At 46.6% G+C, this 142,482-nt stretch overlaps 4 protein-coding genes across 10 annotated transcripts; 2 read left to right on the top strand and 2 right to left on the bottom strand.

Annotated features, from left to right (window-relative positions):
* Nucleotides 1–56,763: 56,763 nt before the first annotated feature.
* On the bottom strand, nt 56,764–60,103 carry C1QL2 (complement C1q like 2). 2 transcript variants are annotated; one of them, XM_074872330.1, is made up of 3 exons: nt 59,573–60,103; nt 57,916–58,702; nt 56,764–57,570 (listed from the first exon to the last, which is right to left on the bottom strand). In XM_074872330.1, the coding sequence occupies exons 2-3, from the start codon at nt 58,579–58,581 to the stop codon at nt 57,391–57,393; spliced, it is 846 nt and encodes a 281-aa protein (XP_074728431.1). In that variant the 5' UTR covers nt 58,582–58,702; nt 59,573–60,103; the 3' UTR covers nt 56,764–57,390. The 2 variants fall into 2 exon arrangements, with proteins under 2 accessions (XP_074728431.1, XP_074728430.1); XM_074872329.1 differs by lacking the exon at nt 59,573–60,103 and having other exon boundaries at nt 57,916–58,832.
* Nucleotides 60,104–91,544: 31,441 nt separating this feature from the next.
* STEAP3 (STEAP3 metalloreductase) lies at nt 91,545–120,984 on the top strand. Of its 4 annotated transcripts, none has more exons than XM_074873682.1 (5): nt 91,545–91,649; nt 107,203–107,686; nt 108,143–108,670; nt 110,249–110,413; nt 117,393–120,984. In XM_074873682.1, exons 2-5 carry the CDS (start codon nt 107,204–107,206, stop codon nt 117,681–117,683), a joined length of 1,467 nt encoding a protein of 488 aa, XP_074729783.1. In that variant the 5' UTR covers nt 91,545–91,649; nt 107,203; the 3' UTR covers nt 117,684–120,984. The 4 variants fall into 4 exon arrangements, with proteins under 4 accessions (XP_074729783.1, XP_074729782.1, XP_074729781.1 ...); XM_074873681.1 differs by lacking the exon at nt 91,545–91,649 and adding an exon at nt 95,001–95,068; XM_074873680.1 differs by lacking the exon at nt 91,545–91,649 and adding an exon at nt 106,922–107,043.
* A 7,449-nt stretch (nt 120,985–128,433) lies between these two features.
* Nucleotides 128,434–138,423, bottom strand: C6H2orf76 (chromosome 6 C2orf76 homolog). Of its 3 annotated transcripts, none has more exons than XR_012629522.1 (6): nt 136,553–138,423; nt 135,455–135,505; nt 131,835–131,872; nt 131,627–131,708; nt 129,239–129,346; nt 128,434–128,619 (listed from the first exon to the last, which is right to left on the bottom strand). XR_012629522.1 is itself a non-coding variant. In XM_074873688.1 (5 exons), the coding sequence occupies exons 1-5, from the start codon at nt 136,683–136,685 to the stop codon at nt 128,543–128,545; spliced, it is 381 nt and encodes a 126-aa protein (XP_074729789.1). In that variant the 5' UTR covers nt 136,686–138,419; the 3' UTR covers nt 128,434–128,542. The 3 variants fall into 3 exon arrangements, 1 of the variants encoding a protein (XP_074729789.1); XR_012629523.1 differs by having other exon boundaries at nt 129,249–129,346; XM_074873688.1 differs by lacking the exon at nt 129,239–129,346 and having other exon boundaries at nt 136,553–138,419.
* Nucleotides 138,424–138,783: 360 nt separating this feature from the next.
* On the top strand, nt 138,784–142,240 carry DBI (diazepam binding inhibitor, acyl-CoA binding protein). Its single transcript, XM_074873666.1, has 4 exons — nt 138,784–138,912; nt 139,047–139,164; nt 141,046–141,108; nt 141,946–142,240. The coding sequence occupies exons 1-4, from the start codon at nt 138,904–138,906 to the stop codon at nt 142,017–142,019; spliced, it is 264 nt and encodes an 87-aa protein (XP_074729767.1). The 5' UTR covers nt 138,784–138,903; the 3' UTR covers nt 142,020–142,240.
* The last annotated feature ends 242 nt before the right edge of the window (nt 142,241–142,482 follow it).

The raw sequence follows: 142,482 nt of genomic DNA, 5'->3' as shown, positions 1-142,482 counted from the left end.
CTCTTCTGTTCAAACCTGGGTGAAACTAGAAAGAAGTCACTAATGTAATTAGTGACAAAAGCAGGAAGAAATTCTTCCCAGTTCCCATAAAGGTAAGTAAGCTGAAGGAGTTGTGGGGGCTTGCTTCCTGCGCGAGCCAGGAGTCCAGGTGGCAGAAATGAAATTTTGAAGTTCCGCTTTAGCAGATTCAGAAGTTCATACTAAATTCCACACTTTTAACTCAAATGACAGATATCTGTGGCACCTCCTCACGTGGTACAAATTGTCACACTCACTGCTATGTTGTGTTTTGTCAGAGGGAAGAAAAGCGCCTATTTAATTCCAAAAAGCAAAAAAAAGAAAAACCCACTTTGATTTCTTGCAGAATCACTGAAAAAAAACCTAGCATGGGGACAGCCAGGCCTGAATTATCGTGATGTCCATTCTTGTGTCAGATAAACGTTTCCCAGCAGGACAACGGCTGGACATACGGCTACCGGGGGTGCCACCGGCGCGACGGGACCTGCGGGATGAGCCCCGGGTATCACCCCCGTAACCCAGCGGCGCTGAACGACCGGGACACGCCACAGCCACCTCCACGCACAACGCGTATTTATTAAAAATGCTCCTTCCCGACACTAAGGGGAGCTCAAGGGCCACCACCCGCTCCGCCGCCGCCGCGTCGGGAGCCCCGCGGCGCCAAACGGCCCGCTCGGCTCGGCTCGGCTCGGCTCGGCTCGGCTCGGCTCGGCTCGGCGCGGCCCGGCCTGGATCGGCTCGGCTCGGCCCGGCCCGGCTGCCGCTTTCTCCCAGGGAGAACCGTGACTCCTGCGCATCCCGGGAGCGGGAGGGCAGCGACGGCCGGAGGGTGCCAGTGATGCAGCCGGAGGGTTCCCGTGAGTTCCCTGTGTCACTGGGAAGGACAAAAACGTGTTTTTTTCTGTTCAAGGGACTGACGAGACCCGAAACCCGAGAGCAGGGCGCTCAGTCTGAGGGGATGAGGCAGACTCTGGTGGTTTGTAGGTCTTCGGTAACTCCAGCTGTGGTCATCCAGTCCCCCCAGAAAGGGATTTTGAAAAATAAGAGTGGAAAATACCATTGTGCTTCAGTCTCTTGTGCCTGCTGGTTTATGTGAGACTGCCAAGCATTTGGGACAGTTTTACAGGTTTTCCTCTCTGCTAGGAACTAGGAACACTCTTTTTAAGGCAAACCCCCAGATTTCTCCCCCTGGGAGGGACAGAGGAGGGACAGCTGCACAGCTCACCCCCAGCCTGGCCGCTGGGCAGGCAGGACCCAAGTCACAACCGTGGCACTTGGAGCCTGAAACCCAGCCCCGGGGCCTCCGGGCAGCAGGTTTGGAGGACACTCGTGCCCCACGCGTCCACCTCTCCGGTGCAAGGGAAGGTCCATCGGGGCAGGAAGAGTGCTACAACTCACCGCAGGGTACTCAGTGAGCCACAAAAAAGCCTCTTGCGTCTACAAAGGTGGGTAGACCTGAGATGTAGAGGCTGGCTCGCATGCCCATGTCACCTCTCTCGCCAAATACCCAGCTCGGTCCTATTCAGTCCCAGCTTTTAAGTCTCCCAACTAACTGTCCTACACTGCCCTAAAATAGCTATCTATAATAGCTGATGAGGAATCATACAGCTTTGCTTATCATTCACTCCCAGCACCAATTAAAAAGATTTAGTTAAGCAAAATGCAATTACGCTGTCATGGATAAAAGGGATACAATTAATTAAAAAGGAATACTTTCCCTTAGGAATGCTGTTATTTCCAGATGCTCCCATCCCTGTCCCTGACCACTCCTCGTGATCTGAAGAGATTTGGGGTGGGGAGAACTGGGGTTTTGGGTAGTTCATCTCCCCGTCTCACTGACTCACATGTATTTCTGAGGTGAGCTAGCAAGACCCTTGAGGACACAGATCTCGGGAGCCCTAAAATATCATTTCTAAAATATCTGACACTGTTCTTCCTGCTTTTCCAAGAAGATGAACATTCCATAGAGGCTGTCTGGCACCAAGTTGGGACTTCACTCCTTTGTGGAGAAAATTGGGCTTTTTGTCAGCTGTGAAGGAATGGGGAGCAGCCAGAGACTATGGGATGCATGCCGTGGATGGAAGGATGTACCAAAATCCGCAGGGAAGCAGCTGAAGTGAAGTTTCCCATCTTGTATCCCTTGGGAAGGGAGGAGACATGTGCCACCCCTCCCAGTTTGCTGCACAGGCAGGCACCCAGGCTGCTGGTTTCCCAGCCCTGTGGTGCAGAGACGCTTGGCCCCAGCCAACACCTCTTCCATGGACAGTCGAATCCGGAAAGCTCAGCTCTGCAGCAAGTTGCAGGTTTCCCAGCGTGGGAGCTTTAGATTGCGGAGGATCCTGCTGAGAATGCGTGTTAATAAATAAAAAGTATTTATCTAATCATTGCCATATATCGATATTGGCATTACTGTCAAACCACAGAAAAATGACACAGAGGAGGAGGCTGCAGGTTGCCAGAGGAGTTTGATGAGAGGCTGAATGTAATTTTCATATCCTCAACAGAAGTCACATGCAATACAAAGTACCACCCAGGCACACAGGGCTGCTGAAGAGCAAAATGTTTACTAACTAAAAGCCAGTTCTCCAGGTTTCCAAAGCCTGAAGTTTATGCTGAATGCATCCATAACGCATCTTCCCTTAGCAAAATTATGATGATTCCAGTTGCAAATGTAACAAAGGCAATTTCATTTGGCTCACAGCTAAGGAGTTTTTCTGTCTGAGGGTTGTTGTTCTTTGAAGTACATTAAAGCCGTCACAGTAAATGAGAACTGTAATAAAGGAATGACTTCTCTGCTCATACTACATACAGGTGAAAATTTTAATATGCATGCTGGCCATATCTAAAGATTGAACTCATCACTTAATATATGGGTCACTAATTGTATTTTCATCCCTCTGTTCCGAAGTTTTCTGTTCTTCACAGAGTGAGATCACATCACCATAAATCTGCCAACACATTTCTTAGCTTTTTGTGCTAAACATCAAGGTGGAAGACAGCATCTGGCCTCAAAACCCCCAGATATTTTTTCCTGTTTCACTTGGTGTCAGAACTGGTCATGCTTTGCCTGGTTAACTCTCTTCCCACTGGCATGGTCCAGTAAAGGCCCAACCAACCATCCAGGGCAGCACACAAGCCTGAGCTACAAGTGTTTCTGATCTGGGCAAAAGGGCCAGTTTGGCTCTCACTGGCACCAGTATGAAGCTGGAGCATGCATCAATGCAGGCAGCTGCTCTGCCATGACACAGAGCTGAGTTTAACCCAAAGTATTTAAACAGTTAGTGGTAGCTCCAAATGATTATCCATTTATTTCAGTATTTGTCTTTTTCAAATGTGACCTAAAATCTATAAGTAATTAGTTATTGTACTGGCTACAGTATTGCAAAACGCTTCCCTTCATTTTTTATTCAGACTCTGAGCTATAACTCCAAAATCATTCTAGTCACACCAGCCTTCAAAGGTCTAAATGGGGAGGAAGGGGGGCTAACGCCTTAATATCTTTGAGATTTGCAAGAATATTTGAGGATTTTCTGGGGATTCAGTGCAAGATGAAAAAAAGAGTTTTGCAGGCAAATAGAGGAACTTGTTCCTCCAGTTCAAAAGGAAAGACACATCGAAATGGAGAAAGATTTAAATGTTAGAGTGCTAAATAAACATTGCTATTCAACAGCAGTCTCTGTCTTTTGAGTCCTAGGTTAAAACTACTTCAGAGGGACTATAAAAGCTCGTTACTCTTCTTTGTTGAAGCTAAATGAATTTTAACAGTACAAGTTCCAGAGTGAAGAAGAACTGCCACCTAAAACTCCTCCCAAGTGATCTAGGTGCCACAGCATGGGAAAGCAGGAGAGGACTTCAGGATTTGTTAAAGTATGCCATGTGAATAAGAAAGTAGTACACAAATTGCATTTATTCTGGGTTCGCTTTGTGTTTTGTGTAAATTTTAACAAACAAGTGGTGTTGTGAAGGTGGTGGTTCCATGCCATCAGGGTATCAGCAGCACCATGGAGCATGGCTCTGCAATGACCTTGTATCTTGCTGCCTTAGGAAATCCTGCTGGAGTCAATGGATTCAGAGGGCTTTCAGGCTCGGGCCATAAATCACTCAAGATATGAATTACTGCCTTATTAGAGCAGCTTCATAACTGTAATTCCAGATAAATGCACAATTAGTCTGATCTCTTCTGATAACATGCCAACAGGAAAAAAAAAGAAAAAGTCATCTCCTACTAAGCTGACTAGCTATTCAAAGGAACTGCAGCAAATTTTCACAGATGTTAAGGCCAGCGGGACCATTATAATAATCCTGTCTGACCTTCTGCATGGTGCAGGGCAGAAGAACTCACCCCAGAGTTTCTGCATCTTTCTGAAACTATGGTTTGTTTTATAGGAAGGTACCTCATCTTGATGTGAAGTTTTCTGAAAGCAAAGAAAGCGCCACGTTCCTGAAAAACCACCGGGTTCTTGCCACATTAGTTATCCTGCTAGCTCTCTCCCAGTAACTCCACTCTTAATCTGTGCTGGGACACCAGGAGCCAGCTGAGGTCCTTGAGCCACTGAGTGCTGTTGCCTTAAATTTGTTCAGACCAGGTTGAGGACAGAAAATAAGTTTTCTTTAACATAGTAAACTCCATCTGGCAGGGACAAACCCACAGCCAGGTTTTGGAAGAGCTACTGTACCAGGCAAGCAACACACCTATAAAGGGATGCTAACAACCTTGCTGGAGTTAAGAGAAAAGAGGAATGCGCAGCACGTGCCAAGATCAAACTGGAGGTGACCTTGATGGTTTTACTCTTGTTCAACATCTGAAAGGGAATTTTTGGAAGGTTTTTGCCATGGTAGCTGGGGCTCACACAAGCACTGGGACTCTGCTGTTGCTCTGATTTTAAAGGAGATGCTTTGACTTTACAAAGTAGTGATGTGAGAAGCTCAGTGGGGGTGAAGGCTCTCAACACACTTCTGAGGCCCTCAAACCCTTTTCTGGGTGGAAATGAGATCAAACTAAACTTAAGTGGCACTGTTTGCATGAGTAACAGCTAATCCCAATTACCCAGGGCTGTGAGATGAGGATCCCAGGGCTAAAAGAACAAGGGTGGTTTTTTCCAGACATGGGTAAAGACTGTTGACTCAACTTGCAGGGCTATAAAATTTCTCCAGTAACAAGCAGGGACAGACTCCTACAGCAATCCTGGAGGGAAGGGAAATACCCTGTCTCTGAGAATCTATTTATTTCAATCAGCCTGCAAGAGCTGCACAACACTATAAATGGATCTGGCTGCGGTTAAGGGATGGATGGGTGGAGGAAGTACGCCCTTCGCTTCTCCTGTGTTTATACTCCAAAACTGAAAGATTAAGTGTGGGGAAGTCCCCTACTCCTGGTTTATTTGCTTTAGAGGCCTTTTTGAGTCCCCCAGTGCAAGCTGTCATGGAGAGGGCAGAGAAGCATCCCTCTTTTCCAAGGGCTGCTGTGAAACAGTCTGACTTCCCACCTCTTGGACTAGGAAATATGGGGAAAAAAAGTCACTTTTTCAACATTTTCCTTTTGTTGCTCCCAGATGCACAGTGCCACTTCCAGTTACAGGCCAGCGTGTCAGCTGTGACCTGCTCCGGTACAACGTGCTGTGACCCTGTAGGGCAGACACAGCTCACTGAGGATGTGAGGATAAAATGCACAGTCTTTGAGAAACATGTGGGGCCACGCTTGGTGAGGGGTTCCTGGGTGATGAGACTTCAGTAAAAGGCCTCCAAGCATCACCCAGCACGGGAGATGAAGCAGAGACTTGTGACCTGGTCACATCTGCAGCTGGTGTAAATCAACATTGCTCTGTTGATATCTGGGGAGCTAGATAAAGTTGCTCCTGCTACAAATTCAGCCCTTTTTTTTCTTCTTTTGTGTTTTGCCCAGCTCTTTCAAATGCTGCTTATGTCCCATAAAAGCTGCTATAATAATGTTATATGCACTTTTGTGGTTAAGACATTTTGCAAGTGCCGGTTCACACTTTTTCTCAGGTATCTTCTATAACACACTTACAAAAACCATTTCTGTGGAGTGGGACCCCTTCTCTGATAATGATGTGATCCCTTTGTATGGATTTGGGTGTAGATTTGCACTAGCAATGGCCACACACACTGATTGTGACCTAATGTTCATGCAATGAGCTGCTGAGGCTCACACAAGGCAGCAAAGAGAGGAATATGTCAAGGTGCTGCAGGTCTCCAGTCTCTCAAATATGTTAGAGTAGTTTGGGATGTGCAATTCCCATCATGTGCACTTTCATGATCTCCCTTTTGCAAGTCAGCACATGGTTGCTCCTGGACAGTCAAACAGCAAGAAAAGCCTGTAAATATGAGTAGTGGGAAGGATGAGCCCTTTCCTTTTACAACGAAGCTTGGCGTATAGACCAAAAGACAGCTTTTGTATGTTACATCAGAAGATAGAAATTCACACCATATATGAGATCCACGACAAATCCAACAAACTGTTGTGCAAAGGAAAAGGCTCTGGAACAAACATCCCTTGAGAGATTCACAAAGTTGCCTCATCTAAAGATGGATGACACCAAAAAAGTAAGGGGTAAAGTGGATTTTAGCATCCTCTCATGTTCACTAGACTAGGTAAGAAAGTCTTTAGGCTATGTTTTCTTTATTCCAGAAAGTCTGGATGAAAATTCCACCAGGATGTGCCTTTCCAACTAGTTCTCTGCATGTAATGGGAAAACAGCATAAAGGGTGGTGTTTTTTTAGAAAAAAGTTCATCAAATTCATATCCGTGTCCCTCATGGAGATACTGTTGTGGCTGTTCTGCTAAAGGAGACATTTTCTGACTGGGATAAAAAGATACAAACAGTTTCTATGTTGAATTTCATCCAGTCCTAGTAGTCTGAGATAAGTGGAAGACAGAGAAATGACTGTAGGAAGGCCCTATGAACACAGTATCTGTGCTGGTCTGCAGGTGTTTCATGCAAGCTAGATAATAAAATGAGGACTGCAGATTTATTAATCCAGGCTGGATCTCTGCCAGACCCAGGATTGCTGTTCTTACAGACACAGACTTCAGAGCACCTTCTGCAAACTCCACTTCCCCTTCCAAGATCCCAAGTGGAAGCTCCAGCATGGTGCAAAAACCTGGAGCAACTTTCCTTTTCTCCTAAACTGGAGCTGGGGTGTGCACTGCCCCTCACATCCCTCAACACCAGAGAAAGGGGCAAAAATTAAAAGAAAACTTTAAAGAAACATTGTTTTACGCAGTGTCTCTGTAGGACATGTGGGATAAGTTCTGAAGCCATCAACGCATGAAGCCATTGAGCAACGGAGGGATCAAGCTCTGTCTCAGTCGACATCAGGTGCATGTTTTCCCCATGCATCTGCAGAAGGGATGCAATGCCAGCATGGTTTGTCTTCTTTAAGGAACTCATTTAGCATTTCTGGTTATACTGAATTGGCTGGTTCCTTCCCTGACATTTACTTCATAAAATCTGGAGCTTCCCTTAGAGGGTCTTTCTGGAGTTTATCCCAGCAGTGAGTCAGAGGCTAAGTGCCTCCTAGAGCCAGACTTTTCTGCTGCTTTGAGTCCCTCTCAATAGATATTTCACCCATAAAATAAATCCCATTCCAGTTTTTTACCTCACCTCGCAAACACAGAGACTGCCCAGGGCCATGTGCCTCCCTGCCATCACTCAGCACAGCTCCCATCAGCTTTATCAGCCACTTATAGCCCAGAAGCTGCAGCCAGGGCTGGACATTGCCAAGGGACTTTCTGGAGTCTGGATGACATTTATAAATCTTTCACTACCTCCTTTTCCCAGCCAGTTGTAACCCTTTGGTGGGCACAGTTTCCTGGTGCAGGTCTCACAAAAAAAGCCCACGCAGTCCCATTTCCCCACCCACTCCCCACACAGCCCCATCTGAAATCAGATCTGAACTCCCCAACCAGCTGATCCTTAAATCCAGAGGGAGAAGATTCAGGGTGAAACAGGAGTGAATAAATGGTGCAAGAAATAATGGCATCATCTGGAAAGCAGATGGTACTACTGAGAGCAGAGAGGACTTGGGACTGAGAAAGCTTCAAGGCAGATGGATTAACTAAATGGGGTGTGGGGTCCTTCAGGAGTCAGGATTCACAACCTTGGGCACGTTTTTGCTGGTTGCCCAGGCGTTCCTGCTGTGCACAAACCCAGGAGTCGGGTCTCCCGCCTTCCTCTCAGGCTGCCAGGCAGCACACGTCCCATCCGCAAGCCCAGCAGCGACTCACCCACCAGATCTCTCATGCAGAAAACGACAGAGACTCTCCCAAAATGGTTATTTAAGCAGGGCATTTTAAATTGAGCTGCACTGATTATTAGAAAGCGCAGTAATCTTCAGTCTCATGGCGCAAAGGCATTGTAAAACTGCTGCAAACAGTTCTTCATCAACACCTCTAGGTTCCAGCTTTCTCCCACCTTGATAATTCTGCAGTTTAACTCTGATTATTGCCTCTTATCTGTTCACCCCATTGCGATGGATGCCTTCCCAAGACATCCTTCAGCTCTGAGCCATACAACATTCAAGGATCTTGGCCCTTCACTTCATAGAATCATAGAAACACAGAATCATTCAGGTTGGAAAAGACCCTTGGGATCATCGAGTCCAACCATCAGCCCTAATCTACAAAGTTCTCCCTACACCATATCCCCCAGCATCTCATCTAAACGACCCTTCGTATTAACACTCCTAGTAATGAAATGGGTTCTGACCCAAAACACAGCAACAGCAGTGCAGAGTTAGAGAACTGCCTGAAAAATGTCAAAGCATAAGCATAGAAGAGAGCTGCATGGAGTTTTCATCCAAATTTCTTAAAAAATAAACACTTGGATAGAAGAAACTCCTACTCCAGTGTAGAAGGGCTTATTCCCCAGCTAACTTCAAGTACCATAGCTAAGCCTATCTAACAAAGTATTTGTGGACCCTTTCCCCTATCTTTAGGGTTTTTTTCCTCCTATTCATTTGTACGTCTTCTGCTCTTTAGCCATAAACTGTTCCAAGATGTGCATGTGATATGAATTTATAAACCAGATGATAGCTATCATTTTCACTTTAAGGATGCAGATTCATGTACTCTTTCTAAGGCTTTAACTCTTAATCTTTGTTTTCAGAGCCTTATGCACTGCTCTATTGATATTTCTGACCTTTAGTTTCCAAATATTCAATCTCTTTCAGATGAGATCTTGGTAGCTGGCAGTATTTGAAAACACTGATACTGCTAATCAGCAAAAGTCTTGCTGAATTTAAAAAGAAACACCTTGTCTGTCTTGCATGACAAAAGACTGTTAGCCCCAGCCAACACATTAAAGTATGAAGTAGAGAGCAGGCCTTTAAGGTTGGTTAAGACAGAAAATATTTTAATCACAGCTGAGAAACGAAGAGATAAATGTCAGGTTTGCATAGGCTCAGGCAGGTCCTCAGCTGATGTAAACAAACTCAGCTCTGTTGAGGTCAAAATGGTTTACACTTGCAGTTATTTTTCGTGAATGAGGTGAACGTGTATGGAGTAATTTTCAGCAGACTTGAGTGGGTCAATTCTCACTAAAATCAAGAGGAATTAGCAGTCTGAGAGAGGACCACCCAAGTTATTGCAGGCTATTGGTAGCTTTCAAGGGAAAAATGGCTGTCAATCAAAGAACGCAAGTTCTTCTCTGTTAAAAGCACAGATAAAGTATATAGCTGAAAGGTGCTCAAAACCTGTTCTTTCTTTGTGTGTGGGACGTTTGACATGGCAGGAGAGTGTTCATCCTGGCAGCAGCATTTCAGGTAGACTGGGATAAGTCACGTAGGTTAATACTCGGGCTAAAGCATCCCATCTGTCACTCTGAGGGTATCTGAGAGTTACCTGGCAGGTGATATGACCAGTACTTGGGTGGAAAAGTGGAGAAGTTTGAAGTTGAGGGGAACATCCAACTTTCTAAATGGACAGAGGAAAAGAAAATCCAAGCTGACTCCATAGGAAAGAGTAGAAATGTAGACAAGCTCCAACAGGTCATCAAAACTGTCCATTATTATGAAATCAAAGGGACATTTTCAGGGAGTCTGGGGTCAGAAATTAGACTCTGGGTTTCAGAAATAATCATACCACAATCAAGTCAAATTTGAGAAAAAGAAGAAAGCTCACACCAAGTCTAAAAAGTCTTGGCACTGCAGGTATGAGAACTGGAGCAGTAAGAGGCTCTTTTTGGTTTATGGCAAACTAAAAAAAAATAAGCAACAAACCTTGAGATTGAGCCAAAACACAAATCTCTCTGTTTCCTTGCCAAAACTAAAAGCAAAAATATTTCCATTTTTAGGGAAAGTAAGTGTTAAATATTTCACCAAGTTTGCCTAACATTTAAGTCAGTCCACAGCAATTTAGAGGTGGTCCCAACAGCAAGGAAAGCAGCCTTATATACCCAAGGCAAAAGTGGCCATAAAGAGTAGTTCAGCCCACCTGTCTCAGTGTTTAACACCAATTTAATCCTAATGCCCTTATACCCACAGTGCCAGTAAGGACTTCTGAGCATCCCAGCTACTTTCTAGAAACTTTGTTGATGGTGAACATCTGTCATTGGGAAAACATGAGAAGGGGGATTAGTAACAGACTGGCAAGGAATACTGGAAAACTGGCAATATATTTTACTGAGGACAGATGTAAACACAATGAGGATATTGTTTTGAAATTAAGGGAAGAGCAGGAAATTTCACAGTGTTCTCCCGAGGGTTTTTTTTTTCCTTGCCACACCAGTGGAAAAAAAATCTGGCAAGTGAGAAGACTAATTATAGGGCATAAATCTACCATTTTGGGGAATCTCCCCTGGGGTCTGCTCTTCCTCTGTTACTGCTCGATTGCCACCATTACTGCATGCGAGATGCGTGTATCTGCTGCTGCTAAATGCCACAGATGCATCTCTATTATCCTTGGAAGCATAAACTGCTTTTTCTAACAATCAATTGCCCAATTCAGAAACAAATCTAACGAGCTCATTCTGCCTTATGTGTTGGAATCCAGCACCTTTTCTGCTGGGACTAAGATAAAAAGGAAAGCACGCAGAAACCGCTTAGAAAATCTAAGTGGAGAACTTAATTACTTCAGTAATTTTGCTTCCTAAATTAAAGGGAAAAATGTTTCACAGATGAGAAGATTTTCAAAGTGTATCAATCCCAGTGAGAAAGATTTCTGTTTAAAATGCTGATGGTCGAAACATCTCCAAGGCCATGTTCATCACAGAAAGGAAGAATAGTCAGAAAACTGCCAGAAATGTCATGCAGGGAGGGAACCTCTCCCCAGATCTTGTCTGCACTAATAAGAATTTGCTGGCACTTTTGAAGGCAGACATATCTTCTGCTGGCAAAAGCCTTTCCTGTTCCCTCACTGAAGGAAGACATGCTCTTCAGCTGGTGTAAATCCATATATTGCTGCTCCTGCTAACATCAAGATGTCATTAAAAATCGCAGCCCAAGAGGCATTACTGCAGCAGGAGAAGTCTCCAGCATGGGGTAGGCTTTGGCTGGGGGCTGCTGCTCAGGAAGGGGTGTGTGTCACTGCTGAGGCAGATGTAGGGACCCGCAAATCCCCCAGAGCAGGGGGGAAAGCATGAAACCTCATTAACCAGCCAAATCTGCAATTAGAAGGGTAATATTAGGCGAGGAGCATGATCCACAGAAGCAGTGGCTGGCTGGGATTGCTCCCAGTCCCCCCCGCTCTCCTCTTTTCATCAGGTCTCCTGGGGATTAGCCTGAAGCTAACTGAAATGATGGAAATACTTCACTGACTTCGATGGACTTTGGATCTGGCTTTTCATGACATTTTATCCTCTGGTACTACTCCAAAAGGCCCTACACGACGACCATGCTACTGAGATTTTCATGTCTACTCCCATCACTTTCCACAGAGACTTTTCTTCTACCTGCCGAGACAACCCTGAGCCACGCGCATTAATAATTAAATAAGAGCTGAGCACCAGGGGAGGGGAAGTGACAAAGCTGCCAAAATCATTCTGAGATATTTTGACAATCCACAGCCTGAAAAGATTGTAAATGAGGGTCTGGCCCCTCATTACTCTCCCACTTTCTCCTGCATATCTTTAAACATCACACAGCTTACGCATCATCCATCCCAGCGATGAATTTTGATGTCATAACAATAGTTCCAACGCCAAAGTACCCAACACTGAGCTGCAGGCACAGTGATTAACAACCGCTTTTGCCACCGTACCTTCCGGACTCCCATCAAAGTAAAATTTGTCCCAATTAATCAAACCCAAGTGTTCTTTGCTGCAACGCTCGTCTGTATTGAGAAGATCTCAAACGTTCATCCCGAATGCTGTGCGTGGCTGCTAACCTTTCTGTGGAGTCCACCGGGAGCTGTTGCTCATTTGTATACAAAGCGTGGTGGATAAAAGAGCAACTAAACATAATTTACCTGGAAGTGAGGTTAAAAATGGTTTACCAGCTTGAAGGTGTTTGGCTTGAGAAACAAGACATTAATTAACATCTACCCATTGATTAATATTGACCAGCTTTTTTGCCTTCTGCAAGTTTTAAGTAGACAATTTAAAAATTTATTTTTAGTTAAATTTTTCCCCTTTTTTGATAAAATTTTGGCCAAATGTGAGCCTGCTTCTGGTCTGACTGCCTGATACAGAGAAGACCTGAACCTCCACTGAGGACTGTAAACGCTGCTGCTCCTAGAGGTCCTCCTGCCCTCAGTGGAGTGGTGCCCCAGGACACCCTGATCCAGCACCACAAACATTAATGAGCCTTGTCACTGCCTCCAAAGAGCCTGCTTCCAAGCCCACATGGCCAAATCCGTCTGCCCCCAAGGCTGGGACCTTCTGACATGCTCTCCTTGCCTTGGGAGATGTGCCTAATTTCACTGCAGGCATGTTAGAGAAACACAGTGTAAACACCCACATCCTTGGTTTCTTTGAAAGGTGCTGTATTTATTTGTCAGTAGCATCCTCCTGGTGCCATTGCAGCTGCAATGTGGGGTACTTACATGCTCTCTGCACCCTGAGTGCCCTGCCAGTCCCACAGAGAGAAGTTGGGCTGTTTCACCCCAAATAAGAGCGAAGACCTGCCCCATGCTTTGCTACTGTCCCTGGATGTATGGGACATGGGTGGAAATGTCCCTATTGCCAAGGTGCTTCTTGTGGAACAGGAACACAGCTTTGATTGATCCTCTGAAAGTGCTGCTTTTATCGCTTCTTGCCCATTCATAGCATATTTAATTTAGATACAAGCAAAATTAAAGCCATCAAAATTAAAGCCAGCTATTTGCGGGTCTGGCAGATAGGCAGATCCCTATCCAGAACCGGGTTCCTGCAGTTAACAGATGCCATAAGTGGGGAAACTGGATTTCACATGAATCTTTCCAAAAAAAGGCAACATGAGGCTTGAAACTCACACACAGCCAGGACCTCCCAGGTCCCAGGAGAGCCCATTTCAAGCAGGGAGGAAATTCAGGGACTGTGGTGGGGGTAGAAGCTCCTAAGCCTGATCTTCCTCTAGAAATTGTCCTTCAGGCTGGCCAAAGCCCATGGAAGTGACTTCTGCAAAAAACAGAGCAGGTGGGAAAAGCACCTGCCAGGAAAGCAAAGGCAAAACCTTGAGGCTGTATCTGCCCTAGCAGGCCTTGAAACAGAGCCATTTCCTTGGACTTTTTTTTCAGTGGCTTTTACTGGTGTTTATTAAAAAGTGACCACTTTTGAAACTTGAAAGATCTCTTTCCAAATCGCCGTAATTTTTCTCATCCTCCAAAAATCTGCATTTTCTCTTGAATTGAATTTTCCATAAATAAAAGACCCTCTGCAACTTTGAAAACTACTTTGATTCAAAGTTTTAATAAAAAACGTTTGAGGCATCTTATTGTCCTCGCCTAGAGGGGAGAATGCTTTTTTATTTATTGGCAGGGTGGAAAACGCTGACAGTAATGGCAGCTTCAGGAAAAATTCATTTTGGGGTAATGAACTTTGCTTTTCGTCCCGGCAATTCCAAACATCTGTGCACAGGGGTCTATACCTTCAACTATAGAAATACTAAAGCATGTGTTTGTTTAAATTTAAAATATTAAAATATTTCAGTGCACTGAAGCATCAGTCTGTTCATTTTCTGTTCTCATCTCCCATTTCAAAATGGGATGGCTTTGGACTCCAGAGTGATGCTTTTCATTTCAAAGTTGATCTGACTTTTATAGGGCAGGTGAAAAAATCCCAACTGCAATGAGATTTTAATCAAACCAAACATTATGAAAACATTTCAAATACTCAAATTGCGCTTTTTTTTCTCTTTGTAGAAGAGAAAATGCCCATTTCAATTTGATTGCAGACAAATTTCCTCTTGGTTTGGTCAACACACAAGAAAGAAAAAGATTATTTGCCTAAATCTAACTATGAACAGAAGATGCACATAGGAGCTTATCGGTGAAAGACTACCACAGCATGCCCTGACTCCAGCCAGCAAGGCTGCTGGCTTAGCCACTGCTGATGGGCATCATTCTGTGTGTTTGTTTTTGTTTGATTCGTTGGATTGTTGGATTGTTTTTAAGAATAGATCAAAATAACACATCTTGCCCATCACAGAGCAGTAACCCAACGTAGTCTTGGCCTATGTCCTATCCTCCTGCCTCCTAACCACTAAAGTAGATCAAGCATTCAAGGAGTCTGAAATCAGACCTGGCCCAAGAAATATGCAGTATACAGAGATCTCGCTCTCAGCCACTTTGCAGTTCATTTTGCTCTCTGTGCTCCAGAGCCCCCAGAAAACATCTTTAAAATCATTCCTCCAAGTATTCTGCAAGTATTAACCTTAAATGCTGAACACAAATGAGGCAGCCTCAGCCTTTAGGAACCGCTTCATGGCTTGAGCTGTCCCAGCACTCCCATTGTCTGCCGAGGGCTTGGGATTTGTTCACATTTTGTGATCATGCATCAGGGAGACTTGGTCTTCTAGTGCACAGATGAGAGATGAGGAGTATCCCTAACATATACAGGTAAAAGGAAGGTTGAAAATTGTTTAGATCTGTGGTTTAATGGAAAGAAGTTATTTCCTTGCAATTGAAGCCTGGTATCCCCAAAAGGGAGGGAACGCTGAATTTGCTGCATCCCTTTATGATGAGCTCTGCGCATCAGGCTGCAGCCACTACTTGACTGACGCAGAGATTTAGGAAACTCTGTGAGTGATGAGTCACGTCCCTGTAGGAGGCTCCACCAGCCCCAGCGTGGGCACAGGGCAGCTGGTCTCTCATCCGGATGGATGTACAGTCATACTCATTGCATGAATAAATTGTAACTCTCCAAAGCTCATAACTCAGCCAAATCAGTCCCAGTTTTCATAGGGGTGCCCGGCTGCACTTATCAAGGAGACCCATTCCCCTGCTAGGAATCGTTTGCCTACCCCCAACTACTTTGTCTGTGCAGATGTTAAAAATAAAGTTGCAATGACTGTTTGCTACAGGAAAAATATAATTTTTGCACTCTCATATTTCAGACTGAGCAGGCCAGGTCAGCTCACAATCCCTCACACGTTCTCCCCCAGCTATTTGACACTCACCCATATAAACAAATAAATGAAAAAAATGAGAGATCAACTAACCCTTTTGTCCAGAGAGAGGCCAAGGTTTGAAATCAATGCTCTGGAAAGCAAATACAGAAAGCCTCTTTAATCACCAAGAGACCTGGAGACCTCTTTAATTATCGAGGCTGAACCCCTCAGCAACCTCGCCTTGTCTGAGCACTCAGTCAGGGCTGGAGAGGCCAAACACCCTGCTGAACCCCAGTCCCAGGTGGCCTTGGAGGCCACCTGCCAAGACTGAGCAGCTTTGGCCCCTGCCAAAAAACTTACTTTTCTGTCACTTATTTTTTTCTGAACTTCTACAAGCTGCCAAGAAAGAGATTTTCTTACACGGAGGATTAAGACAGCAGGAAGACAAGAAAAGTGCCCCTTCTCTCCCCGCTTTCTCATTCATCACTAAATTAATGAGAAGCATTTGCAAAGGACACAGGCGATCCAGCCCACACTGCACACCGAGTTTCCCACTCCCACGTAGCCCCACAGGTAGGCAACATCACCAAGGACTGGCTTTGTGACAAAAGGCGCCCACCATGGCCAGAGCTGCAAGTCTTTAAGGACCATTCTTCAATTAAATTAAAAACATTTCTTGCAATAGTGTAATTCAGAGTCTGGGGCTTAAGGGAGGATTTCTGAATGCAAAATAATCCATTTATTAAAAATAAAAAAACCCACCCTTAACTTATCACCTGCTATTCTGAGGTGAGAGACTTATACCAGACCTCCGCAGAATGCAACTATATTGACTACAAATAGGATTACTCACAAGAGCTTTTAATTTGTAAGCTTTCTGTAGAGCTTGAAGGTCACACATTAAAAAGGGCTACAACCTCCTTCAAAAAACAGCAAGGGAGAAGCTATTACCTTTGCTGCTGCTGCTTATGCAAGGAAACAATAAATGCCTCTCTTAAATGGCATACATTGAGCTATGCTGATGTTTCACAAAGCCACAAATTGCTTATCTTATTTAAGCATCAGGTTGGTTGCTCCTGGATGAGATCCATGCTGCTCCGCCACGATGAACAAGATTAACTCAACAACTCTGAAGTGGGAAGGGCCAGCTCAGAGTGCCCAGCACAGCTCATCTGGCCAGTTAAAGGATATCTGCAGGGGGAAGTCACTCTGTCACACACATGCACTACTTTACCATTTATAGCCCAATGATCTGAGTCTCCAGAGGTTTAGCTTTGATATGATCAAGCCAGAAGAACCTTTGGCCCTGCCAAGGATCCCTCTCGAGAACCCAAGGTTTGGAGAAGCCACCACGTGCTTGCCGTGCCCAACCGAAGCAAGGCAAGGTAGTCACCCATGTCTCCCCACCGGCCCCGGACACCCCAGACCCTGCTTGGGGGCTGCAGACAGACCCATGGAGGTGACACAGATGTCAACTGTCTACCTGGTTCCTGCTGGCAACAGCTCCAAACTTCTTGCAGGCGTGCAAGTGCTGCAAAGGCAAGGCCACATGCTTTCTCATCTTCCTTCCCCAACCCCGGGCAGTGCCGGTGATGTGCACCACATGCCAGTGGACTCCCCGCTCTCGGCAGGGATGTGGTGGAGCTCATTTAGGAGCAAAATGAACTCACCTCGGTCTTGTCTATGGTCTCCGCAGTAATTAGTTGTGGCCCAGAGGACCCCTGTGCCAAAAATCACACATCTGAAGAGATCCTTTTATTTTGAATTAATTTTCAGATTTTTTAATTGTCTCTTTCAGCACATTTCAGTGATATCTAGCTTTTAAAGATGTCTTAATTAAATGCCAGATTTTCAGAACTTTGAAGATAGAGGTGGAAGTGTCACAGGGCAGATGTTCACTTTTACCCCACCAGGGGGTTTGATGATCTTTTCTTTTTAAGAAAAGGAGTTGAATTGTCTGGTCCTCAAAATATCTGCTTGTACCAATTTTTGAAATTCTTGCTATCTACAACATTTAGTAATGTAGCTCTAGCACAATGCATAAATAGCACATATGAAGTACCTGTGATTAAAAAACATACCAAATCTGTGCCTGGAAAAAATTACTGTGTGTGTTTCCTGCTCTCTACTTGTAGCCGGGATTGAATAATGTACCATGAACATGCAGGCGACAGGATCAGAGGTCTAGAGGTCTGCGTGAAGGCTGACTGCCCTAAAAGTAGGAAGAAAGAAAACAAATTACTGTCTCTGCTCTGTAAACCTGTCCTCTCTGTTTGATGGGGCTCCCAAAATGAGCTCAGTGAGTGCTGATCTGACTCAGGACCAGTCTCCCAGCCCACCGTGTGCGGAGCCACAAGTGGCGATCCCTGCAGGGACCTGAACCACACTTCTTGAGGAGCTATTTGTCCTTCAAAAAGCCACCAATCGCTCACACAACTCCCTGAAAACAATGGCCTGCAGGACCCACCTGAGGTAGCTGATCCTAGCTACCCTGAGGGGCACTTTTCTCCTCCAACAGCCCAATACAAACAGCAGCGAAATCAGCAAGGAGAAAAGGGGCTGAGTGTTAGGACTGGAAGAGATTCATGGGACCAGAAGAGTCCAAGCCATGAGGGAGCGACTCCACAAGGTTGTAAATCTGTGCGTTAGTAAGCACAGACACGCACCAAGTAGTTCAGGAACTTCTTTTCCAAAATAAGCACCCATTACATGTTCTCCTCCCTGACCACAAACCCTCCTCTGCTAGGCTGAGCCAGCTTCCCCCTGGCACCAGCAGGTTTTATAAGCCTGAACTGGTGACTAGTGCCCTCTGCAATCCCGGTTTTACCTGTGTTAAGTATCTGCTAGCATTACAACTCCCTGTCCCCGTTGCATGTGAAGCAGCCACCCAGTTTGTCTCTCCTGGCTTGCTTAAACAGGATGCAGAGTAAATTTTTTGCAGGACCAGCTGGAATTAACACTCCTTCTGTGATTTTCTTTTTTCATTACTTATGACATTTTAGCATATTAGCTTTGTTCTGGGCTATTACATCTCCAGTTCTCAACTGTGGGAAAGAAAGGCTGGGTGGATGGAAAGCCTTCTTGAAAGATCACAGACAAAACTGAATGGTAATGGGGGCAGCAGCATAGCCGGGCTCTTCTCCTGCAGCAGTTGGGAGGCTCATCTGGACAGTATAAAAGTAAAGTCCCAAAATGGCTTTGGGACAAGGACATGCAGCCCATGGTGGTACCCTGTATGTCTTGAAGACCTCCGATAAGCAGTCTAAAATAACAAGGAATGATTGTCCTGGACCCAACCTCTAGGAAAACACCTAACACTAGGAGAAAATTTGGTCTCAGCTGGCTTAGCTAACCCTTGTAGTCATGGGAAGGTTGCTGACTTCCCAGGGCTCCCCCAGACTTGGCACTGGTGTGGTCCTGTAGAGCAGACGGCTGTCCCTCACGGCTCCAAGGCATGGGTCATCTTTGTTTCTTGGCATCTTCATCAGGTATCACATAATGACATGGATTCTAAATACTAAATAAATCATGTCTTTCATAAGCATTTATTGCTCATTAGTTTGGACACCAAGCTAATGAATGACTCATTTGTCTTCTAAATCCCTAATGACCATTAATTACAGAATTTACCCAGCCTGCTTAGAAATAGAAGTAAGAAATCAACTGTCAACTGTTTACAGATATATACAAAAATGCACGGCTATTTTTAAGAATCCAGGATGCTTTGTCAGGGAATTGCAATCACTCACCAAAGTGCTGTGCTTTAATTTCCAGTTGGAAAGCTTCAGAGCATTTCTCCTGGCAATTGTTAAGTGGCTGAATGATTGCTCCCCATTGACAAATGAGGGGCTGGCAGGTCGCAGGTGGTTATGTGCATTCATATAAAGTAGCACAATGCAAGTCAGTGTTGCTAGACATGTGTGTCACCTCTTCATATTAACAAAGAAAAATACCATGAAAGGTTTCAAGTGTTTTGCTTATTAAGCAGTTGACTGATTGCTCCAGACTGGCAAGTGACACTGTGCAAGGTACCAGGTGCTTCTGCTTTCTGGTGTGCTAGAGCTGCCCAGCTTTCTCCTGGGCTAACAAATTAGTCAGTGGTACAGTGAGAAGATTAAGTTTTTTGTGGATTAAATAGTTCAAAGTATTTGTTATGTGATGGGTTCTTGTGGACCCAACACTCCTTCTGTTATAGACTGAGCAGCTCTTTCTATTTGCTCTGAAAACAACAAAAAAAATGACTTGGCTGACCACTTGAGACACAAAAGTTTCCATGGAGGCAGATGAGGGCTCAGCATAATTGGGTGTCAGATGAGGAAGCATTTTCTTGTGTTTCTTTTGAACCTGCTGCTTAAAAAAGTCATTGGTGGCCTTTGTAGTTGTGTTCAACAGTGTGGTGAATAATCCTCTGGTCACTCCATCCATCACCTTCAAGATATCACAACTTCTAGCTCATGTCCCTTGCAGTCATTTCTTTTCCAAGAGGAAAAGTACCAGTGTGTTTACTGTTTGGCATATGGGAATTCCTGCATGCCCTTGATCACCCCTCTTACCCTTCTCTGTATCTCTACTGATAGATGAATAATGCTGTTGGCTTCTCTTGGAATTAGTACAAGCTTGAAGTTGAGCTTGTAGTTAAGAATTTGTTTGTTTCATGTGTGGGTCTTAATTTCTTCAAAAGTCACACACACATAATTTCTGTGACACTGGGATGGATGAGAAAAAGTGTTGGTTGGATCACCACATGTACAGTGCACAAGCTACAAAAGCATGGCCTTTGCAAGGACTCAGTTTTCTGGATCACTCAGCAGATAGCAAGATCTTAGTATTAGGTGATGCAATAGCCAATAGATGCCTTTGAACTTCACAATACTAATTTAATTTATACCATGTAATTTACATATTCAGTGTTGGCTGTATACATCTGCTAATGTGTAGAAATGAGACTTCATATTGCCAAAACAAAGCATTCAAAAAATCATGCTAGACACAATCTTGCCTCCAGAAAACACGTACAGGGGGAATTTTCTTCTGGGAGGCATTTTTGTAATATGTCATTTCTGAATCTGTGAGATTTGCTGAGCTCATGTTTCAAGGCTTTTTGGATTAGCCACTGTCTTCGCCAGCGTCTCAGCACACCATGGTGACTCAATCTACCATGAGGGTTTTGCTGCAGCATCTTCCCTCCTGCCACCTCCCTGGTGTTGGCCTCTGCCTTGCACCCCCTCTCCCATGGCATGCATAGGAAGCCAGCATGGCAGTGGACATTTAGTGGTGTCTGAGGTGGGTTTTTCACCAAAAAAAATTTAAAAAACACCCCAAAAATGCAAATGAAACCAATTTTGTAATGTCCCCTGTTTATGCCAATGATGAATGGGGCAATGCTCAAGATCTCAGTATCTTTGATGAAGTGGAAAAAACATTTCCCAACTAGCTCTGCCTAATTACAGCCTCATTAACGGGAGAACTGAGTGTACTGAGCCACTGGCAAAACTCGGCTGCCACAATGGAAAACCTGGGAAAAGCCACGGATTTCATGATCTGTACCATTGCCAGGCTGGGACATCTATGGTAGGTCTCATGAAGAACCAGTCCAGATATTGCGAGTGTGCATATACAAATATGCCTGAGCATGTATTTCCACTTTTTTATGGGTGTGATAACTGATGGCAGGTGATGCCACCCCCAGCCGTCCCCCATCCAGTGCTCATCCCCAAGGCTTCACTCGCTCCCCACTTTGCCAGCAAGCGCAGCCTGGCCTGCATTAGCACACCTCTGCTCATCACCTTGGTGCCAGCTCCAGCAGCTCCAAACTGACAAGCTGGGACAAAGCAATCATCATGAAGCTGGCCTAAAAAAAAATCATAGGGTTAGGTGTTCCAAAACAACACCACGGACTAGTAAATCCCCTGGACTCGTTGCTCTGAGTTTGCAATTCCTTGGCGAGAGGTGCAAAACGAAGGTGGAAAGCACAAGCTGGGGTGTATACAAAATACGTACATGATTAAAAGCAGGCTGGGCTTGCCCAGCCCGCCTTGGCTGCCCGCCTGCCTGGCTGCCCCAGTACCCTAACATCTCCCACGCTTCAGTGGCCACTGCAGCTAGAAACCCCCCGATTTTCCAAAAAAAATGGTGTGTAAGCAGAAGGAAAGGTTTGGGGCGCAGGTTTGGCTTTTAATTGATTAATTTATTTAATTAATTGCCTTTCATTATTTCTTCTTTTTCCTCTGGCCATCTCCCATCCTCCTAGGCATGCACCAGTGCAACCCAAATTGCCAGCAGAAGCAACATGAGAGCAAACACCAGCGTTGAAGGTGGGTGGTTGGCAGCAGAGCTGGGTGGTAGCGGCTGGGAAGAGCTGGGCTCCTGCTCTGTGTTCATCACCTCTGGGAGGACAGCAAGGAGCCAGAAAGTTTCATCATGTCCGAAAGAAAAGAGCAGAGTAATGAAAGACGGCTCAGACAGTGCTGTGGGGTGCCAAGGGTAATAAATCAACCAGAAGGAAAGTCAAAACAAACACAGCAAAAACCTATTTTTGCGCTGAAATCCAAGCTTGCTTTGTTTAGATTTGGAAACATTTGGTGAGGGCAAGTCTTTATTTTTATACGAAACATTTGCAACATAATTCCATTTTCTCTCCAGACTTTTTATTTAAATCAAAAATGATTTTTTTTAAATCAAAAATGATCCTTGCACAAAGGATTTTGTAAATGGTACATCTACAGAAATAATATTTTAAGTAGGATTGCTTTTTGCCCAAATTGCTTTTTTAAGTAAAAACTCATGTTTATTTAAATGTTCAGTTTGAAAAAACATTGACCAAAATCCTCTTAGCAGAAACCCTGGCCACAGTGTAATGAAGGGGATTTTTATTCTTGATTACAATGAGGACCAAGATTAATCACAAGATGATTTTGAGAAACAGCTGGATTTTTGGCTAGAGGGGAGGGAGTTTAAAAATAAAGTTGGCATAAAGATGAAAAAAAAAAAGACTTAGACATTATGTTTAGCTAATTAGCTAATTATCCTGTCCTAGCAATTCTTCTGTCTGCACAAAACCAAAATAATCTTAAACGAGCGTCAAACTCCTGCAGATTTCCAAAACATATTTTGGAAGCTGTTTTGCCCTGTGATTCTTTCCCTGAATTTCTCTTCTTCCCTCAGCCTTGCCGGTGATGGATTAAATCCCCTCTGTTCATGCTGGGAGGTGAGACGCGGGTATGGACCTGCCACGATGGAGCTTCCCAAGCCTCAGAGCAAACCTGGCAGCTGTCAGGAGGGCCATACTGGTGCACAGCAGTTTCTCTTCTGCACTCACGCACTCAAATTGCACCGGGGTAAATAAGGACTGTTTAACACCCTTTTCATCTCTTGGGAAACATGCAGACTTAGGGCAGAGGAGGGATATTGTTACATTTGTAATCAAAGCTGTAGTTTAATGTGTTAGTTTTTGCTCAGAAATAAGGAGCCTCCTGTGCCAAACCCTGAGCAAACACAGACTAAAAAGACATTTCTAGCTCAGGACTAGGAATAGCTACAGATAACCAGGGTGAGAGCAAGGGCTTAAGCACCCACCACTGTGTAGACCTCGGGGCATCAGCAAGTGATTATTTTGGAGTAGGACCATCTGAAGAAGAAACTGCTGAAGAGCACAAAGGTACAGGGAGGTTTACAGAGAGGAAGAGATGGCCACCAACAACCCAAAGAAGGACCTTCATGGCAGCTCTCCATAAGCCCATCAAGCTACATTTGTCGGACGAGGAGGAAAGGTGGGTGCAGGGAAGGCTGGAGGAAAGATATAACTGGAGGGTGATGGATAGGTGGTAGCTTGGAGCTGCTGTACAGAAATAGTGTGCAGGACATAGGCATAGCCTGGATACAAAGGGCTTGAAGTGGTGACCAGACATCCGCTTGGATATATCAAAAAGTCAAGCTGGAACTGTGATTTGGGAGAGCGACGTTGGTTTGTAAGTCACCAGTATTGACTGAATTGAAGTTAGCAGGTGAGGAAACCTGAAAGGAAGTAAAGGAAGAAGAGAAGGGACCCAAGGACAAAGCCATGTGGAGTTCCAACATAAAGACGAAAAGGCAGCAAGGATGGTCCAGAGGTGATGCTCACAGCTTGGTGTGCCACCACCCCTTTGTCACTGGTCCTCGGGGAGCAGTGTCCTTCCCCAGAAAAGAGTTGGGCAGGTAGATCTGCCCTGCTGGTGAGGCCCAGGTGGGAGAGGACCCAGGGCTACAGGGAAGCTGAGTGCTTGGCCCTTGACAAGGCTCAGAAGAGCCCAGCTGACCTGCTTGGAACCTAGCCCACCCGTTGCAATATTTCAGTGAAAGGGAAAGATCCACAGGGAGAGTCATAAAAAGACTGAGCCTGAGGCTTACAGGCAGATTAAATCTTAGAGTTAGTTCAATAAGCTCAGGCACACTATTACAGTTATGGCAGTCATGTTCCCTTCAGAGATGTGCTATCACCTCCTGGAATTTTACATACCCAGAGCATCATTTTAGACCCAACTGCTGCATTGACTGCTGCGCTCAGGGGTTTTGCTCCACTGCATTCCTTGCAAAAAGACAGCCAGCCCCACACATCAGCTTGGACATGAGTCAGGTGAGAGCAAACCTTTCCTGCTCTGAAGCCTTCAGACCCACAGCAACCTCCAGGCAAAAGCAAAGCAGCGAGCAATACCCTGGGAACAGCAATTAAATCAGTTTAATTTGATTTGCTTCACTATCGCCAACAGCATACTGGCCAGGGCTCTGGTCTTGCCTGAGGTGCCCCAGCAGCAGGGCTCTCTGCTCAACAGTGGGTGCCAGGACATGCACCGAGCTGGCATGGAGGCCAGTGATCCCCTGAGCTGGGAGGATCAAGAAGGGGTGGGAGGGTGCAGCATGGACCTGCCAGGCAGCCCTTGTCCCAGCCATGTCCTTGCAGAAGATGCAGTAATACTAGTTTTTCCTGGCGTCGGGAGGCATGGTCCTTCACCGGTTGTCCCTAACAGATGTCTGTCCTCACACAACTATGGGGACAAATGTTGAGACACCCTGTTTCTTCCACCACCAACATGCAAAGTATCCAAGAGAAGGGTGGCATCTCCCTGGTCTGAAGGCTTTTTATTTTGTTTTTGCTGTCTTTTCCCTCCAGCTGCAAGTCCCTACCGAATCCCATGTCCTCCTATACCAGGACAGCTATTTTTGTCTGCAGTTGTACAAAATGTCAGCAGGTATCACCACGTACTTCCTGGGTATAATTTGGGGATTTCAGAGCTTGCAGCCTTCCTCAGCAAAAACCTTGTCATTCTGACAATGGTTTCCCCAACCTCCTGTACTGGGAGTTGCATGGATTAGCGTGGCATGTCAGAATGAATGTATTAGGCAAACAGCTTAAACCCACAGCTATTAGATCATGTTTGGCCTGCCTAGTAGAAGTGAGTTTGATGGGCATGATGCCTTGGTTGGCTGTAATAACTACTGGTAAAGTGGTCTCATAGGAGTAAAATTAAGAGGGCAAAGCTAGCTGCAGCGGAGTAGGATATTACCACCAACAACCATGTGCCTTTGCCAAAGGTGTGTCTGAAGTGGGCAGCAAAAACCAGAGTGTGCCCAAGCATCAGCATTTGGCTCTAGTGAGCATGTCAGCCAACATGAAGCTGGTGAGGAGAGGCATCACATCACCCAAGCTGCGGTGGCTGAAGCAGGACACATCTCTGCCCACCGCCAGCAGGAAGGAGAGCATCCAGGGGCAGTAGTTTCTCCTCCCTGTACCACTGAGCCTCTTGTCTTCTCATCAGCCAGCACCCTTCTGATCAACCACACCAATAAATCAATACCTACTGATTTTGTGAGGCCAGTTCATCACGTCTAACCCACCATACCCACAAACAAAGAGTTGTAACTATTTCCTGAAAACCATCATTCACTGGAGTCCAGAACAAAACATGTCTTGTCCTTCCCTGCAACATTTCAGTCTCAATTACATGAATGTAACCTCTTTAAGTTTATATTTTCTGTAATGTTTAGAAATGCTCTCGAAAATGGGTCTTTTCCCTCTGATTTCTCACTGGATTTCTGTATTCAGCATCCCTGTTTAAAATCCTATCTCAGAGGTTTGACTTGCGTGTGGTGTGTTGTGCCCAGGAGCACTTCATTAATTGCTGTATCACCGACGGACCTGGTAATACACTGCACAGTTTCAACATCGTTGGCTCAGGTGCAAAGAGAATTTCGTAAGAATTTTATGAGTTTGACAGCACATTGCTGAAGTGGGGAGGAGATGGGCAATTCATCAGCTGCAGAGAGTCTCCAAGCCATAACACACTGCTTTTTCCAGTCAGTATGGAGATCTATGTCAGCATTCAAGCCTTGTCTTGAGAGGCTCCTCATCCTACTGACAGTTCGTGACCTCAACTACTTGTTGAACTACTGAGTCTTTGCTAAAAATTATCCCAATGGATCCCCAAAATTTCCCAAACCTCCGCACACTGCTGTCAGTTATAAGCAAATTTGACTGTTATTGTATGAAACAAAATACTAATAGGCAATTTATTTGATGTTGTCAGCTTCATGATTATCCACCTCAGAGACATGGCCTAAGAACATGTGAATAAAATGTATGGGACAGTTCCTTGTCTCTGTAAATCTGCTTCATTAACTCCTTTGATGCAAGGGAGATTTTCACAATCTGACACTTAATTCATGTGAAGGACCAATATCAGCCACCAGGAAAGAAGCACTTCATCAAAAACAGGTGTACAAGGTGGGACTTGAGTGTAGAGGCAAAAGGGCCCAGGAACGATAAAATATTAAGCTTAATTTTGCACCCATCTTGAAGACCGACTCTCCCTTGGGTAGTGCTTAGTGTAAGAGCAAGTCTGTGCTTGAGTGGCTTTTGGCATGTGTCATGTTGGGTTTTTTTATCAAACTCAGGTGAGGGAAAAGCTGGGCACTTCAGACGCATGACCCGTGTTTGCTTAGGTCTTCCCAAGCTGATGCCAGCCTGTGGTGAGCACAGCGTAGGGCAGAGTTTTCCATCAACATTTGCAAGACATTTTGGGTCCCTAGGACAGGTCCCTCAGAGCAGGAGATCTGGTGGCCTGCTCTCACCCAAAGTCACCCGGTGACAAAACCAGGTCAAAATTAGCAGCCACCCTTGGCAATAACAAGGTATGTAATAGGTCCAGGAGTCAGAAAAGGCATAACACTCTTGAAGTCCTGCCCATCTCTTTTCCTCCCACATGATACCTTCTTACACAGACGCTTATTCTCAAAGCCATCACCTCCAAGCATGGACCCGTCTTGCTGGATGCAGGAAGGAGCATTCCCCAGCATCCTGCTCTAACCCTGGCCAGGATAAAGGCAGCTTTGCCACCATTTGCCTGCAGCTAGTGTAGGAAGGGAACCTTATGTACAGGCTAGGAGCTCACCTCACTTTTCTACACTCATCACCGTTAGTTCATTATTTCATGTCCCAAAACGTTCTGCTTGTAAGACTCTTTGCAGAGGTCCAAGTAACTTTCACAGTGCTCCATCAGATCACCAGTTTTCAGGGCTTTTTTTTTTTCCAAGCTTCCCTTGTTTGCATTTCTGGTGACAAGGGCTGGCACATTGTATAAAGACAATTTCATACCTGTTTATTAGGGGGAAGGACACATACATCTGTAACTGATTTGACAGGAGACAGCATGACAGCTGTTTTTCAGGATTCTCCATTGAAATAGCAAACGAGAGGCTTGCTAGCATGTATGGGACATATTTATACCCTAAACAAAAGGGCAATAACATACATTGTGACAAGCCTTGTTTGTACACAGCTTTCAGCAAGTTTGTGCCAAGCTCTGGCTCCCAGCCAGGCTCATGGCTGGTACAATCTGGCACAGCCCCGCCGACTCCAAGGCAGCTGCATCAATTTACACCAAGGAAGAAATGGGGTATAATTTTCTCAGTTACACACCAGAATTACGAGAAAGGGGAAAAAAACCACGATGATCTGCAGAGAGGCTGGGGGCAAGCAGCATCTCAGCACACCGTGTGCTGGAGAGACATAGCTCTGAGAGTGTTCTCAAAGCTGGGCAGTTGGATTTGTGTGTGTTGTGGGGAGTGGTAATAAAGATACAACCATTTTACAAGCCACTGATAGCTGCCTGCATCCAGCATGGCACTTAATACGTCAGCACCCTTTTTTTCAACCTGTTTAAATGGGAGATAGGTACAGAGGGAAAAGCTGCACCTCTGTGGATGCTTCCGCACAGGGAAATGGGGACAGGGCTCCCCTGCACCCCAAGATCTCTAATCATTCTGAAAGCAGCAATTTTCTCACCCAGGGAAAAGAGATACAAAGATCACCTCCAGCCCTCACTTAGTCTCCAGCCATCTGTGTAATGCCAGAGGATGCTTCACAGTTGAGGCTGATGGCAGTAGCCAGGGGAGACTGAAGTGGGATGTTAGTGATCACACCACCAAGCTGAATTTTGGCTGAAACTAGCAAAGTGAACAACCTCTGCAGTATCATTAGTGGATTTTTTTAACAGCGGCACACTGTCAGGAGCACAGTGAGTATCAATGACATTTCCAGACACTAGTTCAACATGCTTTATAGAGGTCTCCACCTTAAGTCTATTTTAAATTGATTTTTATAACTCAGTGACCAAATTAAAAAATAATGTGGTCATTTAGCCCTGCTCTCTAGGGAAGGCATTACTTCTCCATGGGTATCTCCATAGCACCTTGCAGCACCAGGCTGTTGTCTTGACTTAGACATTTGCACGTTGATTCAGCAAGAAGAGAAATAAGTCACTGTTATTGTTTATAACAATTAATACAAGCCATAACAAATGATGCCGTGCCTGTACATCTTCTTATAGTTTAATTATACCCCGTCGCACCCAGCCTTGCCCATAACTGCTATTAAGTATAAGAGATGTGTTGCATTTCCAGCCAAAACCCTTGTATGAGTTCCTCACGTATAGCCAGAAAGCTGCCCAACAGATGACACTGTCAGAAGGCTGGGAATTACAGTGGCTTGATCATGTAACTTTGCCTTCACCCTGGAAAAAAAATCATGCATACCACAGGAAAACATGTAGGACATAAATCTTATCAAGAAGTTCCCATAGATCTATATACATGCCTATATCACAAGTTTTATGATGATCATCTTGACTTTGGCTTGTTATGTCAACTATAGGTATGTTAAGAGAAAGGTGTAGGGGTTTTGTTTTAATTTCCATTAAGGCGGGAACAGGCATCTCATTAGCTTCAATTTTAGCTTTCTAATACTAAAGACAAGTTTCTTGTCAGGAAATTGAGATAATTTTGCCTCCAGCTATTAAAAGCAATGATATGAGTATCGTATGCTAAAGACCCCAGGAACAATGGCAAAACAACAAGACAGTGTAAGCAAATGGATGAGGCAACAAAAACCGAAGGAGACATTTTCAAACATTTAATGATTACATGTCAAAGCACAATTTAAATGTCACAGCGCCTTATGTGTTCATGAAGAGGAAAGCAAAATGACTGAGAACTTCTGGCTAAAATAGTCTTGTTCCTGGCACTGATTGATATTCTTGAATGGAGGACTTGATGGATTATGATTTTTGCAAGAGAATCATTACACGCCAGGTGCACAAATAGAGAAGTACAGCTTGTTGACACCTCTGTGCAAAATAAAGCCATTCTAGGAATTTTGATTCATTATATCTCTATTAGGAATCAATCCACCTGACCTAAATTTTGTATCATAAATCAGATTAAGAAACACGGCTGGATCTCAGCAAAGGCTGTGCGCCCTTGGTTTAAAATCACTCCACTATATCCAGCACACCATTATTATTCTAAATGCAATAATCTATACTGTATAATTTAGGTCAACTTGATTTCAGAGTAGGCAAGAACATTTCTACCCACTCACCTGCATAGGAATGTAATAATTTTAAAGACATTATTTGTCTTTTTGTATATGGGTTGTTTGGGTTTTTTTATTTTCACATTCACTGCTCAAGATGGGGGAGGGGGGGTGGGAATACAACAACGTGCATAAAATACTTCAGGAAGATCATAAAGCAACTTTGGTGATCCTCAAAGTAGACCTATATCATTTTCTTACATGGGTAATTACAGTAAATGGGATTTGCACAGCTAAGTAGAGAGGCATTGATTTTTGCTGGCTGGCCACAAGACTGAAGAGAAGCCAGGTGGGTTTGTGATGCTGCCTCAAAGGCTTTAACAACTGAAAATCTTCCCCCCAAAAGTATATAGGAGCATATAGGTCTGTCTGAAAGTCAAAGGGAGTTGCATCCAAGTCTGAGGTGCTTTTGAAACTAGCCCCACTGGTATCAACCTGGAATCTGGAGTGAGTTTTCAAAGGAAAGATGGTAGCATTTTCTGCATAAAATTAGACAAGTTCATTAACCGTGAGGATTTTTTGTTTAACTTTGAGGAGCTGCGTTGCTCACTCCTCTTTGAGCTCCACAAGCAAACCCAGGGGTACGGCACGAGTCTTTGACGATGAAAGAGCTACGAGCAGAAACAAAATGGGCTTTTGAAAGCTTCAAGCCCATGACAGCTGTGAGAGAGCAATAATTTAGGAAATGTCTTGGGTAAAATCAACTCGAATGACTTGATGCTTTGTTTTATCATTATGAACATAAAGGAGTTTCTTTTAGTTATCAACAGCAAATCTCAAGGGGCTCCCCACAAGATTTGATAATAACATGTCTTGAATAGAAATGGCTGCAAGTGGCAGTAGAGTAGCAATAGAAAAGGGACATTTTACCCACAAGTGTCAGCTCTGTCACTAAAACATGAGACTCCTTAGCTTGACACCTACACCCTATTCCCAGCACTGCCTCTAACCCCATCAGGGCAAGTCTCTCTCCACCCTTCAATGTACTCACCCATAAAATAGGGATGTCAATGCTGGTTATCTACCTTCCTATGGAAAGCTCCTGGGAAACCTCCAAATGAGGCAATTTATTGCTACAGTCCCACATTTTTTGGTTGTCATTTATACCCATGCATGGGAGGTAGGGAATAAAATACGCTGTTAGCGTTGGATAGTTTTGCGGACACTTTGCCAAGGGATGGGCACCAAGGCATACGGGCTCAGCCCTGCAGAGCACCCCTATGCCTGGGGAAGCTGGTCCCCATCTGAACACCGTGCTGCCATCAGACAGAGTCAAATCAATGAGCATTTTTCTAGTAGCAATTCAACACAGAGTTTGCATGGACCCATTTCCAAATGAGTTGGTTCTTTTCCTGGTGAAGGAAATATTTACACACGTCATGTGCTTATTTTGTTTTGACTCGTAGCCTTTAGAGAGGTTCCCCATCAAGAGCATAACTGAGATGGTCCCAGACTCTGAACCTGGAACAGGACCAATCTCCGTCTCCATGGATAGATAATACTTTGACCCTATCCATGCCCTGGCAGAACCCCCCCAGCCTCAAAACAGATCAGCATGAGCGCAAGAGAGCACAGCGCAGCACTGGGGAAGGTGCCAAATGCAGTGATTGTCAGCTGTGCTACGCTGGTGCCATTTACACCTGCAGTGGGAAAGGGCTTTAAAGGGAACATAAATGTTCTTGGCTCCTTCCTCAACTGTTCTTTTACCCAGCACAGTGGTGTGAAGGGACTAAGTAAACACTGAAAATCTTACCTACTCTGTATTCTGCAAAATAAGACCCTACCAACTTTCTTTTTATCTTTTTAACACAAGACAACGAATTCTCTTAAGACTTTTGTGACTTTTTCTAAGTCCTCGTATATACTTTCTTAGCAAAAAACTAAGTTAAGCCTTTCTTCCAGAACATTTGGACAAATGACGTGATTTGGATAACAGCTCGTCCATATCCCTTAAGTATACGTGTGTTTGCTGACTATTTATAAGGAAGATGATAAAGGCTTAAAAAAGCTATAAACAGTAACAATAACAGTTCTGCTGTGAGTAGGCTTGTGACAAACACTGTGTTGAGAAGGTTACTTACATTTCTTCGGTAATTACCCCAGCAATTTAGTAACATTTTTGATCTAAATGGTTAATACTGGAGAAGCACAACTGCCAGTGTCACACTCCTTAGGGGACTTTGAGACACCGTGGCTGAAAAGCATTTTTCCTGAACTCAGTTGCACTGTTGCTGCTTCCCAGAGCACTGGGTTTAACTTTTTTAATCCAGTCCCATACTCCCCCAAGTACTGGCAGCACTGAGGTGCTATAACGGATGGTCTGAGGATGCTCTGGGAGCACCATGCAGGTGTCACCTAATTCCCCTATCAAACACTGCAAAGTGCCATTGTGCCATGTCCCCATCACTGGCAATTCCAATGTTACTTTCACAGAAAATAAAGACTTCCTGATAGACATAATTTAAATAATACAGTCTTGGCTTTTTAAAGGGAAAGAAACAAACCATTCCAATGTGGAATGATTTCTTTCTCAGAATATTTCAAAGTCGTGTCAGTCTATCTATTACCCAAGACAAATTACTTTGACAGCCCTATCTATTCTTGACATCTGAGTTGTCTCTCTAGCCTATTATATTTTAGCACAGGCATAAAATATTGTTCAGACAGTATGGTTAGTCTAAAAGAGAAAATCTAACTGCTTTGAAATGGCCTATTAGGAAATGAACTCTCAGTTTAGCTGCAGGCAGAGAATTAATCCAGCGCTTTTCTTAGTTCTTCAGTGGCAAGCTTTTCTTCCCCACAAACTAAACACTTTTTATTCAGAGGGATGTAAAAAGGGAGTAATCTTCAGAAGGAGAAGGGGCAAATTAAACAGAAATCAGAGGTGAAAGCATCATTAAGAAGTTCTGACACATGACATCATTAGAGGACATGTGTCTGGGCTCTCGTGTCAGCAATGGAGACAGGGTTAAATTTTTACTTCAGTTCTGAGAAAAATTATTCACACAACTTGCTCAGCCTCCTGCACGCCTTAAAATGCAACAGCTGCCTCTGCTCTCTGGCATGGTATATTGTAAATATTGTTATAAAAAGGGACACCCTGGGGGACCCCTTCTCAGTGTGCAGCCACTCCCGAGTCCTGCAGACGGGAGCACTGCAGGGTCCCAGCCCCTCTCCCACCTTGGTGGGCTCCACTGGTTTGGCAGGGGAGAGTGCTGCTGCTCCACACGCAAGGGCTTCTGGCAGCCTTACAGCTTAACCTTCGGCCATGGGAGTGGTGTGAGCTTGTGCTTGGCCACAGCACCCTCTCATGCGTGTGTAGATATGTGGTTTTTTAATAAACAAATGCTCTCAGCTGCTTTGGAGGAATTAATTTCAATTCTCTCTCTGAGCTGCTCCTCTCTTTGCCACCTACTTTTCCAGCACTTACCTTTACATTACAAGTATAATGTTTGTCTATTTAATGTCTGCTATTCAGCAGCTACTTCTCTTGCCGCTGATGCATCACTTGGCACCTTCTGCAGAAGAGGACCTGAAATTAGAGCCACAGACATATTTACAAGGCTCAATTAAACACCTTCCAGTAACTTGGTGCCTGCCAAGTGTGTGATGGGGGGGTTTGCACAGGTCTCAACTCATCCCAGAGACATCACAGCTAAGGAGATTTCCCACCAAGCCCAGCTGATGTGTGTTGGTGGTGCGGCAGCAGCGGCACCCTGGGGAGATGAGCAGCAGCAGGGTGAGCACTGAGACACAAGAACATGGCCAGGGACATTACAAAAGCCACCCCAAAGCACGGTGATGGGCAGAAACACCTCGTGATGTTGAAGAGGTGCCAAGCCAGAGTTTCCAACCCCAGCCAACAGCACCTCCTGCCTGGGGTGCCCCATGTCCCTGTCCCCACAGGCTGTACCCAGAGGCCATGCCCGAGCCCTCAGCAGCACTGGGTGCCCAGGGACCCTCCAGCCAGGGGGTTCAGCTGCTCCCCACGAGAATGTGTGCTGCAGCAGGACCAGACCGCTGTAGCTGAAGGCAGGCATTGCCACCCTGTGGAGAGAGAAGGGGAGAGGAGAGCTCTGCTGGGGAAGGCTCTCTGCACCGCCTGGCACTGCCACCTCCTCGGGACACCACTGCTGGAGCCTTGAGCTGCCCCAAAATGCCAGCACAGAGGAGGCTCGCAGGCCTCCATCACGGGAGGGTCAGGGTCTTGCATGGGAGGTCTCACCACCATCGCTGGCACCGTGGGACAGCATAGTTCAACATTCATCTGCTCCCACCAAACCGTGCCCAGCTTGCCCTCAAGCTTGTTCAGCCCCTGGTTCAGACCATATCCAGGAGGAGATATGGTCAAAGGGATGTCCCCCAAGTCTCCTGAGGTTCTGCAGACTGCTGAGGAGGAGTGCAGGGTGAAGCTCAGTGTCCCAGCAGCTCTCCAGGGCAGGAACATCCCATGTTTCCCCTTGTGGCTTCCCCAGGCCAGGTCCATCTGATGACTCCAGAGGCTGGCAGGACCCATGAAACATCTGAAAAACCAAACTGCAGAACAAATGCCTGAGAAACAGCCACCTACCAGCAGCACTGAAGCTTGCTGAAGCAGTGTCCAGAGTCTCTAGATATCCTCTGTGACAAATCCCAGCACCACTTACATTGTGGAGAAGCCACCTTCATCCCCCTCATCCCTGGATGATGGTGAGGTTTAAACTCTTCTGTGCTCCCCACACTGCGAGGTCACTTCTTGCTAAAACGTATTTATTGTCATGACGGCTTCGCTTTGTGTAATTATCTGTTTATCAGCCACCAGTCTACCTTTACTAATGTGCTTGCCTCTCTTCTTTTTTATTCATTGTGCCTGATTAGTCTTGAAGATAGATAATATCAGGTTAAACGAGCTTTCTGGGCCAATCAATCAGATCCAGAGATGGCACCTCACATTGCTCAATGAAACTCCCTGATTGACGTACCTGTGTGGGGTGTTTACATCCCCCTTCCCCCAGGACTGCAGCAAAAGGATCCAGGAGGCATTTGTTTTGCTTTTTTTGACTGAAAGGTGAAAACTCTCCCAATTAATGATCCAACTACAGGGTATCATTGTGTCATTATTCGTTATTGATGAAAAAGGAATAACAGCCATTGGATAAAATCAGGCAGGCACGCTAGGACCTTCACAGTGCTCCTAAATTGCATGCACTGTCTTGTGAAGGACTGAGCATGAAGGGGCTCCTTAAGAGTGGCTTGATGACAGAAAGGAACACCCAGGATTACTGTCCCCTGACATTAGATGTGTCTGAGTTACACACCCCACTGGTAAGCCAGGAGGTCTTTGTGCCCTTCATGTCCTCTCAGGATCCATCCCAGAAGTTCTTTTGTTAGTAGGTAGAAAATTTTGACCCCCTTATTCTTCATGGTTGTAGTTATATGAGGTTACATCCATCTTTTTTCTTACCCAGCGTTGTCCTCTAACTCAAAGAGTTCCTTCTCCACCCCCATGTCTTTGTCAGAGAGAGCAAAGTGCAAAGACAAGTACTCCTGTCCCTGCTCACCAAACACTCCCAGCCTCCTCTGTAGGATAAGCTCTGCCCTCCACTCTGTTTCTATCAGTCTTTCTCTGTAGCCATTCCAGGATGAATTCATCTTTCTTGAGGATGTGTGACCCAAATATGCAGTATTCCAGGCAAGGACTTGTACAGATCTTGTGTGCTGATAATGATATCTCACTTTCCTGTATCTGGGGAAGGTCCACCCCACCCCAAGCTTACCGTTCCCTGTTTGATACCCAGAGCAAAGGGGGTGGTTGCCCTCACTATGTCCCAGTCCCCAGCATGTACCACAAGCTCCCAGCACTGTCTTGAGTGCCTAAATGCAGGACCTTGCACTTCTCACAGTGTTTCATTCCATTTCTGCTAGTTCTTGAAAAAAAAAAAAAATACTGTGATTCTGCTCTCCACTGACCAGATCTCCTGAATGTGTCTCAGTGGCTAACGCAGTAAATACAATTTTGACTTTTGGGACCATTAAGGAAATGTCATTTAAAAAAATCTGTCCCATGACCTACCTTTGAGAAAAGTCATTATTAAGCTTGCTGCTGTCCACCTATAAAAGAATTCCCTATCAACCTTATTTGCTCACCTGTTGAGAACCAACTTTTCTAGTTTCACCAAGCACTTCTTGTAAAGCACTTTCTCAAGAGTACATTTCCAGGGAGGAGATTTACTGCCCTTGTGTTGAGGGTGTTTTGTTAGCTTAGCCAAGGAGAGAGAGAAGTCAGCTTAATCTGGCACGAACTTTCTGGCACCACCTTGCAGGACTTTGCCTTGCCAACCTTTCTTTTAAACTGTTTGGGACTCTGATCCTTTGTCTACAGAAATCAAAGCTGCCTTTCCTACTGTTTCAATAGTCCATGGATCTAATCTTCCTTCTGGCAGAGCCTCTGAAGTGTCACTTGCCATGTTCAAATCTTTCCCAGATCTCTACCCTGTGTGATACCACCTCCCACCCCAGCCTAGTTCTCCCCCTGAAGATGTGGAGGACCCTCAACCAGTCTGAGGATAAGACGAAGAGACAGGGAAATAACACCTGTCTTTCAAAAAAGTTGTATTTGAAGGGAAACTTTCTCCAGTTACATGAAACCCACCTTCGTGCAGAAAACTGGAGAGTTTAAAGACTTATGGATACCTTCCCACCAGAGTATCGATCCACCTGTTCCTGCTCAGTGCACAACATATACTGGGCAAACACCTCTGCTACAGCTGAAGTGGTACAGCAGAGGCTATGGCCGAGTCAGCCCCAGACTTGGCTGAGACAAAGATGACATCTACTACTGTCTGCTCATACTGTACTGAGCAAAAGACGGATGAGAGTTATCACTGGAGCACAAACAATAATCATGAAGGTGTCTTCAGGGCACATGAGCTGTATACGCACACACGCAGCTATTTAAGTGTGTTATAAAATGTCTCACCTTCTGAACCACTCCAAACCAGCCAGGGGGATTCTGCAAGCCAAGCAATTGTAGGGGAGGGAGATCCAGGAAAGACTGGCATTTTTATATAGGCAATAAATCCTACTTCATGAAGAAACATGTTGAGGTAAAATTGCCAGTGGCTGTTTTAATAAGTATTTATGATACGTAAAGGGATTTGATTCATAAACGCAGTAATTATGTCTTTACTACAAGCAGTACAAATATAAAGCCTCCTACCTATTACACTGAAACTGTAATTGCATCTCATTAAAGAATATAAGCAAATCAAAATTAAAAACTTGAGGGGGGGGGGGAAATAAGTGCTACCCAAAATCTTGGTGGTTAAACATTATGGGCTTTGTGTTGTGCCATTCAATCAGCCTAAATACCTTGTAAAATGGAGTGAAGCCCTGAAGATCTGGGTGGTGTTCAGGCAACCCAGAAGAAGGCTTTGCTCACCTAGGCAGGAAATTTCAAAGAGACCTGTCCACTTAAAAGGCATAAAAGAAACCTTGGCTTTAACCTCAGACGAGTGGGAATTCCACCAGTGCCTTACACATGGACACGATTGCACCACTCCAGCCATGACAGAGCCATAAAGGAAGGTTAAAGCCTTCATTGTCCAAACACAGCTTAGTAGTAGGCTGAAACAAGTATTTTAAGTACACACATCTAAAGACAGAGTCTTTTGCATTGTGGTAACTGAGAGGTGTATTCCCCTACTGCAGGCATCAGGTGGGTAGAGGGTAAATTAATATCATGTAAAAAAAAATAACAGTATTGGGGTTCAGGCACTGGTCACAGATGTGCAAGAGCCTAGTGACTTCCCCAATGGTTTAATACCCCTCCAGGCTAACCCCATCCCATGTGGCCTTTGCCAGCACTCCTATGGGCTCCTCACTGGGTCTTCCTTCAGCATCTCCAGAGTTTCAGCCTTTTCCCCTCTGCTACATTCAGTTAATCAGTGTGACTTTGGGGTGAAGGGCTCTCCCTCCTCCCAGCTGCATCTCATTCCTGGCCAGTTTGGGTCTCTGAAGGTATCAGGCTCCGCTTGGTGTGTTCTAGATTAGCTCCTTGTGGTTCACTACAGCTTTCATTGCCCCAAGTCAATTCATCCCCAATGCCTGCCCACCTCGGTGACTGGCCTTGCTATGAGAGCACCTCCATAACATGCTGGAGTGGTGCTGGAGTTATTGATGCAACTTTCCTACCAAATGTTCTTTGGTCTAATCGCTTTCTTAAACTACACAAACACAATCTCTGCACCACGATCAATTATTTAACAGAAAATGATGCATTGAGTTAGAAACTAAATACCATTTAATATGCTCCAGGAATACTAATTGAGAGATTTCACTGTATTGCTAATGAAAACTTTAACTTTGTGGTGTTTTTAAATCTTCCTTGAATATAGATAAGCCAATATCTATATACTCTCTTTTAATGTCTGGAATTATTTTGCCATTTTAATGTAATCAGTCTTTCTATTTTGAAGAGGGTGCCCTTGTAGGTTATTTGTTTTCCTTCTGTTTTGCAAATTGTTCCCTTTTCAAGATTGTTTGTTTAGTGTCAAGAGGTTATTAAACAAACCAAGCTCAGTCCTTAAACTAATCAGCTAGAAGTGACAATAGAGATCAGGAATAATTCAATATTAAAGAGGTTACTTTTTAAATTGATCTGAAAATGTAACGTATTGAGGAGGAAGGGGAAGCACACGCATATCTCTTATTAAAGTTGAAAAGATGAGCTGGAGGGACCAGATGCCTGAAGAGCACGAGCTAGAAGCCCCCATTGATGGGAAGAGTTGAGCTCCAACATGCCACAGCCGATTTCCATATTCATGCATGTTCTCCCCACCAGAATGACTCAAGTAAAAACCCCAGGGGCCTTGCAAGCAGGTGAGGGCTGACTTTCTACTCATTATTGGTCTTTGGGATCTTTCCCCAAGTACTTCATGTGCTACCATGGCTCAGGTTGGACCCTGACTCAGGAGCTCAACAGTACAACTGGCCTTTCTATGCCATGAAGGCTGAGGGGTCTCTAAGTCTGTCTCCCTCCAACAGGCTTCTCATTAGCTAATTAACACAAATCACTGTGGGTCTCTGCCCATGCAACTTTTCATACACTTTTCTCAGTGCCCCCTTTGAAGTACCGGTAAGAGCATTGGTAGTGTTCCCTCTGCTTTACTCACTTTCTTATCTCTCCTTCCACTTGCTCACAGCTGGTTGAAACACAGAAGGGAAAGGACAAGAAAACTGTCCACTAAGGGACTTTCTGAAGGACTTTTAGTCTCAGTCATTTGGGTTGGGTGTTAATCCTTATGTAGCAAGGACCGTACCTCTGCCAAGGACCCAGCAAACTCCTGGCACTCTAGGTAGCATTTTCCATCCCAAGGGCTTTACATGCCCTCTCTGACATCTGCCTGGGGAAAGCGGTTCGGGCACAGGACCTGTGTTAGTCAAGTGAACTCTCGTAGGAGAGGCTCCTTTCAGATCAGCAGCAGGTCACTGCGGCTGCCAACCCAGTCTGCAAAACACCTGGGGATCAAGCTCAGCAAACCACAGGCAGGAGCTGGGTTTGTCAGCAGTTACAGATGGAGTCAGGCTGTCACTGAGCACTTTCAAACCCCCCTTAGCCCACAGGTCATCCTGCACCTTTCCTGACGGGGCATCTCTGTGGTCTCATTTGGTACCTCGGTCACTGCCCTCATGGTTCCAAAGGAGGGTTCTGTGTCCTGGCTGTGTCCCCACCATGCAGAGCACAGACTCTCCTCATGCAGGAGGACACAGAAAGCAGTTTATGAAGTACCTAGGAACTACCTGCCCAACACTGCCCATACCAAGAGCCTTTGTGCCCACCAGCCAGCTATGAACAACCCTCATGTTGCCTGATGTTCAGTTTAATCAGCTTAGTGCTCCTGATAGAGGCAGAGCAGAGACCTCTGGGGTCCCTGGTTTCAAACATAGCTTGCAGAAAAGCTGACACGTTGAATTAACATAAAATCACCCTCCCATCATCATTTTGGGCAAAAGATCCTCCAGCCAGGCTATTTATACTGGAGACACACAGTGCAGAACATGGCACAAGTCCTCTGGTGCCGTTCGCTCCCAGTGTTAATTGTTCGGGAAGTGTCATCAGGACCATCACTCCACTCATGTTGTGACTGACTTTGGGGAATTTCATTTAAAGGGAGCAGCTGGTAACAGTCCTGTGCTTTCAGAGGCAGCAGCGCAGTGCCTTACAGTGTGTTTCCATCTCGTGTAAGGATGCAACAAGCAGTGGCAGAGAGTCCCCATGCATGGGACTGACTTTTTGCACGTTTAATAAAGAGTTAACACCTAAATTCCCACCTCTGTAGTTCAGGAGATGCCTAGAAATGCCCCTATGCCCCCTCAGCAGCCAGTCAGCAAGAGGCACAGCAAACAGCCTTCAGCAAAGCTGCTGCTGCAGGAACTGCTGACTGGGCAATTTCGTGATGCTGTAAGTGGGGTTTGGGGATTTTGGGATATTTTTCTTCTTCTTGATGTCCCTTGAAATGAGATTTAAGCTAAAGTGAAGAAAATAAGCCATTCATCGGTGGAGATTTAGTAAATTCACTGGTCTGATCGTAACTTAAAACTTCTCTGTTTATTTAAAGCAGCTGAGGGGAAGGAAGGAAGGGTGGAAGGGCAAAATCTGGCACAAAATCTGCTGTTGTAAGCCTGGGTGGTGAGTGCTGCTGTCTTTATCACAGAGGGGGGCTCTTAAAAACAGAAATGATATAACCACTGAGCCAGCCATCAACTAAGTGCCACTTTCCTTTTATAAGATATTCTAGTTACAGTTGTCTTCAGAAAAGGGAAATAAAATATGCATTAAGAAAGACCTGCAATCACAAATGAGGAATAGGACACTGCAAAGAGGACAAACACCACAATCTAAGTCACTTTCTTTGTTACAATCCTGGGATAAACAAAGCTGCTTAATAAATATTGATGTTGTTTGTACACCCTGCCTTTGGAAATGAATAACAGAGTGATGCTCTAGTCCCTTTCCCTCTCTGGAGAGACACCAAGCTCAACATATGTTCGTGTATATGCACCCTGAACTATTTTTCAGAGAAACCTGGAAAACAAGTCCACAACACCATTAAAATATCCATAATGGTTTCTGGAAATGTTTAGCCGACACCACCACTGAGTAAAGGCTCAGCTGTGTAATGCCTAGGAAAGTCAAGCTTTTTCTGTGCAGAATAATCATGGCAATTCTTATGCTGGGACCAAGCGTTTGCCCAGAGAGTTAATTCAAGGTGGCTTCAAGGGTCCCTTGGATAACCCCCTTTGGCAGGACAGGGCTGGTCCTGGTCAGGGTGCACTGCTGTATCTCCAAAGGTTCCTTGGTTGACCTGAAGCCAGTTCAGTTTCCATCCCAAACTGGTCTTTGCTTTCCTTGAGACATCTCCAACAAAGCTTGCCAAGCTGGGTCGTGGCTTCACATTTCAAGCTAGTACCACACATCTAAGCATCCCTTTTTCTTCTATGTCTCCCACCTCTGTCCTCTGTAAAAGCTCATCCATTGCTACAGACTTGGCTTCACTTCAAACTGCTTTCCTCCCAAAAGAGCTCTGTGCCCAACAGGTGGCCCCCCATGCTGTCTCTAAAAAAGGACGCGGTGACATTCCCACAGCGGTGTTTGGTCTCTCTTGTTCCAGCTGAAGCTTTTTAAACATGTGTCAATGTTTATGTAAATATTGAAGCAAAGCTCCAGGGGAGGGAGGCCAAGCGCATCCCCTGCAGTTACAGGGCTGGGATGCAATGAGCTCCTGCTTACCAGACCACCCCACCTGGCATCCTAACAGAGTGTCCCTTAATTCACAGCATGACCGGGAACACACAGAAACCACCACAGCAATGGCAAATGCACAGTTAAATTGCCTCCAGGCTCCCCTTCTGCTACTGTCAGAAGCCGTCAAGCCAGTCCTAACTCCAGTCGGCATCTCCAGCACAGCCATCAGGAGCAGCGGCTTTTCAGGAGCAGCAGCTTCTTTCCCTCCTGTCTCCACAGGCAAGGACGATGCTCCCCTAGCACCAAGGGTACCGCTGCCACATCAAGCAGCTGACTGCCGGCTGGACTCTTCATTTTCCCCGATCCTATCTTCTGCAGAGCCCCTGCAGTAGAAACATCAGGGGATGTCTCCTGGACTCTTGTTTTGCAGGTTTCTATTGCAGTGGCTCTGCAGAAGATAGGATGGGGGAAAATGCTCGGTCCTACAGAGGAGTTTCTCGTTCCTTCAAGTGTTTAAAAATAATGAGCATAACCCTGCCAAAGTTTGTTGTCCCAAATAGTCATGAAGGGCTGGATTTGGTGGGGTCCCAGCAGATCAGCACCAATGCAGCACCCCCACAGTGCACAGGGGATGGTCACCAACAGGGTTGGTTTCCTCTTCCTTGCTGGAGTCGGTGGGGAGTCTTCAGCATGGTTGGAGCAGGCTGCTAGCATTCCCACAAGATATTTAGCCATTTTGAGTCTTATCAGGAACTTACAGTACTGGAGCTGAACTTTTCTCTATTTGTTCTTGGCTTGAGATGGAATTCCAGAGCCTTGTGGACATTCCCATCAGATACTCTCCTTGGAAATGCTCAGACAGTTCACCTTGACTGAGCTGGAGCAATTTAACAGCTTGCCAGGCTGGGCACGAGGGCACCTGCCCCTTCAACTAGAAGTTTGCTCTTCACACCTGATGGGTGGTAACCATGTGCAAATGCTGTCATTGCTGTAAAAATTCAAACAGTCTGGCTTCAATGGGTTTCAGTGGCTCAGGCCTTGAGGAAGCCACCTTCCTGGAGGTTCAAGCCAACACATTTGCCTTCTCAATTCAATAACCCTGGCCATGACAGGAGACTTCCCAGCTGAAGGGACAGTTGCTTCCTAGACCACCCTGGTTCAGTTGCTCACAATCACAGGGCCATGCCCTGACCTCCATCAGGCAGTTACACCTCAGCCGTCAGCTCCAGCATCCATGCCACAACAGGCTCAGTGACAGTAACTTCATGTTTCAGGCTTTGTCTGGCTGCTCTTCGCCAAGTGCCGACCCTCATCAGGGGAGAAACATGGCTGGTGAGTGCAGGCGCACAGGACCACAGCCCCAGCTGCCCTCAGTCACCCTGCTCTGATGAAGGGAGAGCAAGGGGGTGAGTTACATCCACCAGGATGGGGAAGGGAAGCGGAAAGCATCCACTTGAAACACACTGACATCCTTGTACAAACATGACACACATCTGGACTCACACCCTCCACAGTTGTCGTGCAAACAACACTGCTGGAAAGTGGAAGCGTTAGTCAGGAATTCAATGTTAAACCATGAATAAACCCAGTGTCACCCACCCACCCCTGCTGAGGCTTTGCTGGGTGCTGGAGACACTGGCAGTCCCTCTCCACACTCCACCAGAGCAGGACCAAGGATTATTTTGTGAAGCTACTTCGTTCTCCCTCCATATCTTTTTTTAGTATGTGCCACATCTGTTTTCTCTGCTAGTCAGATGATGACATGAACCACTAAAAACTATCTTCTAAATGTGCACATCTCATTTAAACTACCTAGAGGTGTTTAATTATGGCTTAGCTCTAGCACATAGTGGCTCTGTTGCTGCATCTTATTTTATATGTGCCTGGGCAAACCCCAAGGCTCTGTGCCCTCTCCTCTACACCACTGGGATTACATAGGGATATACATAAAGGATATTTACAGTGCCCTGTGCCTCCCCCTGCTCTCTCTAGCAAAATGCATTGCTTAGCATCATTTATTCTGTATATTTTTTATCATCACCTTACCACCTTCTCTGGTGGTGGAGAGGTAATTTGCATTTAGCAGCCTCCCTTGAAGAGAAAGCAAAAATTAATATTCAAGTGTAGGTAGTACCTGAGGTAGAAGATAATATAACACGCCGCTCTCACACTGACCACGCATGATCCCTCCCTAAATTTTTGTCCACAAAGTTTCAGCAGAGGCAGCATGCAAATCTCCTCTGAAACAGCAGTTGGGGGTTAAACCATTGAGCCCCATCAGCATGTGCACAAACCACTACATGAGCAAGCTGGTGGCTGTTGGCATTAGCAGGTATTGCTTGATGCACCCTTCTTCCCCATCCCCATCCACACTCTTCAGTGCTCCTTACACACAGAGCATTATTTGCTCTAGACCGATTTTTTGCAGGTCACAGACCCCACTGCTCTCATCTCTCCAGATCACGCTGGTTCACCTCAATCTTGATGTGTTTGTTATCCCTCTAATTTTGGGGTGAGATCAAGGATGAAATTACACCTGAGAGATACCCACCATGAAATATAAGCACTGAATATAGGGGTGGGGGGGGGTTCTGGTTTAGCTTAGCTGGCCAAAAACTTATTTGGAATATTTTAAAAAAGCTTTACCCTGAGGACTGCTACTAGCAGATGTTTCTCCACGTTGCACCAAAATCTGAGAATCACAAGGCTAGAAGGACAGCATCAAATCCTTGTCTTTTCTCTCCCTCCCTGCTCCATGCAATGAGGAACAGGCTAATGTTGGTTTGAATTAAAATAATTATAATCAACAGACTATATGGACCCCTTTTGGAATAGGTGGGAGTCATGCCAGGGTTTCACTCACTCTGTTGGAAGCACAGCCTCCCTCCTCACCTTCTGGCTACAGGGACTCCCACTTTCTGCACAGACTAAAATAAAACTGTCCCACGGAGATCACACCCCCGTGACTGCTCCCAGCCAGCTGAGACTGCACCAAAAAATGCAAATTTGCAGCGTGGTTATTGGGGCTGAAGATACTTTCACTTCTCTATTCCAGACATACTCTTTTTATAGGCACTGAAGTACTTGAAAAGGCAGTGCTTGGCTGCTTGCACCAAAGCATGGGTGCAGCAGAGGGATGCCTGAACACAGAGCAAAGCGACTTGTGTTGCTCTCCAGGCCTGTGCTTACAGACCCCCTTTTCTCCACAGGTGTTGAAGGAGGAGACCATGAGAAACCTGTGAAAGCCCAGAGGTACGCAGCCATGTCCCACTGTACAGGAGGGGAGCAGCTAACGAAGTGATTCGGTGGCAGCTCAGATGAAGAGAAAGAGGAATTGCTGTGCACAGCAGATATCAAATCTGGGGAACTCATCACCGCAGAACGGTGGTGTGGACACCAATACTGCACATGGTTTGGCAAGCAGATGAACTTATGTAAGAAACAATACAAAGTCACCACCTCAGGCTCAGAAAGTCTGAGCCAGGTCCCATCAGGCTGGGAGGAGGTTTGGGGAGGCATCCCAGAGGCACGCTCCCTCTCCAAGGCTCCCAGAGGTGTAACTCACTTTGTTGTGAGAGTCAGAGACACAACCTCTGCTGTCCAAGACATGCTAGCAGTGCAACCCTGCGTACTCCATAACTTCTACAGTTTCTGTATGTTAACCCTGGACCATGACCCCACCACGTGCCACGCAGGCAGCAAACACAAAATCATACCTGCCTGGTGTGAGCAGAGAACAAACAGCACAAGGTGGAGACAGAAACCAAGGAGCACGGGAACACAGCAGAAAGCCTGTGGTCAGGGTGGTGGCAGTGAGCTGGGCATCCCCACCCCAGCCATGTTTTCATGGACACCAGAGCACAGAGGACAAAGTATATGGTGGAGGAGGTGAGATGAGTGACCTAGCCAAAGACAGGGTGATTTTTCTTCCTAAAGACACATATGGATCATGTTTTATTTCAGTTATAGAGGTGGAAAGTCCAAATAGCTCTGTGAGTTATGAACAGCAACACACGCTGTTATTGCTGCAATAAACTCAGTCCATGTCAGCCAGGATCCAGGCGAGAGGCTTCCAGGGGAGGCTGGAGAAGGCAGCCTGCAGCAGGCAGAAAAGGCAGGCACCACCAGAAAATGCCTTTACACCTGTGCTCTGCTAGCATATTGCAAGTTAATCAGCCTTGAAGTATTATCCAATCTACACAGCTAATGCCGAGTTTTAATCAGTGTTACTATTGGGCCATACAGACTAGCTGTCAGTGGGTCAGTACAGCCTGCTGTTGGTCACCGCAAGGGACACCAGACCTGAGGTGTGCAGGAGAAGCAGGAAAATCTGATACGCTCTTTCCCTGTGCCGAGCCTAACTCCATCTTTCTGTTGATCGCTTTACTGACACAACTAATAAGTTCACAAATCCAATCAAACACTGGGGAAGAGCCAAATATTACAAAACCACCAGATGAGGAACCAAGAGGAGGAAAAAGAATTTTTTTTTTTTAATTTAGACCCAGAGTCAATCTGGGAGAGATATGTAATAAATATATTAACCAGCTGTATAGTGAGCCCAGTAATGGTCTGCTAGTTCTGCAGTACCTCTGCCAGCTTTATCCAACAGGAATTTCTAATGCAATTGAATCTGATTTCACTTCCCAACGATCTCATTTCAGTCACTGTCACACATCCCACCACCGCCCCATCGCGCGAAGCCGGTGACGCCGGCTCAGTCGAATTCGAGCCAGCGGTGGCTGATAGCACTACATCCTCCTCCGATGGGCTCAGCCCTGCAAGGCGCAGCTCTGCCCAGTTCAGCTGTGAGGAGCGCAGATCCTGGCAGTGGCTGATGCATCGCAGGAGTCACTGTTTGTGACTCTTAATGAAGTGTGAGTCAGCACTGCCACTGTAAACTGTGTCCTGCGGAGGCTTAAATATAGAAACTCTGGCCCAGGATGGAAACAAGGATAATCAGACTGTTGTGAATGCAGTAAAAGCAAACTCAAGCTGAGCCTTGAAAAGCGTGAACATTTCTACAGTGGGATTTCTTTTCTTTTGAACAAAATTATCAATTTTCCCTTTTGTGATCTCAGCTGATAGGAACAAAAATATCCACAAGCCAAGCACCCAAATTATGCTGTGTTCTCCCCTTTCTTTTTATATTTCAAAGCTTTTCTTTCAATGAACACTATTTTTTCCATGCATAGAATTGGCACATCTGGAAGAGCAGTAGGACCTGAAGAGACCTCAGAAAGGCCCCCGGCAAAACTAGAGGTGCTAGGCAAAGGGGCTACAGGAACAGGGAAATTAAGTGACAGGGATCCAGGGAGACAGAGCTTTGAGATAAACCTCTGCATCACTCACACACAGTCACTAATGGTGAAATACATTGGGAAAAGGCTTGGGGTTATGTTGGTTGTTTTTTAACAGATAACCTACAGATTATACAGATAAGAAGTACAGTAAAAACTTCTGAGGCATCCTTATTTGGGGGGGACACTATGGTGAAAGCCTTGGGCTCAGCCCCATGGTGCTGTGCTCTGGTGCACCAGGCACATACACACAGGGCCCCTGGAGCTCAGAGGTATATAAGTTTCTCATACCCATGAACTTCAGAGGGACCTGAGTGCTAGATGTCTTTGAAAACCTGAACAGCAGGTCCAGGTTTCCATCTTCTTACCATAGATGCAAAAATAATATGCTCAGAAAGATTTGTAGAGGTAATGCCAAAAGAGCATCCAGTGTGGCGACAATGCCTTTGCAGTCACTCAGTAGGACTTGGGGGGATCCTGGGCAGCACAAGTTGTGCACCTCCATCTCCTCCTCACCCCAAAACCCTGGCACCCCAGAGCCTATAAGGAAAGTCACCCTCCGCCTGGTTTCCCTGCCATGACACCGAAGCGGGCAGCCAAGCAGAGAAGAGCACTGGTGAGGATACTGGCCGCCCTTCACCCTCCATCGACAGCCAACCCCCCCCCCACCCCATCAGCAGTGCTGTTCCTGGCCACCACACACCCTCTCTTGGGGAGCCACCCTCAAGGCCATCCCTATCCCCAGTGCGCTGCCAGCAAAGATCTTCTGTCCTGGCCAGGGTGGGTGGACAAGCTGGGAAGACCCTAACAGGAAAATCTAGCCCTTCTAAAATGGAGCTAACAGAGATGTAGTCACCCCAGTGTGCAGAGAGAGCATCACCTGGGGCATGGAAACACACCAAACTTCATTTTTAGAGGGCTGTATTACAGGCAGATAGATGGGTGTATATACCTCTGCAGATACACAGAGAAAGAAAGGGTGATGGAAAATCAATAGTGCGTATGATCTCAAGGAGTCATCTGGCTTGGCTCCCCATCCCAACACAGCTTTGCTACAGCCAGATCTGATGGATGTCTAATGCACTCTTAGAGTCCTTCTGTGCTGGAAACCCACAGCCTTCCCAGGCAACAGGCTCCCACACCTCACCATTTGAAAGCTTCTCTTTCTGTTTGCCCTTGCTACTGCATCTCAAGACTCTCTTCTTTCCTATCCAAAATGAGCACAGAGAACACATTTCCCTTCCTCTCTTGTCATTAAGGACCATCCCATTGTGCTCCCTGCACCCCCTTCTTCAGGCTGAGCAGCCCGATTCATCCCTCTTTTCTCTCAGGTTGTATTTTTCAGGTCACCAGACCGGAAATCCACTTGTCTCCCAGCCATCTCACAGCTTTCTGATTGCATGCTCCCCACAAGTAGAGAATCCTCCAGGTGACATCTTCCCAGACCCCAGGAGAGTGGGATCACTCCATGTCCCTTGGAGGCTCTGCTCCAGCTCCAGCACAGCTCAGTATGTGTACGTGTCACTATGTACACTGGCCTTTTCCAGAGCATGCACAGACACCCCACATATAGTCAGTGGTCCTCCATATCCTCTCTGAGAAGCAGCTCCCTGGCTACTGTTCCCAACCATCCCCTTTGCTCCTCTGGCTTCCCGGCACACATCCATGCCATGGACTGCCTCTAGGTAGAGGTAATTTACCCCTCTTGAATTCTCCCCTGGTTTTTTTACATCCCTTTCCTCTGTTTTGTCCTTTTGAATTTAATTTTTTTCTCTGCCTTGATGTCATCTGCAGATTTAACAGACAGGTCTTCTACTTAATCAGTCCCAGCACTAATGATGGCACCAAGTACAGCAGAGAACAGGACACATTCTGGCACCATCCCACACAACACTGATTCTCCTGACAATGCACCATCCATAACTGGTCTCATGGTACGTTACCCAATGGGCTTAGAAATCACTGTGTAGGAGATTCATCTAAGTCCAATATTTATAATATTCCCACAGCTATTTTGAATGTAACTTGCTACAGTTGCAGATCATTTTCTTATTTATCAGCAATAAAACAGAGAAAGGAAGAAAACAGCTTCACATCTGTTAAATCCACAGTTTTTTCTGCATTACCTGATGTCGACTCTGATGCCTGCCCAAGGAATTGCCACCAACAGAGAATCCCGCAGGGAAACACATGGGAAACTACCAGGCCACTCTGTCCCTAGAAGACTTGTGTTCGTGCCTTGTAGATCCAGTGAGTTTAAAATGTCTGAGGGCAGTGACTGACCTCAGTGTGCACAGAGGGATGATGATGCATCTTACCCCAAAACTGTCTGTGAACCACACACCTTATTCCTCCCACCCCACTCCCTCCCACCACCAGTCTGTGACAGCTAAGACAAATTTTTTAAAACTCAGCTCTGCCATTGTCCATACTTCTATTTGACAGCACAGTTCATGGATTTTTCAGGCCAGAGGGGACTGTTATATTCACCTCGTTTGACCTTCTTAAGCAATCCAGGCTCTTGTATTTCACTTGGAGATTTCCAGGAGCAAATCAAGTGATGAACACTTACAGATACCTCAAAACTTAGCTATTGCAATGAAACCCTGCCTACCTGACAAGTTTGCTTTTCTGTTGCTTGGAGAAAGTAGTTTGAGAAATCTAGTATGAGAACCAAGCTCCATTTTTCAATTTAAAGTCTGCTAGAATACAGAGGTTTCCAGTGGCTACAAGCTGGCATAAATTCATTCTCCAGGCATCTGGCTTCCACAAAACAAACTGTCTCCCATTTAAGACCCATCTAAGAAAGTAAAACTTGGCAGTCCTATTAGTCCACTAATAGAAAAGAAAAAGTAAAAGGACATCTTGTGGTTAGTTGTAGGTAGGTAGTTAGTGCACTAACTCAAAAGAAAATTAGCTTGGACAAGCTATCAAGAATTCTGCATCGTCATTGTGCCTGAAATCTTTATGGTATATTGTTCATCTTCCAGTCTCTAAACTGTCATACAGCCTCTGCATACATGGGGATCACACTAGTGTACAAGTGCTTCAGTTTTACCTCCCTGGCTTTTTTTTTCTTCAGAAGGATGGTAGTGGGAAGCAGAAGAGGAAATCTGAATTGCAGTTCTCAGAAAACACCAACCACAAATTAATTTGACAGCTATGTGTTTGATTTGTGCTGTTCTGAAGTAAAAGCACATCCATCCCATGCTCTGCTCCACAGGCTTCGAAGACTGTACCTATCAATACAGAGGCTTATTGATTATGCCAAGACCAAATCGAATAACTTCATGAGAACTGAGAAAAGTAACAAAAAAGACCACCACCACCAAATCCCAACCAACGATCAAACCTAACCTTGATCCTGCCCCACTAAAGCCACGGAGCACCTGCCCTCCAGCTTTGATGGGGATCAAACCAACCCCATAGAGAACGTCTAGTCCACCAGCCACATGGCTTTTCTTGAGCCCTTCCACCTAGAGAGCAGAGCTGTTACAGACCTGGGGAGGCTAACAAATCCAAATATAAGGAAAAAAAGGCAACAAAATCTCATGTAGACGGCTGCCTCAAGTATTCTGAGACTAAGAAACAATTATTCCTTACAACGTCCCCCTGATTTTGCTGCCTTAGGGAAAGATCTTGGAAAAGATTTGAGCAGAACTTATTTTGGTGCTGCAAAAAGCAATTTTAGGCAGATAGTCACTGCAGGGTTCAGCAGTCATGGCCTCTTATCCTGTCTTAGGTTGCCACAACAACGTTCCCCTGGAAGAGAGAAAATATTATGTCTCTGAGCAGCCTTCTTGTCCCATCTCCCTTCTCATAGCTTTGAACAAACTTTGTTTGAGGACAGATTATCTAGATTGCCCAATCGGAAGTGAATTAAAACTAGGACTGTTTTAAAGACCTGCCTTGCTTTCATCCAAATACATATTTCCTTTACAATCAGTTTCTCTGGGCATCAGTTTGAGCCTTTTTTTTAGGATCAGCTGGAACACCTTTCCTCTTTTCCACCACAATTCTGAAAGCAATATAGAGTGCAAATAGCCGTTAAGACACAGTGTCTGCTCAACAGAGACACATTTCTTTGTGGTCTTCCTACCCCCCAGTGACAGCCAAGGCTTTGGTAGATCCTGATACAGCACCGTGACTCACCCAGCCTGTAACAGTTTAACTGGGATCACAGCAGTATTCTTACTATGCACAGCAGTGTCTTTTGGAGACTTCTCAGTGTTCGCCGTCAATATGTAATAACACTATGCGTTGTGAATCATGGTGTTGCTGGAATCAATAGGATTTTGCATATTAATTGCAAACACACCCAAAAAGACAAAGGAATTTATTGGCTTAATTAGCATTTCAGCTTTAGTAACATTCAAGCTTCACACAAATTGATAAATAGCAGCACAGCGTTACTCCTCGAGGATGCTTTGCCTTTTGAGAGGGGATGCTCAAGTTTACGATCCAATCTCTCTCAGCTGCAGCAATGCACTCAGCAGGGTCTTGGAGGAGTTGAGCTTCAGAGATATTTGACACCTCTCTTTCCTAAGCAGGTTGCTAGATGCTGGCAAAAGGAGCTACTCTACCCTCTCTGCAGATGCTAATGGTGTTTTCCCTGGAAGGTATTTATATAGTCACACTTATTGGGCCAGACACAAAATGGAGGGGGACCATTTCCATCTCTAGGCTACAAAGACTGAGATTCATTATAACACGTCCCCAAACACTGCATAACAGGAACCAGTTGCCACACTGGCAACCCGAGGGTAGCTACACATAATGTACTTAAGGATTGGTTCTGACTCCACAGATGCTGAGAAAAAGTAAGTTTGAAAAGAATCAGTGTACCCGGAAGCAGACTTTGGCCTTTGGGCTCCCAGCTCCCAGGAAGGACAATTCCATGAAAAATGAGGTGCCAGGAGAAGAAGAAGCAAACGTCAAGAATTCAACTGCATACCAAAACAAGACAGAGAGAAACCCACCTGGATCTGATCTCCATCACCTCATGCATTCACACGCTGCAGCACAGCACGGCTGACGCGAAGTTTCAGAACAGCATTATAATAATGAGGGAAGAGCAAGACACTACCTGAAAAGCAGCTTCCTCCCCAAGGAGTTAAAACATTTTCTGCATTATCATACCATCAAAATTGCATCTTAAGACTAAGATCGGACAAAGAATCATTGTTCATAAAGCCTGTGCTCACATCTTCAAAGAAGTTATTCTCCTGGGCATGTTTCCCCCTCATTCTCAGAAGCAGATCTCTTCTCTTTAGGATGGGGATCACATCACAACACTTAAGCAATAAGCAATTTGTTGACAAAGAGAAATGGCACCAAGAAAACATTTCAGCTGCATTCAAGACTGGGGTTGGCTATTTTTTTGTTTGTTTTTCTAGACATGATCTGGCAGCTGCAAGCAAAAAGAAGCGCCAGGATCATGTGAATGTCCCCTCGCTGGGAGAAGCACAGCCAAAGGCTGCAGGCGAGCCACGCTCTCCATGTCACCGTGCTCACAGCGCACTGGAGGAAATAATCCTGCATTAATAGGGCAGCAGATCACAGGGATCAAACAGGCCTTTTCTGTTTCTATCCTAGCTCATGCCAAAAAACAAACCTGGAGCAAATGCAACAGAGAGAGGGATATGCCATCAGCCCCTGTGAAGAAAACCTACTCCCACTTATTAGAACATAGGGCTGTGCCACGCAGGGTAATGGTTAATCCAGGCTATTTTATAATTGGAAGAACCCAAAGAAGATGGGCATTTATGGCTTTCTCTACAAGGAAGCAGGGCCATAACTCACAGCTCGTTCAGAATTATGCTCTGCAAAACCTTGAGAGCAAGATCCTGCAGAGCACTCTGCAGCGGGGGCCAGGACACAGCAGTGCCTCAGCACCTTTCAGGCTGTGACCTGAAATAACCAGCTGTCAGGGCTTCAGCCTGAAACACAGGGGGAAAGAAGGGGAATTTCGATGTATGTTCAAGCCTAGGACATCAAATCATACACAGCCTGGTTTTTGCCTACCCAGGAGGTGATGCCTCTGTCCCCCAGGCTGTTCCAGGGAACCAGCATTGCCCTCTACTGGCCTCTTCCTAAGGCATCGTTAAGGCCAGTAACAATCTGGTCCTAAATCAAGAGGAAGAGGAAGGAGCTCAGATCCCTGCTTTAATCCCCCACGCAGCCTTCAGAAATGAAGCTTGCTCAAGGGCAAGTGGTGGGCTCAAGAAATAGTCAAGCATCTTCCCCACTTCTGCTGTGGCACCTGCTATGTGACCAAGGGATTAACTTCTGAACTGGCACAGGCTTGGTCTAAGAGAAACGAGCGGCCATTTGCATATTAGCCATAGCTTATAATCAAGCTGAACCTCCTTCTGCCGTTAGATGTGAAACCAGCTGAGAGCAGGCTCTCACCTGTAAGTGCCAGGGTGTCCACACGGTAACAGTTTACCCCTCTCATCTGTAATTAATCTTCCAAGTCTCTGCATGATGCAGACATTCACAGAAAAAGGACCAAACTCCTTGCAGTCTCAAAGTCAGTGAAGATTCAGTTAGTCTTTATTTCATTCTGACAGGCTCCTTTATCCCAAAGACAATACTGAGACACAGCATCTTAGGAATTTTTCCTAGAGTTCAGTCCAATAGCAATAAGGGAAAAAAATGGCATGTTACCAAAAAAAAAGGTATTTAACACAAACATACTAGATTTAAAATATATTTATATGCCATTTTGCCTTTAGCTACCACAGACCCCTTTAATATAATTAGTCTGTGACATAAACAGAAAAAGATCACATGAGCATCCACCAAACCCATCCTCCCTACTTTGTGAGTTCACAGATTAAACCTGTCCAGGCACTGTAAGACACTGAAGGAGCCAAGCAAGGAGATAAGCAAGCATTAAATCACCGAGAAAAATGCCCAGAGTGAGTTTCAAAGGCAGTAAGGCCAAGACCAAAGTGTGGCTCAATGCACATGTGTAAAGTCATGAGGCACAAAAAGCAGCACTTTCCTTTTCTAACAGCAGAAGGGAAAGAGGAGAACCTAGATATGGATGTCTCCTGCCCCGCTGCGGGCCAGGGTGTCCCCATCAACCCAGGCATCACTCCACCAAGGGATGAGCATCGAGAGGAAAATCTGTGGGCCCAGACCTTTGAAAATACAGAAGCACCAGACTTCATGTGGGACATCAGACACCCAGTTGCTCTTGCAGCAGGGCTATCCTCAGAAAACTCCTTCTGTACACTGGCTAGTGAAAACTTAGCCCCAGCAGCTAACCTGCCTCACTCAAGTCAAAGCAGGATTTCCTCACCCATCTGCCTAGAGACTTGCCAGGAGCTCCCCAAGCCAATAAAGGTCAAAACAGAAGAAAACAAGTGCCCACCCACGAGCCTGCTGGAAAGCAGAGTCATCTGAATGCCTTCCCCCAGGGAACAGCCGCAGACGAGGGGTGGCTGGCACTCCTTTCTGGGCTCTCAGCAGCATCCCCATTTCCCTTTCCACGGTGTTTTGTGTGCTTGGATGTCTCCCTTCTCCCCTCTTTTCCAGGGATTCCTTCCACAGCTGGTGCTGCCCAGGCATGGTACAAGGGTCAAGGATTCACATCAGTAGCACAAAGATCAGGGATTTGTTGCTGCAATATCTAAGTTGCTTTGAGAGCATGAACATCTGTCTATTTTTCTTATTTTTTTTACTATTAGTTTAACTTGAGCATGCAGCTGGGCATGAAACAGAAGTACCTTTTGTCTAAAACTCCAACCTCCCACTCCTTTCAAGGAGGTTTCCCTATTTGCGTCACATCTGATCATCTCACAATTTTTAAAAGCATTTGCTTTACTCATCAAGTAAAATAACACCTCTGAGGGGTCAGACCTCCAGAGCAGACACTGGCTAATGGTTGTTTGAGATGCCAGTATCATTTGGGAAAGTGGGTTCCAGAGAAAGCAGAAGCCAGCCTCTGAGTATGCATTAATTCCCTCCTCTGACCCAAACCAGGAGACCAGGGTATCCCCGCTACAAACAACCCATTCTCTTTGTGTCGTGAAACATATAGAACCCATGGACCACACGGAAGTGGAGGAGGACCCAGTAGAAGCCCAGGGGGCTAGAAGCCCACCACAGGCTGTTGGCTGGGCTGCACGTGACCCTGCTCTCACCCACAGCCACCGCAGCACAGGGACTGCCATCCCCATCCGCAATGCTGCCTCTGCTTTTCTGGACAGCTGCACCACCAGGCACTGAAGTTTTTCATCTCCCAATTGCTTTCCCCTGTGTTACTTCAGAAACAAACCAACCCACACACTGAGCCACTACCAAGATGACTGGGATGGAGGAGCCTGTCCAAGCACCAGTGCCGCAGATGCTGGGTGAGAGCCGTCAACCCCCCACAGAGGTAATCTCAGAGGACCCTGTGATGAGGAGAGGAAACAAAAAAGCCTGGGAGCAGCCGAGGGAGACATTCATTCTATCGATTGTGTAAACTGTCAGTGGAGTGGCAACGAGCATTTTTTTTTTGTTTCTATCCCAGGGAATAATCCAGCCTGATAATTAGTACATAAGAGATAAGTGGAAAATGAGACATCTAGCGAGGGTGGTTCAAGCCTCCTCATGACATTGATAATGTGCAGATACATAGATCACTGTCGGGGCAAACCGCCACTGTGAGCCTGTGTCTTCCCATTGCCTCATCAATCCATCATCCGCTTAGCTACTGACACCTTGGCAGGCATACACCGCCAGCCCTGCATTTGAATTGCGAGGAGCAGGCTCCACCAGGGAATACAGATTTAAAAATCTAAGATTCAAATTTGTTTAAGTATTGTGAACAGCAATTCCCTTGCAAGGCATCTTCATTGCCCTTTTGCCAAGGGGGAACAGTTGGGTCTTTGTTAGAAGTACAAATTGCTTCTTAATGCAAAGGATAAAGCGGAGCCCAGGCACCTCCTTAGAATTCCTCCTGGCTCCTGCTAATGCTGCTGCATGTCAATTTTAATTTTTTGAAATTTAAACCGAGGGCTTTGTGTCTAAGCTCCATTTCATCGTAGGGGAGGGGAGGAATAGTCAAGAAGGATTACGGATCTGGGGAGAATTGAGGATCCATAGCAATTATACTTCATTTGGGTCTCAGACACTGGTTTTAATCATATTCTAAATAGTACAAATTGACAAGACATTAGAGATTGATAAGTGTCTAACACATGTACCTGGTTATGAACTCTGCTTCCCTCAGCTGGGGGATGCTTGAGGACAGGATGAAGGGAGGAATTGCTTTCTCTCTCTGACCCTCCTCTTCCAGCCAACGAGAAGACAATACCCACCGAGGACTAGGTAGGAGACAGAAGAGACTGTAAGAACTCAGTCATCGCTGGGATGCCCCAAAGTGGGGCTGGAACAAGTTCATCCCGGCTGTGGTTCCCTTTCCTCCTGCGAAGTCAGGCGGGGCAGGGGTGAGCTCCAGCCTTGGCAGAGCCGTTGCAGCCTGGCTCCTGTCTCTCCTACCTGTGAAACTGCACTAACATTGCAAAAGGCAGTAAGCTGATAGAGAGGGAAGACCTTCAGGAGGGAAAAATGAAATGACAAGGCAGTGAAATGAAAGTAAATCAACTTAGCTCTTTTAGCTTCAGCAGAGCAACCCCAATTTACCCAAACTGAGGAGGTTAACTACTGGGGAGATGATGAAAGATGCACCTCCTCCACCAAAGGCTCAGAACCACACACCCTAGTTACACACCCATGTGCTTTTAAAAGGACACAGAGTGGCTGGGATTTACCAAGGACAAGCAAGAGAAGAATCTTTCCGAATGGTCTGACTCTGTCAGCCTTCAGTGAGCTTTCTCTCCCAGCCCATCTCAGGGACTGTGCAGACCCACCTACAGTCAGGTGTGGTTTCCAACCCATATACACACTGCAAGAGCAGGGGTTTAGACAGACACTCTCCCCTGCTGCCTTCTTACATTTGTTAAGTGTGTTACAGAAACACGGCTTTCCATAATCACCGATTAAACCACTTTTCCCGTACTTTACTAACCTCTGGATCAGGCTCAGACCCAGTAAATCTGTTTAGGAGATCCGCTCCACATCCCCACTTTCACCTCTTGATGACTGTGTGCTTTCTTTTCATGAAAATGCATAAAGGTGAAGCTTTTTTTCCTCTCCCTCTGCTTCCTCCCAGCTCCCTTGAATCATAACCAAGACCTAGGCAAGGTGCCCTGTCCTAACTTTAAATTTTGCTGCAAACCTTAAGGACTGAAGTGACCCCTTCCTTTACCTCCCACCCTGCCGTGGCACCACCACGGCGCTCCTTTGCAGCACTGGAAGAGACAGACAGCAGGAAGGCATTGTCTAAAAACATCATTTAATGTGATATTTTGGTGATTGTGGTCAACGACTGAATTCTTTTGCAGACAGGAGCAGGTTTGACGTTAATGACACCATCATTCACACGAGCATTGCATTGCACAGAAAAGAAAAGTTTACACTTGACCCCATACAAACAAAGCAGCAGAGGAAAAACCAGTTATGGTCCAGTCCCACTTCATGAATAGTCAATCTCAAAATTCATCATCATAATTAATACTCATTGACGAAAAATGTGACCGGTTCAAATTCCACGTGCAGCACAGTCCGAACCCTGGGCTCTCTTACACCCCCTGGGAACCACTCAAGAGTTTCAAGCTGCCGAGCTCCTCGTGTGACACATAAAACACCGAGGCTGACAAAGGGAGAGGGGGGTTCAGAGCAAATGGGGGAGAGTAAGGAACGGGATCGCTTTGTTTCACTTCTATTTTGTTTCCACAGGGGTAAAAAAAAAAAAAAAAACAACATACAAACTGATAATGAAGCTAAAGTGACCTGTGGAGACAGTGGACACCGGCAGGAACAGCGGCACGACGGGGTACAGAAACACCACTCAGCCCCACGCGTATCAGTGGCGGGGCCAGCTGTGTCACGTCGCTTGCTGTGTGTTAATCGGGGTATAAAAGAAAGCCAGAGAAAGTGCTGTACTTATTGTTGTTGCCTCCGTGCGCTTTGCCTCCGTCCAGCTTGACGTACACTTCGTCGCCGGAGTCCAGGTGCAGCACCACGCTGTTGCTGGCGTAGTCGTAGTTCTGGTCCGCGTCCTGGGCGATGGCACTGGCCCGCACCTGCCAACACAGCCGCGGGGCATCAGCGCCCCCCCCCCCCCCCCCCCGATCCCCTCTTCCCCAGCCCCTCCATCAGCCCCCCAGCCCCTCCGCTACCCCCGTGCCCTCCCTCCCGCCCCCCTCCTCGCTTCTCCTTCCCCCCCATCCCGGCAGGAAAGTTTGCAAGCCGGGAGTCTGGAGTTTGCCGCGGCTCTAAAGCTGCTCCCCGCGGCGCATCCCTGCCCCGACGGCGGGGAGGATGCTCCGGTCGGTCCTCTCCCCGGGAGCGGCGGCGGGCGGCGCCGGGGCCCGGCGGGGGGACACCGGGGGGCGGGGAGGACGCGCGGGGGAGCGGCGAGGACCCACCTGCCCGTTCTTGCAGAGGTCGGCCCACATGCTGGTGCCGTCGCCGCCGCGCATGAGGATGTGGTAGGTGAAGAAGTAGATGCCGCGCACCTGGCAGGTGAACTTGCCGCTGGCCGGGTCGTAGTGGTTGCCCAGGTTGGTCACCACGTCGTCGAACTTGAGGACCTCGTAGCCTTCGTGGGGGCTCTTCAGCCCCACGTAGAAGGCGATGCGCGGCCCGCTGAAGGCGGCGCTCAGCCCGCCCGCCGCCTCGCCGCCCGCCGCCGCCCCGCCGCCGCTCCCGCCGCCGCCCGCGCCCGCCAGCGCCAGCCCGGGCAGCCCCGGCTTCCCCGCGTCGCCCCGCTCCCCCGGCGGGCCCCGCGGACCCGGCGGACCCGGCTCCCCGGGGGGTCCGCGGGGGCCCGGCTTGCCCGGCCGGCCCGGCTCCCCCTTGGGTCCCTGGACGAAGGGCGGCGGGGGGTTGGCGCCCAGGTCCTGCAGGGCCTCCACGGCGGCGGTGCTGCCGGTGCTGCCGGTGCTGCCGGTGCTGCCGGGGCCGGGCGGCCGCCCGCCGCTGTACGGGTCGCAGATCATGCGGCAGGTGCCCATCATCTCGTAGTGGGCGCCGCTCTCGGCGGGCGCCTGCAGCAGCAGCAGCGGGACGGCGACGAGCAGGGCGACGGCCATGGCCAGGGCGAGCCCGGCGGCGGCCAGCAGCCGCCTCCTCCGCTGCCAGAGCCGGGCGGCGACGGCGAGCAGGTCCTCCTTGCCGTGCGAGGCAATGGTGGCGCGGGGGGCCGGCCGCTCCCTGCGGGGGACGGCAAGAAAAGGCGGTGAGCCCCCCGCCGCCGGCGCCTCCCCGCCCGGCCCCCGCCTCAGCCCGCCCGCCGGCCGGCCGCTCGCCCCGCCATTGCCGCCGCCGAGAGCCGCCGCCGAGAGCCGCCGCCGCCCCGCTCCGCTCCGAGGGGACGCGGCGCCCCGTCCGCCCGGCGGGGCTGGGCCGGCGCGGGGGCGTCGCCGCGCCGAGCGGGCGCCCGGCTCTGCCCCGAGCCCCCACGGGTGGGGGGGACCGGGAGGAGGCGGGGGGGGCTGGTCTCGCCCGCCCCCGGTGCCGCCCCGACGTGGGGGGCGCGGAGCCGAGTGGGGCGGAGCGTAGCAGGGCGGGCGGACCCACCTGCGGGGCGCGGGGGGCCGGGGCGGAGCCGCCCTGGGGGGCCCTCGGGGCTCCGCCGCCGCTGCGCCCCGCGGTGCGCCCGCCTGCCGCCACCGGCCCTCCCGCCCCGCAGAGCGCCGGCGGCGGCGCGACCCCCCGGCCGGGCGGGCGGAGGGGAGAGGCTGCGGGGCGTCCCGCACGTCCCCGAGCTCTCCGGCCCCCCCCTCCGATGGCTGGCGCTTGTCGGGAGGGTACCCCGTCCGCCCCACCGGCACCGGCGGAGTCCCTGTGGGTGCCGCCCAAACTGCGCCCCACTGAAACCGGGACGGTCGGGGACGCGTCGCTTTGCCCCGTTCACCTGCCGCCCGAAACTGCTTCTTCCCTTCGTCCCTCCCTGCCCGCGGCGGGACGGGCCCTGCGCGGTTTGCCGGGCCGCCGCCGAAGCCCCCGGTCCCGTCGGGGCGAGCTCCCTGCCGCTTTCCGCGGGAGCGGGTGGGGGAGAGCCCCGCGCAGGCAGCAGGTTACCCCGGCGTGTTCCCCGTGGCTTCCTCAGCCTCCCCCCGTCGAGCCTCGGCGGCCCAAAGGCGAGCGGGAAGACATCGCGAGTGGATCTTGCTCCGCAACAGATCCCAGCGTAATTAAAGTTCCTTCCACCCGCCCCGATTTCCCGAAGGCAGGCAGGGCTTGCCAGGTGGAAGGGGAGCCCTGGGAAGAAATACATTTTGTAGAGTTTAGGCTGGGTTACAGCACAGTTTTTTGTAGGTTTCCCTGCGTAATAAGGGGTCCAAATCAAGTGGGGTTTTCCCCAACCGGGAAATTGTGGTGAATTGCCTTTGCTTGTCTGAGTTAAACGGTGCTAGTGCAGCGGGAGCTCTTGCGTCGTTACCTGCCTACGGGCATCGCCCCTCGGGAGAGTCAGTTGTGATCTTACCCACGCGTGTCACAGCGGTGGGGTAAGCACCCGCCCCGGAAAAAAAAAAAAAAAAAAGAAAAAAGAAAATTAAAAAAAAAAAAAAAAGAGAGAGAGAATAGGACAGTGCTATTTCCTAAGGGCAATATTTCCGGGTCCCCCGCTTCCTTGGTGCGTAAGAAGGGTGAATTTCCAGCGGGTTCACCGGAGCTGGAGGCGCTCTGGTTTGGCTTAAAACGGGCAAAGCTGCAGGTCGAAGGAAGGGAGCCGCTCAGCCTGATCCAACGCGCCGGAGCTGATGGCCTGGGGGCATCCTATGGAAATGGTGGCATACGGGCTTCTTCCGAGAACTGCAGAAATGCCCTACAATGATCTGGGGCTCTTTTGTTAGCTTTCCTTGAAATTTAAGGAGGGGACATCAAGGCTTTCCCATCTGGAATGCAGGCACTTCAGGACCAGATCTCATCTCAGTTACGTCCCTGTGTGCGCCAGCAATTTTTCCTGGAGTTATTCGGGCTTTGCTCTGCTGCTGCTGAAATCAGGATTCGTCCCTGGCCCTCCAAGTGTCTCTGTTTCGGTTTTTGTTTGTTTTTTTCACATCTATGTATTGGAAGCTGAAAGGGAAATACATCTTGTAAATGAAAACCTTTCCCTGAGAATTGTATACATAGTCGTATTAACCACGTCTATTACTTAGCACAATGCAGCTAAATGTTTTAAGAGATGAGATTGTAACAAAGATCTAAGTCCTTTTCCTCTCCTCTGAATTACCAGTTGCATCCCACAGTGTTATTATAAGCCCCCACACTTGTCTAAAGCCTTGTAAAATGATTTCCAATAGTTGTTTCCGTTACAGCCCCAGTATAATTTTCCATATATTAACTGTGCTAAATACAAATAAATTCACAAATAAATGACACTGCTTTGCCGATCATCCCTACTTAACCTTCTGTTAATTTCCCTTTTGTTCTGGTATTTGTCACTAGCTCGGCTCTCCCCGTGTGTGTGAATCCTTGCTATTCCCCCAGAGCTCTGCAAACCCCCCGAACATGGTTTTTTATTCTCTTCTTTCCCGAAGGCGGCAGACACACTGTAGCTTTTCCAACTTTTTTCTGAATAATGAAGTTCTTGTAACATTGGGGCTCAGTTGCAACTTCCCTATTCTCATTAACCCGCTTTTATAAGGTGATGGGCACTATATTCCAACTGGAGGCTCACCAGCCCCTTCTGCAAAGCCAGAATAATTTTCTGTGATGGGATCTGTTATTCTCACGGATCAACAAGGACAGACGAAGAAAAAGAAATGTATTCTAACTTTCAGCAGGACGAAATTGTCACAGTTCTTAATAAGGACAGCTGAGCATTTGGACAAGCAAGCAGAGATTACGGAGATATCAGGTGTTAGGTTAGGTGTCAAATTCTAGCAATTTTGTTTGGGAATAATTTAATTACTCCTCTGTGATGCGGTGAGATGGACGGATCACCTAGTTAATCCCTCTATCAGATTGCTTTAAGGTAAACACAGTGTGACTTTAATGTGTAACTCTAGTAGGATCTACGTTCCTGGAGACCTGGAGTTATGGGCTGACTGACGTAATGCATCTTGTGCCCCAAGAAGTAGCACCATGATCAATGGGGCGGCTGGTACCACCCACTGATCCTACACTAGTAAGTATTAAGGAATATAGTCGCAAAAAGGCACATGGCAACATTCAGCTTACAATTTTGCTACAGGCTGCTACTACGCTGTTCGGTGCCTACTTTCTGTATGCAATGAGATGTACCACAGCGGTACAAGGAGCAGGAAATTACCAAATCAGCTAATCAGACAGTGTTTGAAGTACTGCCTGCTTGCAAGGAGGTGACATTTGAGGTGAAAAGTACTAAAGCCCCTCTTAGAGTTAGGCACTTCACATTTTTCAGTAAGTGAGTCGGGTTGGTGCTCCATTGCAGGCTTCTCGGGGCTGGCAAGACTCAAGTACCTCTGGGTGTGCACAGAGAGAGAGAGAGAAAGGCACCCACAGAGCATCCCTGGTGAAACACAAAGGGTGTCTGGACCTCAACACTGGATGATGGCTGAGAAGGAGCTTTGGTGATTGCTGTTGTTGGCCAAAGCAATAATTAAGCACCTAAAAGCTTGCATGGATCTAACCCAAAACTCTGTTTTCAGGTGTTGTGTAGACTCAGGAACCTGACTGCTCAGGGAAGCATTTGACAGGTCAGGCACAATTCCCAAATTTAGACAGTCAAGAATCCAGACACTTTGCATTGAACCTCCAAAATTGCAAGGGCACATACATTTCCATCAGTTACCTCCTCCTTAATTTCCGCTTCAAGGCACAGCCACCAAGCTCGTGTTGCTAGTAACCCTCAGAAGGTGTTTCTGCTCCATCAGATCCATCTGCAGTCATTTCCAGAGTGGCTGCTGGACTGGACCTCTCATGACTATTGTATGCACTTGCCAATACATACAAAGTAGTGGTGAGGATACCAACCTGCGATCTTGGAGACTTGTTCCAGTCTTTCACCATTTACCACATTTGGAGCAGGTTTTTTAAACTGTCTTTTCAGTCTTCCAGGAGAATAGTATCAGCCTTCCAGATGCAGGGTGTTGTGAGTTAGATCTTCTTCAGCTTGTTCTCTAGGACTTATTCTGCTGTAAAAATAGTGAAATATTCACAGGGGCAGAGGAAGGAAGAATAATTCCACGGGCTGGTTAGGGCTCTGTCCCAAGAGACACAAAGAAAGCGAGCTGATCACTGAAGGAGCTCAGGGCTGAGCTTTCAATCCATGTCTGTCCCCAAAGCTGACCCACCTTACAGGGTATGACCAGAGTCTGTCCCTCCAGGAGGCAAACACAGGACACTCCTCCAGGCTGCGGCTGTCATCTTTATTTCACAGGGAAGTTGTCAGCAAGGTGACAAGGAGGACATTTGGCTCCAGCTCAATTTGCTGCCTGAGAAATCCCAACCTGTATTCCCTGGGAGGCTGCCACAATCTTCCAGGGTCCAAGCTATACAGGGGAGTCGGAGAGAGAAGGGAGGAGAGCACTGCATGCCCTTATGTTGAATCTGTTCCTCTTTGCATAAAAAAAATTAAAGATTCATGGAGCTAGAAGGAGAGGAATACCAAAGGTGAGTATAATTTTTAGTTTAGTGGTGAGAGCACCTACCTGATCCAGAGTTTCAGTCTTCCTCTGAGAGCTGTTTGTGAATTCCAGCCAGGAAGGTGAGGTACAAATGCAACGTGAAATAAAGCAGATGCCTCTGGCATGACCAGTTCCCCTTCCTGAAGGACCATCCCAACTGCTGAGTTACTCTTCTGCACTGTCTCACTTTCTTTTCTCTCAGAAGGTTTGTTTGGGTTTTTTTTCCCCTTCTCAGATACACATCCTCAGCACAAACTCAGCTCATGAACTGAAGCATGTGGTTTTCTACACAGCCAACAAGAGCTCGACCATCCCCTGAGCAAATCCATAACCCTGGCAGGACGCAGCAGGACTCGGACGCACCGAGGTGGTGGGGTTTCTGAGCACGTGTGCAAGTTGACTGCTGTACGTTTGAGGTTGTTGGAGACTGAAGGTAGGTACCTCCTGAGTCAGGTAGTTCTAGGACTGGACAGGAGCTGAGAGAATCTTTTTTATTTCAATGCTGGATTTAGGTGCTTAAATTCTGCTTTAATACCTTCTTTCGGTTCCTTTTTGGATTTGGTCCTTAACTTGAAAATGTAAGAAGAGCTGTACCAGCTTAGACCTCTTATTTAGCAAAAATGTCAAGATCAAAGTAAGTCTATGGTGATACTTCCTTGGTATTTTCTCTCAACCTGCAGCAATCTATGGCTTAAGGACTTCATGAGCCACAGTAAAATACTTTTAAGAAGATGAAATCAAGATTACTGTGAGTAAAGGCACAGACCTTGGATCAGTACCCTCACCCATCCCACTAAGCAGCTTTGTTTCGCTATCTTTTGTCATGATTGATAGAAGTTATGGATAACATTACTCTCTGATCCTCTGAAGTGCTTCATTCATTGCCTTTCTCACATGACAAGACTCACAGATATTTCTCATTGCCAGAATTAACTATGTGGAGCTTTGTGTATCCAACACCTAGTAAAACATACTATATATAACGCTAAAATGTTCACATTTCTTGCTGAAAACAGATTTGAATCTGTTAATGTTCAGAATGCATATAATATTATTTCCATTCACAAAATATAAAAGATAATGACACTGATTATTTTTGCTTAATGGAGGGAAAAGTTTAGAAATGGTTAGGCTTATTGCATTAACTGCCATCATCCCCCACAAACACAGTGCACTTCTTTTTGACCTAAGCTGGGATTTCCAACAGTACTTATCTTAACAGCACAATGCTGAATCTACTCCCACTTGATGGACCCAGTGGGTTCATGGGGTACTGTACAGCAGAAAAAGCATTTTATTACATAGAACAGGGAGAGGAGCTGGCTCTTGTCTTACTGTCTGTGAGGCAGAGTCGCAATAGCCTACAGAAGCTTGTGCTGCAGTAGCAATACATAAAATTCAGTCCATATAGCCAGAATCGGCCCCCCTCTACTGACACAGTATCTGTTACAGATCCTGCACAAGGAGAAGTTTGTGTACAATCCAAACAGACATCGCAGTTGGACAGGCTTTATTGTATGTATTGATCACTGTGAACTGCTGCTATTTGCACTTTACCATATCCTCTTGCTGTATATGGAAGATGAAATCTGCTGGCTCTCTCTTTGCAAGGGGGTGTTTGGGCAAATACATTTAGCTGTTTACAAGAGAGCAGTTCGCAAACCCCAGACCTGTCTTCAGGGCACTGCTTGGAGAAATACCAAAAGATGTGGAGAGAATCAGTGAAAGCCAAATGCTTTCACATCCCCAAAACAGGTGTTGTTCACCAAACTCAGGAGAACTCAACCTATATTTTCTGGAAAAGATCAATCAGAGCAATTGAGCCTTGCTTTCTGCTTTTGAGCCAGTGGGACTTGTGCCCTTGCCTCACACCCTGAAGTTAATTCATCAAAGCTTAGATAAATTCTGTGGGAACGGAGAAACCTCGGACTATGACTGAAGCTGGTGCTGAAGATACCTGGTCCAAACATATGTGGCTGCTCATATCCCCAGGAAGTTGTCAGGAACTGTATGGGAGCAGCAGCTGATACCTGGCTCCGGCAGCCAGGGTGGTGGAGGAAATGTTACAGGAGCTCCAGGGTGTTTGGGAGCTCCCCACTGCCAGAGCAGGTCTTCAGCTGGAGCTACAGTAGGTTTAGAGAGAAACAAAACTGTCCTTGACAAAAGGCAGGATCTGAGCAACATCACCTATCAAACTACCAGGTCTGAATGACATCTTGCTTTAAAACAGTAAATTAAAATTAAGCAGGAGGCTAAGTTGGCTTGCCCTTAACCAGCTAAGGCTGGAATTTGGGTCACAGTGAGAACAAATTCAACTCTTCTTTCCTAATTCTGTGCTTCTCAGTATGTGTTTACAAACTGCTTGAGGAGAAACAGGTTGGCCCTAGATTTGTCTTGTTCAATTTGTCTCCTTAGATAACTAATGCTTTTCCAGTGTGACTGCTGGAATAACTACACTATCAATACAACCAAGCATCTGCTTTTTAAATTGAGTTAGGGCCTTCCATACAAAATACAAATAATGAAATAATAATTAAACATATTTATGGTAAACATAAGAGTAACCCGAATCTGGAGGTCTAGTGGAAGAAAGAGATCTTCTCCTTGCCTTCTGAATATAACACGTGTGCACTTGGCCAAGCTGCTCAGCAATGTCTGTGAGTATAAAACCAAACCCCTGGCAGGCTCTCCAGCTGAAAGTAAGTTACCCATCTCCCTTCTGAATGCTCTGAAATGCCCAGCAGGACTCAACTCTCAAGTCTTCATTACTTCAGAAGAGGGAAGGGGGAAGCTGGAAGGTCAGAGTGCTAAAATCAGTCCATTTATGCAGATCCCTTGTCTTAATTTAGCAAAATTTCCACACCCAACCATGAGGCTGATTATTTCTATTCTGTGAAGGGAAAAATGGCTGCAGGGAATTGATGTGCATGGACAGCTGGCTTCACCAGGATGAAAGGCACACATTAAAAATGCTTTTGAAGTGCATTTGGGCTTCCCTATGGGAGTCTAGTAAACCTGCAGTCAGGTACTAGAGAGAGTTTGTCCCCTGAAGGCTAAGACTAGAATAAGATTAGTAAGAAATAATAGCCAAACCCACAGGTGTGACAGATGGTGTTGAATGGACATCTGTTGGAATAACATTCAGTTACTATGATAAACTTTTACCCTACATCCCCCAGAATTAAATGTGTTCCTCTGTTAATCATGTAGCATGAAGAGGAAGATGTGAAGACTGGAGACCCAAAGCTAAGGATGTCAGAAATTGGCTTTACACCTCCGTCGGGTGTAGGAAACACACAGCGAGCAGGGTGTTAAAGCCGGAGGAAGGCATATGGACGAGGTGGGGCAGATGGTCCGGCTCCGTGATGCTTTGCTCTGGTTTACTGGTGCCCAGTGGAGAGGAGTTGTTCTGCTGAGCAGAGGCAGCTGTAGGGCTTATGCAGAGACAAGTTGCTTTGTTACATTCAGACAAAGAGCCCCAGACGAAGAGGTTTGATTGCCGTTTCTGGAGTAAAGGTAACTTGGGAAGTTGCTAGAGAGGAGACAGAGAGCTGGAGACAAAGGTCAAGGAGAATCAGTCCCAATGCAGTGGCATGTATCAGCTGGACAAGCTCCTGCACCTCTGGGATACTCAGGGAATGAATAACCAAATTGTGACAATTGCCCTGGTTAACCTGAGAGAAAGAGTAACTGTGAGAGAAAAGCAAGGATTTAAGTAAAAAAGAAGCTTTAAATAAGCACCAAACCAAAGTAGACAAGATGGCTTTGTGAGATTTAAAAAAAAAAATTGAGTAAAACATAATTAAATTGTCCCAAAATATGTAGCCATTTGTGATGACTCTTCAATATAAACCCAAATTAAAAGCATGACAATGGGCTTTATTTAGAAACATCCTGACCTTTCTCGTATGACTCTTGTCCTGCCTTCTCGTTACTTGTCATTCTCAGTCACTGTATCTTGCTTAAATGAAAAGTGTAAGCTCTCCAGGGCATAGGATTGCATGTCTTTTTTTTTTTTTTTTCATCCTCTCTGTACAACAATGCATGCAGCAGGGAGACTCTTAAAATTGTTAAATAAAACACAAACAAAGCATTTATTCTCCAACTTTGCAACTTTACTGAATTTCTTCACAAGAAAAAAAAAACTCTAGTCTGGATGTTAGTAAGAAGTTATTTGCTCACATAGTAAAAGTTAGGCTAAATAATAATCACAAAAAAAGCAGTGGTCTCCTTGGTAATGGTGTTTATTAAACTGCCAAATGGTTCCTGGGGGAAAGCAGTGGAAGCCCATTGCTTGGGATTTTGAAAGAAAGGTTGGGCAAAGCCGGAGACCGCACTGCAGGGCTCGGTGCCCCGCTGGCAGGAAGACGAATGAGAAGCCCTAACAGTCTTCTCTATTTTGTTCTTGTATGATCCTTATAAGAGAGATTGATGCTGACAGCATCCAGGTGGTGCGTCCATGACTCAGCTGTCACGTCACTGCTTACAGCTTAAAGCCAGTGAGTCAAGGAATGAAAAACAGGTGGAAGGAGGAGGAGAGCCCTCCCGAAGTGCTCACCTCCAGCCATCTCTCGCTAGGCGAGAGGGGCCAATTGCAGACTGCAGGGACACAGAAGAAGGAGAGGCAATGACAGAAGGAACGGCTGGTCACCTTCCTCCAAGGGCAGCAGGGTTGCAAGCTATTCTCCACGCCTTATGTGGTGTGGAAGAAAAGCCTGGTGTGAGTTAATGGACTTCTGTGAGCCAGAAGTGTCCACCCTATGTAGCAGGTTTGAGACCCGCTGACTCTTGTAACTATGCTCCGTAGGCAAAGCTGTAGATGAAGTAAATATTAAATCCATCTAGTTTAGTTCATGCTAGACAGAAAAGGTAACATTACAGATGTCTGGCCACATATTTTCATCAATACAAAGTTCACTATTATGGATCTGATTTCAAGTGACACCCTAAATCCTGTTCTGAGGACGGGTCCTCAATGTGCTAGTGACTGTGACAACAGACACTATTTCTCTGAAAATCCAAGAAGTCCTAGAAGACAGAAACAAGACTCCTTGGAGGCAGACTCCTAGGTTCAGGTGGCTTCTGAGACACTGCTGTCTGTCTGGGAAAGTTCGCAAAGGAAGTCTGCCACACCTGAGATCTAAACCTGAAACTAATGTTTTTTGCCACTGCCTTGATTGCAAGGCCAGCCTCTTATAATTCACAGTAGCAGAAGGTCAATGGCATCTCTAGAAGATGGGTATTCCACTGCTGTCTCTGCCTTTGGGCATGATCAATGTCTAATACATGGAAATCTCTCCAGGGATGGAAATTTCATAACCTCCCCAAGAAACCTGCTGCAACGCTTCATAATCTCTACCTTAACACATTTTCCAGCATCTGACCTTAATTTCTCTGCTCCAGTTTAAGCGTCTAATTCCTTGTCTTATCCATCACAGACAGAGAGAGCAGGTAATTCCCTCCCTTTTTGCGGTAGCTTTTCACACACTTGACAATTGCTATTTTGCTTCCCTGGTCAGTCTGTCCTTCAGAAGCTCAGTCCATTCCACCTTTCTCCATCACTTTTTTTCTAGAGCTCTGGTCATTCTCACAGCCCGCCCTGGGCTTTCTCCCATGTGAGATGATGTGCAATGCTCAAGACTGGGGACAGGAGTCTTTGGCCAAACCTTTCTATTCATCTATTTCATAACAGTGCATCATTGCTGACTCGTATCCAGCTTGTGATCCCCGTCACCCACAAATCCTTCTCTAAAGAGCAGTCAGTGCCCTGTACATCCCTGAATATGTCACCTCCCAGTTGTCCCTGCTGAATGACATTCCGCTCTCCTTCCCATGTGACATTTGACCTGGTACTATTATTTGGACTTCTCAGCCTCTCCTTCAGCCTGCCAGCTGTCACCACCTGTCTGTAAGTTTAATAAGTATTCCCTGCCTCATCACTGGTGTCTTTACTAGCAATATAAGTAGAACCAGATGCCTGGAGAGTCCCACCTTCCCTTTTGGCAATGACTAGCTGATACCTTCTCTGTTCAGTTCAGTTTTGTAGCCATCCTACAATGTTCTGGATGTTCCTGAAATGTTAGGAACAGTCTTCCCTAGTTCCTTACAAGAATATCTTGTGTAACAGTGTTAAAAGCTTTTTAAAAGTCAAGATACATGGTACCTACTGTTTTGCTACACACACAAAGAAGAAAATTATATTGGTGTGACACAACCGATTCTTGCCAAAAAGAAAAGTGTGCTGGTTATCATTTATCCCTTTATTATACAAGTATTGCATGTTTTGGTAGCTGCCAGGAAGCTTGTCATGCATTGGCACCTTCTTGTGCAAAGTGCTATGCAAACTCACAACCAAAAGATGGATCCTGTACCAAGAAATTCGCAATCTAATTAATCTTAATTTTTTCCCCCAAAGAAAATTCCAGCTCCTTCCTTATCAGGAAGGATTGAAACATCTAGGAAAAGGAGACTATTCATTCTGCAAACCTGTTTTATCACAAAACAAGATGACCATGTCTTTCCAAGGAGTCCCAAACAAGTAGTTATTACTGGCATCATCAAGAGCCATATCTAAGTCTTGATTTTAACAGCATTAAGCCTTGCTTAAGGCTAAAAGACATCATCTGTCTGCATCCCCCTCACTGTCTGCTCACTCACTGTCTGCTCCACCTAGGATGCAAGTCAGGCAGTTCTTCAGTTTTCAAACCTGACTGCTTCCAGTATGAGTGACACATCTTATGGTGACACAACTGCTGCAGGGTCTGCAGGAATTGTCTGAAAGCCAAGAGCTCTGTCCAAGGAAAGGAAAAATGGCAAGGATATAGTTATGTGAAGTGAATGAGTAAAAGCATCAACTCCAAGACTGCAAGGCACAGTAACTGAAAACGTGGCATTTTGCACTGCTCCTGCTGTGCAAAGTAAACCAATTTTTAAAAGTGCTAAATCATGGCACTGGTTGTGGCAAGCAATGAAACTTGATCTTATATTATGGAGTTTTGATCTTCACAGACACAAGGAAGACTATTATCAAGCTGAAGTATTCCAGCCAGATAGTCTCTGACTGGATGTTTGCAGAGCACCTGTGACAGCAAAACGTGGGCTCTGCTGTTGTTTCTGGAACCAAAGCGTTAGTAACAACTAATGTTGTTTATACGTGTAAAGCATTTGGAATTAATTACGGTTTTGTGCTCTATTTAAGTGTACTTTTAATTACTTTTGATTAGGATAAAGAGGATAATTTTCTTTTACCAGCTCTCAAGATATTCAGAACATCTGGAAACTAAAGCAATTCTTTGCACACTAGATTATTGGTGTAAACGTCAACATTTTTACAGAAAATTCTCCACGAGTGGGGAATGGCTGAGACATCTGGTATGGTATGGATGACCTGGGACCTTGGTGCCATGGAAATGGCTGGTCATGCAAACCTTTCGCTACAGTGGACAGGCACTATCTGTTGCTCAACCACACACGTTTGCCCAGCTTCTAGGGTTTAGAGGCCAGACTGCCAAAAAGGCCAAATTGGAAACATTTATTTTACCCATCCATCTTGCCTTGTCCCATGCAGCAGCTCTCTGAGATCAAGTGCTCATGAGCCTGACGTCAGCCCTGACTGGTACCAGCAGAGAACAGCGGTCTGTTCTGGCTCGGCGTAGCAGGTGCCCGTGCAATGCAGCTCACTCTCCATCTGCCTCACAGCTGTATTAAATCATGCCTTTAAAGGCTGCCGTTCATGTTGATGGGGACTTTGCTGAGGTAGACCCCAGCCTGCCTGAAGATGGAGCTCACTGCTTTAGCAGCTGGCAAAACCCAGCTCCAGAGAAGAGGCGGAGGTCATCAGCCCAGAAAGTGGCCAGTGTGGGTGGCCCCACAGTGCCCTGCTCAACTTTGCTGTCACATCCACAGCTCTAAAACCTCTCCTCTAGCCAGATCTTCGTGGCACATGAAGCACACGCTTCCATAAATAACATTAAAACAATTCCACCTCTCTGTGGGACAAATGAGGAGAGGGAGAGGGAGAGGGAGAGGGAGAGGGAGAGGGAGAGGGAGAGGGAGAGGGAGAGGGAGAGGGAGAGGGAGAGGGAGAGGGAGAGGGAGAGGGAGAGGAGAGGAGAGGAGAGGAGAGGAGAGGAGAGGAGAGGAGAGGAGAGGAGAGGAGAGGAGAGGAGAGGAGAGGAGAGGAGAGGAGAGGAGAGGAGAGGAGAGGAGAGGAGAGGAGAGGAGAGGAGAGGAGAGGAGAGGAGAGGAGAGGAGAGGAGAGGAGAGGAGAGGAGAGGAGAGGAGAGGAGAGGGAAAAGCCAATGCAGTGAGTCCAGCATCTTCATCATGGGATGGCAGCAAGTATATCATCTTTTATCATGGAAGGACTCCACTACAGTCAGGAATGAAGCCCAGGCAGGCTGGTTTTGCAGCTGAATGCAGCCCCAAGGCTCCATGTGGAATCTCCCACCACCATGCTGCCCCAGCAGGTCCATGCTGATGGAATCAGGAAGCAGGCACGGATGCCAGTGATTTACTGGGAGTGCAGGAGGCTGCTTGCTTTAATATATAGCACATATGGCATGAGAGTGTTAATGGAATTTATACTGTAAAAAAATTATCTCCGCACAAAGTATGGAATTACTTGGGAGGATTTATGCAACAGACATAAAATCCAGTGGAAACAGTCTAACCTTTCTGAGGCTTATTAAGTTTTCTCTTTATTTATGGAAATGTCTTAATTTATGCAAGGTGAATGCCAGAAAAAATGCTATAGATTTAGTCAGAAGCTAGCTCTTGCTATTTATAGACTTTCACAGCTACATTCTGCTCTTGTTTACATCAGGAGTAAAATCATCTACATGACTCTGTTGAATGGGTACCAGCAGTTGACCCTAAAATAATGGTAATAGTGAGAAAAAAATGTGAAGAAAAGAATGTCAGTGACAAAGAACATTTAAAAAATTTGCTTTGTATCTTACTTACCCTTGTTGTATACGTTACATTAAGGTTACGTCAAACTAACACTTCCATCCTTGCCTGTGTGCAAGCAGTAAGATGCAGGACTTGCTGAGGACAATGGCATTTCCTTGGAGCCCCCAGGACTGGATGGTGCTTACGCATTGGTGGCAGGGAAGATCTTTAGACAGGTTACTAAAGAAAGGATGACACTTCAGTAATCACACTGTCTCTCCATCAGTGTTTACCCTATACCCACAGTTTCAACAAAACTGTGACAATGTCCACCAAAAAATTATGTTCCTACAAGTGTCATGAAAATCAGAGAGGCATAAATTGGTGCTCTGGAGAGAGGAGACAGAGTCTTCCCAAGGGTTACACATCTCTGTCAGGACTGGCCAGCCCAGGAGGACACTTTCAGCCAGCTACCAGGAGTGTCACACAGAGGGTGGCTTTTGTAGTACAGAGGGAGGAGGTGGATGGAGGCAATAAAAACACACAAATCCATTGGAAAACAGGTGCCTGTTCTTCATCAGTCAACACATCTTATTCTGTGCATCTAAATCCTGCACAAATTTCACCTGTACTTTTCCACAGCTGTATCACTGAAGCATCTTAATTTCTTAAAGACACTAGCAAATGCAACCTTAAAATACTCCCCCGAGGTCAGTTGGGGCTGTTAACTGGAGGTGGCAATAAATGAGCTCCAGCAAATCTTGCTCCAGTGGCTTCCAACACCATCACCCCACACATCTGCTTCAGCTTCTCCCCAAAGTCACCTCCATGCAGCTGGCAGAGGAGCCGGGGCTGGCTCCCCAGCACCTCCAGCTTCCCAGCCCACAACCCCAAACCAGGCAAAACAGCACCGATGGAGACTGGCCTCCTGTAAAAGAAACCTCTCAGTGTCCCTAAAGCGCAGTGCATAGAGTGAATGCAGGAGGAAATCAAATTACATTGGGCAGAGAGTGTCTGGCCTGGCCTTTGGAGACCTTGCCCCTGGAAATGAGTTTGAAGTGAAACAGCGTGTCTTTTCCTCTCATTTTTAAAAGCAAAGGATTTTTAAAGCTCCCTGATGAGGAGCTCTCCTCGCCCCATGGGGCAGGGGAGACTCTGGGGTGGGGGCAGCCAGCAGGAGGGGGAATTTGGGCCTCAGAGCCCAGATTTTGTCACTCTGGGTGATGGGGGGCCACACATGGTGCATTCTGCTGGAGAGCCAGCCCCCCGAGGGAGGCGTGGGCCCAGGCTTTCTCAGCGGGTTTCCCTGCTCTCTCCAGCCAAGGCAAATTAGGGTCATCTCCAGGCTTTAGAGGAGCACTCTCTACCAGGCTTTTGGACCATCTCCTCCACCCCCACCAGCACCACATCTGCTTTCTTTGTTGTTGACCCCCATCTGGTGCCATTTTCCCCACATGAGCTGTCTCTCACTCCTGTCCTCCCATCTCCATCCTCTGCTCCACCTCCATCTCAGTTCTCTCATACCCCAGTTCCCACCCCAGCTCTTCAGGCTCCACATCTGCCCCACTGTGTCCAAATTCACCGAGGTCTGTCCCCTACACCAAATCTAACCCCCAACACTTCCATTTTTCCACTCCACACACCTTCCTATGGCAGCATCCCAGCATGGTCCATCCCTCCTGCATCTATGCCAGGAGCACAGAGAGCACTGGGAAACAGTCCCCAGGTTGTGCCCGGCATCCCAGTGGGATGGGCAGGGACAGGGAAAGCCTGGTCAGTAAAGGTCTCACCCACCACCCTCCAGAGCAGTGCACACAATGCACAGGGGCCGTGCTGGGCACTGGGAAAGGAGCTGCTGGGCCCCCATCTCTCTGCTATGAACATCTGAACCGAGACTTTTCAGGCTTATCACTTCACCCAGTCTGGGGATCTAAAAAGGGGTGATACAGCTTGGAGAGCATTGCTGCCATCAAACTTAAGGCTTCCACACCAAAGCATGGAGATTCTTCTAGGCAAAACATCCATAGCAATTTCTATAATATAGATAAATCATCTGATTTTCCCTAAATTTATTCCCAAGAATAGCTGCATAGCTGAAAATTTGCATTGGTACATATAAGGAAATGTAATATGACATGTATGTACCAGCCACAAGCTGAAAAACTTCTGTGCAAAGAGCTAATATTTGATAAAGTTATAATCAAATGAAAACCAGAATCTGATAATGAAAAATGTTTAGAAATCTTAACTGTAGACATCACAGTCTGTATTACTTGCAACAGGATAAGGACTAATTTCTACATCATTCTGTATCATGGAGAAATCTGAAAACAATGTTCATGTTTCATTTATTATTCACTCCACTGAAACTCCCTTTCAAATCAAATCAATGTTAGCTGAAAATAATGTTTTGCCATAAAAAAAGGATCTTCAGATTTGTTCTGCTTCCATCATTTCAGTTATACTTTTCACAATTATTTTGAATGATGCCCTGCAAAGCCTACCTCATGCTACAAAACCATGTCAGCATATCCCATCTCCTGTCTCTCTGAACTCAGCTGTTTTCCCTTTGCCATTATCTCATCAAACTGTGCAACACGGTCATCTCTGCCTCTTCTATAATGTGCATCAACCCAGAATAAATAGAGGGAAAATATTAGTAAATGCGATTCTTTTAACCAGGATCTTATGTGTGCTCTCTAAACAGTATCTGATGTGGTGCGTATGTAGATCTGCCTTTGAAAGTGACATTTAGGGGAGATGCCTGGAGAATTCCCATCCTCTGAGTTTGCCAACACCGCCAGCATTTTGCTACAAACACATTTAGACAGACGGGTGAACAGGACAGCTTTTACAAACTCAGCCAGGACTCCTGCAAAAGCTGCGTTTGCCTGCTTAACAGTTATAAAAATGGAAAAGAAGAGGGTGAAAAATGTAATAAGTGATCCATCTGCATTTTTAAGCAGTTTTAATTGCTTGCACATCACAGCCAGCATGGTGGTACAGCCCCATGCGGGGACAGAGGGGGCTTGTTGCTGCAGAAGCATCATCGCTGAGTCCCACACAGCCACCACAAAATCTCACCTCAATTCCCGTCCCAACTAGCAGCAAAATACGTAGAACAAAGGTGCTGAAAGGATATAGTGGGCTCTTCTCATTGACCCGTCAGAGGGGTTGTGTACTACATGGTGTAAAATTGAAGTTCGACTATTTCAAGGATGTGGGATCAGATCCTCACGTCAAGTCCATCTTGCCCCAGCTGCTCTGCTCCCACATTCATTTGATGTCTTTCTCGTTTGCTGACAGCCCAGTGGGGTCCATGGAGACCTCTTGTCTCGTTTCAGTACCATCCTTGTTATTCATTATGCACAGTTTTAGACTTAGGCAGTGTTTTACAGGACACGTAAAGCCAAGGCAGGGGGCCTGCCCCAGTTAAGGCAGGGGCCACGACCCTGCGAACACCAAATCCCATCGCTCAGTGATTCCAGCAAGGAGACAGGCAGGTAGCACTTTGGATAAAGGCTCTACAGCACAAGGACCTGACTCCCTGACCCCTCCTCACATTCCTATTGTATATTCATATATAGTGTATGAATATATATATATTGTATATTCATATTGTCTTATTCACCCATGCATGAATTATCTAGCCCACTTCAGCCTCCACGACAAGGCGTGTGTCCTGCCTCCACCTGCCAGGACTCCCAGTGCTGGTGTTGATGAAGTTGTCTCCCAAAAATAAAAAGCCAAATCCCTCTCCTGATTCAGTGTGGACTTTCCCAAGGAACTCAAGGGGAAAAAGTATCAACGCAAAACCTAAGCATGGCAGCCGGCCTTGCACCAGCAGCTGTAATCACAGAATCAGAGAATCAGAGAATGCTTTGTGTTGGAAGATCCCTTAAAGATCATCCAGTTCCAATCCCCCTGCCATGGTCCGGGACACCTTCCACTCAAAGGCGGCTCAAAGCCCCGTCCAACCTGACCTTGAACCCTTCCAGGGAGGGGGCAGCCACAGCTTCTCTGCTCAACCTCTTCTAGTGCCTCACCACCCTCACAGGAAAGAATTTCTTACTTATATCTAATCTAAATCTACCTTCTGTCAGTTTAAAACCTTTACCCCTCGTTCCATCACCACACCCCCTGATAGAGTCCCTCCCATCTTTCCTGTAGCCCCCTTTCAGTCCTGGGAGGCCGCTATAAGGTCTCCCCAGAGCCTTCTCTTCTCTGGGCTGAACAACCCCACTGTCTCAGCCTGTCCTCACAGGGGAGCTGCTCCAGCCCCCTGAGCATCTTCGTGGTCTCCTCTGGACCCACTCGAGCAGGTCCATGTCCTTCTGATGTTGGTGCCCCCAGAGCTGGACACAGCACTGCAGGGGGGGTCTCACGAGAGCAGAGTAGAGGGGGAGAATCCCCTCCCTTGACCTGCTGGCCACACTTCTCTTGATGCAGTCCAGGACACGGTTGGCTTTCTGGGCTGTGAGTGCACATTGCTGGCTCACAGTCAGTTCTCCATCCGCTAATACCCCCAAGTCCTTCTCTGCAGGGCTGCTCTCACTCTGCTCATGGCTCGGCCCGTATTTGTGCTTGGGATTGCCCTGACCCATGGGCAGGACCTTTCCCTTGGCCTTGTTGAACTCCATGAGGTTTGCACGGTCCCACCTCTCCAGCCTGTCCAGGTCCCTCTGGATGGCACATCCCTTCCCTCCAGTGTTGACCGCGCCACACAGCTCGGTGTCATCAGCAAACTTGCTGAGGGTGCACTCGATCCCACTGTCCATGTCACCAACAAAGATGTTAAACAGCGCCGTTCCCAACACCGACCCCCAAGGAACATCACTCGTCACTGCTCTCCGCTTGGACATTGAGCCATTGACTCTTTATCCACTCTTTGAGCGCGACCATCGCACCGGAGGGCACAAATGAGGAGCAATTCAGCACAGCCAGAAGAATGACAAAGCACAACATATCACTGCGTTGCCAACAGCAGCTCACAGAGGGGTGCAGCTGGTGCCTTTGGCTCCTTCCAACCTCCAAGCTCTGCTCTGTGCCCCACTGCAATTTGCTGCTGTTGGGTTATTCAGCTCCCTCTCTGTGAGCATCCTGGCTACCGAGCTGCATTGTGATCCCACTGCGACTGCCTGATTGTAGGTACTGTAACACAAAGGGGCAAAACCTGACTGATTAGTTCTTCCACATGCATTGCTTGTGGGATTGAGGTGGCAAGGTATGACGGGTGAAATTGCCCCTGTCCTCAGGGCAAAGATCCAACTCCAGTTACAGTTCTCCTGGCATGGTGATGTATGTGCTTGACAAATCTTGGTTTAGGCCCCTCAGCATCAAAGTGAGAAATAGCCTTAATCAATCACTTTAACTAATGATGGAGAAATGTGAAATATTAAAAAGACACCCAAAATTCAAGAGTATTTATTTTCAAGGCAGCATTTTAAAATAAAAATCTGAAGGTTTAAGTGCCTGATCATTTAGATAGACACTCTCTTTGCAAATCTCTTGCAATAATAAAAAAATAGGAGGTTGAAATAAAATAATTTTTAAAAAAAACCCACAAATAAATAAATGTTTCTGCAGTGACAAAACACCCCACTGGCCACTTTAGTTTCATGAATTTATGCTCAGCCCCACAGCCAGGCAGTCACAGGAGACAGAGCTGGGACTCAGTCGACAGGAGGACCCTGAGGAGGAAAGGAAAGGAAGTTTTATTGTCCAAACCCCCCGTATTTTGACCTCCTGGCACATTGGTTGTCAGCGAGGTGACTGAGGGGCACAGGGCACACAAAAGGCTGTTCCAGATGGGAAGGAGCTGAGCACAGGTAAGCACAATTCACCAGCAGTGGTCACAGGGTGCCACAAAAAGGCAAAATTCTCCTGTCGAACCGGCACTGGAGAACTTCTCCTGGACTTTTAACGTTGTTTTAAGAAAGCAAAACCCCTGTATCGCTGCTCAGGAGACTGTGATGTGTCCGAAGGCTGGCAGCAGCACCGTTTGCATGTCACTCAGCCCATACGCAGAGCCGCACAAGGCTCCTTTTGAGCGACAGCTCTGCAGCAGGAGCCGAGCTGAACAACCCGTCCTCGACACAGATATAAAAAGAGAAACAAAGCACTTCACATTTGTCATTGCCTGTTCTTCATCTGTGCAATCCAGCTTGCTCTTTCCTTTAGCTCCTTATAAACCTCCCCAGGGAGCCGTGCCTTCTGCACCGTGGCTGTTCCCATCCCACGTCCCCAGCACCTGCGGCAGGGCCACTGCAGGGACCCTGTCCCCAAATCCTCTTCTTTTCCTTATTTCCCATAAGAGGTGTTGGCCTTAAATCAATGCTGACTTAAATGCTTTAATCACTTGTACAGAGTTCCTCCTCCTGGTTTTATTAATCCATCAACAATTTGGAATGCTTTGCATAATAGCATCAGCACTACCTTACACAGTGGCCATCAGAGGTTGAACTTGTCACAGCTGCATCCCAGTGTCATACCAGTAATCCTTTTCCAAGTTAATTGGCCCAGACGTGCTGCACACACCATTGCATAAAGCTCTGGTTTTACTTCTCTGGCAGCATGAACGAGAAGCCGGCTTTGCTCCTGGGCTGATGTCCTTACGCTGGCAGCGTGGAGACTCCCAAGCTTGTGTCAGACACCCCAGCACGCTCGCACCAACCAAGCCCAAGACAGCTGGAGGGCTGGGTATCAGGATAAGTCCACACAGCTAGAAATAGTTCAGAAACTGCGAAGCCAGGGCATCCATCTGGACACCAAGGAAGAGACTTTCTTCCTTCCAGGGATCACATGCAACCAGTGTCTCTGCAGACTCAGGGGAGAGGAAGGATAATTCGGAGCACCCAATCACTGCTGTGGTCTGGGGAAATATGTCTCTCCACCACCTATAGAAAGACTCAAAAACCAAGTCTTTAAATCAGGCACCTGAAGTCAGAGAGCATGAATAGCCCCTATGTTTTTATTTACTGTGTCCATTACTTTGTTATTCAGTAAACAATTTTATTTAGTAGCTCACATTAGAGAAAAGTTTTATACAAAAATAGAGCCAGAACACCTCTTTATACATCTCAGGCTACGTTGCATGATAAATTTGGCTGGACAAACCTTGGCGTCCAGCTACAGAGAGACCCCAGCCCACACACAGCCTTGCTCCTGGGCCTCTTGGGGTTAGCCCGGGGGAATTACACCCCTCCTGGGGTGGGCTGCCAGGGTCCTCACTGCCCAGTGAGACTCCCCTGGCATCACACACACAGAGTGCTGTACTTTGATGCCACATCTCTCACCAAATCACACTCAATTTCCTCAGTGTCCCCAGATCCATACAGTGCCAGGCAAGCTAATTTAAGCTCCTAAGTGTCTGCCAGAAATGGTTTCCTCCTTCCTGCCCTCAGCTTTGCTCCCCATATAAAGGCACAAAATGGTGTATTTTGAACACACTGATGCTCATCTGTAGGAGAACTATATATTATCCTATAAATTGGGAATTAAAGATCTCTAACTCTAACCCAGTAGCACCAAGACAGCAAACCCACAAAGAGATGCATCCTCTTTTCTGTTTCCTCATATATCATGCTTGCTTAAATCCCAGACAATGCCTGTAATCACCCCAGTCATGTTTCCAGTGGTACCAGCACATACAACGTGACCATACAACCCTGCAGAGCTGGGCTCCCCAAAGATCCAGACATCTGCAGAAGGACTGACCAACTGCCCTGTTGCTTGACCAAGCAGGAACATGACCCCGTGACTCTTCCAGGGCCATGGAGGGAAGGAGGGAGCTGCACTACAGGGCTGGAAAGGGCTGCATCCTGTCCTGTCCATTCCAAACCCATCAGGACCTCGAGTGAATCCCCTGATCCCCATCGGTGCTGTGAGAGCCACCATGGGTAGCCAAGAGCCGTAAAAGCAGATTCAGCTGCTCCATGCTCGTGATGCTCAGTCATAGAGATCCCAGCTTAAAGGGCTGCCCGCATTCCCTAAACCTTATGAGCAAACTCTGCCAGGAATGATTATTACCCCCTGACAAAGGTCGTGCTGTCAGGGCTGCCTGCTCGTTGCATTGGGATGTTTTCTTTACACTTGCATGTAGCTGCCAAGGCTCTATTATTTCTATGCATTTGATTTCTGACAAAGCATTTCTCTTGGTAAGTACCCACTGCTTGCTGCTGAGCATGGCTTTCAACCACCCTCCCTGCAGCCATGGGAGGGGACAGGAGAGGAGTCAGCTAAATCCACATCCAGCCACCTGACCGGGTGGTTTCTGTAGACATTGGGGACCTCTGGACCTCAGAGGAAAGGACCAGCAGGAGTTCAGCCTGTTCTCAGATGCAGCATCCAATACAGGCAGCACATGCACTTGACCCTGCCATCTGCTTAGACTGTTTGCTTTATCTAGCTCTGGGGAGGAGAATTCATCAGTGTACCAAGTGGTTTCAGTTCTGAGTAGGCAAGGCTTAATATGAGCAATCAGGAAAAACAATCCTTTAAAACTGAAAGCAAAGATGAAGAAATGAGTGCTTTTAAGTCTCAGCCTGCAAAGCCCAGTTCTGGGGTGCCAGGGCACTCTGGGTACCAGGACGGCTCCTCTCCTCGCATCTATGCAACTCCATGAGCAAGAGGGGCAGCTCCCACCTGACCTGCTCTGTGATCATTTTTCCAGGAATCTCCATTTACTCCCTTCTCATCTTCCCATCAAGTCTCTTCCCTGTCCTTTGATCCTCTTTTTCCCTCTCCTGGCCGTGGAATGTGATGCTTTCCCTCTTTGCCAGCACAGAGGCCCTGTTCTCCAGCAGTAGTGGAGCTGCTTGTGTGGAGTGCTGGTGACATATTGTGGCTGGGCTGGTTAATCACACATATTCCCAAGAGCTATCAAAGCTGGTTGGACCTGAGAGCTGATCTAACGCAAAATACTCATATTGCCCCCCCAAAACCCACACAAGCCAGTGAGGGCTGTGGTTATCCACCTGCTATAGGCTGAGCCTTTCTGTCTGGTACGGTTAAAGGTTGAAGTCTGAAGGGTTCTACACTATTGATGTAAAATTATATATATGCATGGAGTATTATTTAACACACTATCTTGACTTCAAAAATATTCTGATTTAAGCTTGAACCCAATGATATTTACATATCAAATTCTCAGCTTACCACTGCTGGCCAGCCCTACAGTTCAGTAATACTCTTAATTAAGGCCCTGATGGGGGTCAGTGGTTAAGGCTTAAATCTATTGACTTAATAAAATTAAATATGCATAATTATTTATTGCTGACTAGTGCAGACACACATGTGTAAGCTATTCCACTCACACTCACCCTATGCACTCCTAGGGGCAAATCCTGGTTTTGTGTTTAATGTGTGCATCACCAAACAGAATGGTGGGGGCAGGCTCTTGGGCACTACAAGTAAGATAATTGTTTAGCTAACATCATTATGCTGATTTAAGGCAAAAGAACTTCTTTAATGCTTAAGCATGTGCGTAAAGTGTTATCAATTCATTAATTGTTATCAATTGTTCAAGTCTGTGTTTATGAACTGTACTACCTAGAGCCTAAATATACCCCATGTCAGCAGGTTAAGGGCAGCTGCAGCACCTGCAGGTGCTTCCAGCAGAACATATTCAGGCTACAGCACAGCTGCACAGTGGTACCCAGAAAATATTCAAGCCCTTCCTTGTGCCCTCATGCCAAACTGACATTTCAGAACTGCGATATCAAGTCATTTAAATACTGCCAGTTTATGCAGCATCTCAGTTATCCTTTAATAGTATACTTACTTTTCTCTCAGAAGAGAGTGGTGTCTAATCATGTCAGGATTTTCTTAAGTAATTCTGCCTCAGGGTAAAGAGTACTTTTTTTATACAACAGAGATGGATCTATATGGCTTTAAGAGGCAGATTCTCCTAACACTCAGGGCCTGGCTTAGAGGAGGCTCCTGAACTGATTCTGTCAAAAAGCATTTGCATTTTCTTCAGGGCGAGTTAGAAAAGGGAAAAAACCTAAATGTGTTTTGACATTTGTATTTCGAGTGTTATCTGTCAAATATGCCAGGACCAGATCACAAATTTCCTAAAGATTGTCGTGGCTATCCAGCCTATCAGTAGCAATCTGGGGCTCATATACGATCCATGCGGAAAGGCACATTGATAGAGTGCAATGACAGATTTTGCATTAGGACAGAGGAGGAATAGGGGCAGCTAATGGCATCTTTAAAATTGTACATGGGTCTTCTCAGTAAGTGAGGTCTGGCAGGCCAGTTTGCAAAAACCAGAGAGGAAACAGAAACCAGAAAGTTGCCCAAGGCCACAGCCATGCTACCTGGAGCTGACCAGTGGCTTCATCACACAAGTCTTTTTTCCCTTACGTTTTCTGCTGCTGTGGGCAAAATTTATCTGTAGGAAGCCTTGACCTTTCACTTCCCATTTATACATTATTTTGGAGCAATGGATCTCTTCCAGTCCCCATTTCTCTGAAACTGGCTAGGGGCAGAGGGACTATACAAGGAAAGGCAAGCAATGTCACTGGGGGCTGAGGGATGCTGAGGAGTGGACCCCTGCCAGGACAGGCATCCCCACCTACTGCAGAGCCCCAGCCCTGGGACTGGCTGCAGCACCGGCCTGGATACCTGCTCCAGCAGGACAAACAGCACTTATGAAGGACATCCAAGAACAGCCTTGCATATGCCCGTTCAAAATCAGTGGCAGCAGAGGACAGAGGCTGCTTAGATTTTACATTGCTTCATCTATTTAGTCCCCCAGGTTTGTTATTGATTCCACCTGTGACATTATGCAAAAGCCCCCATCGACCACAGGACCATTTAGGATGATTTCTGATACTCCAGCAGCATCAAATTAGATCTGCTTCAAGGTGATCTGTCAGCTCTGCCTCTCCATCACACAGTGCACGGCTGTTTCCAAAGCACCTTATTCTAATACTCCGTTTTAATACCATGTGCAGAGGAGTTCTGCAGGTCCTGTTATTATATGAAATTAAAATTCATTGTGCTGGTTACATTCCTAGGTTTAATGTATTGGCACTGGTAGCAAAACAGTGAGAGCCCACTGAATGCAAGATGCCACGTGTTGTATTAGCTACATTGATTTGTAGATGAGGAATGCACAAATTGGTGACACACTGTACTCTAACATTATAACAAAAATGCCAATGAAATGTAATGCTGTGTAGAGAGACATGAGTTGTTGCCCAGTGTATTAACAGTCAAGCTGAACTGGGGGGGAAAAGGTGTTGGTGTGTTTGCTGCTGAATGTTCTTGAGATCCTGTGTGGTAAAGTGATGCTGGTCTGACCACAGGTGACGTTATCCTTACCGAGAGCGTGCTTGTCCCAAGGTTTTCCAGGGATCATCAATACCCTGAGTTCTGCTACAGATGCTGTCAACCATTTAATTATGGATGCTTAATCACTGGTGGTGGATTAGCCCCTGGTCTCCTCCAAACACAAGCATGTACGTGCAGCAAAAGCTGAGTTTCAGAGTCCAGGCAGCAAGCTCGCAGATAGCTTCGATTTCCCATAAGGTTGTCCCCGCACGATGAATACCTTTCAATCACATAGAGGTGGATGGGCACAGGCTTCAGTAGGTGTTTGTTTCTCACATAGTGAAGCCTTCTTCAGATCCGGGGCAGAGCCCACAGGAAATACTTGGCAGTGGACTGCATTTTTGCAGGGTTTGAGAGATCACTTGTGAATATGATGAGCTGAGGGACCAGTTCAACATGCAATATTGCAGAAGGCACCATGATTTCCCCTGTGCCATATGACATGGAGCACATGTGTCATATGCATCTCGTCTCCCCCAAGGTTTCTGGGAAGGATGCTCTGCAAAGCACTGAATCTTAAAAGCAGTTGAAGCTGAACACCAGCCCCTCTTTTCTCCCAGTTTAATTCCAACCTGGTCCTGGTAGCACCTGCCCCCACAACCTCTAACTTACACTGCACATAAACACTAAGTTTTTGTAATCCTTCCTCTCCAGTGGGTCAGGATATTAATCACTGACACCACGAAAAGGAATCATTGGCCACCACAAGATTGATGGAGTCCCTGGAGGGTAGGTGGGATGGTGAGGTGGCACACAGAATGACTCTTAAAATATAGCTACCATCTATTTCATAGTATTGATAGATTTGAATATCAGCTGTGTACCCATTATGAATAGTTTACAAAATTTAAGGACTTTTGATACCCATGTTTTAGCTGTAATTCCACTTTCCCACCAAAATCTAATGTCTTCTGAATCCTGGGTCACTGCTGACATAAACAGCTCCTATTTCTCCATTCTAACCCATCAATAATAAGGAATATAAAGGGTAGATTCATTTTTCAGCATCATCAGGATGCCAGAACCAGGATATCGAAACAGATGTGAGAGCTATGGCACAGCCCCATTGCCTGTGCTGCTGGGAGGCATTGCTGCAGAGCGGAATAGAAGTATTTCTCTATTTTTATTTACTTTGGAATCAGAAGGTTTTACAGGCATCACAACCACTTGGAATGAACAATACAGGGCAGTAAGCGGCTGTTTGGTGACTCGGCCAGAGCAGTCTGGAGAGCACCACAGACACTTGCTGGAGCAGTAAGCCAGACCGCCCCGGGCAGGAGCAGCCCAAGCACTCAGCCCTGGAACAAAGCTTCTGTTCCAAAAAGGCTCCCAACTCATCCCAACACAGTCAGAAACTCCCAGCCAGCCCTGTGCCTCCCAGGGCTGCCCCAATGTCAGCCCAGCACGGGCTTCTAGGCTCACCCAAACAGACCCACAAGATGTGTGCTGACCTCCAGAGAGATGTGTCAGTGGTGGGGAGTGCACCGAGAGCCTAAAGGAAAAATCAGGGCTAGTGCTGGGTAATTTGGGACATCTCACTGTCGCCAGAACCAAATACCATCTTCTCCCAGCTGCAGAAATGGCCCCTCGCCCGAGATCCCAGGGTGCAAACTCTGAGGAGCAGGACTGATCCCATAACTGCAAGAACTCCCTTCTGTCAGAGCATCAACCAGGCTGAAAATGATGCTGACCACCATAAACACTCCAGGTGTCCTTCTGTCCAGCTGCAAATACACACAACACAAGTTCCCTTTAAAGATGAAATCATGCAAATAAGACAACTCCAGAAATCTTCAGCAAGGTCATCCCAGGACACAACATAACCACCTCTGTTGCCTTGATAATGGGTCGGATAAATATTTAAATCACATATTAGCTTTCTCACTAGCTACTTGTGAAGCACCCAGACCAGCAGGAAACTTGGGCTCTGCAGCCCACCAAGGAGCTATCAACCTGCTGGGCAGCACAGAGTTTGTTTCTGATGGTGAAGAGGAGGCGTAGGCTCCGTAGGGGATGAAGGGATGTCCAGCAGTGTGCTCAGAGCTGGGTGCTCAGCACCCTGTGTCAGTGCAGGACTGGCCTCGTGGGCTGGGATGTGGCCCCGGCCTGCTCTGCCACCACTGAGCTGAGCTGGGGACTCGCAGAGGTGCTTTGGTATCTACTTGAAAATGCATTAAAGCTCTTCCTCTTGATGGACACATTTGCAGTATAAATAGTTATGTCCTCTTTATTTCACTCTGAGGTTTAATTAATATATAAATCAAACGCTTATAAAACTCACAAATGCTTGGGAAGATGTAAAATTTAATTAGTTTGCCCACACAACTCCATATGTCAACTGTTAGCTCAATTACTCTTTGCCATGAAATACTGACTGCACTTTCCCATATTAGTAATTTCCCTCTATCTCGGAGTCATGGTTAATCAACACCCTGAACTCAACACACACATGTTAAATTAAATACTGAGCACAAGGAACAAGAGCCTCTTTAATGAAATCACAGCTGGATTTTGCTCAGAAATGAGATCCTCACACAATATTGGGGTAGATAATAATCTCTGGGGTGTGGAGCAGGTTATCACTCCACTCCGGGACGTGCTACTGGAACAGCTTGCAGGAGGTGCACCACCTTGCTCACGCTCTCACATGGAGCGATGGAAGAAATACATCCCTGTCCGGGTTTTCTTGGGATGGGAGAGGGATGGAGCAGGTGCCAGTCAGGCAGGAACTGGAGGAGACGAGGGGAGGCTGGGGATGGAGCACAGGGCAGGGATGGGTGAGAAGGGGCAGGCAATAGATATGCTGTGATCGGCTCCCGCATGTGCAAAGTGCAGGTGTGCAGCAGTTAAAAGGCAGTGACAAGCTAGCAGTGTATACATTAAATACACATTAAAAGCACGTTTAGGTCAGCCCCCAGTCTGGCAGCGAGAGTCAGTACAAATGAGCACTGCTGCTGCATTTATTCCTATTTCAAAATTTTCAAGTGACAACAAAATGTCAAAATTATCATCTGAAAAAGGGCCAACAAACTCACTGCCCTCCCAGGGCCCCCCTCCTCCCCAGCACCATCCCCAGCACAAGGGCTCCGATAGCCCCCTTGGCTCGCGTGCTGCAGGGTGCAGCCGAGCTCTGTGCTGAGCCGTGTCAGCTCGTGTGCCCATGGCTTTCTCCCTGGTCGGACGTGCCACAGAGTGACTTGGAAGTGACCTTTGCTGGCTCAGCCACGGCGCCCAGTGCGCCTGGCTGCTTCCGGCACAACAGCCGGGCAGTGGCACCACTGAGGCAGGGTCCTGCCTGCCCATGGAAAGCAGGGACATGTGGCTGTGACCACAGCACCATGGCCAATGGGACTGTTTGGTGGGAAGGAGGATGCCGGTGGCTGGATATGCTGTAGCAGAGGGTGCAGCAGCCAAGTGGAAGTTAAGAAAGCTAAGGGCGATGCACTAAACCATTTCACTGCCTTCAGGAGAACTCCCTCGGAATAAAGATGCCTTTAACTCTAAAAAATACTTTAAATTAAGCTCTTATTTTCCCCATTTGTGCCTCTTGCTTGTTTATAATTTTCCTGTTTGTGCTGTGAATACAGGCTATTAATTTTACCTAAAACTATTTTCTTACCCATTTTGCTTTCAAAAGCTGGCACAGGAGCAAAGCCTGGCCACGACCACCATGCATGAGCCGCCAGCGCTGCCTGCCCCTGTGGTGTCTGCTCAGAGCCATTTGCACTGGGCTTTTACAGTCCTGGAAACATTCCCGAGGCAAGGGCCCGCTTGTTACTGACCCCCTGGTTTGCCCCCGAGGTTTGGGTTTTGCTCCCCTCCCTGTAAGGGAGCTGCAGACTTCGCTACCAAACCTGAGATGATGCTGGGAGCTAGCCGTAAGCCTTGGATGAAGCTCTCCCGTTTTACCGTACATAGTTTAAATCTCCCCTAAGCCCATGGGATCAGGTGAGAGCCCCATTTCCTTGTGCACTGTGACTGTCTCCAAAAAAATTAGAATCTGAAGTGTAAAACCACTTTGGGGGGTGGTTGTTGGGGTTTTTTTTATGCCATTCTGCTACAAACAGAGCTGGAACCCAGATACAAAATAAATCATTTTCATCCTATAACTTCTTTCTTCAGGCAATCAACTCCTTTCTTTAATTCAAATTAGCTCTTCATATTCAAGTCTTATTTCATTTAATCTTATTTTTCAATTAAATTCAATTGTCTGTGATCTTCTTAACTTCCTATGCCTCTCCGCATGTCTAATACAGACACATTTTGCACTTGTTCCTTTCACTTTCCTTTTTTTTTTTCTCAAGCTGGTAACGTTTTGCTTAATGAAACCATCTTCAGGCAGAGACAACCGGGTAAGAGCAGAGTCATGGCTTGGTCCAATCCTCAAGCACATCTGTGTTGCCCATACACAAGCAATGGCTACTAAAATGACACTGCTGGGAGGGGGAATATGTTTTCCACCGGCTGGATGCCTCTGCTTGACGTCAGGGCATTTGTGCTCCCCGTGAGCAGGGAGGAAGCCCAGAGCTGTGGGGCTGTGAGGCTGGGGCAGACTTTCCACCTTCATCAGCCAGCATTGGGTCAGAGGAAAAGGAGCATCCCTCTGCTTTTTGAAGCGTCCCTTCAAAACACAGCCTTTATTTCTTTAGCCTTTCTAGAGGGATAAAAGGAAGTGTTTCATGAGGAGCATGGTGTTAAACATGGGTTACAAGTACCTGGGGGAGTTCAGACCAAGTCAGACTTCTGATTTCAAATGTCCAATATTCAATGCATTGCAATGCCTGCAATGGAGCCGCAGGGTAGCTCCAAGCTATACATAAGATGCTTTTTTTTCTTAAGAAACCCTTTCATAGAGCCTTCCCCAGGACACACAGCACTCCAGACGCACAAGCACAGCCCACTGCCCCACATTACATCCAAACTCATCCCTCCTGCAAGCCGTGCACCAACTCTGAAGTTCCACATGAGACTCTGAAGCCAGACCCTACCCCTGGTCAGGACGGGGTGGTGTGGGAGAAACCAGGGCCACTCAACAGAGAGGGAAAGCAGCCTTCAGCAGGAAGGAGAATTTTGGGGACAGTTTTGTCCACAGCTGTGACATACCCAGGGAGCAGAAGGACTACCTTGGAGGTGTGAAACTCCCACCCATCAAGAAAACTGTTGGCAGTGGGCAGACTTCAGACAACACTTAGAAAAGGGATAAAAGTCAGAAAAGCTGCAGCAGCCAAAGGATAAACCTCAACATATACAAGGGTGATGTATATTGTCAGCTACATCTTTCTCTGGCCACTTCTCCAAAAGAAGAGTGTAAAAGGCAGCTGGGAGCACCCTGCTCTGCCCTGTGGCCACCAGACCTGACATTTGCAGGGGAGATGCTCCTGTGGGATTTGCTCAGTTATTGCATTAGGGGTGTTTTGCCACTTCTACGCTGTAGCAAAGCTTGGCTGTTTCACCATCGATATCGTCACAATGCTTTCAGCGCTTCTGGAAAGGTTACAGGAACCAGAGGACCAGTGATCAGGTGAAAAATTCAGCTTCCACCATCTTTTTTAAATACTAATAAATGCTTAGTCTCTCTGGTTATGATAAAAAGCTAGAAGCAGCCCCCAAGTGTATTTCAAAGATGGAAAGACCAGAAGGCAAAGGAAAAAGGCCCCCAATTTTATTATTTTGTATAATCAGAGTATAATTGGAGAGCAGACGCTGTCTGTAGCATGCTGCCACTGGGGACTTTGGATTTCTAATAAGAAATCCATGGGGGAATTAGATGGTGTTTCGGTGGTGTTGTGGCTGATTTACAGGGATGCACCTGGAGCCAGAATCCATGCCCCAAGTCACTGTACTTCACTGAAAGCAAAAAATGTAGGTGCTGTTTGTAAATCCCTGCAAAAACTGGGTCTGCAGTGGAAACAGCGATAGCCCCTTAATTATAGCAGCGCTTGTGGGAGCTGTGATAATTAGGAGTTTCTGGTGTTCTGGAAATCAAAGTCTCTCTATTCTCTTCTTTAATTAATTCAGGCTTTTATCTGTGAAAGTGGAGATGAATTAAGGTTCTGCTCTGGGCAAAGTGCAATGGTGCTTGTGTAGTCCCTGGCAGGGTGAAGCCCCCGGACCCCAGGACTTGGGCGATGTCCCTCGCGCTGCAGCATCCCATGGCCTCCAGTTCTCGATATTTTGGGAAAATGAAGAGGAAAGGCCAGAAGGAGACATGCCCCGAGCAGAACTCACCACGTCACATGTATATCACATGAGGATGTGCGTCCATGTATCCACGGCAGAGGACAGACGGCCTGTCAGCAGGAATTCATGCGCAGCAGATAACAGACACCCAGCATTATCACCTCCCCACACTGGAATGGGTGAGTCAAGCTGCGTAAAAATCATAAGATTGGTACAAAATCATGATTTTTTTTTTTGTTTAAAGCAAATTAATGTTATAGGTCCCTTTTATTTTGTCCTGGGAGGAGCTGATTTTGGGAGGTTTTTCTCTGGCAAACCCCTAGGGCTGGGAAATCACATTGAAAATCCATGTGACTGTTAGAAGATGAGGAAAGCAATATGGGATTTGTGGTAAAATCATGCGAGATGACCAAAGAGGATGCCTTCATGATGTGAAATCGCACATGCACGGATGGCAGAGAGAGGTTTTGAGCTGTAAGTAAAGCCTTCAACTGATGAGACGATCTCAGTGCTGAAAACAGAAGCATCTGCCACCCACCAGAGCTAAAGGCAGCAACCCAAGCCAGTATATTACAATTAACCCACACAGCTAATTAAACAAATCCAGCCCTGACAATGTTATCAAGGAGCTGCCTGGAAATGATCCTTTATGTCAGTGTCTATTTTTAGATGCAGTAAAACAAGACCCATCCTGGACAAGCCATGCTCCAGTTTGGGGCATCTCCATGCCTCACCATGTCCCAGGGCAGTGAATTCTGCTGTGGGTTCCAAACCACAGACTCAGCACTAGAGCTGTGCCCCAGACCAGCTTTGTGTTGGATTAAACTGTTTCCCCAGAAAGAAACTGCGTTTCAACATCCACCTTGTTTCATTTTTGGTCTTTTTTTCTTTTTCCTACTAGATGGCGCCTGCATGACAGGCGGAGACCAGCCCCGGCAGCACCAGCATGGAGCATCTCTACCAGGTCTCGTTCATAAAGGGCTGATAAATGACATTTTTCTCTGAAAAGCCAGGCAGTTGCGAAAGCGATAACCTGCCAGGAGCTGATTAGAGGCAGGAGGCCGTTTTCTGGCAGCGCTGCGTTAACTGTGCTTTCTGACTGACTTTCTCGGGGGATGCTGCCAGACCCCCAGGGGGGCACAGGCCCGACCAGAAGCTGAATCCAGGGTAGCCCAAGTGTGTGTAAGCCCTGTACGGACACTTACAGCCCGAGCATCCTCCTGAGCACCCTGGCAGCTCGGGCTGGAAGTGTCCGTACAGGGCTGTGCAGTCACCCGCACTCAGACACATCTCACCTCAATAGCCTGGTCCAAAATCCAGGCATTTCACTGACATTTCTGAATCATCCACAGGAGTCACACAGCCGATGGCGGGGAGCAGGTGATCAGTGTGGGTGTGGACGTCCATTAACTTTTAGCACCATACAGCCACCATTGCCCCCACACAGTCCTCCGGTAGGAGGACGTCTGTGGGGGTACAGCCCATCCCTCCCTATCTGGGATACTCTGTGAGGACATGGCAACACTTTGTCCTCCCTGCAACTTGTCAGCAAGCTGCTTCCCTCTGCCTGCTCCCCCCTTGCAGCTCCGTGAGGATACAGCCAGGTCTGTTCCTGGCACCATCCAGACTCAGCATCACCCCCAACACTTCCAGACAACGCCAGCAGAGTCAAGGGACAACACAAGCTACTACTTCTTCACCCAACAAAGACGCTGTTTGCTCAACTCCAGCTTCACAGAGCCATAGCAGGTCCCACCCGTTCCCATTTTTACTCGATCCCCCTGCACATGCTCTGTTTCACAACCATGCCAAATTCATTTCTGGCCTCCACTCACTGGCAATAATTAACTACATGTTATCAATTCCACTTTGCCTGCATTGTACACACACATTTCCTGCCCCTCAGCTCATTTCTGGACTCAGTGGTTTCGGCACCACAGGGCCACGTGCCAGTTCAGACGGCTGTGCCAGCAAACCTGCCTGATGCTCCCATTGTGCTTATAATTTCCCAACCCAAACAGTATCTCTGGACTCCAAGAAAGCAGCTTCCAGACCAAAACACAGCTCTGGAAAGGCCAGAGGAGGAGCTACATTTACCGACCGCCCTGCCAGATAGGTTTGGTTTGTAAACGGTAAGTTTGCCACCCCTGGATTTCAGGGGAAAGCGGAGCCATTCCCTTGCCATGACATTGCGGGTGGCAGGGTGAGACGGTGTCCCTGAGCTCTGCTTTTGTCATGGTATTTGCTCAGGTGCAGCTGCTGCTGCCCAGAGTTGCCACATCCTCCATGGCCTCTGGTGCACACCAGACCTTGGGCTGGCATGGACACCTCTGGGATGCACCCAAGGGATCTGGTGAGGGGGAAGTGGCACAGGGGCACTCAGGGACCACTGCCTTGGTGTCTGGGTACAGCGAAGCCTGGGCATGCCCTGGGACAGGAGAGGGTCACCCACCTAATCAAGGTGCAGGGCAAGAGGTGAGCTGGCCCGGTGCACCCCTCCATGTGGCCACCTCAGATGGCTCAAGCACCCCAGCAAGAGCCCTGAGACGCAGCATGGGAGGTGGGGGCTCCCCACGGCTCCCTGGCCCGGCAGCCAGGAGCTGCTGGGGTTCATCTGCTCGCCTGTGCCACGCTGTGCCAGCACATGGGCACCGGCAGAGCCTGCCAGCCCCAGCCCTGAGCAGATCCAAAGCAACTGCCTGGCCCCGTGGGGGGCACGGACGGGGAGGAGAGGGTGCAGGTGGCACCGCGGCTGAGGGGACGGCGGGGGCATGGTCAGCTGGGCACGGGGACACAGATGGTGCTGCCAGAGGGCTGTGGCTGTGACCACTGAGTGATGGGCGAGGAAAGACACTGCTGGGAGAAGAAGGGTCCAGCTGACACAGGGAAGACCCTTGCTCAGGACCGGCAAGGAGAAAGGGGAAAAAAAGCAGATAAACACACAGAAATACTGGCCAAGTCCAGCATGAGCCCAGCACTTTGGGAATCTCTGGGCAGGAGAGAAATGAAGTCACCTTGCAAGCCCCCATCAGGTCACCTCATCAGGAAGATGGTTCCCAAAGGCATTTCTTGAGCAACCAATAAAAGCAACCAATAAAGCCAGTCAAGGACTGGGAGCTGGGGAGGCTTTAGCTACCTACCAAGATAGCTGCAGGAAAAACAGAGCTGCAGGACTCAAACCATCCAGCAAACGGGTGGCCTGGACAGGGCTGGCCACAGGTTTCAGAAGAGAGAGACAGGTATAAAATGGGTGTTCATTTTGAGGCACTTCTTTGTGACAGAAAGATGGAAAAGTGGAGGATATTTTGTTGAAAATGATGGGGAAAAAACCTCCAAAGTTTGCTACTCTATGAAAAGGAAGTGAAATCTAAAAAAAAAAAAAAAAAAGAAAAAGTAGATTTCAGTGCTTTGGGATAAAGGAACTCCAGAGGGCTGTTCGTTACCCAAAGAAAATGATCATAAATCCGTAACAGTAGCCTTGCCCCATGCAAGGGAAAAGTACTGACATGGTGCAATCGCTGCTTCACAGAGATCTAAAGGATGAAAGAGGAATCATGGAAAATGAATCGCAGTGACCAAGGCAAAGAAGGCAATGACTATGGGTTCTATAAATAAATAGGCAAAATTTGTCCTTTACATAATGCAGGTAACAAGATAAAGAAAGCACAGGAGTGTTCAACACTTTCTTTCCATCAGTCTCCACATAGGGCTGATCGTGGCATACAGATTAAGTATCAGTAAGATATGCATGAGGAGTCAGGGGCCACAGCAGGGAAGAAGGGGGTAAGGAGTAGTCTGGGTCTCTCAGCTGCATTGAGTCACAGATGGACTTCACCAAGGCATGATAAAGTACAGATATCCCAACGATCCTCCTTGTCCCAACCATGCCAATAGGTTTTCTTGCCTCTCCAGTATTCCCCAATACCCAGGGAACTCTCATCATCTTGAAGTCTGCAGCTTGAACATCCCAAGCCTCTGACGGTTTCTTTTATCCAGTGTCCAGCCAGCAGGAGCCACCAATGTGAGCTTTTCCCAGCAATCCCACATCTTCCCTGCAGCCTCCCCATATCAGCAGGTTTCTGTATCTCTCACCCCATGGACATGAGAGTGGATGTGAGAGGCGGTGCGTAGCCCCCCCAAGCCAGGACAGCCCTGGCTGGCAGCTGGCCCCATTTGCAGGCAGCACAGAGGTGGAAAAGGGGAGACATCCGCGGAGGACAGCAGTGAGAACGGGCTGAGATGGTTAAAATCACGGCCCGTCCAGGAGAGGGGAAAGAAGCGGGGCTTGTTTCATCCCAGGAACACAGATCCCATGGTGGGCACAGAGGGGATGGCAGTCAGCAAAGATCAGGAGATTAGGAAAACCCTCCTAACTGCAGAAGTGGTGACGCACTTAAGGCTCGATCAGAGCAGCTGCACATTCCTCCGTGCAGGCTTCAGAAACAGATCACACCAGCATCTCCCCAGCTATTCTGCTGTTTGGGGACAGATGAGACAATCCCTTTGGGTCCATCCCCTCCATACTCCTCCACTGAGTGAGTGAACCAAGGCTCCAGAGGGCCTTTTTTTTAAAGCACTCTGAGCTTGACCCAATGTTTTTGTGTGAAGACACTGCTTTTAGGGCCGGGTCTCAGCAGCCTAAGAGCATGCTACCACTGGTCTGTCGCAGCAGGGCTGTGCAGCTGAGTGAGGGGCGGTTGCAACAGGACAACTCTTTCCCGGTGTGGGGGTATGAACCATTATCTGCTACACACCCCACGGCACAGCTTTTAAGAGCAAGTGCACGGCCCCTGATAGCATGGAAAGAGGCACATCAAGCCGCACCCTCCCATTAAAATGAAACACTGGCTGGCTCTGAAATGCACTTTATAAATAGAGAGTTAAGGTCTGCCCTGTAATGGATGCGGTATCACCTGCAGCCCCGGCGGCGATGGCCTCCTGTCCGTGTGCGTTTAACCTCAGCAGGGCAGTGCCACCCAGACGGGTGCAGCGGGGAGCGGGGCTGGCGGCGGGGCCAAGGCTGGAGGAGTCACCGCTCTCACACCCTCACCCCTGGGCCGGGCAGAGCTGGGCCATGCAGTGAACCTGGCTGTGCAGAGCCATGCCGGGACAGGCCGTGCCATGCCAGGCTGTGCCGAGCCAGGCCAGGTTATACCAAGCCGTGAGGGGCCATGCTGAGCCTGGCTGTTCAGCACCGTGCCGGGCCAGGCTGAGCCATGCCAGGCTGTGCTGAACCGGGCCAGGTTATACCAAGCCGTGCTGGGCCAGGCGGTGAGCCTGGCTGTGCAGAGCCGGTCTGGGCCCGGCTCGGCCTGGCCGGGCTGTGCCGTGCTGGGCTATGCCGTACCGTGCCGAGCCGTGCCCGGCCGGGCCATGCCGTACCGTGCCGTGCCCTGCCCGGCCGGGCCATGCCTTGCCGAGCGGAGCGGCGCGGATGTGTGGCGGCCGCCGGCGGGCAGGAGGGCGGAGCCCGCGGCCTGACATCACCGCTGCCGGCTCACCGCTACCGGACGGCTCCGCTCGCCCTCCCGCCGCCCGCCGCCGCGCAGAGGTGAGCACCGGGGGGGGACGGGCGCACGGGGTTCGCCCTTGCGGGGACGGCGCGGCGCGGCGGGGCTGCCCTACCCGGGGCCCAGCGGAGGCGGCGGCGGCGGGGCTCGAACCGGCAGGCGCGGGGCCGCGCCGGGCGTGCGGTGCGGGCCGGGGGTGGCTCGGCTCGGCTCGGCTCGGCGGCGGCGCCGCCGGGAGTGCCCCCGCCCGGGGTGACCGTCCCGGGTCCGCGGGGGCTCCCGCCGCGGAGCGCTCGGTCCCCGGGCCCCGTCCCGCCGGCACCCCCCGGCCCCGGGAGCCCCCCGCGGCGCGGCTGCAGGGCGGGGGGCCGGTCCCGCCCCGCCCCTGGGCTCGGGCAGGGGGGTCCGGGCCGGCGGCGGGAGCGGCCCCCGGCGCGGTCTCGGCCGTGGCCGCCTCCGTGCGAGGGTTGGGCTTGGGGCTGGGGCCGAGCGGGGATTTCCGAGGGGGCCGGTGTGTCCCAAAGCCGGTGCTGACTGGGAAGAGGCCGGCGGGATGCTCGTCCCCGGCGGGGTTGCGCCGCCGGGGGGCTGCTGCTGGGAGCGCTCACCCGTGGCCGCCGGACACGTCCGTGCAGGTGCGGGAAACTCCCTGGCACCGGGCACAAACCCGCCCGAAACGGGGCGGGTTTCGCCGTTCCGAGTAGAGTGGCGGTGCGGTCCGCGGGAGCGCGGTGGGGTGGCGAGGTGTGGATGGATGCGCCAGCGGGCTGTGGCCCTCAGAGAGCAGTTTGCACTTCGGTTTCACTTTTTCATTCTCGGCTCGCCAAAAAAATTTGAGGAGATGAGTGGCTTCTTCCAGCCAGGGAGAAATCAGCACTGAGATGTAAAAAAATCTTGGAGAAAATCTTGGCCAGGGCCCATGGTCCCTCAGAGGCGAGCAGGAAGCAGCAGTGTGGTTTCTGTACCGATGTCGGGGCTTATGAGAGGAACAAGGGTTGGATGCTCCATGAGGGGGACTTCAGCATTTCATCCATGTCGGAGTAACGAAGGATGAAAGCTGTGAAGGAATTGGAGAGGTGACTTTGTAGTAGGACCATCCCAGAGGTGATGTGACCTGCCGCGGGGACTGTCCCTGTCCTGTGATCCTGGCCAGGGTGTAACGCCTGCCCAGGGGGTTTGCAGGGCAACGGGGACTTTGGGGGAGCATTCGTGTTTGTGATGCCTGCACCCTGCTGAGCCCAGCACAGGATGGACGGGTACTGAGGACCCCAGATAATGATCCCTCGGTATAGTCGACATAAAACCAATGCACGGAAAAATGCCTCCCATGGCAAGAAACCAAAATTGAGAGACAGCGGGAGAGGAAGGCCATCGCCTACAGCATCAGTACTCTTGTGAGCTGAGGAGATGGAGGACTAACAAGATTTAAATACTATATCAAGCTTAAGTTTTCTCCTCTTTTAAAATTACATTTGCTATGAAACAAATGTACAGTAATACAAGATCCCATAGTCACTGCACATATTTGATTTCCTCTATAATTGTAAAGAAGAAATGTTGATGACTCAACAAGTCTTTGTTTAAAAAACCCTTACCAAACCCCAGGAAAACATGCTTTTTGAAAGCATAATAATTTATTTTTTAAATTTGCTTTGCTTTTTACTTTTCTGTTTCGTTTGTTTTGCTTTTTATTGTTAGGAACTATGCTTTGACTGTGACCTTGTAACATCACACCCATAAATAGAAGCAGGTTTAGATTCAGGGGAAACACATTTTTTCTGATGGTGGAAGAAGTAGGCCAGCCATGCTGGCTCTCTCAAGAGGTGAGAAAGGCACTGGCAGCTGTGATAAGAGATGTCACATACCGAGAATTAAAACCCACCAATTTGTTATCTTTAAGTTTAACATCACTGATTAGAATTAGCTTTCTGTCAAACCCATGATGGAGGCAAATGCTAATTACTTCCAAATTTTAAGTTACTGCTTCTTCACAGGGTAGTTTTCCCTGCAGCCCTACAGTGGATTAAGCAGCTTCCCATCTTCATCTAAGTTTAAGGGAAATGTAGCTTAACTGAAAGGATAAAACATTTTGAAAACATGTCAGTGATGTGGGAGCTTATGTCCCATTTCCAAAAGCCCTTAGGTACTTTGGGGCCTAAATCACTTGAACATTTTGAAAATTTTGCCCAGGGTTTAAGGAACTGAGACAGAAATTCTTCCCATCCTTTTTCCAGGTTCTCAGATTTTCAGTGAGTCTCTCTAAAGCCTTGATTGTCGTTACACTTGCATATGCATTTGCATTTAGTTCATATGAACACACCACTGTAGTCTTTGGAAAAAATGTCCTACTCCCCACAGACCATAGGCTTCAAGAATTTGTAGATAACACGTGTTCACCACTAAAGTATGTTGATACTAACTACTGATCATGTGCAAGCACTAATAGATACCAACATGCATCACTTCAGGTACTTGGAATAAATTAACTTCTCACTGCAAGGGTGTCCCTGCCAATGGTGGGTGTGCAAGGCAGTGCTCCAGTAGAGCTGGCTTTAAAAAACACATTAAAGACCATCAAAGAGGGATCCCAGATGGACAGAACTGACCAGGCAGACAGCATCATTTCCCTCTGCAGCAGCCAGCATAGCTGGACACCCTGAGCGGTGGTGAAATACGTGGTGTTTATACTCTTCCAGCACATGTGGGTCTTGCTACGTTGTTGGGGTCCCTGGGAAAAGGCGTGCTGTGCATACATGCACCAGGCTTTCCTCATCCTGGAGAAGGTACCATGGAGTTGGTACCTTCTGCTGCTGCTTTATACCGAGGTGTTCTCCTTCCCAGACACCTCTTCTGCCCATTACAGCTGCTCAACACAGCCGGTATGTCTGTGGCATGCCTTGAACATGCCCCCAGGAGTATGGCGTGCTCAGGCAAAGCAAGTGCTGTATTCACAAGGCAGCATGATCACTGTAATCATCCTCCTTCCGTGGTCCTCTCCCAGTGAAGCCACCTGCCACCTTCTCTTGCTTTTCAACCCAGCTCCTCCCCAGCCAGTAACACTTCCTCTTCTTCCTCCTTTCCTGTTGGTCTCATCACCCACTTGAAAGAGTGAAGAAAAAAATAGAAATGTAAAATAGATGGCCAGAAGGGCACACACACAGCAAGATGTTAGCAGCTTGGTGTCCCTCAACAGGAGGGACCAGGTGAATTCACCTCCCCGGGCTGACCAGCGAGAGCCCTGTGCTTCCAGGGCGAAGAGAGCTGGCTCTGCTCTCCGGGATGTCAGACCAAAGACACTGTTTCTGCCAGACACAGGCAAACAGCCAGGGACAGAAAGAGGAAGGCAGAGCGCTGTGGGGTCCCAGCATCTCAAGGCAGTGAGTTGACTTTCAGTGGAGAGCATCTCTCTCCCACCCATCTGGATCCCTGAATGGGACCACCCGGTCAGCCAGTCGTGTTTGCCCTACCTCTCCTGGTGGCTTCCCAGGAGCTGCCAGGAAAGGCAGAAGAGGCAGAATGTGGCCCTAACACAAGTTTCGATACCTTTCCTGGGCAGAGGTCCCTGTTTTCACCTCTGTGCTTACTCAGGGCTGGCTCAGAGCTACCTCTATGCACTGTGTGCTGTGCCTGTGCTCCAAGGGAGGAAAGAAGGAGATCAGCAGGAGCCAGGCTGACCCCATGCCATGGGTTGTGTCTTCCCTCCACCCCACACTGCCTCCCAGGCCATCTTCTCCCTCCATGTGGTCCTGTGCATCCTTTGAGTCACTGGGAGAGGCAAAATCAGAAAGGCGAGGGAGTGCTGATCTTGGAGACCCTTCTAACAGGCACTGCAGCACAGGAATAGCCAATCCAAATATTTTCATGCGCACACAGCGCAATTCCTCTGCGTCTTTCCTGGAAAGAAATAAAGAGGTTTTAAACAGTCAGAGCCTGCCAGCTCCCTGTGGTGACTGCTGAAGTCAGGTCTCACCATCCCCAAAGCCCTCAAGCTCCCAGCAGAATGACACACACTGCCTGGAGAAGAGCAGAAGAGATTTTCCCCAGCTTGGTTCAGGCAGGAGCACCTCCTCTCATCATGTCTGGCTGCAGGGCATTATTAGATCTACCTGAGAAGCTTCCACCATCCAGGCTTTTGGCTGCTTCCCCGCTCTCCCCGCACTTCGGGGAGGCGAAGGCTCAGAAATGGGTGAGTCACTGTGAGATAGTTGTTAGTTTGGTAAGAGCAGCAAGAGAAATAAGACGCCAAAAGAAATCAAGAGAAGCTACATAAGACTAAAGTATGGCACCTGAAGTTGTTCTAAACCACCCCTTTATGTCACTTAAGAACTGTGAGATGATAAGCAGGGAAAATAACCTTATTTAGAGTCACATCAGTCAGATAAAGTCCTCTGTGCTATGTCAGCATCAGCACTGCCCCCATCTTGCTTCAGCTCTGTGCTTTCCATGGTCTTACCATGAAACCTCCAGGCTTCCCAGACTTTCAGATTTCCATTTTATGAAGTTTTATTACAGAGCAGGTTCTTCTCAGGCTTCTTATTACTCTATTGACACAGACAGAGGCAGCAAGATTTTTTTTGCAGAAGAGCAGAGGAAGCTCTTCAGACAAGGACTTTGCTGGGGAGAAGAGGTACTGCAAAGGGGTGCCCCTTGCCTTTGGAGACAAATTTGGGAAAGTTATGGGGTATCTGTGTGAGAACCTGTTGATAACTGTGCTTAAAAGTACATAGTTTTGATGAAAAGAACAGGCCAAAAGTTCGTTGTCCAATTCCATATCATAGGTGGGTGATTTTTCTGCTCAGCCTTAACATCACCCATTTAACCTTGGGAAGGGAAATTGCCCTCCAAAGTGACCACAGGCTGATGTATTTCTATAGGAAAACTAGCCAAAATGTCTGAGGTTGTGTGGGAAAAAGATGTATTTTGCCCCTGTGGGAAATTTTGGTAGCCCTTTCTCCTCCGCTTTCCCCTGTTTTGAAATATGTTTTTGAATTTTGATCATGGTGAAGAACATCTCGTGGTCAGGGACATGCCTTTGGCTTCACTGCTGGCTTCCAAAACCAACATCCTCAATATTTATCAAAGTTTAAACCGGAGGGTGTACAGAGTGGGGAGGGTCAGTGCCTGCCAGCCCGTGTTTTCATTAGTGGGTGATGGAATAGGGAGGCACATACTGCATTTGTAGGTGACACCGAGCTGGGAGGGACTGGAGACATTTTAGAGGAGAATAAGAATTAAAGATTCTTTAATTGGAGAGCTGGTCTGAAAAAACAGGGCACGTGTTATGTCCTGTGTGGTAGGACTGACTGACCGTGTGGACCCCAGGTGAGCGACCGGCCAGGCAGCGGCCGTGGGGAGCCAGAGGACAGGGTGATGGGCACCACGGCCCGTAAGTCAACAGTGTCACGCAGTTGTGCAAAAGCAAACAGCCTGCTGCGATGAGGAAAGAGAAGTGGCACACTGGGGAAGTGGCGCCTCTGCTCCGGCCAGTGCCTTTGAGGGGCTCGGTTGGAAATGCAGTTCTGGGAATCCTCCATGAAAAATGAGAACAAGCAAGAGAGGCTGAGTTGTCAGACTCTCAGCAAATAGCTCTGAGGAGAGTTGGGTTTCATTTGTGCAGGAAACACTGAAGGGAGATATGAAACCCGTTCTCAAAATGCAGAATGTGTCTGCAGAGAAGGAGAGGGCGAATCATTTGCTGTGTCCTTTGGGGGTAAGAAAGGAAGCAGTGAGGTTAATTGGATCGAGAGATAGAGGGGGGAAAGCTGGGCTCTGCAGGAGCTTATGGAAGTGGTTTTAACAGATAAACACATGATAAATAAGATAATCGGATAAACACCTGCCCTGGGGGAGGGGGAGACCTGAGGACCTGTGAATGCAAAGTGCAGTAGGGTGGGGAGCGGTGGCAGGAGAACATGCAGCACCTTCGGGAGCCCATGGCAGGTCTGGGGTCACAGCAGCCCCACAGGTCCCACAGCAGGTCTGTCCCCACCATATCGCAGGGGACAGCCTCAGCACCCAGCGATGCCTGCTCAGGACAGTACCACCTCCCCCAGGGCAGGTCCCCACCCTGGCCGTAGGCGCACGGGGTGAACAGCCCCCCTGTTCCCCATCAGCACTCCCTGCCTGGTGTGCCCCATGGGCAAAGGGGCCAAAGGGTGGTGAGGGGAGAGGCCGGCTGCCATCATTTCCTCATTCTGACGGCTGGCATCCCGGGTAGGTTTGCAACATGGCTTTTCTGGCTGAAGTAATACTGACGGGTAATTTATTCCCTTTGCCAGTTCCTGGTTTGTGCTGTTGGGGAGTTAACTCTGTTTTGGAAGGAGAAAGAGGGAAGGAGTCAGTGAGCCTGGTTCCCCTCCTCCTTCCCTCGCCTGCACAGCAGAGGGGTTATTTCCAGTCAGTCTGGGCAGGACTGAAAGGTCTCCTGAAATGTTCATCAGAGCTGGGATTAAAGCAGCTTTGGATAAGCCCTTTTGTTAAATCTGTTCCAGTTCCAACAGGTACATGGTACTCACTGTGCTCGTTGGAGGGACACTCTGAGTGTGGGAAAGAGACTTAAATGTTTTCTTTTCTCTGGAAACAAAACGGCTGTAACCAAAAAGTGAGTATTTCTGCTCACAGCAAGACCTGAATGGAGATTTCAGGTGCTGAATGCTCCATTCCAGATGGGGCTTCTCAAGGGTTAACGCAACAGGAGATGCCAGCAGGCACAGCACAGAGCAGAGGGCTCTGCAAACAGAAGCTGTAGGGCTTCAGCTTCATGGTTCAAAGGTCCCTCCATGCAGATTGAAAGTCCCCTGGGGGCAGAGATCACCCCTGTCCCTCCCGTGTGTATTTGTGGGACCATGGAGCCGGGTGCCAGCCGCAGCTGGCAGAGCCCAAAGGGACAGTCCTGGTGCAGAAAGCAGGACATTCCCGTGCAATGACTTAACCAAGGGCTCTGCTGCATCAGTTGATTCCTCTTGCGGTTTGCTTGTCTTTCAACCCATGTGCTCATTACGAGATGTAGATAATAATCGTGTACTTTATCTCAAAAAACCCCCAAGGAAGAAGCTGAAGCACATAGCAGGCTCTGTGATGACCTGCACTGGGCTGAATCCACAGCTACTCCAGACTCAGTTGTGGTCGGTCTAAACAAAACCTGACCTCGAGGGAAGGCACAAAAACAGTTGTTTTAGCAAAGGTACTGCTGGCTTAGGCTCCGTCTGTGAGGCTGAGCTCAGAGATGAGCTTTTGTGCAAACAGGAACCAGTTTGGTTGCACTGGACAGGACCATTACTTGGAGCTCCTTATGAGATTGCTGTCCTGTTCTTTGGCACAGTTTGACTCAGCAATATGTTTAAGACATTGCTTTTTTTTATTAGAGTTATTGTAAAACTAATATTGTAAAAGACTAAGTTGTCTTTTATCTGATAAATCTGAATACAAAAGCAGTGAAATAGGTCTTGATTTTTTTTGGCCAGAACTGAAGTTCAGTTTATTCCTTGCCACCACAGATCCATCCTTCTTCAGGGTTTGCAACTCAAACATGGCCAGACTGGGAGTTACGGGAACCACCTAGGCTATCCTCCTGTACCAGAGGAGGTGAAAGGGGCCCAAAAAGATGGTCTCGTTGTTAAAGACATAGTCAAGGATATCAGGGTCTTTCCAGGCAAACTTGCTGGAGTCCTGTTATCGTTAGTATCTCAGTTCCCCATGTCTGTTGAAAGAGGATAACAACTGAGCTGGCTCACTGTTAGCAGTGGGGGATGATCTGCTTGGCAGATCAACTCTGCTGTGATCCCAGAGACACCTGAGTGGGCTCCTGCAGCCCGGCTCTGTCCAGAACCGCCAACCTGCTGCAAAACCTGAGCAAGGCCGCTCAGTGTGGGCAGAGAGGCAGAAAAACCTTGTTTGCCTGGCACTGAGCCTAAGCTAACAGTCTCTGCCAAGCCTCAGGTGCAAAATACATTGAATTATCCATGTTTTTCTTCTGTGAGAGCCCCTCCCTCCCTCCCTCTGCCTGGGCAACAGAGATTTGACTGCTTCGTTTCACCCAGCTTTTGTCTGTCTGATCTCATTCTTTGGGGCAGGAGTGGCCTTCTGGCCAGTTTTGGTAGGGTTCCTGGCAGATAGAAGCTTCCCGTCTTGCTCGTTGTCCATCACTGCTTATTGTCCTGCAAATAATAGCAGTAATTGCAATGCAGTTAATGAACTGCACACAGGAGCAAGCATGCTAGAGCTGGACATAGCATCCTCACACAGTCATATAAGGGTGTCACAATAGTCTAGCTGAAGGGCAGCTTTACATTGTGTTAGATATTTTAATTAGGGAACTGCTTCCCAGTTAGGGTTGAAGGTAGTTTACTTCCACTGGGCTGTGCTTTAAGTCATCTTGTAGCTTCCTTGGTAAGAAACCGATCTCCTTGAATTGCACGTGCCGTAACTCAGCAGGGGTGCAGTTTCCTTGATAGGGAAGATCAATAAATGAGGTTTATCTAAGGCTGCAGCACACTAAAGAGTGTCCAAGCGCTGTGGTATTCACTCTTGGAGTCCTCTGCCTCCGGATGACTCCACAGCATCCTGGCCACGGTGATTTGCACTGACTTTGTATGGGTTTACCCTGCTGTGAAGAATTAGCTTTGGGAGGGAGAGTTTTAAGCAGGTAACACATTGGCCATAGGTGCAGGAGAAGCAGCATGAACATGGTAAGTCAGGGGTGGTGGCGGGAGGGGGGGGGGTCTGTGTGCTCCGCAGAGATATAGAAGTGAAAAAAAACTGTTGCCTAATCAGACACTCCATTTCCAGGCATCTGTTAGGCAGAGACCACAGTGTTTGTCTTCGCAAAATGCATTTATGGTGAAAGAGGGATTTTCTCCTCGTTCCTTGGCAGGATTTCAGTGCGCGGCAGTGATGGCAATGCAACCTGCGGTAGCAGACAGCAGCTGGCGGTGGGGACCATGCTGCCATCCCATCAAGGGCTGTGCAGTGGGGATGGGTCCTGCTCCAAAGCCCCAACAGTCAGAGCGTGACTGAAATAATCACACCAAAATCCACAGAAAAGATTTTGAGGCATCTTACTTTTTAACTGCCCTGCTGACTTCAAAGCCTATTTAATTCTGTCATCCTTTTTAATCAAAATAACAGGAGACAGCAGAGCTGTTTGTCTCCAAACATTGCTAACATCTCTCTACATGTTCAGTGGCAGTTACAGGACAGAGAAAACACACTACAAGAAGATTTGCTTGCAGCAAAATTCACATCCCCGTGGGAGCACGGAGAGAGCTTTTGAGGTGCTTTAGATTGATTATAAAATGAGTCTGCGGTTAACAAGGGCTTTGTCACCCTGAATGTTGATTTCTCTCCCCTTGGCTGAGAGCCAGAGATGCATCTCTATTTTGGAGTAACATTTTGTGTGTACAGGTGGTGGAAAAGGAGGGGGGGTGTAGGAAAGAAAGCTTATTAGGCTGAACAATAGCGTTGACCCTAGAACAAATAGTTCTGGCCATGAATAAATTTAGGTGGAACAAGAAGATTTCTAAAAAGTAAAGCAGTGAGCTTTTGATAAAGCGTCTGATAAGAAGGGGCCAGGAAAAAAAAAAAAAACAACATCTTTTCAGATTGAGCTGCTTTACTTTACACTAGGGGCTTTGCAGCACAGCGAGTTGTGGACAAAGAGGACTGGTGTTTCCATGTTGCTCTCCAGCATTCCTGTTGACCTGAGCTGCACTTGTAAGGTTGCTCTTCACGCCAAGAAATCCCAGGTGGTCACTTCTCCCTCTTCACCCATGTGTTTCTTTTCCAAGCTGACAGCTCTTGTCATCTCTCTTACTCTTTCCCTGTGGTCCTTTTCGAGGTTTATTCCCTTTTTTTGCAGTGGAGTGAGCAGAACTGCAGTGTGCTGTTTGATCTATGGATTTATACAGTGGTATAGTAGTGTTGTCTGTGTTGTTTTGTATGTCTTTCCCACTAATTCCTGGATGAAACATCCTAGTGACTGTGATACACATGGAATATACCTAAGGCAGGGCTGTGTGCACAGGCAGCAGCCTGGGTTAACCCAGCTGACACAGCCAGCATCACCAAATCAGCCTTGTGGCACACAAACCCTTCTGCAGGTTTGGAACAGAAGCAGAAACCTTCAGAGTGGAGTATGAGTAATTCTGAGTTTAACAGGACTCTCTTGCTCACCTGGAGCATGAAAGAAAGTCCGTGTGATATGTGGGGAGCAGAGGAAAGGTGTTTAATAGGGGAGAAGTCAGCATGCCTTTCTTCAGCACTTGTTTTCTCCTGAGAGCACTTCTTCCGTGAACACGCATCTCTGGTCTCTGGGACAAGGGGGTGCTTGGTGAGAGGCAAGGAGAGCAGACAGACCTCTGCCATAGAAACAGTATTGTCACTTGAAGCCGTGATTTTTTTGTATCCGGGACAGCGAATTATAGTTTCAAGGTCCATCTGCTGAGGTGTTTTGTAGGCTTTCCATGAGAAGCAGGACTGAGAGATCATGGTGGCTGTGTCAGAGATCTTCTCCCCCGGTAATTCAGGTTCTGTTTGATGTGTGCCTGACACGAAGCACCAAGCTGGTATTTTCAGAGTAATGTGACCCTCAGTTCATTTGTCTGAGTGTTTTTAACAAATTTACAGCTCATTAAAGTGTACATAGAGTTAGGGGGGTTTATTCCCATAGGCAGCTCTTGCCATGTGTCAGTAGTGAATTTTGGTGCTCAAGCACTTTGAATGAGGAGATCCTTCTGCAGATTCTTCTCAATAGACCATCCCAAATTATTATCCCACACCAGTTCCATCTTCTCAATATTCAGTCCCTTTCACAGATCACTTGCGAGCATGTTCAACAACACAGATCTTCAGGGAAAGCCCTTGATAACCTATTCCCATTACTAAAATGATTTATTTCTTCTTACCCTTTGTTTCCCATTGGTAACTATTCATGCAGAAGTGCCCTTCCCCTTTGCACCACTACGGCGCCAATCCCAGAAAAGCCTTGGGTGAAGGACATTTTCAAAAGCCTATGAAGAACACAGCCTGCACCAGGGACCAGGTCACCCCATCAGAGCGGTCACCTTCACTTTGAAAGAACTTGACTAGCTATAAGGCAAGACTGTACTTCACCAAAACCAAGTTGTCTCAGTCCCCAATATATCATGAGTTTGTTAATTATGGTCTTTATTATAATCTCTCCCAGTGTGCCCAATACAAAAGCCAGATGTCCAGGTGTGTAAATTCCCTGGGCCACCTCCTGAGCCCTTTAAAAATCTGCCCGTAAGGAATTTGCCATTCCTTAAGGGCAAATTTGCCATTTCTTAAGTCAGGAGGCAGATTTGAGCTGCTGGTGGCACAGCCCGTGACTAGCCTGGCAGTTCCCTGCCTGAGTTTATTCTGACCTCCAGGGCCGGCTGGTGTGCTGCCTGTGAATTTATTGATCTGTTTAAAACCTCTCCGTGGCCTCAATATCTAATCTGTTACAGAGAGCAGTGTGTTACAGGGCAAAATTCATTAACGTTTGTAAAGCTCATCAAGATCTTTCATGAGCAAATCCCATCATGTTTTAATACATTTTTTAAATGTCACGAGTAAGTTCTCATTACTCATTGAAGAGCTGAAGCAAACAGCGCTTGCCAGACCCAAATATTGGAACAGGCAAATGCTGCAACTCTCTTTGTTTACCACATTTAGGACACTTTCATTTCAACTCAAACTCCCTGTCTAGATTCTGCTCCTGCAAGTCAGAAGCACCCCCCTGGCTTTTCCTGATGTAGGCTCAGGGATCCCCATGGACCTCTGGCCCTGGGCTTTTCAGAAGATGCCTGGTAGCTCCAAGGGGGTCTGAGAGCTGCTGGTCCTGGTCACTGTTAGCATTCCCCTGGCTTTGCAGTGTGAGATGCCATCATGAAGAACAGCAAAGGATGGATGAGTGCATCCAGCAGGTGTTGGATCACACAAACCTGGGAAACCTTCCAACCCAGCGTGGTGTTTTGTCCCCCTCCAATGGTGCTTGTACATTACTGCACACTTGCTGGTGGGTTTGGCAGATGGGTCCTGGGCTACTGGGACCAAAACCACGTGCACTTCTGCTCAAGTGGCCTAAGTGGCTTTTTTCCCTGTGACCACAGATGTGGTCTGGGTCTCTGCAAGAACTTCACAATGAACTTGCATTTCCCCTTGTTTTTCCTGCCAGGATGTCCAGAGGAGACATGGCCAAACCCCTCCTGGGCCATCGGAGCATGGAGGGTGATCCCAGCACCACGCCTGCAGCCGGCCGCACCATCGGGGTGCTGGGGAGCGGGGACTTCGCGCGGTCGTTGGCCATCCGCCTGGTGTGTTCCGGGTTCAAGGTGGTGGTCGGCAGCCGCAACCCGAAGCGAAAAGCTGGCCTCTTCCCTTCCGCAGCAGAAGTCACCTTCCAGGCTGAGGCGGTGAAGAAGACGGATGTCATTTTTGTGGCGGTTTTCAGGGAACATTACTCCACCCTCTGCGACCTGGCTGATGTGCTGGCAGGCAAGATCCTGGTGGACGTTAGTAACAACACTGAGGTCAACCATCACAAAGAATCCAATGCTGAGTACTTGGCTTCCCTGTTCCCAGCCTGCACCGTGGTCAAGGGTTTTAATGTGGTTTCTGCGTGGACGCTGCAGTCAGGTGCCAGGGATGGAAATAAGCAGGTATTGTTTTCTTCTGACAAGGGCCAAATCCCCACTGTTTCAGCAGCTGAGGTCTGGCAGCATCAGCAAATGGCCTTAGGCTCCAGGAGAAGGGGTCTGAGTGCTGACTCTTGCATCCAGAGATCACCTGCGTTTCTTTGCTCAGAAATGAAGTACCCTCACTTACTTCATGCTTTGTAGTCTTTGGAGCCTCTGCCCAAGTGAAAAGTATTATTTAATTGTCTGTTTACCTAAACACAGCCTGTAAAACAAACTGGTGGTGCACACATGAAAGGAAACCTGTCCAGGAGAGAGGTCTTTGGCAGCCATGGTAAATCCCCATCAGAAAGCCTGCCAGGAAGCATGATGATCAGTGGAATAACGTAGGCTCCCTTTAGCACAGCATCCCTCCCAGCGCACTCATTCCCAGCAGCCTGATCTCTCTTTGCCCTGTGTGTATCTTTCTGTTCATTGCAGGTTCTGATTTGCTCAAATAACCAAGAAGCCAAGCGCACTGTAGCAGAAATTGCTCAAGTCATGGGATTCACCCCTGTGGACATGGGCTGCATGTCATCAGCCTGTGAGATTGAGAACATTCCCCTGCGCCTCTTGCCAGCCTGGAAAATCCCCATCCTTTTAGCTCTGGGGCTCTTTCTTTGCTTCTTCACTTACAACCTGATCCGACAGGTCATCCACCCTTACATCAGGGAGCAGAAGAACAAGTTGTACAAGATCCCCATCGAGGTGGTCAATACAACGCTGCCTTGTGTGGCCTACGTCATGCTGTCTCTCGTCTACCTGCCCGGGGTGCTGGCAGCCTGCTCACAACTCTACTACGGCACCAAATACAGGCGCTTTCCAGATTGGCTTGACCAGTGGCTCCAGCACCGAAAGCAGATTGGTCTCCTCAGCTTCTTCTGTGCAGCGTTGCATGCCGTGTACAGCCTCTGTCTGCCCATGCGCCGCTCCCACCGCTACCAGTTAATCGAGACGGCCGTCAAGCAGGTAATGTGGGTACTCTTCGGGTCAGCACCTGTAGTAATCTCCTGCACACATCCAGATGTTGGGTAGCGGGCTTAATATCTTGGCTTTTGCATTCACTGTCCAAAGCACGTGTGGGACAGTGGGAATAAGCTGTTCTCTTTACAAGCACTTCCTCCACAGGGCAACCGCACACCACACACTGGCCATGCACCCATCCACAATGAGGAACAGTCATCTTAGCAGGGTGTTGCCCATCCATTTACAGCCAGGGCTAGGATCAAACATGCCATGCCGTTGCTCCCCAGAAGCACAGACAAGCCTTTGAAACCAGCCTTGCCTGGCACCTGGCATGTCTGAGACTAGGGCAGAGGCAGGAAAAATGCTAGGAGAGGAGAAATCCAGTGGTGGAGGGAGCAGAGTTGCCCTCAACTTTTCTCCCTAGATTTTGGGAGATCCCTGACATTCCCAGTAGGTACCTGCTGGAGTGGCCAAGTCATAACCTGGGGTGGGAATTGTTTTGTAGAAGGTGTGTCCTCATCACAGTGTGCCTCTGGGAGTTTAACAAAATGATGGTGAAGAACTGGTCATAGTCTAAGGAAATGAGGAAATGGAAAAGGACTTTGTTGCCTTATTGAGACTCTCAGCAGTGTTTATACAGTGTGAGATTGCCACCTTTAGGGAATTCAGCCAGCTCTGTAACTTGACAGTGCCATGGGAAAATGTGATTCTGCCCTTCTGCCCCTGGCTTCTTGCTGCTGCACCCCACTCCCTCCTGGGATGGCAGAAGCTTCATGCAGCTGAGTGGGGAACCTGATCACGGAATTGCCCCGCAACCAATCCACTTTCTGTGCTGGGATATTTGCCCGAGTGTTTCCAAATGCTTGTCCCAACAGAGAGGAGGGAAGGGGCCGTGGGGGCAGAGAGGAGCAGGATGGCTGGTTTCGGCAGCAGTACCTGTTCAAAGCATCCATCAAACAACATCCCCAGCCTCTCAGCTCCAACCTCGAGCAGGTCCTTCTCAATTGCCACAGTCGCACATTAATCTCAGGCAAGCATCCTGTGTTCATTTCCCCTCTACCTCCTGTTTTCTAGCAACATCTTTGTTTAGTAAATTAAACCCATTTAATGGGCTAAAGAGGACAGTTCTAAATGTTCCTCTTTGCCATGCAGCATAAAACCCATCTTCCCTTCCATTAGCATGAACAATTTTCCCCCCCTAAATGCACTTAAAACAAAGGGTATTAGGAGACTACTGCATATTCAAGCATCTGTATTTGTTTTCATGGCTTTAAACTGTCTTCTCGTTCTAATTGTCTTTCCAAATGTGACTTTGGGGCTTGCTGCTGTGGTTACCGGTTGTGGGAGCTGGGAGCATTCAGCAGTTCTTCCCAGCAGGCTTTGAATCAGGCCTAGCTTTGGCCAAATGGTGGTGGGATAAAAAAGCATTTCCACACCTCCCAAATAGGCAAATAGTGCTGGAGGTGCGAGTAGGACTGTCTTCATCCAGGAAACCTGCTTCTAAAACCAAAACATACAGATAAAATTCAGTTCCTCTATTTCTAAGCGCTCCATTTTAACAAACCTTCGTTGTCATGCCAGGCTATGGAGAAGAAGATGAATATCTGGGTAGAGGAGGAAGTCTGGAGGATGGAGATTTATATTTCTGTTGGAATAATTGCCCTGGGCTTGCTGTCGTTACTTGCCATCACTTCACTTCCATCCATCGCAAACTCTCTCAACTGGAGGGAATTCAGTTTCATTCAGGTAAAGTTGACATTTGCCGATGCCAGAGAGTGATTCTGCAGTCAGTCAGGCCCTCACGCAGACCATGGAGGGCAGAGGCTGACCTGCCATCCCAGCACGTCCCTGCTCTGGCACGGCAACTGCAAGCTGTGCACGGGTGTCAAGGGCAAACCCTGCCGCTCCACGCCTCTCCGTGCACCCTGGAGCCATGGAACCCCCCACCCGGGAGGTGACACTGAGCGGCGGGAGGTGACACTGAGCGGTGATGGCAGGGCAGCAGGACGTGGTGGGTCCCAGGGGGGCTGCGCTGCTCTCTTGCCTGGTCTGCGGAGGGTGCTGCTGTCTTGGGGGGAAGGGAAAATGTAAAGTGTCATGGGCATCCACGTGAGGATTAGTGGCAGGCTTTGCAGGAGGGAGTCTTTAATGTCTGGGCTGAAATTTTTCTCCCCTGCATTTAGCAGCATTAGTTAGAGATCCTGAGAAAAAAAACAGCTTCAGCTTTGCTTGTGTGATACCCCCCTTCAGAGCCCTTTCCCCCCTCACTTGGTGCCCAGGAGCAGCACTGCTGTTCACAGCTAAAAACCTCCTAAAGTCACACAGGTGGAAAGGCAGAAAGCCTTGGGGTCATTTTGAGAGGGCAGGGTTGTTTGCTTCCGTGGGTAAGATCCCCCTTGGAGCCAGACACATGTCAGTCATGCACAACATGTCGGAGCTGCTGCAGGGAGTTTGCACCATACACAACATGTTGGAGATGCTGCGGGGAGTGTGCACCATACACAACATGTTGGAGATGCTGCGGGGAGTTTGCACCTTGCACGACATGTCAGAGATGCTGCGGAGGGTTTGCACCAGACTGTGGAGGGCAGGAAGGTAACCTGCCATGGAGACAGCTGGCTGCAGGACACAGATCTGCCCTTGCATTTCAGGGAGAGTGGGCTTCTGAAAAGGAAAGCACTGGGAGGACAGTGCAGGGGGAGGTCAGGTTTGGCAGAGCTTGCATGCACCCAAATATTCAATAGGTTCGAAAAAGCTTAGACTGGTCTATAAAAATGCCAGAGCCTAAGAAGCACAGAGACCTGGGTATGATTTCAATGAAGAGCCCATGTCTGATTCGAAAAAGTAATTAGGAATGTAATTTTTCTTTCTCCAAAGTCATTCAGTGGTTTAGGAGCCTTCTTCCCACTCACAGCGATGTCCAAGCTCCCAAGGGCCAAATTCCCTTAGTGACCTGGGTCCACCATGTGGGACATTCACAAACCCAAACTCAGGGGCTGCAGTGTTCTCAGGGATGCGCCTGGAGCCAGGCTTAGGCCTAACTAACGGGGATAGCAGGGAATGAACCTTCAAGTATTCCCTGCACATTAGAGCTGATTTTGAGGCCATGTCATTGTCATATCCCATAGCCCTAAAACCCCGTGTTACTTGTGTCTCCTACATCACTGCTGCTTAGCGTGCACCAGGCTTCAAGTCTCACTGCAGTGACCCACGTGGCACCCCAACATGCGTAAGCCCCCATGGGACCCTGTCTCCCTGCATCACCTCGGCACACACCTAACCCTTCAAAAGGGGAGGGCAGGGTTCAGGGATGTGGAGGTGAATATCTATCATCCTGTTGAAGCTCTTCAGCAGCATATAAATAATTCAGTATTAATTAGAGCAGGAGTTTGAAGCCTGCTCCTCTCACAAGTTCCCCGATCACCAAATGAGCAAGTCAGTTTGTCATTTTTCCTCTCTTACCGTGGGCTAGCAAGTAATTATTTACACTGAGTAGAGGAGAGCTTGACCCCAAGAGATTGTCCCTCAGGGAGAAGGGAAACCTGGCTTTAAACCTCTCTTTCAGATCGGACAACGGGAGCATATTAATTCTCATCGTCATGTCTCAGGGGAGGGCTGCAGCCGCTGGGACATTGGATAAATCAATCCTGGCTTAGGCATCTCATACCAGGAATCCCAAATGAAGGGAAGTGTCTCCTTGCAGCCTGGAAGGAGGCTTTGAAACCCCCTGCATTTCCCTTTAGCTCCCCAGGCAGCTTGGCAGCTCTCCTGGAGGGTGCTGGCATTGTGTTGTGTAATATATATGTTGTCACAGCAGGTAGTGCTGCCGCCTCCTACCAGTGCCTGTAACACGACTGTCGCATCTGCCCTTTGGGACCCCTTCCTGCGTCTTTCTAAGGGTATGTCGGCACTGGGACCAGACAAATACATGATGGTCAGCTCCAAAATAGCTCTTGGCTGCCCCAAATGGGAACTGGCTGGCTTAGTTCATGGAAAGATACACCTATTTCTGTCCGCATGGGATAAAGCATGACAGTGCGACATGAGCTCCCAACTGATCACGTGCAGGAGAGGCACGGCTGGTATTGTGCCCTACTGTGGAAATATCATGTAAGAAGAGCAAGTTACAGATCTCTTAGCATGTTAGCTTCTGGGTTTTTTTTTTTTAATGAGGACTCTTTTAAATTATTTACTTTTCGCTAAGTTGGTGATGCCTTTCTTGAGGAAATTAAGAGCAGATAACAGCTACTGCTCCCAAACTCCAGAAGTTAACATTCACATAGCACGCAATGTGATCCTCCCTGAATTAATGCACAGCAGCACAAGCGGGTGAAGCATGAGACTGCTTTCTCAAATATTTGGGATGTCTTGCACTTGATCCTTTTACAACACATCAGGGGCATCGTGGCTTCCCAGGCCTGGGAAAAGTAAAAAAGGGGAAAATGCAGAGCGCAGCCACCCCAGCCAGATGTCTCCCAGAAAATGCAGCAATTTGTTGCCATTTCAGATGAACTGGCTGGTGTGTTTGAGAGACACTGTACCAAAAGCCACATTTGAGAGAGGGCTGGGGCTTGTTACAAATTCAGGAGCCACTTTAACCCCCTCCTTACCCAGAGTTTCCCAAGTCTAACATTTTCCAGCAGCAGTGTGTGCACATGTATGTGTCACGGGATACTGCCACACTCCTAAAATGCACATCTGTTGCCTGACAGGCCAAAAATCCCATTTGGATTTTGCTATGATTTTAGGAAAAAAAACAGTTAATTTTTGTAGTAGTTCTTGCACATACACAAATTTCAATTAAATATAGTTAAATTAGAGACACTGTTCCCCTATATGTCCAGTTTTGATTAACAGAAAGTGTACAGGATCTAGAGACTGGATAACAGAAATGATTTGTATGTAATTCAACTTAGAGAAGACATTTTTAATGTTCCCCGATGATTTACAAATCAACTCTAATTGGCTGAGAAGTAAAAATGTGTATGATTGCCTTTACCTTCCCATCCTAGAAGTCCTCCTGGAATTTGAAGGTTGAATTGACCTGGTTTCTTCCTTAGCTCGTGTATCACAAGATATAAAGAATCTGTCATCAGACCTTTTTTAACCCTCCTGTCGATGAGGTGCAAACCAGAGCCGCTTCCATGGAGCTAATGACTTCACAGGACTGATGGCAACAGAAGTCAGAAACATATTTGGGTCAGGAAGGGGCTGTTTGCTTTGGACGCTGCCTAGACATTTCTAAATGAGCCTCATGCGACTGAATCACCTTCGCTGATGCGTTACAGGGAGCCTTGAAGACACGAAGGAGATGGGAGAGATATAAGAGAATACAGAATAGAAAATGTATGCAAAGCCTACATTAGAAGATACCATCTTTGTACAGCTGTCTTTCAGAGGGCTTTAACACCTTACATGGGCGGTGGCCCCACATTCCCCATGCTGTGACAGGGTGAAAGAAACCCCTGCCACTGTTCAAAACAAAAAAAAAAGTTTCATAGCCAGAAACTTCACTGAGAGGATAAACGAGAGCAGAGCTTCAAAACTCAGTGCGGTATCAGGGATAAGCACGTTGGCAGATTAGCCCCTGGGGTGTGCTCAGCAGGCTCTGCATTGCACTATACTGAGTGTATATTGAGCTGTAGATACTGAGCCAAGCTGTGATCAGCAAAACTTTTGTTTTTCGTGCATTTACAGACCAACCTGTACCCAGCTGTCTGGTGGGTGCAGCTGACCACAGGTCCTTCAGTCACCATCCGCATTGGGACCCTCCCTGGGCACCCCCTGCTCTCAGCAGACAGCCCCTCATTTGTGTTATGAGCAGATCAGCCCATTGCTGCTGAGTAGCTGCTAGTGCTCTTTGCAGCCAACAGCAGCTTATCCACACGTTTTTTGCCAATTAGCTTTTTTGTTTTATGTGCCTTGCTGTCCGCACACAAAGGTGAGTCACTGTGCGCCTGTGATGGTTTGTCACCTTTTGTGCTACTAATTTCCACTCCTACTCTCCCCCAGTACCAGCAGCGCTTTAAAAAGAAACCATAGAGGAACAAACTAATTATCTGCAGCTCTGACATGTCTGCTGTGCATAAAGCCCTGCTCAGGCAGACTCTGAATGCAACCTCCACCCAGGGCAGAAAGCATCTGCTGCCCTTGGACTTCACTCTGTCCCCTTTTCCCCTGCCCTGCTTTACATCTCTGCTCTGCCAGATGAGTCTCAAGCTGGTACTTCCAACCTTTTGCCACACAGGGATTTTTTTGCCTGTTGGAGAAAAGCTCAGAGTCGATAAAAGATGGATGAGCTATGGATCGGGTCCTGCCGTAAGGTTCAACTGCAATCATGGCATATTGCAGCAAACTCCTTAATTTTCTAAGTGAAACCAATCTTAGAATCATAGAATTGTAGAATGGTTTGGGTTGGAGGAGACCTTGAAGATCATCCAGTTCCACCCCCCCTGTCATGGGCAGGGACACCTTCCACTAGACCAGGCTGCTCAAAGCCCCGTCCAACCTGGCCTTGAACCCTTCCAGGGAGGGGGCAGCCACAGCTTCTCTGGGCAACCTGTGCCAGTGCCTCACCACCCTGACAGGAAAGAATTTCTTCCTTACATCTAATCTAAATCTGCCCTCTTTCTGTTTAAAACCATTACCCCTTATCCTATCCCTTATAAAGAGTCCCTCCCCATCTTTCCTGTAGCCCCCTTGAAGTACTGGAAGGCCACTATAAGTCTCCCCAGAGCCTTCTCTTCTGAACACCCCCAACTCTCTCAGCCTGTACTCACAGGGGAGGTGCTCCAGCCCCCCGATCATCTTTGTGGCTTCCTTTGGACCCACTCAAGCAGGTCCGTGTCCTTCTGTTGGTGCCCCCAGAGCTGGACACAGCACTGCAGGGCGGGTCTCACGAGAGCAGAGTAGAGGGGGAGAATCCCCTCCCTTGACCTGCTGGCCACACTTCTCTTGATGCAGCCCAGGACACGGTTGGCTTTCTGGGCTGCGAGTGCACATTGCTGGCTCACAGTCAGTTTTCCATCCACTAATACCCCCAAGTCCTTCTCCGCAGGGCTGCTCTCAATCTACTCATCGCCCAGCCTGTATTTGTGCTTGGGATTGCCCTGACCCATGTGCAGGACCTTGCCCTTGGCCTCGTTGAATTCCATGAGGTTTGCACAGTCCCATCTCTCCAGCCTGTCCAGGTCCCTCTGGATGGCACATCCCTTCCCTCCAGCGTGTCAACCGCACCACACAGCTCGGTGTCATCAGCAAACTTGCTGAGGGTGCACTCGATCCCACTGTCCATGTCACCAACAAAGATGTTGACCCTGTTCAGGTTTGCTGCTTGTTACCACTTTTGGTTTAGGAATCGGACGTGGCTTCTGGTAAGGACAGCTGTCCCTAGGAGAACGGATGGGTGTGGGGATTCACGCAGGACTGAGGTTCAGTTCACAGGTCTGCTCCCGACTCCTGGCATGACCTTGACTAATGCTCAGCCATAACACAGAGGAGAGTTCCCTACCTTGGCAGGGAGTCATACGGGTGAAATCTTGGCAGGATTCAGCAACACCCACATGACTGCCTGATAGGGGCTGTAAAAGTGAAGTACCAGATCTGGTAGCTTCCTTCCCTAAGTTGGGGACGTGAGCAGCGAAATTTTCCCTGTCTAGGCATCTTGGAATTTGGTTGTTATCGCAGGCTTAGACCAAGCATTCAAAGAGCAGCAGAGCAATATGCTACACCTGTGCTGTTCTTTGAAAACACAGCAGCAAAGGCTTGTACTTCAGATGCCTCCAGGAGTGAGTGCCCAGCTCCTGTTGAGTGCCAGTGGGCAGTGGGAGCTGGCAAGCTCAGGAGCCACCACCTCTGATGCTGGCAGGAAACCACCAGTGAGGGGACCACAGTTTAAAACTTCCCTAAAGAGCAACCCTCAGAGGGAGCTGGAAAAATTCAGGCAAAATATTGTCTCTGGGTGCTTGGGAGCCATGATCTCAGCTGAAACTGGGGGAAGTTGTTCTCTGCAGAACAGAGGCTGCATTCCTGCTGCTTCCCTGAGTAAATAAAGGGCTCTCGACTTCCCATTTCAAGGACTTAGTCCATCACACAGCCCGACGGTCTGGCTCACAAAACAACATAGATCTGTAGGACAGAAGGAAAGCCTTCAGGGCTGTTGCTCACCTCAGAACAGAGCACTTCTGTCTCCACAATCTCATTTTCCTGTAGATGATGGCAGTTACCTGAAGGTCTCTTCGATCTGTGCAAAGCTACGGCTTCACCAACTTCTGACCGGTGCCAACTGCTGGTCCAGAGCCACGATGATGATGCCTAACCCCGCCGGTCACCAGCCTCTCGCCAGCCATGGACCGGCAGGCAGCGGAGCTGGCGGCTGCGGCTCGGGAGGAGCATTTGTGAGCTGCCCGCGGTTACGTGCTCAGCAGGGTCTGGGGGCTGCTGCTTCATATGGAGGCAGGAGCCCCCCTCTCAGCCAAGTTGGCAGCATCTTCTGGGAAACTCCTGCTGAGTTTCTAATATCACACTTAACCTCCGATTAGAAAAACGCAGTCTGGCACACTACCCACAAAAGGCTTCCAGCCGCATTTTATTCTGTCCAAGAAACACGGGAATACTCATTTCTTTCTCTGTGCTATGTACACTTAAGAAATAGTGTAAAAAAATACAGGAAAACAGCCAGGCACAAGGTCCTCTGCTAAATGGCATGTGTTTCTCTTCCTTTTAGTCCACCCTTGGATATATTGCCTTGGTAATCAGCACTCTGCACACACTCACGTACGGATGGTCAAGGGCCTTCGATGAGAACCAGTACAAATTCTACCTGCCTCCGACCTACACCCTCACGCTGCTTGTCCCATGTACTGTGATCCTAGCAAAAGTCATCTTCATTTTGCCCTGCATCCGGCAAAGACTTCTGCGAATCAGGAGGGGCTGGGAGAAGGGGAGATACGTGAAGTTTGTTCTGCCCAGTGCAACGGGGGAATATTCAAGCGGGGAAACCTCTAGCAATGTCTAACAGAGCCCCAGCTGTGACAGACGATTTCAAAGCGCTATCAACATTTCTATAAAGGTGTTTCTTTTTCTTAAATATAATGTATGTTTTGGTATAATTGTATTGTGGGTAAATAATAAAATTTGGTGACTTTAGAAAATGGATGACCATAAAACTAGTTTAGACAGTGATAGTTAAATTATATTGCTGATTTGCTAGGACAATTATTGCCTTAAAAATGACCATGAAAGCCGAGCTAGCAGCACTAATACACATGGGAAACTGATGGACTTTGTTAGTCAGATCAGTCACTTGAGGTGCTGGCTGGCAGCTCCCCAGACCAGAACTTTTTGGTTGCTTCCCTAGCTGCTCTCATAAATTTCAATGCCTTTTTTCTTTTTTTTTTTAAATACAAAATAGCACAGATTTTCTGGGCTTTATGACAGCAAAGATATCCTGCCCCTTGAGTATCTGGCTCAATCAAGGCAGTGAGGTTTAGAAAGATGAATTGTCTCTGGTTTTGGTCTCCTTGAGAACTCCATGGACAAGAAAGAACAGCAATATCCATGTTCTGTAGCATCTGCAGATGTTACTAAAAGCATCCAAACCTGACAGCAAGTCCAAGTATCCCTGTTCTCTCAAATACAGACAACACTTCTGGTCCTGTAAGCTGTGCCTGGTGCATGCTTATAAGGTACAGAAATAAAGCACCTTTTCCAACAGTATAAAAGCATTTGAAGAGAGAGATGTCCCTAATATCACATGTCTGGTTTGCACTGCTAGCTCTGAGATGACAGCTGCTGCTGCTGCATGTTCTCTGTTTTACTAAGCCAAAGTTTCAAGCAGTATTTGACAGAAATAGAGCGATGATAATTATCGGAAAGACCTGCTGCTTCACAAAATTACACGGAGAAAACCAAGGCCTTCCAGCTGGCCTTACATCAAATATTAGGGTGAAGCTTTTAGAAATCATTGCCACCTAAACATGCCCATTTATGCAGACAAAACAGCAGCTCTAAACCCACCGGTTTCTCTAGCAATAATAAGATCTTTGAACAGTCTTGTAAAAGGATCAGCAAGTTTTGATCACAACATGAAAACACAGCAGTTGTACATTTTGAGCACAGTCCTTCATTGCCTTGCACCTTAAGAAGTCACTTGCTAGATCCCAAAGCAGGTATCAAATGCTCTTCTGACTTCACACCCACTTTGGACAAAGTACAGGGCAATGAAGATTTCTGTCCTAATTTCTTTTTCCACCTGTCACTTTCTATCCCTTCAAGCTCTTGCTCTTTATCAGAATAATTCTTTAGGTTTTGGACATCCAAATCACCAAACAGAGAATGGACAGCCATTCACAAAAGCTCATTTAAATGCAAGCAATCGGGATGACCTTACCTCCGTAAGGTCAGATACAAGGACATGGCTAGAATAGCCTCATTTTCCTACAGTTAAGTAAAAGACACCACTCAGTGTTCAGTATTGCTTTGAAAAACAACAGCTGTCAGCATCAAACAAGGTGCCATTTGTGGGACAAGAAAGTACTTGTTACTCCACCAGTTAATATAAGTGGGGGGGGAAATGATCAAATTTGGGGCATGTAAGCCCTTCTGCAAGCCAGAATCGCTTCTGTAACCTGGATGATTTCTACACTGTCAGAGAATCTTAAGAATTTCCTGTTTAGCTTCAAATAACTACAGTGAGTAATATTACCAAATATTCCTCTCAGTGCCAGTGATGATACTGAGGGATTTCAGTTCTCACCTACAGCTTATGGTAGTCTCCAAACACCGCTTCTTTTCACTGAACAGAAAGCAATTGGTATGAGGGAAATGCCTAGATTTCATAATCGGCTGATTTTTTTTGTTTTGTGATTTTTTTTTTTTGGCAATAGGGGGAGGGTACCATTCTTTCCCACTCTCCCCTTCAGAAAGTTGCAGTTATTCAGGTTTCCCCATCCGCCTCCACAACCTAGCCCAGATGGGCACCTGATCAAATCACTCACCAAGCAGACTGATTACCCAGCACACTGATTACCCAGCACTATTTATTTGTGGTTGAATGGTAGGTTAAGTTTCTGTGTGGATTTGAGACAGTGTCACCTGAGTATAATTCTACCCACTCCAGTTTAACTCATCCTTGAGGGAAAACTGAATTCAGCAAGCTTGTTCTTTTAGTCTTCTCTTCCATTTCATCATCAAGCAAAGTCAACAGAAAAGCACCAGTTTACGCATTTTTGGGTTACAATAGTGTATTCCAATGCCTCTTTTTTCCCACCTAAGCTCCTTTTCACATCTTTAGGTCAGGCAAGACTACTGCCTGGTGGTACAAAAAAGGATTAGGAGTCAGGGAAAGAACATTACACAGGCTTGCACGCTTTGTCTTCAAGGGGAAAGGTGTGTTTTTCTTGTGAGTGGCTGCGAGGTTAAAGACTCACCTTTCTGCCCAGCAGAAATAAGGTTTGCACCTTTGCTTTGTTTACATGACTTTCACACCCACCCCCCCTTTCCCATCAATGGTAAAGGGACAGTTTTCATGAGCAGAAGCAGAGTCAGGGAACCAGACCTACCTGAGGAGCTGGCTCCCTTAGTGAGTCAGCATGATGCTCTTCAGATGGACGCAAGCCCAGATGGACAGATGAGCCATCTCAAAATCCCCACAGCTACTGCAGCTCCCCAGCATCTAAAAACAGGCTGGTCGAGTGTCTCCAGGTAACACCTGTGCCAACATACTGTTCAGCCAGTCACCATCCCTTTTAGACTGAAACCGATTTCTGTAAATGCAGAACAGCATTTCAATGGTGCCCTCTGTAGGCACCTGGTCCTTAAAATCTTTGACACAACAGTTTGAGTAATTTCTTCATATTCTGGAACGCTGAAAAGTAGTTTGAGGAATTCTGCAATATCTTTTCCCTATGCATTTTTTGATGTGGATAGGGGATTCAGCGAGGTTAGTTTAAAATTTACCAATTAACTGGTTTTGTACTTTGAGTTTCTCTCTGTTTATATGTACACACACACATATATATTATTGCAGAATATATAGCTGGAATGTAAATTCTTATATTTTTATTTTCTGTATTGCCTACTATGTGCCTCTGGGATATGTAAGAACCAACTGAAAAAGCTGTAAGCATAAAGCCAGTTTTAATCACTGGCATGTGTAGTTATATAAAAGATATTCTGAACAGGTCTATACAATTATATCAGAACTCATTTAAGTATTTTTTCCCTTCTTCCCCTAAACAATACCATTAGTTTAATGGCAGTAGTAGTGTGATTATCTAGAATTTAACCACTAGGAAATAAAACCCACTACAGCCAGCAGCTGGTGGAGTCTCATTATCAATGTAATAACTGAAAATTATCATTGCTGTGACCCATGGTGCCAGGGCCTCAATTACAGAGTTCCGATGCATGTGGGAGGGCACAACTGTGTACAAACATACATTTCATTACAAGAGGCTAGTGATACTACACAGCACTTCTAGCACACGATCAAACAAGCTTAATGCACTAAACAAAAAGTGCTGTTGACACAGAGTTCAAGGAAGAGGGAGTTCCAGATGAGGGTTTATGGGACTGGAAAGAAAATGGGAGTTTTAATACTATCAATTTGTTCTCTGTTTCTTAAGTCACTTCACAGAAGTGGCATGCCAGATCAACCAACTTCTGGATCTGCAGCATTGCATTTTAATGAGCTAATTTGTAAGTTGATTTTAATGAGTTCATTTAAATTCCTGTGCTGAAGATTAACCTCTGCAGGTACAGTTCTCTCACTCCTTCTGTTTTATAATACAAGGCTTTTAACAGGGCAATTGGTTTCTTGCTCTTCAGGGATTTACTCACAAAGTGATATATCAAACTACAGTTAAATCTTTAGGGGGATGCACTTGTTTCAGCACCTCTATGCAATATATTTCTTCCAGACTTTAAGATGGCCAGCGCAGCTGCATGACCTGCTACAATCAACCACAAAAGTCTGGTGTTATCCTTGAGCTCAAAATTTCACACACTGAGCTAGTGGGATCTGCGGACTGTGCCCTGGGTTTGAGGAAGGAGATTTGTTACACCAGGACAGTTTTCTTTTATCTGTTTATTGTGCCTTAATAAGCAGCAGTTTTGCAGAATTTCTGCACGAGGTTTTTTAGTGCAAGTCAGAACCACGCTTATTTTAAAGCAGAGCATACAATATACAGCAGGAAGATACCATCTATGATTAGGGACAGTTGTTGTTAGCAGAGCGCATGCAGGACTTCCATAATCAAAGACTAAAAATAACCATTGTGTGTGGCCAGTCAGGAGGATCACATATTACAAGCCATAGTATTACTGGAACCTTTCAAACACTTAAAGTGGCACTACTGCAGTCCTCCTACAAAGATAATCTGCTTTAGATTTAGAAACCTCAGCACTGGAGGATCCACTACAGCTGCTGTTCAGCTGGTTAGTTACTCTTGTTATCTGTTTCCCATATCTGATCTGCAATTAGCTAGCTTCAAGCTGCTGCTGCTGCATGCCAGCCTGATGGTTTAAAGAGAGATCTACAATCAGATGTCTGCATCTAAATAGCCGTCTCATTCAGCACTCAAGAAAACAAAGTTGCCGTGCAAGATTCAAGTCTGCTTTCCGCAAAACCAGGTTTATTTGATTTAGGAGGGATGGGGCAGGGGAGTAGTGTGAAGAAATGGCCGAGATACTAACAGCTAGGATATACAGCTTTCATTTCTAGAGTGCTGCTTTGACTCTAAAACCAGCTGATGTTCTCCAGTTGCATGGACACAAATACATGCATAGAGCCAAAGATGTCACCTCAAAGTGGTGTGAAAAACAGACCAATATCACACCTTCCATTTTAAAAATCTCAGTTCAGAGAAGAAAAGGGGCCTCCCAAACTGGCCTTAAAGAATACATTCCCTGGGCTTCAGGTTAGAAAGCAGAATTAAACATTCCCAAGATGTGGAATGCAGGCAGACAGCAGCAGTTCTTACAGTACTTGCTGACATTCCTGGTACACAACGCTGTAAGTCATCTGCCAGAGAACGGAAATGGACATACAAAGGTAAATTCTTGTATTAATCTGAGCTCTTGAATGTATTCACTACAAATTAAAACTCCTACTCTTCTGGCTAGCTGCTTTTGGCCCACTACAAAGGAAAGAATCTATTGCTATCAGAGAGAGGGATGCTAGGAAACAAAAGGTACAATCCCTACCTGATCAAAAATATTATATCTACAGGAAGGTGAAAGCTTTACGCCCCATCCTCTCCTCCACTGCATTACCAGCCCAAACACCCACCTCTCCTCTCACCTATCTGCCACGCATGCCATGCTTCAAGACAAGGTCCTGGTCCCCAGCAAAGCAGAACTGGGTGCTGTGCAGGAGGAAGAGAAGCAAGAATAACGCCTCCCAAACAACCTGTACCACCATGCTGGCTGCACCATGCACACAGTGGTCTTCCCCTGCAGACAGCACAAGCTGCACAGCTGCAATCTCACATGCATCACCTCCAGATTGTGAACAGTGTTTGAGAATTATAGTGATAGTCTGGAATCAGTAAGAATAAGCAGTTCTCATACACAGCAAGCTGTGGTGAACCCCTAGCATGACACCAGTGCTACAAGGCTAGAAGAAAGGAACTAAAGAAGTAGCCCAAAACAGAAGAAAGGAACAATTTAGGTCACCCAGGCTCTACTTGCCACTTAACTTCCCTCTCTTCTATAGTCCCCCTGGCATCTGCATGCTGCTGCAAGAAAAGTGACAGGAATCTCAGTAGAAAGCTCTGTCGCACCTTGTCCCTGTGCAAAAATTCAAATTTACCCTTTTAACCAGGCAGCATCTATGCACACTTCAATCACTGACAGCATAAAGCTGTGTACAGTGCTTGAGTTTGGGCTCTGAAACTCGTATCCCATCTCAGCTCATCACAGCTCAGAAAGCATGGCCCAGAAAACGCAGTGCCAGGTTCTCCTCAGCCCTTGCACTACGAGGAAGAAATAGTAGGAGCTTAGGGTCTGAAGCATGGAGGATACATTTGTTGTGTGTTTAAGCTGTGTTGCTGAAGGATGTTTTGCTCTGCTTTGCATGTGTGTCTGTTGTGGGTGGTTTTCCTTGTGTTTAAAAAAAATAGGCATACTTAAAGTCTACTTTACAAAACCTCAGCAAATTAACACTGATCTTTTCCAGACATTCATTCTTCAAATGAATGTTCTGCAAATGCCTCCTCACAGCATGCAAAGATTTAGATACGCTGGAACTGGCTCTGCAAGGGATGCTCTCTAACAAGAGGAATTTAAGCACTGATACCAGTTCAATTTGCCGCTTTTTGATTTTAATACAAAAAGAAATACTTTCTGCAAGGAAAGATTCAGCTTTCATCACCAGAACCCTAGTACAGACTTTGCAGGCTAAACCAATTCACAGATAAGCACTTTTCATAAACATTACATATTTCTTGGCTTATACGGATTCTGGAGAATGAAAGAACAGGCTGTGCTGACACCTGGTGGCTTTCTCTGCAGACAAAGACAGTTTATGGCAATAGATTTTAGCTTTTTGCTGCACGTTTTTTTTTTCTTCATTCCTGAGGTAACTTCTCTTGTTTTCTTCCAAGACACAAAGCATGATGATAAAAACATTTTTGTTTCCACTGACCGGTGGACAGCGCTGTCTTATGTAAATCCTCCTGTAAACCAAGAAAGGATCCTTTGTTGTGCACCATTAGTGACAGAACAGAAAAGGCCTCCTCTTCATTTCAAAGCGTATTTCTTCATGAATACAAAAAAAAGTACATTCACTGCCACAGGAAATGCTACTATTGCATATCAGATGAGGTGCAAACCTAACCATTAAAGCACTGCAAATCAGCAGAGGCAGCAGCAAGAAGCAAAGGGAAGTGGCTGGGAAAACACCCACAGGTATGTGTTTCCCTAACTCAATAGGAAATAGGTAGTAGGGAAAAGTCAACGTCCTGATACTATGAAAAGTAGCAAAGTTGTCTACTGAGCATCCTTGTTTGACTCATTAATCACTTGCAAATCTGTGCCAAGAGTACTACAAAAAGGAAGTCGGGGAAGGAGGATCGGGTGCCAACCAGGAAGACTGAGCTTAGTCCAAACTGTTCAATAAGCAAAAGCGTGCACTCACCATAAGCATTTGTAATGCCTCCAGCCGGCTGCTGCTGCTCTGAAGCCAGGGTTCTATCAGTCATAGAACAAGAACGAGTATCGCATGTTCTGGTTTTCCATTCTTGATCTCTGGATTTCTGTGGCTATTAGCTTCCAAGGACAGGACCCACGGATGTCCTGTCATGGCTGTGGTAACTCTTGGACTGTTCCCTGCAAGCTCATTTTTAAGTAAATGGTCTGTCAGGGGATGTGCTGAATACTCCAAGAGTGAAAAAGAGAAACACCACAGCTTACAACATATCTCAGGATCACCTTTAAGACAGAACGTTTACATCAGATAAAGCAGTTCCCCCAGCTTTAACAGTGGTGCATATCAGGTCTTTGAGGACTCCTTTATGCCGTTGGTAACTGTCAACATTTAACTCATCTATCCATGTCAGCAGTTTTCTTAGCTCCTCCTTCTTCAAGAGGCAACATAACTTCCTCTGGACAGAAAAATACACAAGAACTGTTGCAAACAGACAAAGCCAGGAAAAACAAGATCCCTATTCCAGCACTTTATGAGTTCAATTCCAAAAATTATTAAAATGCACCATTTTCATACTTTTAGTGCTATAAAAAGCAGCACTACAGTATTTCTGTGCCAACAGTATTGTACCTTCAAGGTTTTGCATGTTTATCCAGTTAGTTACCTGTTCTTCGTCTTCCTGATAATTCCTTTCCTAATTTCCTCTCCTCTCCTTTAGTAGCTGTTCTTCCACACCTCCTAACCAAAACTCCAGTCTCTCTGAAGTGATTTTTTTCTCCAAGAAACACCCAAGCCCCACACACCTCCCCAGATTCCAGTTTGACTGCCCTTCCCTGCTACAGTGCCCAGAAGCTGTATCTTACTTCAGCATCCACACTGGATGCTGTTTTTTTCAGAAGAAAAAAAAAAAAAAAAAAAAGGCTGGTGAAAGGCTCCAAGGACATCATAGTGAAAGATGAATCCTTATTAACTCCACAATGTCTAAGAACACAGCAAAGCTATGTGACTCACCCCACTATACGTTATGGAGAAGCCACCTTTGATTAACACTAATTGTAAACCAATGCAGTTCCTGACCTCTGTCAGGATAACAAACCATGGTACCAACTCTGTAGGTGGTTTCCTTCGATAGAAAGGCGATTTCACAAGAACATGGGCAAAGACATCTCAGTCTTTAGTAATTTATTAGCCAGTGTTCACAGATTTCATTCAGTATTCAACAATCCTGGAATCAAACCTACTTTGACATGAGGCTATACCCTATCTCACTGAAAAACGTTGGGACAGCATCTGTCTTAACAAGTTCTCAGTTATTATCTAAGGTTTTGTGGGGTTTATTTGAAAGAAGCATTATTAAAGGTCCAATTAAAAAAAAAAAAAACCACATAGTAGAAAAACACTTTAGGAAGAAACCAGTTTATAATATGGCCATTGAGAGCATTACAAAAGGCTCTACTGTGCTGCTGCAGAAAGGAGCCAATGAAGTGCCATTGCCAGAGTGAACTGAGCTCACAAAGCAGTACTTTAACTCTTCCCTTGGAAAGAGAAGCTAATCTGGAGTCCCAGACACATCATTCTTGAATATTTGCATTAAAACATTTTTTTTTTTTTCACTGATGCTGTAGAATTGCTCTTTCACTGTGCCACACTGTATGTGGCACCGAACGTTTGTAACCGTACTAGCCCAGAAATGACAGTTGTTAAAATTTGGTGTCTCTTTCAAACACAAATGCCTTAGAGAAAAGGGATCACAAAATCAATCCAAATCTGTCTGAAGGGGCTGGAGACCAACTTCAAATCCCCAGAACGGGAGGAAAAGAATGACTGTGTTTGCTCAGTCTCAGAGCCTGAGTGTGCTGACAGCTGTCATCCAGATGCCTTGCTAGGACAGTCTTGAGACACTGATCTCTCATTATGCCATCCACTTCCTACAAAGTTACCTTCAATATTGTAAATTTGGCTGAACAAAGCTGGTGTACTCTGGAGTGCAATGCATTAGCTTAAACTGAGAAGATGAGTACAAACTCATTTTAGCCAGACTGATCTGCAAACATGACAGACGGTGTAAGGAGGTAGCTGAGACATGGGTCCGTGTTTGGGGAGCAGGTACCAGCAACAGAAAGGTGACCTGGACAGAAGGAGGAGGCAAGTAGTAAGTTCTCCTCACAAATTCATCACAGGATGCATAGCAGCATATAAATCCCAAGAGAACACAGGTGACTTAAGTGACACAGGACTCCTCCTTACAAGATAAAGATACAATCACCCTTTTAATCGCAGATGACAAAGTGGTAGACTTTCACAAGAGAATAAAACTCTGTTTGAAACAAAGCTGTTGGTGAGTAACACCAGCCACCAAAACCAGCCTAAACCTGAGAGTTTTCAGGAAGGATGAAGAAAATGAGGTGGGAACAATACATAGAGGCTTCTTTGGCCCTACATCTAAAGTAAAGAGAACTTTTATTTAGATACTTTGGAAATCACACATCTGCTTTCACTATCACATGTCCAAAACAAAAACAAAAAAAAAAAATCATCAAAGCTCTAGGAAATGGTAAGCTTACTTTTCCGGAAAGCCTCTTGTGGAAATGGTGTTGTCAGCTCTCACCCAGAGCTGAGGGTACATGTGTGGGTCTAAAAGCGATTGCACGTGAGGTCTCATTTGATTTAGCAGAGCCTATCTCGGAAAGCCTGCTAAGGCAGAGAGCCAGCATCAGTGCCATTTCAGTGAAGAGAGGCTTAAAGGGAATGTCCCATCTTGGTACCCCCGATAAGCAGTTTCATAAGCAGTGTCTATCTAAAGGTACTCTATTGGATGCATGATTATTTTTAATTATTCTTGATTTTGTTAATGTAGTAGGAAAGCTTGGAATTACCAAGAACTAACATACAGCAACAGAGTATTTGGCTCTTGGAAAGCAGGGAAGAATCAATTCCAGTCTTAACGACATGCGGCCTCTCCTCACAGAAATGCAATCATTCAGGTTTTATTCTTAAAACTGAAACCATGAGCTTTCACTCCATTTGGAAAAATGCCCAGCTCCTACTGATGTCCTGGCAGAACTCAGGTTGCTACCTCTTACATGAAGTGTCTCCATGAAGTAACACTAGAAACAAGCGCGCTGGTCCTTGAACACAAAAGCCTCCCAACAGTCATTTGTCCCTTTCAGCACACTAAAGGGGGCTGGAAGAGAGTATAAATGAAAGCATTCACCAGTGAAAAGCATGAAAAACTTGCCAGTCTGCACCATTTAAACAAAAGAGACCAAACATAAAATGAGAGAAGTAAAGCTCCGGCTTGAAACAAAGAGATTCTCGTCTCAAGGTCTCTAAAATACCCAGCGATTTGGTCATAAAACGTCTCCGTTTTCATTAGAAGTTAGTACTGTGATGGGATCTTACTGTGCATTGTAATCTCCATATGTAGGTAATGTCTGCTGTAGGATCACACCAAGAACATGTGTCACAGGTCAGAGATTGCACTGTCTGCATCATAAGAGGCAAGCAAAGGAAAAAGAAATGCAAGAAAGAAAAAAAGTCACTTGCGTCCCCCAGTTTTTCCTCCCTCAGTCTTAGCATATTGACAGAAATTAATTTCTATAGGAAGGGAATTGCACTGTTTGCAAAGCAATCCTCTAGGATTTATTGATCTTTAAGAAAAATCTCATTAAGCAGAATAAGGAAAATTTACAACAGGTATGGGAAAACAAAACAATCTCTCGGGATCTTCACCAGGCTGAAACAGGATTAGCTTTGTAGTTTCTGTAATCTTCCTCACAGAAGAATGCTAATTCCGTCTCGTTTGCTAGAACGAATAAAAAAATTAAATATTTAGCACATCAGTAAATGAACCACCCAACAGTGAGCTATTTAGAATCTTAGAAGACAACTGGCAACTTTTTGGTCAAAGACAATTATAAATCACCACACACTTCACCTCCCCATCCCCCATATTTTTGCAAGAAAGATTCCAGTATTAAAGATGTCGTTTAACCTTGTTAAAAAAAAAAAAAACACCTAAGAACCTGAATATATAGAAGTAAATATGTACAGAAGACCCCTCAAGATTTGTTTAATGCAGCCTTCAGAATTGTTTGTATAAGCATTCATCAAATTAAGTGACTGCATTTCTAACATCTTCAAATGCTAGACAAATAATGAAGCTTGATTTTCTCTTTTTTTGTGCATTTTTCTGTTAGGAAAGGGAAAAAGAAACTATTTTTTCCATTAAATTAGCCTATAGGTATAATAATTTAATACTTAGAGGATTAGTAGAATATTTTACAGATCACTTTACATTCTCCCTCATGACCCATCAAAATATGTGTCTGAAGAAGTTAATTTTTTTGCCCTGCTGATGATTAATTCATGAGACTTCAACAATATGCAAAGTGAAAGACACAAATTGGCTTCTCCAGCAATACCTTCAAATACCTCTAATTATTCACAGGGGATATGGCAGAGCTAAAGGACCCACAAAGGTTCAGAGCAGTCACAATTCTTTCAACCCAGTAGGTCAAGGACTTCCTCTTCTAAAACAATAAGTCAGCAACATTACTAATTCAGAACAGAGACAAATCTGATGGAAAGCCTTCACAATTATTAAACATGGAATTCTTTAAGGTGCTGAGCCAATAAGTTCCACATTCGTTTTTTAAATTAAACCTGAAGTTAATGAAGTCTGCCTGTCTTGTAAAAAAGAAAAAAAAAAGAGCAGAAGGGGTTTTAGAATCTCAACTAGAAAACACACAAGACTTTTTGCAATGAATACTGAACACTTTATTAACATACACCTTTCTTTAAAAAAAAAAAAAAGAAAGCATTAACTTTGCTGACTAGATAATAACTGTAATAATAATCACTACCACAGAGGCTTTCCCGAGGATACTTATCTAATGTCCTCATAATTTATAACTCTCTAGCCCAACCCTGTAAAGTGCCAAGGGCAATCAACTGCAGCTTAGAATAAATGTTCTGAGCGTCTCCGAATTTCCCAGATTTTCTAACGGCAATTCTCTGGTTTATTCTAGTGAGTCTTATCCAGACTAGATATTGAGAAAATGTAATATGTCAATAGGAGATCTCAAATCTTCTTACTGATTTAAATGAAACTGTACAAAATGAGGACTAGTGGCATACCATCATACTTCACTTCCTTGGTTTACTCTTTTCCACTTCTTGAAGAAGAAAAGTAAACTCTTCAAGATTTTACTACAAAGACCCCACTCCTTACTTAGCTGATTTTCATATCAACATGCATTGGAACATATCAAAATTCAAAAGGGCATAATGACACACTGCATTTTACAAAGCAGAGTTTTTCTTTTCTATCACACACTACATACTAATGACTAACTGCTCTTAGTTGTTTTGAAAAAAATAAAAAGCAGCCTTAAATTGTTTTCTGCCCTGAATAAGCAACCCCTCTCTTTGTACAGAGATACAGAACGGGCTGGTCTGTTCCAATTTCCTTTCACTATAACATTTACTCTGATGTTTTGACACCTATTTGGAGATCGCATCCAACTGTTTCACCACTGTAGCTACAAACCTAGTTTCAAAGGTGGGTAATATATACAATATTTATCAATACCTTTTTGAAAGAAGACAGCTCTGGACAATGTCATTTCTAATTCAACATTTGGCACTGTCATCAGCCCCTCTCCTGAACTGCATTGCCTCTTATGCCTTAGGTAGATAAAAATCGTGCTTAAATGAATCCTCTGCTAACTAAATTACAAATCTATAACACTTGAGTGCCAATAATACTCCTTTCTGAGGAATCTTTTTTTTTTAAAAAAATGACCTGGTTTAGTACAAACAGCCAGATAATATCAATCATTCATATTACAGGAACACCCAAGGACCTTTAGGAAAGGTGTACTGAGGCCAGTTGCCGTGCACCCCAGAGAAAAACATTAAAGAGACATCCCAAGTCACTTAAAACCAGAAATTAAATGGCAGGAAACAAAAGAGCCAAGAAACCTATGAAAAAGAAATCTCATTCACTAGCTGGGGAGCAATCAGAGGGCATCAGGAACAGGCAGGAGCTCTCTCCGTGAAACCCCTGCACTTAGAGGCAAGCAGTTATGCATTCCAGCTAGGCAAATCAGATTCAAATGAGCAAATGTCCATATCAAGGTGGAACGCGACTACATCCCTTAAGTACCCTGCTGCCACAAAGTCATTCAGCCACATTTATGAGAAGCCCAAAGGACATCCAGAGACCATCAATTTTATCATGACAGACATTTCTTTACATTACCAAAAGACATGGCCTATATGTAGTCCCTTGTCAAAATGTGAGAAATCAGGTCAAGTTTCAACTCTTTGCTATGTTCAGCACATTCTCTAAATGATACTGCTTGAGCTTTCCTAAGAAATCTGGCTATCAGGCACTGTATGCTGCACATTAAACAAATCTAATCTTATTTCATTATTCCATGCTGGTTCCACTACTTACATTGCTAACCAAAACATCAGTTTAAATGTTACTGATAAGACTAAGCAGACACGGTACTAATAACCTATCTGTCAATCATTTAAAATTACTCTCAGCAGAATTATAAGCATACCCTCTAAAAATCACAATTTGCATTCTGAACATTTGGAGTGCAGATACCTGCTGCCCTCAGTCCAATGATTTGAATGTACATTATCCCCCCTTCTTCCCTGAATAATTACCAAGTAGTGTAAAGAGCATCAGGAATAGCATTTACTTTTCAGCAGCCTATCCAAACATAATCAGCCAGTTACCAGTTTAATGACAACCACAATGAACAGCACCTTCAGTCAAACAAATGTGCTCCTACCTACTCCAGCTGCTTTCAGCGTACTGTCTTCTTTCAAAATCAGTTTGTCATCATCTTCCAAACTCACTACAAGTTCACCAGTCTACAAATCAGAGAACCAGAATACAAAGATAAGAATTTACCGTCTCTGCCCCAGTCTTGCTTGACAGTGCAAAGCCCTGCCTGCATTAAAGCATGTAAAGGGGAAGAATATAGCTAATAATCATACCTTAGATTTGTGTGCTTGGTGAATAATCTTCATTGTATCTGAAAGAAAACACAATGTTTTCCTAAAATAAGGCTGAATAATCAAGTAACACTGCAAGTTTTACTTGGGGAGTGAGACAAAGGGGTAAGGTTCAAAATCTTTTATTATTAACAATTTTGTGTATTCAGCCTAGAAGAGGAGAAAACATCCTGCAGTCAGAGTCTTAAACCAGTCAATCCAACATTAAGGTACCACATCCTATTGGGCTTCTGTCTGCTGGCTGAATTACAGTAACTAACTAATGACTGTCCCAATTGCCAGTGAAAACACATCAATTTAAATGCCACTTAGAGTGTTTTAACCTACCAGGCTTTACACATGCAATTGGGGCAGGACAAACAGCATTTATGCACTGTCAACTACTACGTTAAATTGATAGGCAGCAGGTGATTAAGACACAGTAACCTGACCACTTCAGATAATTCCTTGAAATTTTCCTTCTCATGAAGAAAGCACCCGCAGTAGAAATTTTGTTAAGCAAGTCCATCTTCCATGAACATGTACAGACTCTGCTCTTTTTAATGCTATACCCTCTTCAATAACATTTACCTCTGATATGTTTGTGTAGTGTAGCACTTTAAGAAATGATGCTATACAAAAAAAAAAAAAATGCTTTCCTCTGGCAATGTGGGTAGGGCTTTGTTAACAGAAGGGAAAAACAGGGGAAAATAATGTGATCACTAAAGCAACCAGATGAGTGCAAAGATCCAGAGGGAATGGAGGTCAGAAGATGCCCATGCAGTGTTTAAAAAAAAAAAAAAAAAAAAAAAATCAAACTCCAAAGCCTCTGTGTTTGAACAAATTCAGAGTAACACATCAATCCCTTCCCAGCAAAGAAGCAAAAACCAGTTCTGCTTGCCTGTTCTAGTTTTCTGTTCTAGTTTGGTTTTGTGCATTAGCTGAACACTACGTGTTGAAATAGTCTGGTAAGAGAAGGATGCAAGAGACTTAAATACAGGCTAAAACAACTTTCAAGCTGCCAAGAGCAAGTATTCAGATGTTCAGAATAACAGAGGTCACATTCCCATTCAGAAGTTTGCTTCCCTACCACTCTGGTCCATTTTGAACATTTTATTTAAAACATTACATAAGGTAAAAACTACTCTGTATTCCCACCACAGAGGTCACTGAGAAGGCAGCCATAGCATGCTGTAATAATTGCAGTATTAGAAGCAAGACATATATATTAAATTGCAATTGCCAGGATCCATCTTGCATAGAAGCACTGCAAAAAGACCAGGCAATCACAGCAAAAATATACTGCAATCATGAAACCTTTCTACTGCAGCAAATACAATCCAGCCTCTGCCTGTTAGCTTTAAGCTTCTCCATCTACTTCATCATATTCCCTTTTCTCCAGTCTTTGCCCAGTCATTCTCTGAACTATTATCTCAATTTTACTTGTTCACAACTCCACCACTGGCATCCAGCAGTTTACTGTGTCTTCATCTGAGCTATTAAATGGCTTCTCTAACTCTGATACAGGGATGAAACTGCAGTCTCTTCTCATCCTAGCTAAAGCCTTATGTCCTCTCAATAGCCTTTGCTATTTCATCCCCCTTTAGTCACACTGAATCATATTCCCAAATTTTTATCTCTCCTTTTCGGGTAATAGATCTTCCATGACAATAGATAAGAAATCACTTTCCAAGTTTGAATTTGTGAAGGATCTACCATATTGCTCCATTCATGGAGAAAAAAAATAAATGGAGAAACAGTTTATGAGACAAGTTGGCACCCAGGCTGTCATTATCAGTGAAAAGATGGCAATGACAGGGTAGGGAGAAGATTGACTAAGAAGAGTTCTAGACCATGGACAAGAACAATGTGTACAAAGAAATGAGGAAAAAATGAAAGTCATAAGCTTTGAGATGTGAGTTGGAGCACCAAGCCGAGAAGAAAAACATGATGTCATTATATATGATGTTGAGAGAACAAAGTGGTGTTGAATTCTGGAAAGAAGGAAGCTGAAACAGGCAAGGTGAGAAATAGCCAGGGCCAACTGAGATTTATGGCAGTGCCAATCAAAGCAGAAGGAGAAATCTGACTCTTACTAATACTATTCATGCAGAAGTCACACTGCCCTTTCATCACCAAAATACAGGAAAGACAGTAGAGCACACAAGGGATGCCAAAAGCATGAACCTGGATAGCCTGAGGGGAAGGTGAGGAACTTGGCTTTGATTTTTCTGTGTGAAAATTTCCACGCAGCTAGCACCATCCCACTAAAAGTAGGCCCCCACTAACTGGTGTAACAGGTTTTAAAGTTCTGCAGTGGTTTTCACCCACATTATGCTCAGTCCTACACAGCACAGTCAGGTGCTCAGTCACAACATACGCCTTGGGAAAAAAATAAACTGATGCTCTAAAGTGATGAAAGAACTAGCAGCAGGGATAGGCAACACCAGGAATACACTGATAGCAGCAGTTCTAGATAGGGCCCCCTCATCTAGCCAAAGCCAGAGATATTAGAGGGAGGAAGGGCACCTCCAAATGCAAACTTAGGTACCTAGATTTTAAGACCTTAAGTCATATATAAAAAATAATAGTAATATTCAAGTCCTTGCCATTGACATATCATAAATCTTCATCCCTAATGCTTTTTTTCTTTCATTTTGCACTATCTGTTTCACCATCAGCAAGAACACAGAATTAAATGCTTGGTCTTTTTTTTTAAATAGGCAAATGGAGTCTATTACCATTTACATGTATGAAATAGGTTCCTCATTCAACTCTTTGAATCACCGTAGATGAAGGAGTTTGTCAACTCCAAGAACATGGGAGACAAAGGATCACTTGCAGCAAAACTCCAAGGGAACTTTCAGAATTGCCAGGTTTAGGAGAAGATACGTTACTGACATCAGAGTTAACAAATTCCAAGAAAGGAAGTAATTTAGTCATTTTGAAAGTATATTCTGTCCCAAACAGATGAATTGCACATGTTCGTGACAATCTTCACAAAAAAGAAATAAACACATATATTTACATTGGAGGATAAAGTCAGCCTAAATTTCACACCAGGCTATTTCATTGTCAGCTTGTATTTAAGAGCTTTCATATCTAGTTTGAGCAAAGTTCCCCTGCTTCTCTTATATCATGTAAATTATTTAAGTATAGAAGTCTTAAGCATTTTCTATTTACTGCCTTCAGCTCCCACTTCATCATCCTTTCCGACTTTACAGTTAGTAAATAGATACTGAAACACATAAGCACGGAGAACTACAATTTCAAAGCATTTGAGATCACAAGCTTCTCAATAGAGTAAAAACAGTTAAAAGGCACTTATAAAAGTAATAAAAAGTTAATACCAAAAAGCATTGGTACCAATCAGCAAATAATGTATAACATGCAGCCTAATTCAAAGATTAATACAGAACTTCAAAATAATGGTCAAGTTCTGTAGATATGATCCCAGTGGCATAACCCCAACTACCAGAGCTGGATAGAGTTGCAAATGTAGGCAGGCACTGCCACCAGCATGAGCATTCTACAGCAGTTATCTTTTAAATTGTCTAAAAACCGATATAAAATATTACATCTGCATTTTACAGGAATTAAAACAAGAAAAAAACAACACCTACCATACTTAAAATTTTTAAAAGGAGGAGGAAGTCCTGTTCTTGAAGACACATCTATTAAAATAAAAGCACCAAGTGAAAACAAAGTTGTCCTTTTTTATCTCCACTATTTCATTTTCTATTATTGTGCAATGTGTGCATCCTGGACATCCTTTACATCAAAATAAATCCACAACACAAGAGACTTATTTGAGCATAAAATACTAAAACACAACCTTTGGCTCAGATTCTATAGTTATGATTCTATAGTTAGATTCTGTATGTTCTGAAAGTGTTTGTAGTTTTCTAAAAGCATGAAAGTTGCTGAAAACACAATACAGCCGTGAGGCCCAGGGCAGTGTCCTAGGAGTTGCTCAAACATTATCAGCTTAACAGTTTGAGACTTGTTTGAACTGACTTCATGCAAAAAAAATCAGATGATGTTATTCTGCACCCTTTGAATGTCTCCATTTAGGTGTGTAGCAATACACCTGCAAGATTAGGGTAACACCCTGAGTCCCTGCATGGCCTGGCCTACATTAATTATCTGTTAGATACACTGTCACTTTCAACCAGGCTTCTAAAACATAAAGCCCATAGATGAGTAAATTTGCACCACAAAGCTCAAGATGGGAGACAGAAACTCAGAAGCAAACATGCACAATGTCAAAAACAATTTTTCAAGATCCTCTCTTCTCACAAATAGCAAACAGACTTGCATTCCCACATTCCACATATTGGTGTAGTTCCTAAGGATCAAAGGCTCTCTAAATTCTATTAATTTACTCCTGTTAATTTATGAATAGCTGCCTGACAGCACCACTGAAGGAGCCTGAGGCACTGAGCCAAATGCAGCAATGCCCCTGGCTCTATTTGACTAAACATGGGGATTTGGGAGGGGGAGCAGTCTATCCAAATTTAGGCATAGCACACCAACCATGGAAGCTCTTATTAACTCCAGACCTCTCATCCAAGGGAGGAGAGCACACAGGGGATGTAAACACAAACCTGGCATCTCTACCAAAGCCGCAGAATTCCCATTCATTTGCTCCCCTCCACTTTCTTGTGCAGAGACAGCAACACATGGGACTGAAACGAATGAATAAGGCAACTGCCCCTTACCCTTCCGCACAAAAGTAATGAACTGCTTTACTGTCTGATCCAAGTTAACTCCATGATACACCACAGGTCGGAAATTCCGGTGTTCAAAAGAGCGAACAAGACGAACTGTGATGGTTGAGCTTTCTGGTGACATGAAAATTAATTCTGAATAACCTGGAGAACATTAAATAAGGAATTACTGCCTTTCCTCTGTGTACAAGCACAGCTAGAAAACAAGGTGCAGGTGGACCTCATTCAAAGATTAAAACATGGCAAGAAATTCAATAGCATTATGCCTCTCGGGACTTCACTTTTAGTATTTCTACACAAGCAGTAACACAATCTCAAAACAAACAGGGTTACCTAGGATATTATTGATACTGCACACCAAACAGTCCAGTATTTGTACCTGTGCTGTGTACTACTGCACCAGACTCCATACTAAACACACAAAAATGTTGTGGATAAATGCAAGTATGTCATTTTGGTTTTAAGTAACTGAAGACTTTACCTCCTGTGTGAGTAACCTTGTGCTCTAAAAGAATGTACTAAAATGAACAAAACCAAAATCTTTTTAATATACTTATGTTGTAGAGAGCATAATACCCCGAGAAATGCCTAAGCTGTTACACAGTGCTCATTTTCACCTCCCAACAAAAAGTGGAAATACCTCCCCCGCATACACATGCAAATAAATTTCCTAGTATACTACTACATAATTAAGCTGGTTAATATAATTTATAATAGCAGGTCTCTAGAATGGCTCTACAGGGCTTATACTACCTTAACAGAGAGCAGAACCTACAATGGAATTGCCTTATCAACCTGAGCCCCTCTTCTGACAAGTCCATGCATTGTTGCACTGGGTTCTTTCTCTCCACAGGAAAACAAGCTATTTCCTATCTCTGCAACCTTCTCTATTTTTTGTGCTGGATATTCCTCAACAGCCTCACTTTCTGGTCACACGCTAAACTGCCATGGCTGCTGCAGCAATGAGCAAACACTGCAGTCTAAGTGCTGCAACATCAGCCAGGGGCACAGCACGACCTCTGTGTCTCCTATCCCTTCACAGCCATTTCAGTCACCACTTCCAGGCCTGCAAAGGAATCTCTTACCTCTTCATCCCTTTATGTTTTGTCTATTTTTTTTCTCCTTTTTTGCTGTGTCAGGAGATTATTTAAGGACCCCACCATCATGCAGGTATCCAGGTAACTCCCAGTCTTGGCTGTGTTTGTCCTAGCTGTATCCTAGCAAAGTAAACCAGCAGTATTTTATTCAAATACTTTCTGCAGAATGGGGATGCAGACCTTCCACATCACGAGGCAACTTGGAAATCCCCTTGGTTCATAATTCCCAGAGCTCTAATTCCATTTTCATTGTAAATAAGTTACAATATGCAATTAAAAGATGCCAATCAAGAAAAGCATACTTTACACCTGAAAATAACTATATTTATATTAAACAGCAAAGATGGGTATTTTCTTGATGCTATTTCACATGGACTTAAGATCTGGAGGCCACAGGACAGAGTAAGGAAAAGGGGACAGCACTCAATTCACTTTCTCCTGAGCAGCATGGAAGAACATTGTAGGAACACAGATTTGGGAGCACAATCAGAAATTGGCGATTTTCACATTTACTGTACAGCCTGATCCCATCTAGGGCTGGGACCAGATACTACCCAGCGCCTCCTCAGGAACACGGCAGACCCTCCTCAGGCCGCCTCCCGGGTCAGAGACGCTGATGGTCAATTCCTCTTATGAGGAGGAACCTCTCCCGGGCCGGCCCAGCTCCTGCCCGCCGGCAGCAGCGCCAGGACGGGTGGCGGAGCGCCGCCCACCCCAGCACACCTCCTCCAGACCGAGTGTGCTCTCCTCAGCCCTCGCACCCCTCCCCACCCCGCCCGGAAGGGCCCGTTAACGGCCCTCAGCCTTACGACCGACTCCCCGCCGACACTTCCGGGTCTCGCTCCTCGCCCTGCCTCACACAGTCCCACCAATCACGTGCTCTCGGTGCCACCTACCGCACCGAGGGATTGGCTGCGATGCGTCCTGTCCCCGCCCCTCCCCTCGCCTCCGAGCCGCCGCGGGGCTGGGCGGGGCTGCAGGAGGCCCCGCCCCCGAAGCCCTCCCGTTGGTCTCATCCCTCATGCTAGCGAGCGTCACGGCCCCTCCGAGGCCCGCCCATCCCGCGCCGCCTCCGCATTGGTTCTTTGCCTGGCTTCTCCCCGCCCTCGGCAGGCGCCGATTGGCGCCGTGTTGCCCGTGGCGCTGGGATTGGCCAGCAGGCGCTCTGGCGACGGGTGAAGCGGGCGAGCGGCCGGGGCGGCACGGCAGACGCCAGGGGGTTGGGAGCGCGCTGGGCTCGTCGCCATGTCTGAGGTACGGGCCGTGCTGGGGGGCGTGTGGGGAACCGGAGGGTGGCGGTGGGTACCTCCCTCTGTCCTTGTTTGGCGGTGGCAGCCTGCGGGTGCTCACCCCCATCCCCCCCCGGGGCCTTCCCCCCTCCCCTCTAGGCCGAGTTCCAGAAGGCCGCCGAGGAGGTGAAGCAGCTCAAGTCCCAGCCCACGGACCAGGAGATGCTGGACGTCTACAGCCACTACAAACAGGCCACGGTGGGCGACGTGAACACGGGTAGGTAGCCTCGGTCCCCACGCTGGGCAGGGAGGTGGTGGCTGCTGGGCAGCGCCGCCCCGCGCCCCTCTGGGGCCCTGCGCCTCTGTGCCGGGGCCGGCGGCGGGCGGGGGCGATGCGGTTGTGGCCTGAGGCCGAGCTGGAGGCACTTGGGGAAGCAAAACCTCTCCCCTATTGCGTGCCTCGCTTCGTGCAATCCCGCAGTTTAGCAAAAATGACTCAGTACCGACTTGGCATGGATTTATACGCAGGGAGGCATGAGCTGAACTGATAAGGGTTTGTGCAACTTGTGTTTTTCTGATTAACCCAGCTGCAGTCATCTAAATTGTGTAGCAATGGCCTGAGAATCCTTTGTGATAGCTTTGTGCAAATATTGGGTTTGGGATTTTTGGAGACCTCTATCAGTAAGTAGCTGCCTAGGTCAAGGGATGCTGCTTTAATACAAACACTTCTCGGTTAAACAGGCTTAAACAGCAAAGCAAGCTGTACAACTGTGCAATTGCAGTACTTGGGGGGAGGCAGTTTGTTTAAACTGGATTGGCTGGTAAAAATGATACTGGAAGGCTAAAACAGAAGATTAGGAGAAAACTTTTATAGTAGCTGCAATTAAATATCACGTCTTGGAAGGACTGTAGCAGAAATATTTCTGCAGGTGTGCTATGCAGATTTTCTCTGGCTGCTTTTTTTGCTACACTTCTGTAACTGGCAGCTCAGTTTAGGAATAGCATTTAGAATGAAACCCGCCTCTATTGACCTTATGTAACACTTGAGTAACTAGAATTAGAAAGGAAAAAGGTCATTTGTTTCAAGCGCTGGCCTCCTGACCCAGTTGTTGGTGAAGTTTATTGGGTGTTGATTGAATTAAAAGCTGGCAGTGAATTGTACAGGAAATGGTAAGTATGGGCGCTTGCAGTCTCTTTTTCCCAAGATGGGCAGCATGGAGAGAGAACAAAACTGACTTTGGCTTTAAGATAATGATCCTTTTGGTGTGGCTGGATCTTAGCATTATTAATGTTTGTCAAGGCATAATGGTGCTCTAGAGCTGTTAATATACCAACGTTTCTGTCAGTCACTGCATTCTTGTGAAACAGTAGGTAACATGAGTTGGCTAGAAAAGCAATCTGTGTAAGAGTAAGCTAGTAGGGTTTTTGTTGGAGACAAGTGGAGCTGCCAACTAGCTCTGCAGGTCACGTTGCCACGTGAGCAGCGCAAGGGTATTTTTGTGGCCAGTGTCCAGTTCCATTTGTTAATCCTGAAGATTGTCTTTAAGGAGACAGAGAAGAAGTAAAAACACAGAGGGGACTTTATGTGAAGCATGACTATATACGCATCCATATCTCATTCATTTCTTCTCTGTTTGAACACAGTGTAACCTGCAATACAGTCAGTTAGAATTCAGAGCTTATACCCCTAGATGACAGAACAAATTAAGAGCTTTATGTTAGAAACATCCCATTAACTTGACGATGATGAGTTCTAAGATGTATGCTACTAGCTTTTGTTTTCATGTCTCTCCACGTAGTGGACCTTAGGGCACTTCTGCTTTACTTCAGAGCTGATGTTCTTTAGTGGGATAGCTGTCATGCAACAGCAGTCCCTTCAGAAAGTACAATAAAACCAAATCACGCTATTTGGTGCTCTTCTGCTCAAAAGCTGCTGTCTTAAGGGAACTTGACAGAGAATATCTCTGTTGCCACCAGTAGCGTTCTAACATGCTCCCTTGAGGTGATCTCCTGACCACAGGTTAGTAAGTAATAGCTGCGAAGGTGAACCAATGTATTTTACTGTAGTTAAGAACTGAATGGCCTTCAGGAAAGGAGTAGGTATTGCCTACACCCAGACCACACAAACTAAATCTGCTGCTTATCCTGTCTCTCTCAGACCGCCCTGGAATGCTGGACTTCAAAGGCAAAGCAAAGTGGGATGCCTGGAATGCATTGAAAGGTAAGTGTCTGCTTAAAAAATGAAAATGAATAAATAAAACCACAGGCAAACTAGTCAGAAAAGTATATGTAGTTCAGCAAGAAATAAAAATAGTGTTGCCTTATAAGAGTTCTAGAAATTCAGAATGCTGTGATAATAAACTCTTACCTTTTGATTACCTCTGCAAGGTGGAATTTTGAAAAATGTAGCCTGTGTGAAAGGGAATTAAGGTGCAAAATGCCCAGCTGACCCAGGGTGTTACACGAAGGAGAGCTGTAGCAGCAGCAGAAACCTACATCTGTTTTCCAAGTCCCAGCATAGTACCCTGGAGACTGAGCTCTCCCTCCAGTTGTTGTGTAAGCTTCCCTAACTGGAAGATGCAACTGGGCTCTCTGCTGTAAAGGAGCCAAGCAAGTGGTCTAATCTATGAAAATGGGGTTTTTCTGGTGTTTTAAGGAGCTGGCACTACATCTAAATGCAGTCTTAAGTTGATTGAATAGCTTTCCTGTAATAATTTTGAATGGTGTTGATAGAACTAATACACTGTTTAGTTGCTGTCTATACAAATACAACTTTGCTTCAGAACACTGTTTTCTCATGACTGCTGAACACATTTAATACTAGATTCACAGCCAAATGACCTTGTTGTCTTTGCTCTCTGGTAGCATGCTGCTTGATTTACAGAAGTACATAGGGATGAAATCTATCATTACATATCTGTCTAGGTAAATACGTAGTTCTGTGCTAAGTTACAGAGGCTTTGCTGGGTGTATATATAGCAAGGAATTGTGACTTAAATGTGAAAGGTATCTTAATCTGTAAAAGCTATCTGACTGCTTCCTGTGTTCTGTCCTTCAGGAATGTCCAAAGAAGATGCAATGAAAGCTTATGTAGCAAAAGTGGAAGAACTAAAGGGCAAATACGGCATCTGAGGACTGGACATAGCAGCCACTTGCACACCTGAAACATGCCTTATTTCTAATACTGTGGAAAACTGGTTTCTGATAATAATTTTAAATACCTAGTATATTACAGTCGGTTCTTCTCATGCCTGTAGTTCAGGGGAGTTGTGTACCTGCCTAATGTACTGACACGTTATAAATTCCTTCTGGGAACAAAACCTGGAACTCATTAAAGTGCATTTGGTACTTTAGCTGTTGTGATGGTCATCCTTTAGAGATTATTCTGAGCCCATCCCTTAATTGCTGTGTGGCGGCTGTCAAACCCTTCCTAGTAAGGCTCAAGCCAGCCTCTCCAGTCCTGGTGCCACTAGAGGGGGCTCAGTAATCTGTGTTTCGCGAAACGCGGAACCGTGTCCAAACCAGCCGGGTCCTGTCAGATGCTGCTTTGCCTTCTTTCTCGTGTAGATGAGCGGCAACCCACAGAAGCGGGAGC

Source organism: Strix uralensis, chromosome 6 (assembly GCF_047716275.1).
Source record: "Strix uralensis isolate ZFMK-TIS-50842 chromosome 6, bStrUra1, whole genome shotgun sequence".
NCBI classification, from domain to species: Eukaryota; Metazoa; Chordata; class Aves; order Strigiformes; family Strigidae; genus Strix; species Strix uralensis.
Note: the sequence above shows the minus strand (reverse complement) of the source record. Positions and strands in the feature narration are given on the sequence as shown.

Bases quoted from the DNA above. Each gene is read 5' to 3' on its own strand.
- C6H2orf76 (XM_074873688.1), bottom strand. From the start codon at position 136,685: ATGTCACCAGAAAGCTCAACCATCACAGTTCGTCTTGTTCGCTCTTTT. The intron at 131,709-131,834 runs GTATGATTATTA...TCTGATTTGTAG, and splicing joins ACCAAGCACACAAATCTAAG to ACTGGTGAACTTGTAGTGAG. The intron at 128,620-131,626 runs GTAGGAGCACAT...TATTCGTTCTAG, and splicing joins GCTGAAAGCAGCTGGAGTAG to CAAACGAGACGGAATTAGCA.
- C1QL2 (XM_074872330.1), bottom strand. From the start codon at position 58,581: ATGGCCGTCGCCCTGCTCGTCGCCGTCCCGCTGCTGCTGCTGCAGGCG. The intron at 57,571-57,915 runs GTGGGTCCTCGC...CTGTGTTGGCAG, and splicing joins ACCTCTGCAAGAACGGGCAG to GTGCGGGCCAGTGCCATCGC.
- STEAP3 (XM_074873680.1), top strand. From the start codon at position 106,931: ATGGATGAGTGCATCCAGCAGGTGTTGGATCACACAAACCTGGGAAAC. The intron at 107,044-107,202 runs GTGGGTTTGGCA...TTTTCCTGCCAG, and splicing joins ACATTACTGCACACTTGCTG to GATGTCCAGAGGAGACATGG. The intron at 107,687-108,142 runs GTATTGTTTTCT...TGTTCATTGCAG, and splicing joins CCAGGGATGGAAATAAGCAG to GTTCTGATTTGCTCAAATAA.
- DBI (XM_074873666.1), top strand. The intron at 139,165-141,045 runs GTAGGTAGCCTC...TGTCTCTCTCAG, and splicing joins GGTGGGCGACGTGAACACGG to ACCGCCCTGGAATGCTGGAC. The intron at 141,109-141,945 runs GTAAGTGTCTGC...TCTGTCCTTCAG, and splicing joins TGCCTGGAATGCATTGAAAG to GAATGTCCAAAGAAGATGCA.